This window comes from Lycium barbarum, chromosome 3, assembly GCF_019175385.1.
Source record: "Lycium barbarum isolate Lr01 chromosome 3, ASM1917538v2, whole genome shotgun sequence".
NCBI lineage: Eukaryota > Viridiplantae > Streptophyta > Magnoliopsida > Solanales > Solanaceae > Lycium > Lycium barbarum.
Genome location: NC_083339.1, coordinates 136,815,499 through 136,959,677, shown reverse-complemented (window position 1 = coordinate 136,959,677; position 144,179 = coordinate 136,815,499). Strand labels below are relative to the sequence as shown.

Below are 144,179 nucleotides of genomic sequence, written 5' to 3'. Positions count from 1 at the left end.
ATTGGATAGAACAAAATGCTGATAGGACGATTTGGAAGCTAGGAACCCTTCCACCTGGACTATTAGCTTTTTATGGAATGACGGAGCCACTTGATCGTAGGTGGCATGTGTTGGGATTAGGTTATGACGTGAATGTTGACAACCGCCTGATAGAGAGTGCAGCAGTGATTCACTTCAATGGAAATATGAAACCATGGCTTAAGTTGCGCATTAACAGGTATAGGCCTTTGTGGGAACGATATGTAAATCAGACTCACCCACACCTTCACGATTGCGCTACACATTGAAACACTATACTTTTCAAGTACGACTACATACTCGATCCTCATTCTTAAAGTTTTAGGAATGTATTTTACATCATTGTAGAGTTAGAAATAGACAATTTTGCCTTTGTAAGGATTCTTCCCTAGTCTTCTTATCAGTTTAGTAGTGTGAAAAGGAAAATGATATTACACACTAGAGCAAGCTTGCATTAAGATAAAGGGTTTAGGGGAATCGCTTTTGGTTGAGAGGTTTTCTCTGTCTCTACAAATGATAGAACAAATTTTTCTAGCAATTTTTGTAATAATTTTGTTCCTTTGATCACATCTAGGTAGATTTTATCTTCATATTTTTGTTGTTCTTCGTATTTTTGTTGTTCTGTACGCAGATCCAATTATTTTGGTCGCTGTAACATATAAATACTGCAACATATGTAAGTGATTTTAATTAATGATATGATGCATCAGGGCGACTAGACTACTATGTTTTTCTTGACCTTCATTTTTTTCTCGTTTTGTAACCAGTGTCAACTAATTTCGTATTTTTGTTACTTCATTACTTCAATTTTAGCATAGAAGCTAAAGCGTTCACTGGCAAGACTTTGCAGGAAATTTCATTGATGCTTCTGTAGTCCATATGTTTCAGCATTAGGTGATTATAGTTTCATACATTGAGGCGTTTGAACAATATGTCACAATCCCTGATTTGACATGTATGTCAATTCATGCCAATATGAGAGCACAAAGTGAAAGCTATGAAATTGAAATCGAAGCCTCGCTTTTCTAGTAGGAAATATTCAGATCTAGGTCCATTCATGTCAATGATTAGATATTAGATTGTATCCTTGTTTGTCTACTTAAGAAAATTAGCAGGAAATTGAAGGATAGTACCAGGTCTGACCATATCCATTCCATTAATGTTGAAATAAGAATATGATATACATTGATTAAATATATTAAAATAGACGATCAATCTGAATCTAATGTCTGAAAATAATTGATATACTATATAGATTAGTACTGTAGTTCACATGTTAAAGGGAGCAGAGACAAGCCACTCAGAGGGACAGATTGACAGTCTCAGTACCATCAACCGCGATAGAGAAGAGACAGAAAAGTTGAAAGAGATAACAATTAAAAAAAAATCCACCAAACACCAAATATCATGGTCAAAGTCCCTCATTTTCCACGAATATGCTACAATGGTTATAACCACTAACCATTCCATAGGTAAAGAAATATAATATATGTATATATGAGTGAGCCGTGTATAATTAGCGTCCACACTTTATTTTGTATACCGGGTCCTGGCCAAGATCAACAATTAATTGCTGTTGTATTCTTGTTCTCTAATAAGGCTTATAAATGTAGCAAGAGTTTCTACTCCCTTTGCTCCATTAACTCAATGACAAGCTTCATCTCTACCCAAAACTCCCCCTTACCCACAAATGGTGCCACTAAAGAAGAACAAAGCCACAAAAATCACCAAGAATTTCCTGATATAATACTCTCTGAGCTTCCAAAAGAAAGAGGCTGGCTGAGTGATCAGCATGTACACCAATGTAATGGCTTTTGGTATCCCACTGGAATTCTCCAAGGTCTTATAGCACTTCAGCAACACCGCTATAAACCAAAACCAAATGATGTCTTACTAGCCAGTTACCCAAAATCTGGCACCACATGGCTCAAGGCCCTTCTTTTTTCCATTACAAACAGAGCAAAATACAGTTTTAACACACATCCTTTGCTCTCTTCAAACCCACATGTGTTAGTACCTCAATTAGAGGCCTATGCATTTAAGCACCCAACAAATCCAACACCAAACTCTTCTCTAATGCATTCTCATCTTGCTTTCAATTCTTTACCAGAGTCCAACTGCAAAATAGTGTACGTTGCTCGCGACCCGAAAGATGTGTTAGCTTCTTGCTGGCATTTTGTGCAGAAATTAAGACCCAAAGACCTGCCACCAATTTCTCTACCAGAAGCATTTGACCAGTTTACTAAAGGGTGCTCCCCTTTTGGTCCATTTTGGGATCATGTAATGGGATATTATAAGGCCAGCTTAGAATTTCCAAAGAGGGTCTTTTTCTTGAAATATGAGGATTTGAAGAAAGATCCAATCTTTCATGCAAAGAGATTAGCAGAGTTCTTGGGGCAGCCTTTTTCCTTGGAGGAAGAAAGTGAAGGTATTGTTGAGAGAATAACAGAGCTTTGCAGCTTTGAGAAACTGAGCAATTTGGAGGTGAATAAAGGTGGTACACACACTGGCTTTTTTATTCCTACTATTGCAAACAACACATTTTTCAGGCAAGGCAAAGTGGGTGATTCCAAGAATCATCTTTCAAAGGAAATGATTGAGGTTCTTGATGAAATCACAAAACAAAAGTTAGGTTTTGATTTGATGACCACCTCCATCACTGTGCAGCAAAATGGAAAAAGGATTGAGTCAGACAAGAATCATAGCAACTAGCATGATTTTCTTCCTGAGGAAATTGTCCAATAAATTGAATTTTCCTTTACTCTCCTCTTTTCTTCAGTTGTTTTGGTTACCACGTGTAGTTCATGTCGAACCTTTGGTTCTTGATTACAATAAATGTGTGTTTTTGTCAATTTCTGATGCCTTGCAATCCTTTATTTCCTTTGATACAATCTGAGCGGCATCAAGGCCTTTTACAAGGAGCCAAGCGAGGGAACTTCAAACTATGCAAGCATTGTTCATGAGGAGGGACATACTTAATACATTCTAGAGCCTTCCCGGAGCTTCCAAGTATTCATGATAGCATGGGAGAATGGTTCGGAGAAGAGCGTTGAAGATGGCCATGCTTGCAATGTGGCTATTACTTGAATATTTGCAATTTCAAGTTTCAATTCCAAGTATTCAGGATAGCATGGGAGGACGGTTTGGAGAAGGGTAGAAGTGTAATAACTTAGTTGTTTTTTTTATATTTCTAGTATAAATAGGAGTTTATTTCATTTTGGAAGACTTAACTATTTTGAGTATTGATATTGATATTGTAAGACTCTTGAGAGTGAGAGCTTATTTGGCTATTGATTGTGAACATTGTGAGAGGATTGATTATTTGGGTAATCAAACCCTCTTGGTCATTCTAAGAGTTTGGTGGTCTTTAGTTCCTAAATTAGAGGTCTTAGTTATTTAAAAAACTTTGATTGCTAATTTGAGTCTTTAATTGTGTCAAATTAATTATCCTTTACTTTCTTGTCATTTTCTCTTCTTTTCATTTTGAATATTGCATCATCCTTCGCAGTGAATCATTTTGGCCTAAGCAGTTTAGCTCGTATAGTCTTAAGCAGAAAGTAGATTGTGGATTACGATTCGACTGAAATTAGTAGCTTGGTTCAAATTTTGTATTTATTTTAAAAAATTAATTGAATATGTATAAATTATTGATTTAGAACTCAATAACTTAAAGTTTAGAATTTAAAACCCATAAACTTCAAATCTCAGCTTGCATCTGTATAAATAATGTTTGAGGTTGAGGAATGTGATTTAGCTCAAAATTGTAAAAATATGTTTAGTTCTTTCCTGTGACCGGTTGTATTTTAACGAACATGTTTTAGAAACCTTGAACAGTAAATACAGTGGACGAGAATTGAATATACTATCACCGACGAGAACACAACTCAAGTTGAATGATTGTTCCTCGTGAATATTGCGCATGTTACTTTAAATGAAAACACTTAAAAAGTATTTTAAAGATAAAGGAATTTATAAAAACATTTTCTGACACACCATATGTAAAGTTAACTTCTTGTCCTGAAATGTGTGCCCACATAATGAGGGCGTTACCCTTGATGAAGTCTACGAATCATTTACAAAATCAAAGATTTAATAAAATTGCAAAGCACATATTTCCAATAAATTTTGCAAAAGACGACTTTGAGCTTTCTAATGTGAATTGATGTGTGAGTGGCTACATCTTGCACCACAGGAAATTTTGTAATAAATGTTAGTTTTAGTTCTTTCTGCTGTTACAGCCAGACCGATGGAGACCCCTCCCTCTCCACCAACTCCCACTTAAAAAAATAATTGACAATAATGAACATCGATAATTAGTCAATTGTAGGACTCGTGGGCACTATTCAGAGGCATCAACTGGTGCCTAGTCCGTCGATATTTCTGTTTTAATAATTCTCATCGTCCTTGTGGCCATTTTTGCCAACGGACTATTTTCACTGTGGATATCACAACACACAAAAAGTTCGCTGGATAGATTAATTGTTCTTTATTCAATTATTACTCCCTGGTCTTGGGCAACGTACTAAGTTTTCTTCGACAAGTGTGGACGAATACATTCAAATTGGCAAGCATTTAAAAGGAATTGTACATCTTCAATAATTTGAAAGAAATTTAAAACAGAATTTAATGTCCGCATTTGCTTACATTTATTCTACTTAGCTTAAAATACAAAATACAATGGTATTCAAATTGGTTGAGAAAAAGAACTGCGTAAACCAAAATTTGGGGAGAGATAGAGAGCTCTCTAGGTTCTCCTGATCAAATTGAGAGTTCGTTCCTGCTTTATAGCAATTATTGCTCCGGTTCCAAAGATATAGCTCTCGCTTTAGTTTATTTAAAAAAAAAAATTGGAGACCTTGCTAGGCAAAAACCGGTTAGAGTGGATGGCTTTTATATATATAGACTAATATGCATAAGTACATAACTGATGGCCCTATTATTAAAGCAATCGGGCACTACAGTTGCACGTGATTCTGAACTCACTTTATTCCTACTATTGCAAACAAGGCTTTTTTCAGGCAAGGCAAAGTGGGTGATTCCAAGAACCATCTTTCACGGGAAATGATTGAGGTTCTTGATGAAATCACAAAGCGAAAGTTAGGTTTTGATTTGATGACCACATCCAACACTGTGCAGCAAAATGGAAAAAGGATTGAGACAGACAAGAATCATAGCAACTAGCATGATTTTCTTCCTGAGGAAATTGTCCAATAAATTGAATTTTCCTTTACTCTCCTCTTTTCTTCAGTTGTTTTGGTTACCACGTGTAGTTCATGTCGCAGCTTTGGTTCTTGATTACAATAAATGCGTGTTTTTGTCGAATTTCTGATGCCTTGCAATCCTTTATTTCCTTCGTGGTGAATCATTTTGGTCTAAATAGTTTAGCTCGTATATAGTCTTATAAGCACAAAGTAGAGTGTGGACTACGGTTCGGCCAAATTTAATAGTTTGGTTCAAATCATGTATTTATTTTAAAAATTAATTGAATATGTATAAATTATTGATTTAGAATTTAATAATTTAAAGTTTAGAATTCAAAAATCATAAACTTTAAATCTCGGCTTGCCTCTGTATAAGGCCATCATCAACCCTTCACTTCAAATCTTTACTCCAAATTGGAGTAACTCCAAAATGGAGTAAACTAACTTCAACCATTACTCCATTTTTTACTCCAAAAAAGAATATTCCTTTTTATATTTTCTATATTATATATTTAAATTTTATTTTCTTATTTCCATTAAACAAATCCTATCTTTTTTTCTTTTTTACATATTCATCACATATAATTCATATTTCTTTCTTATATAACCATTTAAAATAAAATTATTTTATAGCATAAATTTTTAAATAATATAATTTGTAAGCAAATATTATAGATTATACATATTAACGGATAATTCAAATAAAAGTGAAATCATTGAGAAACAAGATAATTCAATACATATTACATCTTGGAAAATTTAGTTTAAATACTACTTAAATATTCAACTTCCACCTCTAGTATGCTCCCATAAATGATCTATTAATGCATTACGAAGTGCAAAATGAGCATCTTTGTCCTTAATTTTTTTGTGTCGATTATATGAAAATGGCCCACATTGAAAATAGTCGGATTGTTGAGGTGATGAAAGATTCAAATGAGACAAAAAAAAAAAAAAGCTTTGAGACTAAAAGAACTCGAAGAACAAAATAACTTTTTACTCATTGATGTGGATTCTGTTGTCGATCCGAATCGTCGTGAATTTTTGCGACAAGAACAAAAATGAATAATGGATAAAAGAAGTCAACAATTTCCACAGCCACAACCACAATAATCGTCTGCCCCATTCACTCAATTCTTTGATGATTTTGGTGTATCTGGAAACGATTTACCTCCCTACTAAATTATTATGTTATTTAATGTAGTTTTAATTTTTATTTATTTTTAATTTAATGTATTTTTAATTTTCACTTTTCAATTTTAGCAACATCTTATATTTTATATTTGCACCTTTCATTTTTGTGATGGTTATATATTTTTTTATAAAATTATAACTTATAATAAAATTAACTTTCAATTTTACATAAAAACAATATATGCATGAAAATTAATTTATCAAAATTATACGCCAAAATTAAGATGTAAAATTAATATTATAAAGATACTACACATAATTAGGTATCTATAATATGATAAATTAAAAGGGTTAAATAATAAAAAAAAATAGGGAATAGTGATGGAGTGGAGCAAAATTCCTCCAAAATGAAGGCAAATTTGCAGCTGGGTTGGAGCAAAATTTCTCCATTTTTGATTCCAAAATGAAGTTGGGAGGTAACAATGGAGGTGGGTTGGAGATGGCCTAAATAATGTTTGAGGTTGAGGAATGTGATTTAGCTCAAAATTGTAAAAATATGTTTTAGTACTTGCCTGTGATCGGTTGTATTTTAACGAGCATGTTTTAGAAACCTTGAACAGTAAATATAATGCGTTGACACCTAATTTTGGCTCGATGTGCTTAAAATTAACGTTTTGGGGAGCCCTGATTCGTTAAAGAGCGCGAAATACATTTTTTACACATTTTTACATTTTTCGACAATTTATTGATGATTATCCTTATTTTAGGAATTTTATCAATTTATTGTCATTTTTTTCAAGAATCATTATTTTGCACATGTACAGCGTAATACTACCATTTTGTGCAATTAATAATGGTCTCTTTATTTTATAGCAATACATTTTTATATCTTATACATTAATATTTATATTTTATACTTCCATTATTATTTATACATGTATTAATAAACTATATTTTAGTACAGTCCGTCGGTGTAGAGAAAACCGAAGCAATTAATTTTTAAACGTAGAGTAAAAATTCGATCAAGTCAAGGTCTCGTCACCTTTTTAAAAGTTGACATTTGAGGTGATGGGTTGGGTTCTTGATCCATTGATTAATTGGTTAAAAGGGTGAAATCCTCATTGGACAATAACTCAAAGATTAAAATGAGCATTGAGGGGATAAAAGGGTATGGCTTTATATTTTTTGGACAATAGAAGGGGTTAGTTTGTATTATAAAGGAATAGAAGGGGTTATTTTTTTTTTTCATGAACTCATTTTTTTACATAACACTTGCACATTTCAGATTTTTTTTCTTTAAACCCTAAACACTTTCTCTTCCCTTCACCCTCCCCCCACAAAACCGCCGCCAGCCCCTCCACGCCGGAGCTCGGAGCTCCGGAGAACGCCGACCACACAACCCTCTACTCCCTCCGCCACACCTCTCTCCACTGCCAGCTTCCTCCAAGCCAACCCCGACGAACTCCCAACGTCGGAGCTCCGGCAGAAACCCACCATAAAACCACCAGCCAAACGCCCGTACTCCTCTCTCTCTCCCCCTTTCTCCCTTCTGTTATCACGTCACAACCCTCACCACCGTCGGAGCTCCGATGAACACCACCGCCACGAACGAAACACCACCACCACTGGCAGTGACGCCGCCTCCTACCACTTCATCTTCCTTTCTCTCCATCAACACCACGAACCAAACAACCCCATCTCCGATAACTCCCGTTTGTTTCGTGTTTTGTACATTTTTCGTATACGTATAATTGTGTTTGTTTGTTGTGCTACTGTTGGGCTATTTATTTGCGTTTCCAGGCAATCCTTTTTGTCCCATTTCAGATCTGGCCGAAGTTGAATTTTTCGGTGACTGTTTGAGTTCTCCGGCCAGCGTTTAAATGATTAATGTTTGCTACTGTTTTTTTTGTTTTTGGACTGGTTTTGCACTTATTTTTTTTATTCTCCAGCGATGAGCTTTGTCTTCGCGGGCGAAACTCGCTTCTTTGGCTACTGTCTGCTTTTACTGTCGATATTTGACTATTTTACATTACCTTTTGCTCAATAATGTTGGTTTTGTGCCAGGAAAATACTCCCGCGGACAATGACACGTTTACCCTTTTTACCCTTTAAACTCATTGGGTGAATACTAAACCCAAATGGCCGATGAAGAAATTTTCGTCGATTTCCAAGGCCTCCCCTGCACAAAAGACGGGTTTTTATTTTAAGTTTACTTATCATTTTTTTAAATTTATTAGATAGTTATTTATTCACTTACTAACATTTTTACGGAGTGCTTATACAGGTACTCAAAAATTCATCTCGAAGGCAATACTCGGAAGGAACTCGAATCACTGTTTGTATTAATTTTTCGCACTCTTTATAACTGTACAAAACATAAACTCATAGAATTGTAGAATTTTTTTTTAAATGACGGCTAATATATTTATATGTTTGTCGCGTTATCCGTTTAATTAAAATTTTCCATTCGTTTTAGGCAAGACTTAGGTCGTCAATATTTTCATAAATAGATTAAATTGATTTGGTATAAATACTTTATTAATTAAATTCACACTTTTGGCGTTTAGGCAAAAATACTAGTTCATCCTTTATTTTATATTCTGTATACACTTTTAATGTAACGTACATTTTATATTGTTCCGTGTACATCAATACATATTTAGTTAAGTCAAATCCACATTTCGATGTTAGGTAAATACTAGGTCGCCCATTTACAAATCTTTTATTCTTTAAAGGCATTATATCTTTTCACTCATTTTTTATCCACAATTCTTTATACTTATTTTTACCAATACTTTTTACAATTTTTCTTTTTTGTTCCTTATTCTTTTAATAGGATATTCATTAAGTAAACACTCTTTTTAACTAAACGGTAGAAACAAGTCAAATAAACTTCACTTTTCTGAATAATTTCGTTATATAAAATCTTTACACCAATGAATATTCGTAAATTATTTTTACATTCTTTATGCACTAATATACCTAGTTATACAATTCTTTATACATTTTAGGTTTGACGTACACTCTTTTACACTTGAAATATGTTCTATATACATACATTCTTTTAATATACATAGACGCACATTACATAGACACACATTCTTTATATCCTTGATATATTTATTTTTACATAGTCTTACATTTTTTATATTCTTAATATAGTTACACATTCTTTACACTAACATATATATACACTCTTTGTACTAATAGATATACTTTATACTTACGAGGTACATTCTCTTTATACTCTTTTATATATTCTTTTTTACTATACATTCTTTATAAATACTTGACATTTGATGTAAATACATTTTTATACACTGTATATACTTAGTATATTGTCACCTAGTGTAGCTTTTCATAAAGTCATAACATTTTGAAAACAGCTATAATAATGATAAACAGATAGATAATCCCCCTCTAGTGTTCAGTTAAACTAAATCTAAGGACTGTCTTCGGGCAGGCTCTGAGGGATGCTTAATACCTTCCCCTCGGGGTAAATAAAACCCTCATCTAGAATCTCATAGGTTTCGTGGACTAAAATGGAATAGACACATAAATACATATAGGTTTCCTGATTTACCTTAAAAATTAGATAGTGACTCTAACTTTTTTAAACCAATTAAAAAAATTATGAAATTGCAAATTATATTAGACCCGTTTAAAATAGGGCGTGACACAATGAACGAATTGAATATACTATGACCGACGAGAACACGACTCAAGTTGAATGATTGCTCCTCGTGAATATTGTGGATTTTACTTTAAACGAAACACTTAAAAAGCATTTTAAAGATAAAGGAATTCATAAAAGCATTTTCTGTCACGCCATTTGTAAAGTTAACTTCTTGTCCCGAAATGTGTGCCCACATAATGAGGGTGTTACCCTTGAAAATGTCTACAAATCATTTACAAAATCAAAGATTTAATAAAATTGAAACTTACATAAACAACTACCTTTTAATAGCTTCTAACAATTTATAGCTTCTAACAATTTATAGCTATTTTTTCTATATTTACAAATCATAGCTAGTTTTTATTGAATTCGAGTGTATTTCACGTTTTTGAAATACACGGAAATACAAAACCTGGCGGAGTAAAAATAGGTTGTATTTATGGAACATAAATAGGCTCTATTTATGAAACAGATTCTCTTCTTTCATTTTAAATGGTAAGTCAAATTAAATCAACCATGTATCACGCATAATGGTTGAAGTTCCATAACAGCTCACGTCTCTCTCTCTCTCTCTCTCTCTCTCTAAATTACTCCATTCCAAAACTAGTTGTGTACTTCATTGTATTTATATACTGATAATCCTTTTGTTTTCACTGTATTTCAATGTATTTGGATACATTGTTCAGTTGTATATAGATCATTCAAACAACACATACAGTCAAATACATCTAATTTTCCCAAAAATACAATCGACCAAATATATTAAACTTATATTTACACTCAAAAAAGACGAAATACACTCAAATTCTGAGATACAAGGAGATAGAAGAAGGAGAAGAAACCATGGATTCCAGTCAAATCTTCGGTGAAATACAAAAAATACACTATATTTGATTATTCAAATACACAATTTCTACTTCGATATACAAAAATACAAGCGGATACAAAAAATACACTCTTAAGTAAAGACTGGGGAACACTTGTGAAACTAGTGTTGTTTAATGGTGGACGGGCGTTGGAATTTGAGGGCGTGTTGATGCAGTGCACTTTCTTCGCCTTCACTACTATCCTTACAGTAAAAATCCCATGGCCGGTGAACCGCCGCTGCCGTCGCGGAGAAGAAGTGGCAGTGTCGAAAAATTTGGGCAGCGGAGAAAGTTGCTGAAATGGAACTCAATAACCAAAAGGGACCGCCACCGCCACCGCCACCACCAAAGAATCCACCGCGGCGAATACCTCTTGAATCCTTAATCCGCTCAGTAATCTAATTGACCAACAGTATTATAAGATACAAAAAGATTAAAAAAAATAAAACCCTAGAAACTATATTGAAACAGAAATTTGTAAAAGTAGAATAGAGAAAGCGAAAGAGAGAGGACCTCGTGTTGGGGTGAGGAGAGGGAACGGAAAGAGAGAAAGAGAGGGGTGAGACGCGGTAAGGAGGGGAAGGAGAGGAGAGGAGAGAGAATTTTTTTAGGGTTTGCAGAATGAAAAATCTTAAATGTGTAGTGAGGGAGAATAGAGAGAGGTATATGTATTTTGAAAGTTACTGGACCAGTTATGGAATGTAATTTTGAAAAAATAAATCTACGAGAATTAAATAAAGAATAAAGTAGTTATTATTCAGAAATAAGTGTCACGCCCCAAAACCCACCCTAGACGTGACCGGCATCTGACGTCATGAACAACATCGGAAGAACCTAAACAACACAATAATAATACTTGAACCCGCCAGGTTCAACATTCGTCTCCAACAATTTATAAATTAAATGTAATGCATCATGAACACATGAATTAAATCAGCGGAAGTCTTTATAAGTATAGCCATCAACGTGGCAAACACCCATTAAGTCGTACGAGACTTTTGACAATCTACTCACAATTCTGACAATTATCTATGGAGCTTCTAAGAGACATAACAATCGTCAAACTTCGGGACGCAGCCCGAAAATCTAGAATAATAAACGAAACAGGAAGTGTCCCACGAACAAGGATGTGGGCTCACCAAATCAGCAGAAGCAACAAATTCTCTTAAGCGTCGAAAGTATCACGAACCTGCTCTTCTCTGTTATCTAACATACCATCAAAAACAACAATGGTATGCCTGAGTACTTTCGTACTCAGTGAGTGCCTCGGGGACAACAAGTATTATAAAAATAAAATATAATAATACATAAATAAATAAGTTTTGAACAGATAGCAAAAAAACAGTCATTCCACTTTGTGATTCTCAATATCATTTGTTAAACAGCTTACAAAGCCATTATTCAATATAAAAATAAGTATTCGGTATGTGTATCTCCATAAGAATTATCCAAAACTGATTATAAAGTCTTTTGTTAAGTTACAAATTTTAATTATGCCTTTCAAATTGATCATGATTGTCAACAACAGTTCCATGAGGGATTACGAATATTACACATGCCGACACAGGCCCAAGAATCAATCACATCGAGGGGATGACCATAGGGTTCCTTTGTCACAACGTACCACACTGGATTATAAAGTCTCGGTGACCACTCATCCTTCCGAATGGCTAGGCATAAACACACCGGAATATGAAATCTCCGATGACCACTCATCCTCCCGAATGGCTAGGCGTAAGCACACCGGATTATGAAATCCCCGGTGACCACTCATCCTCCCGAATGGCTAGGCATAAGCACACCGGAATATGAAATCCCTGTTGACCATTCATCCTCCCGAATGACTAGGCGTACATCAAGCATATCGATACTCCGGGTTAGGAAACCATGGAGGCTAATCGTCCTTTGGACTAGCACAGCTTGCCCATACAGGCCAAAACGCAAACAAAATACAAATCATGTCATATCACCAAATTATAAATCATGGCTTAGAGCCGAATCTCACTTCTCAAGTCATCATCTCAAATAGAGGCATTTCAAGTTACAACCGATTGAGAATCTTATTCAAATATCTTATTCAATTTCAAGTTTAAGAAACCCATTTAACAACAAAAAAAGTTGAAGGTCCAACCTTTAGAAGATTATGTTCAATCATCCAATAATGGGGAAAAGCGAGTTTCACAAAGTAGTATAGTTCGTGTAAGGTTCGATGCGGACTTGACCCTGCACAAGCATGACCTTGTCTAAAAGAAATCATCTTTGTAGTTAAATTATCATTACGGACCATTATGCCATATTGAAAGGATAAGTCATTCCAACCAATGTTTGAAAATGTATAACTTCTTTACGAAAGATTTCCATGTCTTAAATCATCAATGAGAATATCATTACCAACCCTTAACCATCATTATTAAACATATCTTATAGAGGAAAACATTCATAATATCACATACATTTATAGGGTTTGTTACAATCTAGGTTTAAGGTGAGTTTGTCCCCTCACACACATTAACCACCATTTAAACATGAATTAAAGTTCAAGGAACATGAAAAGATTGATTTTCCTTTAACTCATTAAAGGATCTTGAATAATATTTATACTTTCAAAATCAAGAACAACAAGTTATCAACAACATCAATAATAATATCAACAATTATTTTATATCAATATCCAACTAATTCTATCCATTTAATCATACCAAAACAGCCCACAAATCATTTGATATCCAAAAATTATAACCGAGCTTTCAATGTCATTTTCTCTATTCTAACCCGTCAAATCTATCAATGATAAGGATAAAAACATCATTAAAGTATTAGACATACCTTATAGGAACAACCACCACGAAAACAACCTCTGCCAAGTTCAATTTTTAGCTTAGAACGACGACAACAACTTGTTCTATACTTTATCCTTCACGAGCCTCGGGATTCGAGGCCTCGAACTTGATTGATTCACCACTTTCTCTCTCTAACTCCTCTCTCTCTCTCTCTCTCTCTCTCTCTCTCTCTCTCTCTCTCTCTCTCTCTCTCTAAAATTCTGAATGTTTGGTAGGGGAAATGTGGCTACTAGGGCTGAACATTTCCCTTAAATACCAAGGGAAATGGGTCTGACCCGGTTTTGAATTGGGTTGGGCCAACAGCTTAACCTTCCTGTCTTAAAACGCTCATATCTCCTCATCCCGATGTCACATGGAGGCCCACGACCTATGGTTGGAAAGGTATTTCAATTATCTACAACTTTAGTTCTTTGAGTTTTACCAAATTCCCAATAAATAATTGGATTATGGCCTCCCGAAGTCAGATTAGCTGAAAACGTACTGTTTTCACCAAAAACGGCTCCAAGGTACGCCCCGTAACACGTTACGGCCCGTAACTTGGAGCGTAACACCGGCCAAATTTCCAGTGAAGTTCTGGAAATTTTTGGGACGTTACGGCCCCAAGTTACGGCCCGTAACTCGTGTTACGGTCCGTAACGTGGGCGTAACGCAGACCGAATTTCCAGTGCGGACAAGTTTCAGTAAAACGGGCATAACTTTTTGTACAGATGTCCGTTTGACCCCATAATATACTGTTGGAAATCTATTTCAAAGCTCTACAACTTTTATTTCAGGGGTTTTTTCCAAATTCGCAACATATTTTCACGAAAATCGCCCAGAAGACAGACCTACCAAAACTTAGGCGAATTTAAGAGCCCTTAAGAACTTCGATTGTTGGTTTGACTTCAAAACGACCATTCTCCACCCGAATTCTTCAAGAATGGTTTCATATAGATAAAATATCATCTTAACACTAGATATTTACATAGTCACACCTAATTCAAATTTACGGGGTGTTACAATAAGTCTTAGAGGTAGCTATGGAAAATAAATTTTCCTTAATAAAATGGGAAAAGGATACTGTGTGCCCACTCGGCCAAACTAATCCCACATTTAACCACTGTTTGAGCTTAATCCCACCAGGAGTCCGGCCGGCCCAAATTAATGCCAAAAAATGATCGGTCTGTTATATCCCGTAATTTTATATGTCGAGTTATTCGCAAAAGAATCGACTCAAGTTAAAGACGGGATCATTTTCGGGCACGAAGTAGAAATCTTTAATTTTCGGTTTCTATTAGAACATGAATTGCTTATAAATTTACTTAGTGTATAAATATTAATGGAGATTAGGGATTAATTAACTATGATTAGATTATTAAGTGGGGATTAAAAATTAATTATTCACTAATTAGGCACTAGTGGTCGTGTGGGCCCCACCAAGACATGTGACCAAATTTGATTGGCTCAAGCCATGAGTGGGACATGTGTCCAACTAGTAGGCATGATATTTAAGTCAAATTGATGACTAAGGAACTCATTTATCATCTTTCAAACTTGAGAAACTTAGAGATAGAGAGAGGAGCTCTCAAACCTAAAGAGAGAGAAGGTCACGGCCGCACTGTTCACGCTGCCACTGTTCACTGCGGCTACTGTTCACGGGCGGCGCCACTGTTCACGGCCACTGTTCACGCCAGCCCATTTTTGCCCCCTTCTACACAATTAATTGGAGAGATTTGAAGATCAAGAGGAGGAAAAAGATGGAGATCATGGTAGCCATGGCAACTCACGGCCATGGCTTTCTTGAAGATATTTCATGGTGAAAAATTAGAGCTTGTCTCTAGGGTAAGATTTAATTCTTTTCTATATGTTTTGGAGGTAGTTTAGACTTGTATAGCTTGGTAGATGTGTGTTGAATACAAACGGGTTATGTATGTTGATGTTGAATTATAAATTGAGCCGTGTAAGGGGGGTGTTTTGAGTAAGAATGATGAATTGATTTTAGTAGCATTATGTAGGAATTAAATGGTTAAATTTAAAGTTGTGTTGTTTTATGGACATATTGCTATCCTTGCTAAATTGAAAGGATTGAGGGTATGATTATGTTCATATGATTATTGTTGTTGTTATCATGGGTTATGTGATGAGAATGAAGGAATTTAATGGTTAGAAACTTTATAGAGGTCGTGTGGGTGTGTGAAGAGGAGTGTGGCCGTGAGCCATAGTAATGAAAGAGAATGGTGAATTAAAATTTATTTAGCTTGTTAGAGGTGTCGTTGTGACATTGATGACGTAGATAAAGGGTTAACGAGTTGAGTTGGTGTTGAAATTGGTTGTATGTTGTTATGAGAAATTATGTGATTTTTATATAATTTTTATGCAATTATGAAAGTAAGATGTTAAATGTGAACTATGGTTGTTATTAATGAATTTGGAATAAAATAATGCGATTTGGTAGTTTCGTTGCAATTGTAGAAGTTTCGAATGGAATATGGAAATGGGCGGAATGGTTCGAATCCTTGGATATTGTTTAAAATGTTATTGAAATATGTTTGGGTAATCTTGAGTTAGTTAATGAATATGGAAAAATGTTGATATTAGTTGGATGGTGTGAAGTTAGAATGGAAGAGTTGCATTATGTGGAAAGGAAGGGAAAATTATGTTAGAATGCGTTTTGTTGAGATTTTGATGATTGTTGTTATTGTCGTGGTTGTTGTCGTTGATATTATGGCCGAGCTAAGTCTCGGGGATGTTGGATTTATAGGGGAAATGCTGCCGAAATTTCGGTAGACAAATATAAATTTAAGTTGAATTCTTAGAAGCTATAACTCACATTTGGTAAATGTGACCAAATTGTAGATTTTGGCGAACTTGAGACTTGATTTTGGAGACGTATAGGAGGCGGAAAAGGTATGTAAAACTATCCCTTTCCTTCTTTTGGCATGTCCTAGAGATACTAGGTTGAGATTTGAGCCTCGGGGGCAATTCTGTTCATAGAAATCCGAGTCTGATTTTAGGCACTATTCATTCAATGCAAATGAATTATAATTCTTATGTTTTGTTGGAAAACTATTCGAACATCCATAATTTGCACAAATGTGATAGAATCATTTTGAAACTTACATGGATGACTCCATAGAGTCTAATGTTCGTAATTTATGTCCGCCACCTCGACTTGACCCGAGGTGGGCCCACTAGCCCCGAGACTTCCTTCGTTTGTCTTACTTAATCTACTTACGTATGATATAAAGATGGAACCTTTGCCTATGAATTTAAGGCTCCGTTTGATTTGTTCCATAAGTTATTTGAAAGCTCCTAAATGTGAACGACACTAAATTTTCAGAAAATGGCTTATGAAGTATTTTTCGAAAGTTTTATAAATTTAAAGGCTCATATTTTTGTATACTAATTCTCACAGACTCGATACTTATTTTGAACCTTCTGACCTCAATATATATATATATATATATGTGTGTGTGTGTGTGTGTGTATTTATTTGTCGAGTCTTGGAATTAAATTGTGTATATGCATATGGTTTCCGCACTACTCTGCTCGTGCCCATTACTATGATATCGTTCGCCGGTTCCCGGGCCGATTTTGTGATCGTGCGCACTATGATATATTCGGCAGTATGATGTGTTACGGTTCCCGAGACCTCGCCATAGGGTCGGGTTCCGTTTATGGAGTTATGTTGTGATATGGCTTATGATATGTTGTGATGATGTGTTATGTTCGGGGTTGTACGGAGATTTCAAACCTTCTGGAGTTATGCTGTGTTGTGGCACCAGCGTCGGAGTGGTGACCACGTTCTTGAGCCTTATGCATGATTTTGATTTGCATTACTTATACATATGCTTTCGGCACAGACTTTGATATACTGGTCCAGTATTTACTTCCTGTACCCTTTTATGTCAGTTATGGTTTGGATTTCTGTACTTTATGCTTTACATAATCAGTACATCTTTCGTACTGACCCCCTTTCTTCGGGGGGCTGCGTTTCATGCCCGCAGGTACAGACGTTTGTTCTGGTGACCCGCCATTGTAGGATACATTCTGCTACTTTGGAGTGCTCCTTTGACTCAGATCCCATACTTTTGGTAAAGACCTTTCATTGTATATGTCTCTGTATATGTATGTATTGCTATCTGGGGTACGGCGGGGCCCTGTCCCGCCATATGTTTCTGTTCATCTGTTTAGAGGTCTGTAGACGTATTTGTGGGTGTGTGTGCCTACTTCTGTTCAGATGTGTTTGTATGATCCTATTCGCTATGGCAGCCTTGTCGGCGTGCACTTTGTATATGTTTTGGGCCGTTGCGCCATCTGCTAGCCTTGTCGGATTTTTATACATTTGATAGCCTTGTCGGCTTTTGAACATTTGATAGCCTTGTCGGCTTTTGATACATTTGATAGCCTTGCCGGCTTTTTGATATATATATATGTCCGCATATGGTTGCGTTGAAATGTGTTCGATACAGTTTGATATAGTTTGAGACGGCATATAGTATTGTGGTCGTATATGCTATCTGTATGTGATTCGATTTGGATAAGTGTGTTACGATTTGATATGTTTGTCTGTCTGGGTGTCCAAGTAGGGCACCAGTCGCGGCCCACGGGGCTGGGTCGTGACACGGTCGGCCCAAAATAATGCCAAGGCTGGCAGGCCCAACAGCCCAGGCGCTTAAAAAAAAAACTTTTTGTGCTGCTACAACATATATACATATGTTGGAATTATATATATACTTTATATACAAGAATGATACAGTTCATATACATATGCTGAAATTAATCATACATTTATTATACACATATTATACAATAATGATATGATTTTTTTTTTACATATACAATAGTGATACATATTATATACCACAATGATACGATTTCTATAATACATTTTTTATACGTATGATACACTTTCTATACAAGACTGATACAGTTTATATACACATGTTGGAATTATATATACACTTTCTATACAAGAATGAGACAGTTTATATACATATGATACATTTTATATACATATACAACAGGGATACATATTATATAGACATATGATACAGTTTCTATACATATGATATATTTTATGCACAAATGATACACATTAGATACAAAAATGATACATACCTTTGTGATTCATATTTTATACGGTTTCTATACATTACAGATAGGCACCAATACATATTTTATACACAAATGATATATATTATATACAAAAATGATATATACCATAGTGATTCATACAAAAAAAATCTAAAAATTGTCATTAACAAAAAAAAGAAATTATTACAAAAGGAAAAAACTTAGAAAGCCTTGAAACTAACCAAAAAGAAAATGAAAACCTAAGTATTAAAACAAAAATATTTATTTTATAGAGATACACAAGACGCTAAGGTCCTCCTTTCTCTAATTATGTGAATTATTGTAAAAGAATTGAAAATAAGGATATATATAACATTTTTTTTCCACACACTTGTTACAAAAGAGTGAGTCAATTATTAACAAGGAGATGAAATGAAAACAAAAATAATATATTCATGTAGGGTATTCTTGTTTCTAGAAGACAAGTTATTATATTAAGTGACTTGCACTGATTAAATAAAGTACATAAATAAGTATTGGCTAACGTAAGGAATTAGTTTATTGATTATAATTTGAACTTAAAAAATTTTTGGTCATTGGATGGAATTAGTTTGGCCGAGACGGCCAATTATGTCCTTTACCCTAATAAAATTGCAAAGCACATATGTCCAAAAAACTTTCAAAAGACGACTTTGAGCTTTCCAATGTGAATTGATGTGTGGGTGGCTACATCTTGCACCACCTGAAATTTTGTAGTAAAGATTAGTACTAGTTCTTTCTGCTGTTAGAGCTAGAACGATTGAGACCCCTCCCTCTCCACCAACTCCCACTTAAAAAAAGAATTGAAAATATTGAACATCGATAATTAGTCAAATTATAGGACTCGTGGGCACTATTCAGAGGCATCAACTGGTGCCTAGTCCGTCGATATTTCTGTCTTAATAATTCTCATTGTCCTCATGGCCAGTTTTGCCACCAACTATTTTCTCTGTGGATATCAAAATACACAGAGAGAGAGTTCGCTGGATAGATTAATTGTTCTTTATTCAATTAGATAGATTAATTGTTCTTTATTCAATTACTAGTGAAATTTCGCACGATTATGATTAAAAATTAAATTTATAATTAATTTTTTTCCCGCTTTTTGTGACATTAAGTTATTAAAAAATTAGTTTGATAAATTCTACTAACTCTTAAAAATTAAAGACTTCCCACATATTTAAATTGTACAGAAATATTTAGAAATTGAACAAATATTTATTATGATTAAAAGTTAAATTTGTAATTACTTTTATTTTTCCCGCTCTTCGTGACATTAAGTTTTTGAAAAATTAGTTTGATAAATTCTACAAACTCTTAAAAATTAAAGACTTTTCAAGTATTTAAATTGCACAGAAATATTTAGAACGGAAAAGGGCCTAAAATGCCCTTGAACTATGAGATTTGGTATCAAAATGCCCTCCGTTTACCTTTGAGCTCTAAAATATCCTTGTCGTCAACCTATTAGGCCTAAATTGCTCTTATTTTTAATGGAAAAGAACATGAGTGCCCACTAAAGACAAACTATTTACACTTACATACCCCCATTACTTTGGTGTCACCTAAATTAATTATGGGAAATGCCCCATTTGATTTTCCGGGCTGACATCAGCATGTGCGTGTCAGCTTTTTTGTCTTGTTGGGTTTTGTCCTTTTTTGTTTTAATTTGGAAATGCTTTTGTGCTTGCTTTCACCTTTTTTTTTGTCTTGTTCTTTTTCTTTTTGTCTCTTTACTTTTATGCTTTAAAAAATATCAAAATAAATATAATATGTAATTATTTTTTATTAATAAAACACAAAAAAAAAAAAATACAAAAGAAGTAATTAAGAAAAATACTAAAATTACTACCTTATTTATTAAAAACCTAAATTAATAAAGAAATATTTTTATAATTTTTCTATATTTTTGCAAATAAAATAAATTTATATCTAAAATATATTTTTATTTTTTCTTTCTATATCAATAAAAATATAACTGATATAGTACCTTATTTTTTATTTTTCTTTATCAATTATCAAAAAACAAACTTATTCTACCATAAAGTATACCAAATCAATAGCAGTTGAAGTATATTTTTGCAATATACTATGATACTTACATAGTATATATCATTTACTAACAGGGTATGATACCAACATGACATATAAATATACTGAGATGGTATCTTAGGAGATGCTTCAGTCTTTCTCTTAGTCCTTCATGATACCATCATAGTATATAAATATATTGAGATAGTATCATGGAAGATAATTCAGTCCTTCTCTTTGTCCTCCATGATACTGTCATGGTATATAAATATACTGAGATGGTATCATGGTAGATGCTTCAGTCCTTCTCTTAGTCCTCCATGATACCATTATGGTATATAAATAGACTGAGATGGTATCATAGAAGATGATTCAGTCCTTCTCTTTGTCCTCCATGATACCATCATGGTATATAAATATACTGAGATGGTAGTATGGATGATCATGTCCATTTATTCAAAAAGACACACTTTTCTCAACAAAAAAAACCTCGATGATACCATCGTCTTATATACATATACCGTGATGGTATCATGAAGGATTGCTTCAGTCCTTCAATGAGACACTCCTCAGGACCATGGTACCATCATGGTATATAAATATACTGAGATAGTATCATGAAGGACTGTTTCAGTCCTTCTCTTAGTCTTCCATAATACCATCGTAATATATAAATATATTGCGATGGTATCACATAGGAAGGGGTTTGACCGAGGGGTATGTCGGGCTATGATACCCACATGGTATATCATATATTGAGAAGGTATCATAGAGGACTAGCAATTCATTCCTTCAAGAAAAACACTAATCAGTCCTCTATGATACCAACATGATATATATCATATTCTCATAGGGTATCATAGAGGACTGACAGTTCATTCTTTCAAGAAAAATACTCAGTCCTCTATAACACCAACGTGGTATATATATCATAAATATCATAAATGACTTGTTCATTCTTTCAAAAGAAAACACTTCTCGGTTCTCTGTGATACTAATATGGTATATTTCATGTACTGACTGAGTATCATAAAGGATTGATTAATTCCTTCAAGAAAAGCACAACTCATTTTCTAAAAATAAAAAAATAAAAAATAAAAAGATACTTCTTGGTCTTCTATAATATCCACATGGTATATATTATATACCGATAAGGTTTAATAAAGGACTGGTTCATTTCTTCAAAATAAGCTCCTCGCTCATTTACGATACTAGCATAGTATATCATATACTGACAGGGTATCACAAATTACTTGTTCATTCATTCAAAAACAAAACATTCATTAGTCCTCTATGATACTCACATGGTATATTCGTATACTGACAAAGTATCATAGAGGCCTGGTTCATTCCTTCAAGAAAAACACAACTCATTTCTCCAAAATTAAAAAAAAAAAAAAACATTTCTGAGTCCTCTGATACCCACATGGTATATATATACTGACCGAGTATCACTGACCGCGTATCAACTGGTCATTCCTCTAAAAAAAAAAAAACCTCTTCAATCCTTTATGATACTCATATAGTGTATATCATATAGTGACAAAGTATCACAAACGACTCGTTCATTCCTTTAAAAGAAAACACTCCTAAGTACTCTATGATACTCACATGAAATATTTCATATGCTGACAGAGTATCATAGAGGACTGGTTCATTCCTGCGAAGAAAATATAATAGAGGACTGGTTCATTCCTGCGAGGAAAATATAATAGAGGACTGGTTCATTCCTGCGAGGAAAATATAACTCATTTCTTAAAAGTGAAAAAAAAAAATGTTTCTCAGTCCTCTATGATACTCACGTGGCATATATCATATATTAACAGGATATCACAGTGGACTAATTCATTCCTTCAAGAAACTCATTAATTCTCTATGATACTTACATGGTATTATACTATATTAGAAGCATGAGTTTGGAGGTGATTTCGTCGTCCACCTCCAACTCATGTAAAAAAGTGGACCCCACGTTAAAAAATCAAGCAATACCAAAATAAATAAATAACACTTACCTGGACGGGGTCAATGGGCGATCAATAAGACCTAGGTTGGTGACCTCTATTGCACTTTGGAGGGGTGCCCGCCTAAGGTCGGCCCATATGGTCGAGAAAAACAAAAAAAACAAATAAAATAAGCAATATAAAAAAAAAAAAAAAAACGTGGATCCCATATTAAAAAATCAAGCAATATCCATGTAATTTCCAAAGTATCCCCCATTAAGTAAATAATGGTGGATTCATTCAGTTGGATTTCTATACCACGCGCTGCATTTGCAACATTTTTGAATGACTGTCCAAAAAAAGTGGTCCCCATTAAGCTTTAATGTAGCAGTCTCTTACTTATCTCTCCCTCCAATCTCCATAGCTTTTTTTGTACAGGTAAGGATTAATTTTTCAAAAGTAGTTCTGAATATATTATTATTAAGCTTCATTTTTTAAAAGTGACTATTACAACTGATTACATTTTGTAGTTCCATGGGTGATATCTTACCTCACTAACTGTAATTCTATAATCAAATTAATTGAATATTGTTACAACTGATAAAATAAATTACTCGGATGTTTATTGCAGTACTGTTTAATATCCTAAAAAGAAACTAAGATGGGTATTACATTCTCAAAAGGCATTTTCCAATGTCTTAAGTTTCTAATTATATACATAGCATCATACTAGCCAAAATAATTTATTAGTATATACTTATGATAGGTTAAGTAAAAAAAAAAGATAGATTATACCGCATCTATGCCCATGTTATATGACACAATATACATAATCACCATATGTATAAAAAGTTTCACGTTTTAGCCTAGGGGAATGGTAGTTCAAATGACGTTTCCGTATTTTAGAAGCAGTTAAAAATTCAATAAGTTTTGAAATTCTGGTTCAAATTTTATTAAGGCGTAGTTTAAAAAGTGTCTATTAGCCTTTTTTTAAAATAAAGTCATATAAACTGAAACAAAGAAATAACATCATGACATAAATTATTGAGTCCGTGCTCCCAAAATTTCTATATTTACATACATGACTTTCAAGAAATATTATAGAATATATCAATTCTTTTTATAATTATATAAAAATAAAATTATAAATATATGCTGGGCCCATACTGGCACGGGCTCTGGTATCTAGTATATCATATATTGCCACGGTATCATAGATGAAAAGTTCACTCGTTAAAAAAAGAAAAATACAAAAAAAAAAAATCAGTATGTTAGTTTTATATCATTTTTAGAAAACATTAATTTTGACAAAAATTAAAAAAGGTCTGGTCATATTTAAATATAAGTTTTGTTTTCATTTGTAAAAGAATTACTTTCATAAACTATATTTTCTATTAATTAATATTTTAATAAATAAATTACTTAATTTAGTCTTTTCTTAATTCTTTCTTGTTGTAGTCTACTTATTTCGTTTTTCTATATTTTATAATCTAAAAATAATTAGCTAATATTTTTATTTTTATTTTTAAAACAAAAGAAGAAAGATTAAAGAGAAAATAATGAAAAAACAAAAAAAAAAAAGTAAAAGCTAAAGGACAAAGACAAAACTGTGGCTTCAATCCATACCTCATTAATTGTCCAATCTGCATAAAGACAAAGCTTATGATTATAATCAAAACTGTGCATGAAAATGCGGGAAATAATTTAGTGCCGAATAGGCATTCATGTAATTAGTTTTAAAAGGGGTAGACACGGATAATTACTTTGGTGTTTATGGGTATTTTGTGTAGCTTTCCCTATTTTTAAGGGCACGGGCATTTTTGACCCAATAAATAGTTCTCTGACAAGGCTTATAAATGTAGCAAGAGTTTCGACTCCCTTTGCTCCATTAACTCCAATGGCAAGCTTCATCTCTACCCAAAACTCCCCTCTACTCACAAATGGTGCCACCAAAGAAGAACAAAGCCACAAAAATCACCAAGAATCCCCTGATATAATACTCTCTGAGCTTCCAAAAGAAAGAGGTTGGCTGAGTGATCAGCATGTACGCCAATATAATGGCTTTTGGTATCCCACTGTAATTCTCCAAGGTCTTATAGCACTTCAGCAAAACCACTATAAACCAAAACCAAATGATGTCTTAATAGCCAGTTACCCAAAATCTGGCACCACATGGCTCAAGGCCCTTCTTTTTTCCATTACAAACAGAGCAAAATACAATTTTAACACACATCCTTTGCTCTCTTCAAACCCACATGTGTTAGTACCTCACTTAGAGGGCTATGCTTTTAAGCACCCAACAAATCCAACACCAAACTCTTCTCTAATGCAATCTCATCTTGCTTTCAATTCTTTACCAGAGTCCAACTGCAAAATAGTGTACGTTTTTCGCGACCCGAAAGATGTGTTAGCTTCTTTGTGGCATTTTGTCCAGAAATTAAGACCCAAAGACCTGCCACCCATTTCTCTACCAGAAGCATTTGACCAGTTTACTAAAGGGTGCTCCCCTTTTGGTCCATTTTGGGACCATGTAATGGGATATTATAAGGCCAGCTTAGAATTTCCAAAGAGGGTCTTTTTCTTGAAATATGAGGATTTGAAGAAAGATCCAATCTTTCATGCAAAGAGATTAGCAGAGTTCTTGGGGCAGCCTTTTTCCTTGAAGGAAGAAAGTGAAGGTATTGTTGAGAGAATAACAGAGCTTTGCAGCTTTGAGAAACTGAGCAATTTGGAGGTTAATAAAGATGGTACACGTGCTGGATTTTTTATTCCTACTATTGCAAACAACACACATTTCAGGCAAGGCAAAGTGGGTGATTCCGAGAACCATCTTTCACGGGAAATGATTGAGGTTCTTGATGAAATCACAAAGCAAAAGTTAGGTTTTGATTTGATGACCACATCCATCACTGTGCAGCAAAAGGTAAAAAGGATTGAGACAGACAAGAATCATAGCAACTAGCATGATTTTCTTCCTGAGGAAATTGTCCAATAAATTGATTTTTCTTTTACTCTCTCCTTTTCTTCAGTTGTTTTGGTTACCACATGTAGTTCATGTCGCAGCTTTGGTTCTTGATTACAATAAATGTGTACCAGCTCTCTCACAATTTACGTGACATTTTCATTTTTTGATATTCAAACTACATGAAATTTGACAACATTTTAAAATAGTATTTTTTTCATCAAATTGATATAGAAAAAGTTGCTAACTTACAGTGCTTTTCTAGTTTTCAAATATATAAATTTTAATCTTAAAATATTGAGTTAATCTAATTTAATTTAGCTTCAAAATTTGATAAATTTGACTCTCAAAAAAATAAAAAGTATCACATAAATTGGGACGAAGGGAGTATTTTTATCCATTTCTGATGCCTTGCAATCCTTCATCTCCATTGTAGTGAATCATTTTGGTCCAAGTAGTTTAGCTCGTATATAGTCTTGTAAGCACAAAAAAGTAAAGTGTCCACTGCGGCTTTGGCTGGACTTAGTAGTTTGGTTCAAACTCTGTATTTATTTTAAGAATTCAATGAATATGTATAGATCATTGATTTAGAACTCAATAACTTAGGAGTCGTTTGGTAGATTGTAAAAACACACTTTATTCATGTATTAATTTTTGCATAACCTATACCACGTTTGGTAGCTAGTAAAGAGATGCCTTATTCATGTATTAATTTTTGCATACTTATACCGCGTTTGGTAGGTAGTTAGGAAGTAAATGATTCATGTATAAAATTAGTACGACGTTTGGTTTGCAATTTAAAAACCCGCATAACTAATGCATTTATAAGTTGTAAGGGAACTTATGTATTATTTTATGCGAAGTAGAAGATGAAATAACCAATACATGAATAAAAAGTTAATATAATATTTTTATTTTAATTGTAAAAAAAAATTCTAATTTTAAAAAGTATATAATATTTCTTAACGTTTAATATAACAATCCAACATCCAAAGAAATAATTTATGCATAAGTAAATCCTGCATAACTAATACATGTATTATTAATACATGCATAACTGATACATGCATTACTAATACCTGCATAACTAATAAATGCATTACTAATACATGCATAATTTTAACCAGCTAGCAAACGACCCCTTAAAGTTTAGAAGCCAAACGGATAAGCTTCAAATCTTAGAGAGGCCTCTATGAATGATTGAGGTTGTGGAATGTGATTTAGCTCAAAATTATAAAAATACGTTTTACTACTTTCTTGTGACCGATTGTATTTTAACGAACATATTTTAGAAACCTTGAACACTAAATACAATGGACGAATTAACTATATTATCATCGTCGAGAAAACGACTCAAGTTGAATGATTGCTCCTTGTGCCTCGTGAATATTGTGGATCTTTCTTTTAACGATTACGAAACACTAAAAAAGTATTTTAAAGATAAAAGAACTCATAAAAACATTTTCTGTCACACCATATCCTGAAACGTGTGCATATAATAAGGGCGTACCCTTGAAAGAATTTACAAATCTTTTACAAAATCAAAGATTCAATAAAATTGTGAAGCACATATGTCCAATAAACTTTGCAAAAGACGACTATGAGCTTTCCAATATGAATTGATGAGTGTGGGCGTGTGGCTAAATCAGAGTCTGTTCTATTTGTTCTCTATCTTGTTAACAGGGTAACGCCCACATCCTGTTGCTGTTTGGTATTTTGTTATGGAACTTTAAAGGTGGCTAAATCTTGCACGACAGGAAATTTTGTAATAAATATTAGTACTATCTTTCTGCTGTTACAGCCAGAACGATTGAGACCCCTCCCTCTCCACCAACTCCCACTTAAAAAAAGAATTGAAAATAATGAACATGTTATAAACTGCTTGTGCATATTGTCCGTTTTGGCGCACCTCACGGCTTTAAAACGCGTATACAAGTAAAGGCTTCAGGCCCAACTTATAAGCACGCACACAATCCCGTGTGCGAGCGATGTGGGAACTTCAAGTTCACAACACACCCCCTCATCGCGAGCATCGTGCTGATAACGTGTTATAAACAGCTTGTAGATGTTGTCCGCTTTGGCGCACCTCACGGCTTTAAAACGCGTCTAGCAATGAAGGGAGGGCCACCAGACCCATAGCCTACTTGTAGACATTGTCCGCTTTGCTGTTTATAACACGTCATCAGCACGATGCTCGCGATGGGAGGGTGTGTTGTGAACTTGAAGTTCCCACATCGCTCGCACACGGGATTGTGTGTGTGCTTATAAGCAGGGTCTGAAGCCTTTACTTGTAGACGCGATTAAAACCCTGCTAGACGCGTTTTAAAGCCGTGAGGTGCGCCAAAGCGGACAATATCTACAAGCTGTTTATAACACTTTATCAGCACGATGCTCGCGATGGGAGGGTGTGTTGTGAACTTGAAGTTCCCACATCGCTCGCACACGGGATTGTGTGCGTGCTTATAAGCAGGGCCTGAAGCCTTTACTTGTAGACGCGATTAAAACCGTGAGGAGCCTGAAGTCTCCAAAGCGGACAATGTCTACAAGTAGGCTATGGGTCTGGTGGCCCTCCCTTCATTGCTAGACGCGTTTTAAAGCCGTGAGGTGCGCCAAAGCGGACAATATCTACAAGCTGTTTATAACAGAACATCGATTATTAGTCAATTATAGGACTCGTGGGCACCCAGTCCATCGATATTTCTGTTTTCACAATTCTCATCGTCCTTGTGGCCACTTTTGCCAACCAACTATTTTCACTGTGGATATCACAACACACAAAAGGTTCGCTGGATAGATTAATAGTTCTTTATTCAATTATTACTCCATGGTCTTGTGCAACGTGCTAAGTTTTCTTCGACAAGTGTGGACGAATGCATCCAAGCATTTAAAAAGAATTGTACATCTTCAATAATTTGAAAGAAATTTAAAACAGAATTTAACGTCAACATTTGCTTACATTTATTCTATTTAGCTTAAATACAAAATACAATGGAATTCAAATTGGTCGAGAAAAAGAATTGCGCAAGTCAAAATTTGGGGAGAGATAGAGAGATCTCTAGGTTCTCCTGATCAAATTGAGAGCTCGTTCCTGCTTTATAGCAGTTATTGCTCTGGTTCCAAAGGTAAAGCTCTCGCTTCAGTTTTTTATTTTTTTGGAGATTGTTCCAAGTTCATACTGGGATAGACAAGCGGAGGGAGAACTAGATGTATCTTGCTAGGCAAAAACAGGTTAAGAGTAGATACCTTTTATACATATAGACTAATATGCATAACTGATGGTATTATTAAAGCAATAGGGTACTACAGTTGCACACGAATCTGACCTCACTTTATCACGGGTCACATCTTTTGCAGGGGAAGTACTTCTCCCATCCCATAAAGTGAAGTGTAAACATCATGTCCCTGAAATATTAAGTACAACATAGCATTAATTTGTCCTATACAAATGAAGGAGACCCAATTTCCTCTTATTGAACAATAGATTCTGTCACATTTCCTTGGTGTGGCTAGAATACACAACAAAGACTAATCTATTCTAATGAAAAGTTACCAAATTGCTAATTCTCTGTGACCATATTCAGTTGCACAAGCTCTAAACATGCCAGTTGTATTAAATGGCATGGTAACTTCGCCAGTGGCAGATACAGCAATCAGGCCAGTGGTTCCTTTTGGGGCACATTCCTCTACAACGAAATCTGCTGCCTCCTTGAGAGAAAGCCCTTTATACTCCATTAGAGCAGCCACGTCTCTTGCTACAGTTGCACGGATAATAGCATCTCCTTGGCCTGTAGCAGAGACTGCACATAGTTTATTCGCATATGTACCTGCACCAATAACGGGAGTATCTCCTATCCTTCCAACCATCTTGTTTACTAGTCCTCCAGTAGAAGTAGCAGTAGCTAAATGTCCATAGCTATCAACGGCTACACATCCAACTGTTCCTAGCTCGCTATCCCCACTAGGAGCTGGTGGCTTGTTATCTTTTGGTATAGGCCGTGTATTATAATCTACCTGTAAATTGGTAGCAGCGATATTAGCCAATAACACGGAAGCAGAAAGCGCCTCAATGTTACAATGACAGAAGAATTGAGTCCTAAATCACAAGACTGAGTTTCCAAGAAGGGAACGAGAACTCTGTAAGATGCATAGCCACATAACTACATTTAAGCTATTGAGGCTGACACCATAATCAAACTCACTTGGAGGCCACAAGAAGAGGACCTAGATCATATTTTTGTTTATATTTGCTAAAAATGAACACTAAAGCTCTGTTGATATTTGCAAAGATATAATAATGAAGAGATAGGGTTGCGTACCTGGACTCTGTTTGCTTCTTTTGCTTGCTTTAATCTCTCAATATTTCTTGGAGTGATAAAATGGCTTGGGTCCATGGTTTCAACCCCCTTGACAACAGAATCATCACAGTCATCAAATAGAGTCAATGTCAAAAAGGCTCAAAAAGTTAAACGTAATACAACCATACAACCAGGGTTATTCTCAGGGAAAAAGTTATTAATAGGAATTGTTAACTAAACTAGTCACTCAAGCCTGAATCCTGATAATCACATAAATGTCAAGTCTTTGCTTCATCATAATATAATTTTTCAAATGGAGCTCTCAGTTAAAAGAAACCCCCCAAATGTTGGCGTATGCAACTATCAAAGATAGGCAAAGAGGTATGACTATCATTCATCAGCAGTAAGTACTTCAAGAACTTCTGCATGACTTTCTGCAGGCATGTCTTAATTTAAGTGTCAATCAAGCCAATTTCACAAACTCATAACCAACTATAAAGCAAAAAACTGCTAAAGAATCAACTATGCTACTGGACCCTGTCTCAGTTTCTCCTGGATGTCCATAAGAGAGAAGACCATTAGAAAGTATTTACAGACCTGCTCCCTTGCAAATGCTTCCGCTCCCTCAAATGCAAGATATATATGTGGAGTTTTTTCCATGACCAGCCTAGCCAAAGATATAGCATTGACAACAGTGGTTAGGCCAGAAACAGCTCCACAGTTTTTCGTATTCCCATCCATGATACATGCTTCCATTTCTACTGTACCACTGCTGGTTAAAACAGACCCTCTACCAGCATTGAAGTATTCGTTGTTTTCCAGTTCACGCACCTGCTTAATTCGATCCAGTTAAAAGCTATCATAACATCAGTAAAAGGTAGATTACTCAGACTTTTAAAGGTTCCCAGACGACCCAAGTTTTACAAGTTTATCTAAAGCGTCCCCAAGCGCATATATAAAATGACGCTTTTCCTTTGCACGAATTGAAGTAGTGAGAGTATGTTTTATAAGAAAAACTGAGCAGGGGGTAAGAGCACTTTTTAGAACATTAACAAAAATCAAATAGAGATTATGAAACCAAAGCCTTGTCAGTACTCAGAAAATTGGTAATTTTCTACTAGACTTTCTGAAATCATCGGAGGATCAAATAAGTCTTTGAATAATGTTGAAAGATGTTTACGTCAACGTGCAGTTGCATTTATAGTTGATATCATGTAGAACCATGATATCACTAGTCATCTTCATGTTGGAATCCATTAAGTTAATTCTTTAATAAGCCTGAGAGAAATAGCTATTCAACACCTAAGTATCAAACATAAAACAGAAAGAAAAAGAAAACAGAGATCACAGAAGGAGATGGAAAATGAATGAAATGGCATAGCTTTTCATCTAATTATCCATCTTACATGGGACTAAAATAAAAATAAAAATAAAAAACAGAAAAGAAGCTATAAGTAGTCATAATTGAGTAGGAGGATCCATCGCTAATGAGAAATTGAACAGTTGCATAATCCTTAGAGAGAGAGAGATGGGTGTTATGGTACCACGAGTTCAACAACATCTAAAGGGGATTTGTGGGCCTTGAGAGCATCGATGCCCATCTGTAAGCAATGACGAAGACAGGCTTCTCTGGGCTCACGGACATCCGCGGGCAGATCCATGGGTATGTCACCTGCTCCACCGTGCAACGCTATTGCCCAACCCATATTTACCCCTAACAACCTCCGTCTTTACGCTACCCAAGCTCTTCTCCCTTGTTTTAATTAGAGGGAGAATGGAAACTCCACACAAATGACTAACTGTTTAACGTTAGACTGAATTTGATAAAATCTTTTAAGTTTGCATATTTGAAAAGTAAATAAATATAACTAGTAACAATAGTTGATAATTTCGACTATTTAAATGAGTCTTGAAAAAATTACTTATTTGATTTTCGAAATTCAAATTCAAAAAATGCAGTATAAATTGAAACGGATGGATTAGTTTTTTGGCTCGCAGTATATACCGCTGATTGGCTCTAGCATGAATCAGTTGTTAATATCTCTTATTTCTTTCCGGCGAAAAGGGCCAATTTAAATTGATCATATCATTAGTTTAAGTAGCATACAGTTAAAGTCGAATATCACTGTAGCTAATAAAGCGACATGAAAGTACAATTAATTTCTCGCACTTAGATGAACTTACACTATCAAAAAATATATTTGTAAAACATTTTCTCTCATTTGATAATATTTTATCTGCCCTCGAGGTTTAAGAACTACTTGATGATTTTTCCTTAATTTTTTATTATGATTATTTTCCCGTCTTAAGCATGTTATTGTTATGATTGGCATTGCTATTTATATTATGTCCGAGTTTCAAGATAACGTAGTTTTTCATGAACTTGTCCGTCCCTTTTTCGATTAGCCTTGAAAGCCCTATGGGTACCAACTCATCTTAATAAAATTTTATCACATTTATAGTAAAATGGGAAAAGGACAAATTTTGCCCGTGAATTGCAGGGGATTGAGGACAAAATTATCTCATTTCAAACAGTTCGGCGGCCAAGTTGATCATTTTCCTATTTCACTTAATAAGGCTTTAAGCTCATCAGGTGTCCCGGCTTACATGTGGTGCAGATTGAAGCTGAAAGTCATATGAGTAGCAGAGAGATTAGTTGCTCCAACGCTTCTCTCTTTGGAATATTCTAAAACAGGTTTGAAATGTCGAACACACTGCATGCAATAGCGTTGAGGTCCACTTGCTTTTTAATTTTTCTAACAAGTATAACAAGAATATTCTATATTTACATCGAAAGAATAACTTCTAGCCTAGTACTCAGTACTTACGGATGACACAAACGAATCTTGAAAGCTACTTCCCAGAAGATCAGTTTTGCAAGGCGGTCTCGATAACATATCATCTGCTAGAGTTTAACAAATGTCAACGATTTAGTCGGGATGTACAAACGAGTGATGGATCTCTAATATCAACACTGCTGTAGAATGTAAGCACAGAACAGGGAGAGCAAGGGAGTGGGACCAAGCCAAACACCTAAGACAACTCCGATATACTCCTGAAGTAGGATTCTTCTTCCTCTATTACACCCTGCATGAGCAACAAAGCTCCGTATTAGCAGGTGTAAAGAATGCTCCAACGCTTCTTTAACTTAACAAACAAATTATTCTATTGTCAAACCTTGATTATCATTATGGCGGCATCCTTGTGCAAAACCTCATTGTACTCGTGACAAGAAATATTCTGCAATACTTAAAAGCATGACTTTTCGATCTTTTCGTAAGCAGGAAGAACGATAACATTAAATAATTGGCAATGAAGTACTCACTTGCACACAGTTAGGGCAGCCGGTATCGCCAGAGCAATGACATGATGTAAGAAGTTCTAAAGCAGCAGTTAGCAGCTCACTGAATATATGCTGCACCTGCGCAGATCAACAAAAGAGGTTGTGACAATATTATTTCCTAATTCATGTGGTAAAGAATTAGATAACTTTTCTCCATGGGTTAAGCTGAATCACAGACAAAGTGGCTTAGCATTTCCATAATGATAACAACCATTGGTTTTGCCTTTCAATACCACATCCACTATACAAGTAGCTATCCTACTATTTACTCTGGTGCAACTGTTGTGACATGATTGAAAAACTTAGCCCTGTGGTAAAATGCATCCCTGTATGTTGGAGAAAACCAGAGATGGGATGGTTTAAACTTAACACTGATGGTAGTTTTGTGGATATTCCTAACCGTGCCGGTATAGGTGGCATTCTAAGAAATGATTTGAAAAATGTAACTTCTTTGTAAGCTAGAATATCTTGATAGCTAGGGAGGATTCTGTTCATTTGGCTATCTCCTCCCTTTTAGATTGTTTTTACAATCTCTTTTGTAGACTAGAGGCAAGGTTCCATGTCCCCCTCTAGTCATTGTAAATTATCTTTACTTATATAATACATGGTAGGGGTCAAGCCAAACCCCCCACACCATAGGTTCATAACCTAATGGTGATGGCTTAATATAAAAAAAAAAAACTCTGTTCATTTGCTAACCATGTTCGACCACACCAGTAGAAAATTTCAGTTGTTCTTTTCTTCAGGTATTGTGATCATTTTAGCTTTATTCTAATTAAAGTCGCTGAAGAGACAACAGAGGAGATGAATTAAACATTCTTAAGGCAGTTCGGAAATTACTATGTTTTTGAAAGTTTCCAAATGATAAAATAAATGACCAGCCCTTTTTCTATTCTGGCCAAAGATGCCTTTGAGCAAATCAAGTATATGTAGGACAATTTTGGGTTCTTTATAAATATTTGTCGATATCCAAAATCCACCTCTTACACTTATAAACAAAAGCTATTTTCCAAACGTTTTACATTTGCTAGGCAGTAAAAGTTGTTTCCCAACTACAAGTTCCAACCACATTATCTTATACAAGTCATTCTGCAGCTTACGTCGTGCATGCTCTTCAAAGGAGTTCTAACTAACTTAATGATTAAATTCAATAAAATTTCCATCTTATTATTATAAATTTCCTTCCTTAATTCATCACTTCAGTAAATAACGTCCTAATGAACTTTTCAATCTATTTCGAAACCTAACCGATTAAATTTCAGGCCCTTTTTTGTAATTTTCCTGGTTTTCCTTGGAGTCTTGATAAAATGGCACAATCATACAATTAGCTGTTAAAATAACATAATATGATTAAAATCAAATCATGATAGCAAAGGAATCAACTGCAGACAGTTCACCTGTGCTGAGATGCCAGTCCCTCCAGGATGTGGGTCATAAAGCAGAATTCTTTCTGGAACATTGCGGGCATCATAAGGGTTTACACATTCTGAAGCTAAATCAGATGAATTGCAGACTATGTACCTTCAGCACAAGTTTCAAGAGGCAATGAGAGAACAATTCAAATGACTGTTGAGCCAGATCTATAAACTCGTGTGGTAGAAACTTACATAGGAACAACATTAAGAAGAGCATGACCAGCAGCATGTAAGCCTCCTCGGAATGAATAATTTAAGGTCTCTACGGCTGTCTTTATGGTATGAGGAACTTGAATCCAGACAGCCTGCATGTGCATTAAAGCTACAAATTACAAAAAAAGGAAAGAGTACTAAAACAGTGATGAACAAACATCACACATGGAGGAACTTCAGAAAACACATTTTGAACTGGTATTCACCTGGGTTTCATATGTGTAATTAGGAAGTGAAAGTTCAACAGTGTCAAAGACTTGGTTGCTCTTTTTCCATATTTTGCGGAAACCGAACCATGTGGTTGTCACTTTGCAACTTTGTGCTTGGGCAGTTGTTCTTGGAAGTCGCAGACTAGTAGTCCTTGCTGGATAAGCCTACATAGTGGTAAAATATGTATCATGTCAATCCAACGTTAACTGGAATGTAACAGCTGAATTTTATAAATGACATGGTATACAAAGAGTAATTTCACAAGTAGCATGCAATAAGCAATATGAGAATTTCCTTTTTCTTAAATAAGATGAATAAAGCATTTGTATTTCAAGACTAGCCAGTTAATCAAGGATCTCTCTATGATTGCAAATGCATTCTAGGAGTTCTTCAAATGAAAGCAGGAATATCTACCCATCAGCAGTAAACGTGATATGAAGAGGCCATGCTTCTTTAAATATCCACCATACTTTTCATGGCTTGATGTGCAGGGTTTTCCTTGACTAAAGGAAAAATTCAAAAACACCCATACAAAAAACAAAAATTCAACCAAACACGAGATTGAATAGTCCCAAATTCTATCCCGGGACTGTTATCCTATATTCCAGGGAACAAACGACATCTAAATAGATAGAGACCAAAAAACACCCATCATGAATTCTAGAGATTAACAGCTCTAAAAAAGCAAGCAATGTTTTTAGTTATTTACTCGAGCAAATATCTCTACACTGAGATTAAGAAAAAAAGGGCCACCGCTTAAAGAAGACTGACGCAATCCTTGAAAAACATGTAGGAAAATGGAAAGGAATACTTGAGACATACAAAGTTGGCACCAGTGACATGGACATCAGTATAGTCACGAGTTTTGGTATAATATTTCAAGTCCGCTCGTTGGCACCAAGCAATTCTGTTTGCCACATCAAGCTCCTTCACAAGATACGTCTTCCCTTGATTCATATAATTGGCCCCTTCATAAACCTGTAAATTATTTGGGCTTGAACTGATTAACTTGACAAGGTAACGTCTAAAGAAGCCAAAAGAAAACCTCAAAAATAAAGTGTTCTGCTGCACTACATGTATAACACACATGAATATAAGCATCAGAATGATGATCTCTCTCTCCCTCTCTTTTTCCTATTAGTGTTTTTGTTCTTCCGCCTTCTGCCAATAGGAATAATCACAAGAACTTGCCAAATATAGTTGCTACTATTTTACCTGAAAGAAAGCCTTGCTTTCTTCAATTTCTTCCAGGACTTCATTCTTTTGAATGTCAATCACTTTGTACCGCTCATTTTCTATGGCTCGAATACTAATGGAACTTGAAGGCATCTTCTGGTAACAGCATAAAATGGTTTAGAAAGCCAACCAAAGCCAACTCGCAAGCACAGTATCAGTGATTAACACTAAACTCAAAGGATCATACCTCCAACCCGATGTAACTCCATATTCTGGCTGCAGCACTACGTGATATATCTGTACTCAGAATTCCCTTATGTTTAAGTGCCATTATGATACTCTCTAAGCCAGGTCCAAAGTATTTCTCGTCATCAGACAAGCTCAGTGGATGTTCAAAAGCAGCAGCAGCCAGATGCTGTTCAAGAACCTGCCAGACACATGCTTTTCAAATGCTATGTGAATTCCCTACTAAACACACGGTTCAACCACTAAAATTGAAAATGAGGACAAGGTCAAGAAAACCCATTTAGAAATCAAATCAACCTGGCGGTTTCTTGCATCTATATGACAACATTCAATTGGACCCCTGAAAAGTTTCTGCGGGAATTTCATGAAATATTGATCCAAAGGGCCTTCAAAGGCAACATAAATAGCAAGTGATGCATTTCCCCGCCTGCCTGACCTTCCTGCTTGTTGCCACAGACTTGATGAAAAAATATTTGAACTACATCAGTAGGAGAATAAAAGTGTAAATCTTACGAGGGTCACATACAAACAGTTAATACCTAGCTATACTGCCTGGAAAACCCAGATGTAGGGTTGCATCAATATGTCCTACATCTATACCCAATTCAAGAGCATTTGTAGCAGCAATACCGCATATACTGCCATTAAAAAAGTCATGCTCAATTCTTCTTCGGTCCTGCTCCATGAAGAACTAAGGTCAAACTATCTTTTTGCCAATATGCAAATTACGCCATACTGTTATCTGTGTTAAAACAATAAGCACAAGTGCCAAATAGAAACTATGGAAGCAAGAATTAGCTATTATAATGAGTATTGAATTCCCATATACGGTAAAGAACATAAGGTGACAGAAGATTAGATTGAGCTAACAAGATTGATATTAGGGTAGTAACATGATTTAGCTTGGAATCAGCCTATCCAAGGCTCTGAATACCTAGTAGAGATAACTTTTTCTTTTTCCCCTTTTCTGATAGGTAACATACTTTAAACCTTTGCTTACAATAAAGTTATCCTAACAAATACAGTTTGTCTGCATAGGTTAGACAGTCTTGTGTTTTTCTTTTGATTGTATCCTGAGAAGATCAGCTCTTCATTGGTCTCTTATGTTTAACAAGAACTCACTCTTGTGAGGGTAGTAACATGACATAACCTGGAGTAGCTATGAACATTTTAGTAGTGATGCATCTTTTATTTTGATAGGTGAGACTACTTTAAACCAATGTTGCTCGGACTCTCGGAAGATGCAGCCGGGTGCGTGTCGGATCCTCCAAAAGTTGAGTGTATTTTTGGAGGATCCGACACAGGTGCGGAAACATTTTTGGAGAGACCGAGCAACTTAGCTCTAAACCCTCACTTACAACAAAGTATTCCTTACAAATAAAGTTTGTCTACATATGGAACTAGTGTAGTGCTTTCATTTGGTTGTATCCTGAGAACGTTATCTCTATTTGAAGTCTTTTGTCCAACAAGAAAAAAATAGTCTCTTTGAACTCATTCATTTTCGAAGAATCTAGGGCAGAATTTATTTGGCAAATTTGCACACTAGCTTGAAGTATACCATCACCGACAAATTATTTTATTTATGAAGAGCATCAGCCACAAGTATAAGGTAAGAATCATGCTATTTTGCAAGTGAATAAGTTACTGAACAAGTGGATATGGATACTTTAAAACGGTTCAAAATGAAACAAAGTTGAATTCGTTTTACAAGACAATATTGTAAGCAAGTTTAGAGCAACATGAAACTTGTTTAAGTAAGTTTCCTTCGGAAAGATCAACTAAAGAGGATGAATAAACTGTCCTTAACCAAGTTATAGATTCTGACCTCAGCAATATAACCAGCTCGGTAAGCGCATATAGTATCAACTAAATGAGGTGCTGTTTCGTGAAGAATCTCACGCCTTCGGACAACAAAATATTCCAGCATACTAAACTGTTAATAGAAGATAAAATGAGAACAAACAATTTACTTATGTAATGGAATTTCACTTACGTGTAACATAAGACAAGCTCACAAAGTTTGCGTGTTTTACAAAATGCAATACAACGAAGACCATGCTGCATCATTTCTGCAAAAAGGCAAGAAACCTCCAAAATGGGACTGCAACAGAGACAGAGAACTAATGTTGTTAGAAATTAGGACACTTCTCTAAGATCATGAAAAAAAAAAAAGAGAAAAAGAAGAAAGAAAATGTATGGGCCAATAAGGTAGAACATTCCTGTTAGGGCTATCTTCCAAGAATCTAACATATTCTCAAGCATCCAACTTATAGAGTGATGAAGTGGATCACATGCATAATAAGGAAAAAAGAGGGAGATACAAGGAACATGTGAAAAAGTCAAGGTGCAAGGTTATGGTGAGGTACGTGGCACTAACTAATAATCTAACACAAACCTCTTAGCTGCAGAGTGAAGTTTGTTAATGCTAATTTGGATACTTATATCTTACCCGTTTAGCAGTAGAAAAGCTCCTAAAAACTATTTCAAAATATGTCAGTAAATCAAATGTCATTACTAATTAAATGCAGTAGTCCTATCCATTTTAATCTAGTTTCATAGGTTTGAATGTTCATTTATTCCAAAGTAGTTATGGAATCAGATTCTTCATCACAATTTCTTTGATACGTAAAATCTCTACCAGAAACTATGGAAAGTATTCCTACTATTACCCTGTTTCAAATGCATCGTGACAATACACAATACGACCAGTGTCTACCAACAAGTTATCAAGGTCTCCTATATGTGTATATAACCAAAGAAATTTGCTGACATGGGGAATGGGGGATATAACCTGCCTCATGTTGGACAAATGCATATAGTGTATGCCTTGATTTTAGTTATCCTCGTTGTGGTGCGTTCATTACAAAGTGAGCTTCTGTATTTCAGAGGAGAACTGATGTCCTAAGCTCTACCCTAATTTCTTCAGAATTCTTACAAGATCATTGCTAAATGTTGTATCAGATGTATTCTCCTCACATAACCTACTTGACTCGTAATTTACTCGGCCAATATCTTCTCATTCAACCTTATTTAAAGATAACAGTGTTATCTTCCTTGTAAATAACTATTCATTCAATTCCATCAAGATAGGCATGGTGGTAGTATCATGTTATATGTTGTCTCCTAAGCCTACATTTTTTTTTTCAATTCCTCAACAAAATGGTCACGCTTTGAAGAATAGATCCTGGTATATATTCTTGTTTGTCGAGAAATGAAACAGCAGGGCATTTATAATATGCATTTAGAAAACAAAAGGTGAGATCTATATCAAATTCTCAATGGACACATAGCAGGAAATGATTTTCACCTTGATCTTCTAGCAATCAGATGCTTGTCAACAGAGTCATCCTCAACGCCGCTCTTAATTCTCTTTGAGATCTGCAAGATAAAAGTACCACAAGTGAAGGGAAACAGCTTCCAATTGAATACACGCAAGCTAAAGGACTTTATCAGAGAACCTACCATTTTCAGGCGCAAAGGAGGATTCCATAACACAAAAAGCTTTGAGCCAGATGGGCTGCCATCATTCTGAATCAACTCTATTGTTGGTAGATTTGAGAGCTCCTACATAACCCCAAGGTGACGAGATGAGATTTTTATAATCAACAAATACTAACTAGTCTGAAACAGTGTTGTCAAAGGCGCGCTTAAAGAGCGCTTTGCTTCGCTTTATGTGCGCTTCAGTGTTATCATCAAGGCTCTAAGACAACTTTTCCTTGCCCATGAGCCTTTCTTGAAGACGTGACACTAGATAATTGATATTTCACTTTATCGTAATGGTTATACAATTTCTTTGTCCATATATTTGTTATTCATGCTTATTATTATTAGTCTTGGACTAAACATATATATATTTGTATTTTTGCACCATTGCGCCTTTTTTCATTAAAGCCCAGGCTTTATTTGCGCTTAAAGCCCCAGGCTGACCTTAGAGCTTTTTTGCGCTTTTCGCTTTTGATAACACTGGTCTGAAATGATAGAGCATTATGAGTACCCTCTATTTGTAATCTATAACATGCAAGCATTTAAGGAGTTCATCCTAGACTTCACCTTTAGATGAATTCCACAGATAAAGGTGGAAGCCTCTGCTAATGCAGAAGATAAGAATGGTGTAAATTTTGAGAGTTCAGGGTTGCTATGTGAATGACAAAGAAACTAAAGAGGTGTGATCCTCAAAATTACCACGGAAAAAAGTAGTAGGCAACAGATATCATGTTATTATCACATTATTTTAAAAAAACAAGTAGGATAATATCAGGAAATATGAATGCAAAACACAACAAAGCTACCAAAAACACAGAAAGCAGGCAGAATAAGAGTCAACATCAACATATTATCTGTGTATAAGAAAATTTCTGATAAAAATTTTCTTTATAAGAAGAAAGAATTAAATCATGATAGCTAGTGGATTTCTCTATTCTCGAACTGATTAAATGAACTGTAATTCGAAGTATCCTACCCTGGGATGTGGTCAATCTCTTTGAGGCATGTCAAGCTGATGGGAAACGAATGGTTGGCAATTTCACCATGAACACTTCAGATTTTACAACAACAATAACGCCTCAGTCCCAAACAAGTTGGGTCAGCTACCTGAATCCTGACCATGTTTCTTCAAATCTGGTCAAGATATTTCCGTTTTAAGTATTTTCAAACTGAATAAAATTTCTGATAAAAATTCTCTTTATAAGAAGAAAGAATTAAATCATGATAGCTAGTGGATTTCTCTATTCTCGAACTGATTAAATGAACTGTAATTCGGAGTATCCTACCCTGGGATGTGGTCAATCTCTTTGAGGCATGTCAAGCTGATGGGAAACGAATGGTTGGCAATTTCACCATGAACACTTCAGATTTTACAACAACAATAACGCCTCAGTCCCAAACAAGTTGGGGCAGCTACCTGAATCCTGACCATGTTTCTTCAAATCTGGTCAAGATATTTCCGTTTTAAGTATTTTCAAACTGAATAAAAATTCTGATAAAAATTCTCTTTATAAGAAGAAAGAATTAAATCATGATATCTAGTGGATTTCTCTATTCTCGAACTGATTAAATGAACTGTAATTCGGAGTATCCTACCCTGGGATGTGGTCAATCTCTTTGAGGCATGTCAAGCTGATGGGAAACGAATGGTTGGCAATTTCACCATGAACACTTCAAATTTTACAACAACAATAACGCCTCAGTCCCAAACAAGTTGGGTCAGCTACCTGAATCCTGACCATGTTTCTTCAAATCTGGTCAAGATATTTCCGTTTTAAGTATTTTCAAACTGAATTTAGGTTGGTTTTCAAAGATTTTATTCTGATTCTCTGTCTGCTTTATCCAGTAGAGTAGATTTAGATTTTGTAGTTGAACGCAATATGCTGGTAGACTTGGTGGGTGAGCTTTGTTTGAAATTCTTAGCTTTGTCAACCCCTTCCCCCCGTCCTGGCATGTAGAAGATAGTTTATAAGTGAGTCTTAGCTATTTAGAAGAAGGGCTTCTTCTAGTTTTAACTCTCAACTCTTTTGGTATATCCCTTAAGGTGGCGAGAGTTTGTCCTTTCCTTGAGCATATTCTGGTGATGCCTCATCTCTCTTTCACTTGTCTTCTTCATTTCTCATGTCATACAGTAAATCATACAGATATAACTATAAGCACTACCTAAAAAGTTAAGGATTATATATAGTAAAACTAACTATCCATGTTATTGGATACCTTTGAGTGCTCCACGGGATTTCCAGAAGTCGCAGAAGAAAATATAAATGAAGGATTACTGCCATACACTGCATGAGAAATCAATTAAAAGCCAACTTCCCATAGGAGGCACAAACAAAACATAGAAAAGGATAAAAAGGTCTCGTGGTAGCAGTAGACAGCAAGGAAAAAAGTACCATGAGAACAAAGTCGGCGAAGTCTCCTCAAAATAAGAGCAGTATGACATCCAAATGCCCCCTTATATGAATGAGCTTCATCAACAATGACAAACCTGAGACATGTAAATTAAATTAAGGTGTCAACATTTTAATTTAAAAAAGTAAAAAAGATTACTTCCAGGGACACTCAACCGAAGTAAAAGAACGAACCAGGAAACGTTCAAGCACATTAGTAATGTGAAACAAAATTAGGACTAAATAATCAGGAAAATTTACCTAAGATTTGATAAAATTCGACTGAATTGTCTATGACATGGCAAGATTGAGACATGCAACATATCAGGATTTGTTATCAACTGTAAAAAAAAAGATGAAATTTCAGTACTTGCATAAGAAAAGGGAAAGGAGAGGTAGGAAATAGACCAACATAGGAAAGGACAAGAACAGAAATCTCCACCTATCTATACATCAAAACTTATTGTATACCAGTCTAGCATTGTCACGCAGCCACTTCCTATCCATCTGAGGAGTGTCCCCATCATATACACCAACGTTAAGGCCAGCCCTAAACTCATTTGTCATGTTTAATAATGACCTTAGTTGATCCTGTGCTAAAGCCTGCATTGACAACTCAAACAATGTAGAAACTGCCGCAAAGGTGCTACGAAGGAATCATTAGACTATAATGGAATTGAGGCAAATCTTAACAAAGGCAAAGCCTATTCAACAAACACAAGCAGAAAATATAAAGGCAAAAGACTTCTCTGACACTAGCATTCTCAAAGACTGAAAGTATAAAGCAAGCGACCTTCGTAGGAAAGAGGAATAGAGCACATGCTGACAAATTCTGGGATAGTATTTCCAGAACTGGCACATTGTAGCAAAGAGATTTCCCACTGGATGTCAAGGTAGCTACAACAACATTTTCCCCCGCAAGAGAAGCCTGAATAGACTCAGCCTGTAGATTTAAAATGCTTAGATAGTTTTGGATAAAAGTTTGTTAAAAGGGAAACCACATTAGATAGACCAGCATATTACCTGATGGCTATATAATCTCGTAATTCCAATATTTTTCAATGCCAATATTGTGCTTTCTGAAAGTGTACTTGGGATCTCAACATAGTTGGCATTGCGGGCACTGATATTTTCTATATGAACAACCTGCACGAGGAACAGAATTAATGGTGGACAACCGTGGCTTAGCTCTAACAGCAATAATTGGCCATATAGCAGTTAAATTGAAGTCATTCACAATTGAGCACATGTCTATTGATGTAAGTGAGGGTTCACCTTTCTCCGACAGCATAGCAATGAAATGCTTTCTTGGAGCAACTCACCCAAAAGAAAAGGAAATGGAAAATATGTAGTTGCCAAGAGGGGGAGAAGAATAATGTCAAAGTGTAAAAAGGCAACAAGGTAGAAACCTGTCCATCAGATCCAATCCCCTTTCTCAGATGTTCCACCATTTCCAAAGGTGTCAAAGGATTTGTATCCTGCATGTCAAAAGCTTATCAAAATTGCAGAACTATTTTTCTGGTCTTAAACTTAAATCATTTACGATTCTTTGTCATCTATCAGAAAAGGACCACAATAACCAAGGGAATCTTGCACTGATAAAAGGTCATTCAAGACCTGCTAAGTTCCCATCATTTCTGTGCCTATGTTAACAATGAATAGTTCCTTCATAAGCTTGAGTGACCTCTAAAAAAACAAATATCTAATGTTATTTGTAGTACTCAGGCAAGCACTTCTAATGAAAAAGAATTACAACATAAAAATCAAATGCAGAGAAAGTCGTGAACTGGAGACTCTCACAACTGCAAATGTACAATTAAGATACAAAAATTGTGGAAAGACATAGATGCAGCATGTTATAATGGATTAAGAGAGCATCAATTACAAAAGGCTTAGTGCAGGGTTGTACGACTTACACAACATTTTGCTTCAAAGGAATGAGAACTTGCTTGTTTAGTGTCAATGCCTGTTGCACCAATACCACCTTGCTTCACGAAGGTAATGAAATCTTCCAGGGAAATGTTAGAGAACTCAATTCCATTTTGACGCTGCATTACAACATTAGTAATTTCATAATTTAAATCTTACAATAACTATCAGAATGAGTCGGTCAATATCAATCAACTCCGCTTATGTGAAAGAACAGCTCGTTCAAAGCCCAGATAAAAAAGAAGGGCTAAAACAGTCAAACTATAAAGGACCTCATAACATTAAACAATCAAAATAAACACTTGATATAAAAGGCTCAACGACTTAATAGAAAATAAATAAAAATAAACACTTGGTTGAAATCATCCACTCTAACGATAAACACTTGCTTGAGCCCACACGCTCTAGCGTTGCTGAGGAGAATTACCTAACTTGTGCTTGTGGGTCAGACATGCTACCTGCTTGATTAAGATGCTAGACACCACCGAATTGTTTTTGCAAAAGGCACTAAGATTTGCAGCATTATAAAGAGATGCTTATGTTTGTGACAATAATTCATCTACCTTCCAGACGATAACATAAAGCTAAACCCAGAATACTGCCCACCATATTTTTTATCTTTCTTCTTTTTTAATCAGAGAACTTTGAAGGCTATACTGCCCACCATATAGTACGTAAGTAATCTCCAATAGGAAGAATCCCGAGATCATAAGTGTCAAACAATCTTAATTGCGAGATATTATAATTTTTCGAAAAAAAATCTTTCCTTTAAAGGCAGCTGCAACTTAATATATTAGTGAAGGGAATAAACACAACTGAAATGAAGTTAAACCAAAAATCAGCTGGAGTAGACATTTGCATACTTGTAAGAAAGAAAGGGATGAAAAAACATAGTCAGACGAGTTCTCTAGTCTGAACTACCAAATTAGATATACCAACACATCCACAAACAGGAATGTGTAGTTAAACTTACAAGATAAAAATTCAACAGAGCATAAAATATGCATGTCATACCAACACATAGGCGTGAATAAAAAAGTTTCATGACTACTACTCTGCATCTTAACTGCTTGAAATTTCCAGACATCTGGACATTGCATAACACCAAAGTCAACTTTAAAATTAAAAAAATTGAGGATGCCAAGACATGTTTTATTGGATTAATAAGTATATCATTCAAGGTGAGAAGTGACATACCTTTAACAACTTAACCAACTTCAAAAGACTTGTTCTGAATGCATACTCCCTTTTCTTCATTGAGCGGAGAACATTTGATATGGTTACACCTTTTTTAGCTACTCAGCAGAAAAGGAGAAAACAGATTTATTCAGTGCTCAAGCAGCCATTTTTCTCTATCAAAGAGTCAAATATGAACTAAGCATACTTGCACTCTGGTCTCCCTTTGTTGTTAAGTTTCTGAAAATGACAATACCATCCTTGAAATTTTTACCCACTGTATCATCATCAACAATGTGTACAACCTAAAAGAAAATAAGGCGTAAGTGATTGAAGAAGAAAGTGCATAGTCCTGATCAGTGGTCTATCCAGACCTTAAGGTTGAAATGCAATAGCGAGAAGGGGGAGGACAAAGCCATTTCAATCTGATGTATTAACATATTTAGCAAATTTATAAGGAAAAGAATATAACTTCAAAGGATTGTGGGAGCAACAACCACTTGACACCCCTCAAAATCCTTCTGGTTATGGTGATACATGAAAAGAACCGAATGGGATAAATGATTAGAAGTATAAGCGAAATTAAGAATGTAAAAGCTTGTTTCCTATAAATTCCAAGAACGGATACTGACATCATATCATACATTCACTGAAACCAAGTATGCAAGTACGGTAAGCAAGGAGGAAATAAAAAAATAAAAAAGAGTCACACAAAGTTATATACAAACTACTACCCCTTTTTTGAATAAGTGAGATATCATTTGGCACCACTCATGTTCTCCAGAAAGAGAAATCCCTACTCTGGAAAAGGTAAACAAAACTCTGTAGATCAGCAGACTATGCTGGTCCTCCTAAGTTCATAAGTTCAACTTGAGAAAATGTTCAGACTTTATTATTATTACAGGACTTCCTTTCCAGTTGTAAGCTCCCTGTGACAAACTTGTGATCATCCGGAGGCACTTCTGCAAGGCCCTCCAACAATTATCCATTGTCAAAAATGAATGAGTGAGGCCAAAAGTCAGGGTGTGACAGAAGTATGTGAAACTAATGGATAAAGAAGTCGAAATATATCAAAGTAAGTAGGGGATAAAACTGTTAAGCTATCCCGAGGTCCAACAAAGTACCTTAGGACAAAGTAGGGGAAGTTTCTCGATGTCTGTGACACCGACTTGAAATCCAAACAGACAGAGATGATCAAGTGCTCCCTTCAGACTGGAGTAGGTAACTTGTCCCTGCTGAAGTTGCAGGGAAGCTGAATATATGTTTAAAAAAGAAAATATTTTGCTTATACTCCTTAACCACATCGGACACCCGCACGAATCACTACCACTCGAACATGGATCAGATACATTGTCCTTTCTGTTGGCTTCCTTACACATGCAGTTGCCTGAATCCGGGTCGGTAAAACAATTTATAGACGCTAAAATCTGAATAAACATATTAGCTTTCTCGTCATCCATGTTGTTGGAAGATGATTTTAGTATGCTTAAAACTAGCTCATCTGCATGTCCTTCCATCTTGTCATTCTTGATGCTTCTCTTGCGCTTAACCTGTGAAGAAGAATTCAACGGAACACTGCCATTGAATCCATTTGAATCTCTAGAACGTGTTTCATCCAAACGAACTTCAGTCTGATTGTCGTTACTAGAGATGCTGCTCAAGTAAGACAAGTCTTGCATCATGTCAGACCATGCTGTCTCAGCTTGCTTCAAAGTTGAGCCACCAACTGGGATAGATGAGCTTGCCTGTGTCTCAGTTTTCTTGTTCTGTTGTCTGTCTTTCTTAGTATAGGGAACAAGTACCAGAAATTCCCCACTGCCAACTGAATGGTCACTTACCTTACTCTCTAAACCCAATTTGACACCCTGGTCAAAAAAAAAAAAATTATCACAAAGATGAATATACTTAATAATACTGCAAAATCCTAAAAAACACATTGAGCATGAGACCCTGATATCCCCACCCACAAAAAGTTCAAAAGAGAGAAGGTTCCAAGAACTATGTCTCTTGCGGGGTTGTGGGGGGGGGGGGGGGGGGGGGGGTTAGGCTGACTATCAAGCACACAAAAATACCAAATATGAAAATAAAACCTACTCCCTCTGTCCCATAATACTTGTCACATTTCCTTCTCGAGAATTAAACTACTTGATCTTTGACCGACATTTTAACAACTTACTTACTTAATACGAGAGAAATTGCAACTTATACTACTTTTCGTGTAGTGTTTGAATATCTAAATCCCAATTTTAAAATATGAAATTAATCTAATCAAATTTAGCTTTAAAAAAAAAAAAGTCAAATTGACTCTGGGAAAGCAAAAGTGACAACAATTTTGGGACGAAGGGAGTACATCATACTTGACATAAATCATCAAACGGCAACAAAAGATTTGAAACAAAAATATAAATTTTGTATTTCAATAATTCAGGATTGTACTAAATGGAAAAGATGAGAGGAGGAAGAGATTGCCTTGAGAAAGAGATGGAAATTAGGGGAAGTTGAAGCGGGAGGGAAAGACTGGTTGAGGAGTTGCTTGAGTTGTTGAATGGTTTTGTCCGGCAAAATGGAGACAACTATAGATTCACCAGTTAGGCTACGCACTTCCATACTTGTCTCTGATTCTTCCATTTGTTTCCACTCTGTTATGGGATTTGTAGGTTGTTCACGCTGATTATTGCCAAGGAATAACGTTGTGGTTCTTGAAATGGATTCTTGCAATTGGCTTTTGGCGTTGCGGGGAAGGAACAAAAACCTAATATTGGCGGGGAATTGCCGCTCACGTGCAAATCCCTGCCCATGCACGTGATTGCAGAAATACAGAGCGAGCGGTTCAAGCAAGAAAAGTGCCAAGGAATGTAAAATGTAAAATATAACTTCGAATTAGCCAAGCTTATTCCCCTCCCCCTCCCCCAAACTACTTATTTTTTTTAATAAGGACTTATATCTTTTTGTTTTTAAATAAGGTGTTTGGCTAAGCTTTTTAGGAAAAATAAGTGTTTCTGAGGAGTAGCAGAAGCAATTTTTGAGAAGCTAAAAAAAATAGTTTTTACCAAAAATACACTTAGAAGCACTTTTTAAAAGCTTGGCCAAACTCTAATTACTGCTCAAAAGTGCTTTTAAAATTAATTGGTCAAACACAAACTGTTTTTCGCCGAAAGTACTTTTTTTGAGAAGTACTTCTGGAAAAAACCACTTTTCGAAATAAGCTAATTTTAGAAACTTGGTCAAACAAGCTAAGAGTACAAAATATCTTGAAAAATATTTTCCGCTTTCAACGTTTTTATAAAAAATCAAACTTCTTTCAATTTTAGCATACATAGGATATTCTCTTCTTTATATTTCAATTGAATCTTATAAATATCCATTGTGTTATAGATTATTAGAACATTTTTTTTTCGTATCGGAGCTCTTTACTTTGTTTTTAAATTAGATGGCATTCAATACCTAACTGCAAACAATTACATTGTTTAGTCTCGTTACAAGAGAATTTAAATAAAGGATTAAAATGTTACACATAAAATCAAAATTGGATGGTTAAATAGAGAACTGCTACAATGGGTGTTATGCAACAAAAGCATGCTTACCACAGTGGAATGAATATCGGATCGATAAAGTTCAACACATCCACAAGATAGCAGAGATGCAAATACACTCAATGTCCAAATTAGGTTTCACCAACAAATATCGCAAAAATGCAAATGCACTAAGATGATGTATGATCATATAAGACTGGCAACACTATATGGAATGAATATTGGATCGATAAAGTTCAACACATTCACAAGACAAATATCGCAGAGATGCAAATACACTAAGAGGATATATGAATATCATACAAGATTAGAAATGATTAAAGTTGGGAGAGGATTCAAATACCAATCGCTGCAAGGATAAAGTGAGAAAGGGTTGCTTGAGATTATTTAGTAATGTCCAGTGTCGACCTCTGGATACCGCGGTTTGTAAGTGTATAACCATGGTGAGTGAAGGTGTTAAAAAATGACAGGGTGTACTTAAATCACAAGAAAAAAAGTTATCTTGAATGATCTGAAGTTTATGGGAATCCATGAAGACTTAGCAAAAAAAATATTTTTTAAATGTTAGCATTCTTGTTGTAGGTTTTGTGATTTTAAGAGTACTAGTTTAGTTTATCAAATATTTATAGTTTAGAAAATATACATACACTAATATTGTCTTTTTGTATTGGAATAATATTGGCATACGATGGATTCAAATAAAGTAATGCATGCAGCAAAGATTCATACAACTTATTTTAGATTGAGTCGTACTTATCATTGTATAAAAAGCAAGTTTTGTATTTGGACAAGGAAAAATCAAATAAAAAACAATCAGACATTTATAAATATGAATGATAATCATGTTTTGAGAAATAAAATAAAAATATAAAAAAATTAAATTGCTTGTATTAATAATTCATTAGTGACTATCAAAATTTAAAAACTTATCTACTAGTTTTAAAATAAAAGAGAGGGAATAACCTAAATACTGAACGCACATAATATTAAAATTCCAACTATTAAAAACAGATGTCTTTTTAAATAAATAAAACTTTTATATTCATACTTTAGAAGAATTCAAAATCAAAGTTCAGAATAAGAGGTTAAGCGCTAATGGAAAAAAGAATTTAAATAAACGCAAAAAAGTACATGGAGAAGAGGATTGATAATGTAATAGGCATAGTAGATATTAACCTAATTTGAGCCGAAGAAATTTATTCAAATATAACCGTTAATTCGTTTTGGTCTCAAATTTATGGAGTTGTTTTTTTCAAATAAACGTTAGGTCACAATTCTTTATGTTATGTCTACCATATTGCCAGTAACCACTCTAAGTATAAATGCTGTTGGAGTAGTTGGTCTAGTCTTGTATCTAGAATTCTAGATTGATACTTTATCTGTAAGATTTTTTGTTTTATACGCTTCTTAAGAAATATTAATTAAGGGGATATTTGACTAACTTTATCCTTATTTATGTCTAAGGTATAATTTCTCTCTACTAAAGTTTTATCCTATTTATGTGTCATCTTCATTAATAACAAAATTCTACAAAGGGTAAAATGAAGAAAACATAATTAATTGTGCGTTGAATTTCTAAAATGATAATTATTTTTAGTAACCATGACAAAGAATTTGAAACGGGAGAGTAATAAGAAGGAAAATGGCCAGTAGAAGCTATAGTTGGAGCAACAATTTGATTTCACCCATTCAATATTATAATAAATAGTGTGATACACTTTCATAAATCTTAAATCAGAATGAAAATTTAATGTTAGCAATTTTAAGCTATATACGTAAGAGTGTATTTAAAAATTACGGACCAACAGAAAATTTTACAAATTTAGTAATGGACATTTTCAAAAACAGTATCGTTTGAACATTTGAAAGAGCTCAAAACTCAAACCCTTCGAGAAGTATATACTTCACGAGAATATGGTGATCCAAAAAACGGCCACACGTGTAGCATTAAAAGCACTACATTTTCTTTTCTTTTCTATTTTCCCCTTGGGCTGACAAAGTAAGTTTAGTACTAAAACAGAAAAAAAAAAAAAAAAAAGTGTAGGAATAAAAGTGAGTTGCCATATATATCTCCACGTTTTACTCCCATTATAGCATGTTAAGGAATTATAACCGACTCATTAATCATTATGGGATGGGATAGTAGTATATACAACTGTAATTCTTTCCCCCTCTTCTTGCTTCCATGTCTTCCTCCTTTAATTCCTTTTTCAAATTCAAAAAAGTCCCATAATTCCCTCTCCTTAACATTCTCCCCTTAGCTCTCTTCAAGGAAAAAAAATCAAACTACCCCTTGTCTTGCTCTTTTGATACTTGCATCAGAATGAGCAGTCCATACACAGTAACCAGGCTTGTGAGATGGCGCATTAGAGATTGGGTATCTTGTTTCTATGCTTGCAGGTTCCCCTTAGGTAATCTTTTTCCTATGCTCTTCATTTTTTGGGTTGATTTCTCGGATAGTCACTCAACTAACAGTTATTATCTCAGAAAGTCAACCTTCTTCTTGATTTAAGTTTCCTTCGACAAAAAAAGTGACTTTATGAGATAATAATAACTATTAGTTGAGTAGCGATAGGAGAAATCAACTCCTCGTTTTTTACTATACTTTTTTCTTTTCACTTTAATGATCTAATACATTTGTAGAGGAAGAAAAAGATAAGTTTTGCTCAATGACGCCTGAAAAAACGAGTAGGAAAATGATTTTCGACCCAATGGGTGATAGCAGAAAGAACAGAAAGAAGAAGTTGAACAAGAAAATGGAACACAGAAAAAAAGAAACAGTGAAAGTTTCAGCAGAGAAGGCTGAAGAAGGAGAAAAGGACTCGAATTGGCCTCGGTTCTCAGAAGAGGATTATATAGTGTTTTGCTTCGAAGAAGATGGAGGAATACATATAGTGGAAGATAGAAAGTCGGAAGCATTTCACCAGAAAATTGATCATGCTAACTTAACTTCAAAGCCTGTGTGTAGAAAGGTAATGAATCTTCTCCAGTTCTCCTTTTTGCTTAATTTCCTGTGTGAAAAGGTTACTACTCTTAACTGTAACCAAAATAGTAGTAGTACGAAATAATTCTATTGAGACTAGTAATCTCAAAGCATGCTAGAATAAGTATTATTAATACGACACTTTTTTTAAAATGTTTTCTTTGTTGACTTGTTGAGAAGAACAGCTTAAGTATGTAGAGAATGTACCAGAGGTACTTCCTCAAAGTAAACACGACATGGTCAGTGTAGATGGAGAAAACAGCTATGAGTCAGCTGAAGAACAGATTCCTGTTTCAGAAGATAAGGTAAGTCCGATCTGAAGGCATATTTTGGAACATACATTAGGTGTCTAGTAGGTAACAGTTTCTGTTGAAGCGTTTAAATGAAAATTGAGGACAACTTTAAGGGGTTATTTATGAATTGGGTTCGCTATTTTCTTTCGGTCCACACTTCATTTTAAGATAATCAACAATGTTCTCACTTATTCTCAACTCGCGTTTAGAATTCAGAAATTGCTTCATGTTGTTGGCAGAGTGAGGGGAAAGGGAGCGACGATATGGAAGACGAATGGCCACCGGCTGTGATTAAAGAGATTAGTCACATAGGTGAGGTTAGTGAAAGCAAAACAACTCCATCTGCGGAATCAAGTGACTCTAATTACTCCAATGGTAGCACTGGTTCCTTTGCCTTCCCTGTGTAAGTAGTATCGCCATTTCTTCAAATTACGAAACTCTCCTATTTAACAATTAGTTGTAAGAAAATTTACATTGTGATGTAACTTAAATGGTATTAGCAGAATAAGTAACAATATTGCTAAAATTTGCAGGTTGGGCTGGGAATGGATGGGCAGTCCAGCTCAAATGCCAAAACCTGAAGAAGAAGAAGAAGAAGAAGGCCCACGTTTTGGGAAGCATAAGGCTTGGAGCAGCGTTCGTCATCACTGTTGCAAATTTTGATACATTCTCCTCCCACTTGTTTCCCCTTCCTACTGGATCCATCAAACTCTTTAAGAATATATAGATCGTTCTTTCATTGATCAACATTTTTTCCTTGTTAGTATGTTTTGCTAATTTACAAGCAACAAAACTGAGTAAGGAGAAATAGAACTGAATTACATACAAACACCAATATGTAAATGGGAAGGTCAAGTCAAAGAAACAAAAAAGTAACATCCAACAACACTATTCAGAATTCCAGCACATTACTCACTAATTACACCCAAAAGTAGCAACAGAGAGCTTCTGTATATCGGTAATCAATCGTGGGCATGTTGTTGTACAATTGCTTGAGAAATTTACTGTCAACATAAATTATTTAAACAACATCATCTGCAGAGTAATACAAACGATAGAAGTCCAACTAGAATCCATGTTTATGTTCTCAGAACAAGTGACTGCAGATATAATCTTGCTTTGGCAGCTGCGGAAAAAGATGCTTCATCTTGATTTTCTTTAGCAGCGGCAATTGCTGCAATATAAGCTTCTCTTGCCAACTCTACTTCCTGCATTCCTGTTTCATTTGGTTGACCCTGTACAAAACGAATCTGGGAATTAATATCCAACAAAAACTAGAAGCTGAAAAGATAACTTATCAACAGTGTTACTATGACATTCAAGAAAGCAGGTGTAGAAGGTAATCATTAGCTTACCGTTTCGATGTTCTTGTCACATAAGTAAGGGATAACATCATAATCTTCAGCTAAACCCCTGGAACCATTCTTTGTCAACTTTTGAACAAACAGCATGAAAAATGCTATTTCTCGCTGCACCACCTCTAGATCTTCCTGCAGCTTCTCCACTTTCTTTCTTGAAGTCGTCGCTTCCCATTCTAACTTCTCCACTGCTGCCTGCTTGTCGGCTAGCTTAACCTAAGGAGAGCAAAAAGGAAAACATTAAGTGGGGCTTAAACCCATCAAATTAAGGAGACCATAGACTACATCACTGGAAATCTTAGCACAATCTAGTAGGAATCGATCTAAAAGTGCAGTAATGTGAAAGTGAACTCCTAATTAATCTCTCTTTTCATAGTCTGTCTAACACAGGACCAAAGTTGAGCTAATTGTAATAAGACTAATTGAGTGACATTTAACTGAAACTACACAACGATTTTCTAGAATATCTTGCATCTTTCTCCTTTTCTATTCAGGACTGGGGTGGAGAGGATGTAAGATGACATTAATTATTTACCTTCGCATCAGAGAGTTTCGCTTGAGTCGAATCGAGTAAAGAGTCCTTTTCTGCATATTCCTTTTTCATTACATCTAGTTTAGCATAAATAGAAGCCATTTCATTCTTTGACACCTCTATTTCCTTCAAAAGTTCATCTTTCTCCAATAACTTTTTTTGCATATCCTCCACTTGCTCCCTCAAAGCCTTTAATTCTTCTCTATCTTTTTCTGACAAATATGACCTTGAGGAAAGCATTGAAATGTTCTCAGCAAATCCATCTTGGTCACCGCCAACATTTTTATTTTGGTCCCTATGCTTTTTCGTTGCATTTGATTGAGCTGCGTTCCTTCCTTTTGCTTCAGAAGTCTGCGTCAGTTGTTAATGTTAGCATCTGTAATGGACCAAAACAAACTAATGCTAGTTTGCATGCAATCAAGAGATAAGCCAACAAACTTGCTTTGCATAACAACCTTACAAAGAAGTATATGCAAGCGTTCAGAAGTTAATTTCGCATGCACAACAAATCCAACTGCAATGCTGATACGAGTATCATATTTGGTCAATTCTCAGCTGAAACAAAGTTGACTTCTAATTTATAGTAGCTAGTTGATGGAGATAGCTAGACCTACTAACCTTAGACAAGAAATGGAGCGAGAGGAGGGAAATGGGACATTAAAGGCATTGTTATAGAGTAAGATATTAAATACTTTTGATGCAAACTCTAATTTAGTTTGTTAACATGAAACCTCAAATTTGATTCGTGCTTGCCTGTCATGAATCTGAAGGGTTTCTGGCATTATTGTTCCATACAAATAGTAATTATCCACAAATCAATGTGAGTGAAATTCCAAGAAGGTTTATGTTCTTTATTTTCCAGGCTCTGGTAACATTCACATTGCCAACAGAGTTGGTAACTAGCATTTTGAAACTTGTTTTCCAGCCTCTAATTTATAGCCTAGTTGCAAATCCCAAAAATGGATGACCCCCCAACAATAGAAGCATTCGTTGTAGTAGTCAGGACAAGCTGAAAACCCGGCATAAATATAACAAGCAAGATTTAATATTCAAAAAGAATGCTAACATACTTGATCTGTAAAATAAGCACCCTATATAGTGTATAATAATTTAATTTCTTAGTCTTAGTATACATAATTTAATTTCTTAGTCTTATGAAGAAACTACTCACTAGAAGGAAGCAGCTTTTTACTTGCTACAGTTGCATGAATATATAATGTAAAACTGAGAAATGCGATTTTCAAAAGGATTGTAAGGAGTTGCATAAGCATCATCCCATTTGTGGTTACTTTATTGACTTTCTATGTTTTGCTGGATTGAGATGTCTACTGTCTCCAAACAGATTTCTCCGTCCAGATATGACAAAGAAGATTTCAGATGAACTCAAATCGTTTGTCGAAATACTAATCTTGACTTCTAAGAACTGTATCAGATATATGTTTCACTGACTAGATTGTTTGCAATGTCCTGTGAGGTACTCGGAAGAGATCCTTTGGCGCCTCTTCTATCTACATTACTTTCCCAAACCCACCAGAAAAAAGAAAACGTGTGAATTTATCTTATACCAGTGCAATTCCTCCATGTCTGCATTATCATTATTCGTCATAATTAGTCTGGGGTGGCAGGAATGTAGGGTGGTGAATGTAGTAGAAAAGCCCAAGTACTTGCAGTTTTCATGTGCCATTCTACTGCTATCTTGTTTAACCCAATTTATATTCTTGAAAGAGTCTTTCTAAAGACTTGACTGACTTTCTCAAGCCAATTCTCTGGTAAACTTATGTATGTTATTTGTTTTTCTCTGCCTTGAAGAAACATTGAACTCATATTGCTAAATTCAATAGAATCCAACAGAAGATGCTCTGAAGTTTGATTTCTGGAGCAGATCTGAACCTGCCGGAAGCACTGATTGCAAAGGCAACATTTCCAACATCTCTAGTACCCCATCTCTAGCTTTCTTTCTGTTTGAGAGACCTCCCAGTAGAAATGCTTAGTTCTCATCAAGTGGGAAGAACCAAGCACAGGATTAGCCTTCAGTAACTCAGGACAAAACCAAAATTGGGATGGGCTAAGGATCCAATAAAAGTTAGTATCTTGTTAAATGCAGAGACTTTGACTTTCAAAGAGTCTATCACCGTGAGAAAACAGCACAGTACCATAATACAAAAGGTGCCATGTGATCAAGAATAAATCTGGATCTCTATTGCTGTCAAGTTGGAAAATAATTTGGCGAAAGTACTTTTAACTATATTTAAATAGACATTCAATCACCAGTTCAAGGAGAATTAAGTGAAAACTGGGAGTGAGACTTAAACCAAACTGAAATTTGGGAACCAAACTGAAAGTTTGGTTTAGACTGCTTATTCGATTTAAAGCAAACTGCACCCTGCTTTAAACTTTGAAGCTACTGAAAAGATGTCAGTTAAGTAAAGACACATCACAAAATGTGTTCAGTACAGAATTTGAGGCAGTCGTTGGAAAAATGGATAAAGTAGTTAGTATTATTTCCTTTTCTGGTATGATGCTATTATCATACTACAACATTTGACTTAGAACCCCTATAAGCCATAATTTTTTTAGGTTAGCATCTCTTTGCAATTACAGTCCAAGGTCAGTCAAAATTCAGTCTGCCAGGACTTTACTCAGGAAGGTAAAGCATTAATTAACTTTCATCAACTCGAGCATCATAACGTTGTAGTAAATGGAGAAGGAAAATCTTCTCCAAGAAAGGAAGAGTTTTCAGGCAACTGGGGTTTATTAACCATTGCTTCTATTTACATACAAACATTAAAAATAGGAAATTTACACACGAAAGACTGTTCTTACCAAGCAAGTTAAACTTGATCTAGCCAATAATTAAGACAAATCACAGTAGAATTCAGACTGAAAATATCATACCTTCTTGTATAGAGACTCTCTTGAAGGCGTTTTGGTGTAGGTCATTGATCCCCTTCTAGTAAATGAAGACTTCGCCTTTCGATCCTGTCAAAAAAAAAAAAACACACATCAAAATTTACTTTGCTCGTTCGGTAATTTTTAAATAGAAATTCAACAAAAAAGGTTTAAGTGAGAAAATAATAATTACAATGAGGGATTGAACAAGAGGGACGATCTCAACGAGGTCATTGAAGAGCATTCGGTCAACTGTTCGGTCAACAGTTGAATTAGAGAGAGATGAATCAGTTCGCCGGAGAGTAGGTGACACGTCAGCTCCGGCACTGAAACCACCGGCATTGTTGTCCGACAACTGTTGTGGCTCATACATTGTTGAAGAGATTTGTCGATTTTTGAGACTATTGATTGAAATTTGAAATGCCTTTGATTATGCTAAGACTTTAAAAAGAAAGAAATATTCACTTCTTTTTCAAAAATAGTTCCATTTCAACCTGCTTTAAGGGACGTTACAACTAAAAAGAAAGGTTAATTCCGAAAGTACCCATGGATTTCTAACTAATTACGGCTTAATCTCTCTAACAGATGCCGGCCGGCCTAATTTTAAATGCTAATTTTGCCCTTAACAAATCATTTAAATGATTTTAAAAGGATAGAAAATTGATGGATCAGCATTTGCAAATAGGTAAATGCAAAACATGTTGTTATTAATACCACTAAAAGGGTACTTAATTAGGCTAAACTTTTCGAGGGTACTTAATTAAGCTAACTTTTTAATTTATTCTCGACGGCTTCTTAATGTAGGCTCTACTTGTACCTATCTTAGCTGCTATTTTTCAGCTTTAATAAATTTACTTGGAAGTCTAGAATTTAGGAGAATAAAGTTGCTAGATATAGGATGCAGTGTTGGTTAAAAAAATAAATGAAAGCGAGTTAAACTTCCGTGTGTAATAAAAGATGCATGTTCATAGGCCATAGCAACTCTAATTCACTATCTCAAAAAAATGAAAGGATATGGAGTATTAGTAGTGCAAAAATCTTTTATTATCAATGTGTATAGCATAAATCTAAGACCATCACTCACTTCTTACAAATTTATTTCATATCTTTTTTCATTTTGAGACATCTCAATATTTAATACAATTTCATTATTCGTATTATGTGACTTTAATCCTTCTTAGATAAAAAGGTGATTTTTCCTAAAAAAAAAAAATTGAACCCTCGAGCATTCAAATCTTCATTTTTCAGTTTTTCACCTAATTTACTAGCGTTGTACAGTTTATGTAGTTTATGTCAGCGACTTCTTGCTTTCTAGTCGGAGTTTATCGGGCATAAAGTGGTCCTTGAAGATTAAAGTGAGACTAAGCAAAATCTAACAAGCTATCAACAAGATAGAAGATAGGACATAAGGTGAAACTCTTGAGGAGATATATATATCTCAATCTCCTTTTTTTAGGCTAATGCTCAACCAAATATGTCCTGACCGTCGACTTTACAAACTTGAATAGTTTTAACGAGATGACTCTATATTAATATTATTTTACTTATTTCTCTTTCACAACCAATAATATATATCATATAAGTCAAATTAACTGACATCGATGATATGTTCAATCAAACACAGTATCACAGAAATTGTTAAATTTATTAAAAAAAGATACACGTATGAACAACCTTATATCATGGCATTTGATCACATATTATTTTCCGTTTGCTTATTTAGTACTACATAATTTACTTAATAAAATTTGATTTCTTGACATTACTATTTAGATTGAATTAATCTCGCCAATTAGTTGTCCCTTGAGACATGATAGTGTTGCTAATTGATGTGAACATGACCAAATATCTGGTCCCTAGTACGCCAAACCAAAGACCCCTACGACAATAATACGAGTACTATATTTGAGTCAAATATTAATTCTATGATAAAAAGGTTGCAGTTCTAACTAACAAAAACTGCTTTCGTCGGCTATTAATTTAAGCATTCCCCACGCAAAGAATTCTCCAAAGCTGAAAGTGAGGGATTTCCTACTAATACAAAATTAAGGAAAATTAAAAGTAACCTTTAATTTGATTATAGTAACAAAGTGCATCAATAGCACCAAATAAGGAAGGGACAAATACCGCTCATGGATTTGCCTTGAGAATTCCCTATAAATGCACCTTCTTTCTTCCTAATATGTGTATATTAAGAATTGGAATATCTTGTCTATGCAGACCAAGAAAATTAACAAGTGAGTTTTAGCTTTGCTTCTTGCACAGAATTACATTTTTTGTTCACTCTTCTTTGTGATATCTTCTCCACCAACTCATGACTTTCTCTATATGTTAATTATGGCTGTTTGCAGGTTAGAATCAGTTGTTGATTAAAAGAAGATACTTTACTTCATTATTCAAATGTTCATTTTCCTTGTTTAAATAAATTATCTTAGTAGTAGTTACACTTGTTCGATGAGGGGGGGACTCTAGTTTTTGTTTATTTCTGGCCATTTGAATAATTTGTTGTCATGAAAAAATATGTATTAGGAGATGTAGTTGTGAAAGTATAGTTTTTGTTGAACAATCATTTCCGGAAATGCCGACAAGCTTGTGTTAATTAAATATCTGCAAATGCTGCATGAATATTTTGATCATTGTGAGGTCTTCAATCCAATCGTCTGCCTTTACCTAACTGGCACAAAATAAGAAACAGTTGAGACCTTGTAATCTGAGGTCATCTACTCTTCCTCATTAGTTGGCTCTCCACTTTCACTGGTTTGGTTAGATGCTTGGCTTGTTTATTGTTATATCATTTTTTTCTTCTCTTTGCAATTCAATACTTCTCCATGCCTTTCTTTTGTAATCTTTAATCTTTGTTGCTTCCATTCTTGGCTTCTTGGCGGTAGGAAATGTTTGAATTTAGTGAATTTATTTATGTGCAAATTGGTGAAGCTCTATTTCTTGGACATAATATTTTTCCATGAAAATGTAAGTCACTTTCTGGTTATGCAGATATGGCATAAGCCCTCATGTATGTCACCTACGATCTATGTAATAACATGGAATTTGTTTGTTAACGCTGAGTAGTCACTGATTTTGAAATCTACCTTCTGGTCTTCACAAGTCCGTCTCACTAGTGTTCTCCTTTCGATCAACTCCTTGCTTCTTGTTAACTTTTGGTCTATATGATGGAGTCTAGGATGGGTGTAAGACTCTGATCTTCCTGTAAAAATATGCTGATGTTCTGTGACCCTGATTTTCCTTTCCCTTCCTAAGGCATAACTGGAAAGACGTTGCTTGTCATTATCATGTCCATCTCAGAAAAAGAATATGTCCTATGAAGCAATAAAGTTTGAACCTTTATGCCTAAAATTATCTTGAAATACCACAAAAGAGTTGGTGAGTTTCGCGTAATAATAGGTGCCATATGATGAGCTCTTTTCTGTAATTTTCCCTTAAAGTGTCCACCACTTATGGACCTCAGTCTTCCCTCAACTTTTATTGATTGTAAGGGCAGTATGTGCACAGTATGTTAAAGATCTAAAATCACATTCAATATAATTCAAGCTTTTTCTATGTATGATACTGTAGTTCTTTCATGTAAATGCTGTTATATATGCTAGAACATGACAGTTCTTTTATCCACTGCAGAGAAAGATGTAATGTAAAATCTGAATTATATGGAGTGCAAACCACCCGAATTAGTTGTTTTTCTTCGAGACAGCAATCATCAAGTTTTCAAGGACATTTGTATGGATGGGGAAGAATGTTCTGTGCAAAATTGTGAGTTGAACCACCGTAATATTTATTACATGCTCAAGTATGAACTGGACAATAGTGCAGAAGTAGAGTACAACGTTTCTGATTCCAAGCCTGAATCGTATGAGGGCATTGTTAAGCAGTTTGACGACGACTCTAAGAAGCTATTGATGGAATCTAAAGCTGCTACTGAGATTGCTGATGCCATTTCCTTTAGCCATGATTTTCCAAAACGGCCGAGTTTGGACAGAGAGCTGGTTGATCAAAAAGAGAATCAGGTATATTCTCTATGCTTAGCAGTTGTTGACTTGTTCTATTTCAGTTTTTTTCTTTTTGGGTTTGATAGTCTCTATAAATTCTTGAGGTCACTTCCTAACCAAACAAATGGAAAGAGGAAGCAGGAACTCAAAATGTGCAAAGCTAGGCCTTATAAAACGTGTAAAACTGAGAATTATTAGAAAGTGGGAATCATGCAATCTGCCAGATGTTTCTCAAAGTGGTACTAATAATGCTACTCTTTGTTGTTCTTAGTGTAGATTTTTATACTTCTTTCTTCTTCTTTCAGTTTATCCCTTTGCTTCCGAACTATTCAGATAAAATTCTACGAGTTACAGGCATCTTTACTGTGCATTGTAAATACCAAAAAATTCTTATTATAGCACAATTACCATTGACAAAATTTACTCACTCTTTAACCTCTTTTAGTTTGTTGGAACTCGAAAGGCCAACTAGTTCATCTAATTTAATTCTTAAGTTTCCTTCAAAGAACCCTTGAACGGATTATAAAACACTCATCTTTGCAGTTAAGTAAATAGCATGAATTATTTAATGTACCAACGAAACCTTTGAAAGTCTATTTTTATGATTTATGCGTTGGTAAAGAGTGTAAAGAAAGAAACGACGGATCAGACATATTTTCTTACCTCTTTTTATAGGATAAAGAGATGAAACCAGTCTCAATGGCCTCTGAGTTCGTCTCCAAGGAAGCATGTTGTGACAAAAATAGTGTAGCAGATTCAATTTCTAGAGAAGGATCAGTACCAAATACAAAGGCAGAAAACAGCACAAGCATTGAATATGGAACGCCAAGAAGTTTAGCATCACTGTTTGCGAGTCAGAACACTGAAAAGCTTCCAGATCATGAAGACTCGAATCTTGTAGCGGTCTCAGCAACGAAGCAATGTCATGATAACATCTCTGTTCGGTCGAGTAGCACCAACAGCACAAAATCTTTTGCATTTCCTGTGTAAGTTTCTGCTAAACTACTTCTCACAATTGATTCTCAATCTCATATGTTTACTGAGGTTAAGTTTTTATCAAACAGACTAACCACAGAGTGGGCCGGCAGCCCTGCCAAGATGGTGGAGGCTGATAAGAGAGATTTTAAAAGGCGAAATTATCACTGGAGAATGTGCTTTGATTTCTGCAAATAATAAATTTCAGAGTTGAGCTGTATAGCGGTTTCTGCAACTTGTTTTTGCCATCACTCTTCATGGTATATAGACCATAGATAACATTTTGAAATTTTGTTCTGGGCAATACATGCTTTCCCATCTTCCGGTCAAATCTTTTTTACACATCACACCTACCTAGCACACGTTTATCAATCGTCCTGAAAAACACATGACCTTGACGCCTTTCTTCCATCAAATTTGGCCATAGTACTTCTTTCGTTTTAGAACACTTAATCAAGTTATTATGCAGATAGACCTCCATGGTAGATAAATCACAATATTGAAGATCCAGAAAAGAATAAACGCAAAAGTTTGTTGGGAGTGTTCTCTTCCAAGTTACTTTGATAGGTGTTTTAGCTCATACATCAACGCTGCAACCATAGTTCCATTGCAGATATCTAATAACTTGGACATCATATTGCAATCACCACGTGTAAGGTAAATTAAATCACGGATTGAATATAACTCTTCTCAAATTCAAAAAATCCATCCCCAGGAACAAAATAGATGGACCATATCAGATCCAACTTCCTTAGGAAAAACAAAATCTGAAGTCTATAGGGAGGGCGAAAAAAGTAAAACTCCATCATGATTCATCACTCACTTCCATCACCTCAATGCAGTAACAAATTCCTGTCACAAAGGCAGCAGATGATTTTAAAAAAAAAACAGCAAATAAACATGCACGATAATCCAGTAGAAACAAAAACACGAGCATTGTGTAATTTACTTACATATTTTGTTGAAAGCCCACAATATCGCAGCTCTGAACGTACTGGTTAATTGGTTCTACTGTCAGATGATTCTCAACGAGATCATCAACAGACACCAAGTCATCCACAATGGTAAGCATGATTTGCAGTTTCTTTATACCATATCCAACTGGGACAAGTTTTGCTGCAATGAAATGCCACAGTCGGCAGCAGGAGGAGTTGAAACTGCCTCGGTGATAGGAGGAGAACCCTCTACCTAAACACCAGAGCCTTCTCCAGATACACCACTGCAAGCAGTGGCGGACGTAGATAGAGCCGAGGGGGTTCATCCGAACCCCCTTCGGCGAAAAATTACACTGTATATATAAGGTGAAAATTATTTTTTATGTATATATAGTAGACGTTGAACCCCCTTAGCTTCTTCATTTATGGCTTCTTTATATTTTTGAACCCCCTTGACATAAATCTTGGCTCCGCCACTGACTGCAAGACACGGTATTCACTACGACATGACCAGCTAATTACCAAATTTTCATGTATCACAAAATTGAAAAGAGAATATATTACTCCAGAGATTGCAAGAAACAAAATAATACGCAGAGCTGTGGAACTTACGAGATTCTCAAAAGCACATCAATGTGAGGTGAGTAATGGCTCAAAGTGAGGCTGATGGGCTGGTGTAGTGACCATATCCTTAGCTGGGTAATATGGAACCTCGCCCCATGGGCACATTAGGCAGTGGCTGGTACTGTGCCGGTGGTGTATAGTCTGGATCAAATGTCAACCTTGTCCCCTGGGCGGCAGCATTCATAGACTCCACCGAAATGTTGCTCATCTGCTCTGCCAATAACCGAACGCTGGATACTCGGACTCTCTTGATTCGGGCCCTCATTACTACACTTCTTGAGAGATGGCGTCCAGAGACACATACATTCATGCGTACGGGCGAGGACACCATCACATTGCACATGTATCTGGCTGCAATCTCTAAAGAAGTGCAAGATTGGACCAGTTTCTGGGTGAAATTTTTCTTCCACTCACAAAACTTCAAATTTTTCCAAGGAAAATGCATGTCCAAACACAACTTCAAGTTCCAAAAACTATCTTTCAACACAACTTCAAAAACTCTTTTTATCAATCAAGTTTCACAAAATCTATTGACCAAAAATGCTAAGTACGATTATATAAGACAAGAATGGTACTTTACAATTACGGGAGGTAAGAATTTTTTCTTCTTATTATTATTACCTGTAAGTTCACATCCCAAATCATCCATCATATGAAACAGAAACAATAATGTAAAATTTTGAGAAAGAGAGCGAGAGAACACTAACCAGGATCCGCCGATTAGGGAAACTGCTATGCTGTAGAGCCGAAGCTTAACCACGCAGGGCTTTCAAAATGTTTTTAAAGTGGCGTGAGGGGCTTGATGTTATGCAATTTGTGGGCGAGTTTACAACACAAATACCGACTTTTTAGGATAGGAGTTGCACTTATTAGCCGAATTTTACACAAACTAGTATAAGTACCCGCGCGATGCGCGGATCGTTTAAAAAAAAGAGGGGAGAGATAAGAGAAATAGATATATATGAACCATGTAATAACAAAATTAATTTCAAAAAGAGGGGAGAGATAAGAGAAATAGATATATATGAACCATGTAATAACAAAATTAATTTCTTCTCCATCTCTGACCCATTTCAACTCAATAAAACACAGACAGTAAATAAAGATAAACTTGACAAAAGTAATCAGTCATGAAAAATCTACAGATGCATTATCACTTTTGGTTTATCAAAATTTAAAGGAGTACTGTTTGTTTATGTGTCCCCTTTCAACTACATAGCTGTTATGTGAGAATGTGGTTTGGATCAATTCTCTCCTCATTTTTCCTTTCTTCTCCCATATATGAATAATAAACATTTAAGAAAAAAGTTATTTCTTCAGGAAACTTTAGTTTTTCAATTTCTCTGGTGGGACTCCTCTTCCTAACCTTCTTTTGGAACTCTTGTGACCAAAATTTTCACATAGGCAATCAATTGATGATTTCAAGATAAAGAATCAAGTGATATTGCCGTAACATGATCAAATTTTAAGGCAAAATTTTAAAGAACAAAAAACCTCATAAAAGAAAATAATGGATAATTGATAGTAATACTCATTGGAATCATTCAATAATTACACTTAAAGATAAAGTATTTCTTTTGAGGTCAAATTGTACCTTAATATTTTTTCATATGAATTTCCAGAATAATAAAATTATATATAAGAAATTTTGTGTGATTATATAACTTTAATAATAGAAAAATAAAGTTATCTTTAAATGACTTATCTTTTGAAAATAAAATACTCATGCGGATTGGCTGATCTATTGATTGTCAATTGAAAACTTCATTGGGTATATATCTTATAATATGAAGATACTTAAAATGAAAAGTTAAAAGTGCAAAAATAGAAGAAAAATATAGATATCAAACCTGTCCTCTTTTAGCTTTTAGTAATTAGCAATTATCCAATTTTGGTATCGGGTGCTATTACATAGAGGAACTTATTCCTCCAATAGACCAACATATAAAAGATTACAATATCAAATATACATAACATATACGTTGCTAAAAATAAACTAATACACTATACAATAAACTATAAATAGTGATCAAACGAATGCCGTTCTAGAATGTTGTACCTTATTAATATTTTGATATTTCTTCATTTATATCGTTGCAAAATAAATATGAACCTCGATTTGTATACAATTACAATATATATATATATATATATATATATATATATATATATTATTACACAACTAAAAGAGCTATCAAAATGATAACCAAAAAAAAAACTATATACATTAAAGTTTTTGCATCACAGAACAAATGAAGCTTATGAAAAATGAAATTTAGAGAAGCAAGACTGAAATAACTGGCCACAAGACTTTTATTTTTTAATGAAAAAAAATTAAATTAACACTTAATATCCACTAATCTTCTTCTTTTTTTTTTATATAGATAAGGTATAGTATGTATTTGAAACTGGTATTATTTTTGTTTAAAAAAAAAATCCTTTAAAAAGCTGAAGTTCGAAGCAATACATAGCCATGGACTAATGATTTGCTAATATTATTTATACAGTTAACTATGAATAGTGAACATGCGATTGTTGTACCTTGTTAATATTTTGATAATTCTCCATTTGTACTGTTTGTTGCACAAATCCCTTTGTCCAAATTTGAAAAACCCAAAACTCCAATTCTTCTAATTACCAATTATTTTGAGCATTCATCACTCTGCGTTTAGAAAATTCAACATAATTTTAGAATAAACCCACTTTAAATGAGACAAAAGAAGAAATGAACACAGAAAATAGTATAACCTTTGTAATGTCGTAAAAAATACAAATCCACTGAATTCTTCAAGATTTGGCTGAAACTTTTTGTCACGACCCAACACCGTAGGCCGTGACTAGTGCCCGATCTGGGCACCCAAACACATCTATCAAACGCTATCTCAAATTATAACAAACGCATTCAAGTATATAGCAGAAGCCGACAAGGCTTTATTTCAAATTTAGGTAATTTCCAGAAAAATTTCGGCAGAGTTTCCTTTGTTTACGGACTATCCAATATACCCTGCACGCAGAAAATACCAACAAAAGCCACACAGGGCTAACCAAGCAATATATAAACATATGCGGACCGGCCGCCTCGGCGTATAGGATCGCCCAAACAACATATGCGGACCGGCCGCCTCGGCGTATGGGATCGCCCAAACGTACAGAAAGACCCTAACCCACAAACATGTCCACAGACCTCTAAACAGACCGACAGAATCACATGACGGGACAGGGCCCTGCCGTACCCATGAACGAATATATACAAATGTACTAACAAATATATACCAAAAGTATAAGCTCCGGAATGAGAGGAGCACTCCAAATAGCAGAAGGGGTGTCCTAAACAGGTGGATCACCAAACTGTGCGTCTGTACCTGCGGGCATGAAACGCAGCCCCCCCGAAGAAAGGGGGTCAGTACGAAATATGTACTGAGTATGCAAAGCAGAAAATACAGAAAACAAATCTGAGGCATAACGAAGTAGAAGTACAGAACATAAGTATAAATCCAACATATCAAAATTTGTTTACTTTAAAAAAAAATATGTAAGTCATGCGTAGGGTACAGAAGAATATGGTCGCCCGCCCGTCGATGGCGCCATAACACAGCATAACACCAGAATGTTTCAAATCTTCGTATCCCCGTCACATATCACAACATAACGCCATACACAGCATAACACCAAATATATGTGGAACCCGACCCTCTTTTGCGAGTAGCTCGGTGAACCATAAACACAGCATAACTCCGGAGTATATCAAAGCGCGCACGATAACAGAACCGGCCCGGGACTCGGCGAAGGGAATAAAAAAATGCACGAATAGAGTCGTGAGTAGTCATATGCATAAAATCAATATCATAAATTCAAACATAAGCAAAACGATCATATTTGAAAATTGAATAATAGTCTTAACAAATTCTTTCAAAATCTCCCGAATTTCATAAAAGGAAGTCGCGGGACCCACGGATGGGAATTTACCCAAGTCGGGCCCGCTTATGGAAAACATACTCGTTATACGTAATGCAAACTTTTATAAAAATATATTGGAGCAATCCGAGCATTTATGTGAAAGATATGGCATTCGGATATTTCGAAGTTCCTTAAAGGGAAACCTTTTTGCGCAAAGTTCGAAAAGCGATTTTTCAAATACATAAAGGTTCATATTTCATCAGATCATACATAAGAGTGCCAAAGAACATATACGGATCATAACATGCTCGGATTTCGGATTTAGAATTTTCCTTAAGGCTCTAATTTAGCCTATGAAAACTAAGACATGCCAAAAAGAAAGGAGATTGCTTTACATACCTTGTACGCACTCCAAGCTAGCCAATCTAACGCTAATCCAAATCTACGACTCGGGCTCCCCAAGGTCTACAAATATGCCCATGAATATCCAATGTTAGCCATAGGCACTTAAGTAATTATTCATTCCAAACTAACTCTCAATTCTACAGAAAATTCGGCAGCATTTCCCCTGTAAATAGGTCATCCCGAGAATTTAACTCGCTCAAAAATCAACAACAACAACCACAATAACCAACCTAGTATCATTAATAATCAATCCGAAAGGCAAAACAACATTAGTAGCTCTCTTTTACACCATTCGACAAATTTCCAATTATTCAACTCAATGGCTTACTTTCAAACCACAATATCGTTCGTACATTCGATTATTAACCCAAACCCATACCAACAACATTCGAACATTCTAAACAATTCACATAATATTTCCAACAATCCACAATATTTGTTTTTTCCAAAACAGCCCACAGTTCCAACATCAACATATGAAACTTATTTACACATTCAAATCCAAAACAGTCCACGAATTGGACTGCTTTCCTTCATCACACATAGCATTTCCTTTACACATCAAACCCACATGTTTACAATGCAAACAATACACCACAATGTCCATAACAATCAACAACTAAAGCATCAATTAAATCAGTCCACTAATTTTCCTAAATCAGCCCCTACACGGCTTCAATACCAAATATACAAAATTCCAAAATTTTCATTCCTTTCAAACACACTACAACATTCAAACCATCCTTAATACATGTACAAGAAATTCAAACATTACTTCACATAAGCCCTTCACACGGCTAACTTTAAATTTCAACAACAACATTCAATACCAACATGCACCATTTTATACCTATTCACAATGCATCCAACTCATTCTAAATGTAAAAGAAATAACCAATTCTTACCTTGAATACTTGGCTTCAATTTGTGTCTTAAATTCCTATGTTTATTCTTGCTTCTCCACCTCCTTCTCCTTGTCGTCTCCTTAGAATTTTTATTAGCAACAAACTGATTTTTTTTTTTTTTAATCATCAACCTGGCCGTGCACAGCCATGGATGTGTTTACTAGTTCTTGGTAGCTGATTTTTTTTTTTTTTTTTTTAATAAATGACTTAAAAGATGTCATTTGCACTATGCCCTATTCCTTATATATTCTTTCCAAGGGTGTTACACGTACACCCTTCTTTTGTGACTCACATTGCACTATGTTTTGTTACTTTTCAGATTTTTGGTACTTTTTTTTTTTTATAAATTCGGGTGGGGCCCACATGGCCCTTTAGGCTTAATTAATGAAGTGATCAATTTTTTTTTAATCCCACTTAATAATCTAATCATGGTTAATTTACCCCTAATCTCCAATAATATTTTTATACCAATAAAATTTATAAGCAACTTGTGCATTGAAACAAAATCGGGAATTAAAAGTCTCTACCTCGCGCCTTAAAATAATCTTGTCTTAACTTGTCGCGTTTATTTTAAAACGTCTCAATGTATGAAAATATGGGTTATAACACTTTTGTAGATCCTCGGCCACTTATCATAAAATACTAAAGCAGGTCCATAACCATCCGCAACTTCAATTCATATCCATTAATTTGCAGAAACCGTCCCATGAAAACGTTTCGGAAAAAGTAATTACAGAAGAACAAAAAATATGCCTCGATTAAACTGGTGGCAACTTGGATGGTCCAAAAAATTAATTTTTTTCCTAACAAAATGATGAGTGTCAAACAACTAAAAAACAATTACAAAAGCATTTATCATTCTCTACTACTATTAGCTTCATACCTTAGTAAATATCAACAATTGTAGCCAAAGAGTAAAGCTCCTCCTTTGCATCATCATCATTGTTCCTCTTACGAGCAATATGAAGCCTCATCATTTGTTTCACCTTCTTGCACCTTATTTGGTAAATCAGTCCACATCTAATCAAAGTTAAAATGTTATCGATTTTAAAAAAAATATTCTACAAAATAAGAGCAACAAAGGATAAGACATACACGCGAGGTAATAGCCATATTAAGTTGTTAGGTGTGGAATTGGCCAAACAAGTCAATTCTTTTGTTCACATAGTCGTGATGTAAGCGCTTACCTCATAATAGTCGTGATGTAAGCGCTTACCTCATCATAGGAAATTCATTCCTATAAATAGGTAGCTTATGGTTCATTTGTAAGATATCATTAAGATCATTTGCTATACACATCCCAAGAGAGAGAAAATCTAAGAGAAATACTCTTAGTGAAAGGCCTAAGTAAGAGAAGGTCTTTGAGAGAATTTTCTGTGGTAAAATTCTTGAGTGTAATTGGGATTGAGGTTGTGAGGTTGAGTGTTGTAAACACTTGTAATATTTCTTCTTTAATAAGATCTGCAGCAGCAACGTGGACGTAGCTCTCACATTGAGGGTGAACCACTATAAATCTGTGTGTGCTATTTATTCTTCGCTTACATCACGGCGTAAGTAGGTTCTGTCTAAGGAGGTTGGTATTTAAATGGTTCAGCTGTGACCCTCCAATCTTTCCTGGGAACCTGCTTACAAAGGTCGGATTTGGGATTTAAATCCTAACAACTGGTATCAGAGCAACAGGTAGTGTTGTGATTTAGAAACGATGGGAGGCGAAGATGGTACGACGCACGACATCGGTAAATTCGATGGTACAGATTTTGCGTTCTGGAGAATGCAAATTGAAGATTATTTATATGGCAGAAAGCTTCATGAACCTCTGAGTCCGAAACCAGAGGAGATGAAGCAAGCAGATTGGGATCTCCTCGACAGACAAGTTCTGGGAGTCATTCGACTGACGCTGTCGAAGAACGTTGCTCACAACGTGGCAAAGGAGAAGACCACCGCAGATATGATGAAGGTATTGTCTGACATGTATGAGAAACCTTCGGCAAATAATAAGGTATTTCTCATGAAGAAACTATTTCATCTAAAGATGATGGAAAATGCTCATGTTGCTGCACACATAAATGAATTCAATACCATTGTAAATCAATTGTCATCGGTAAAAATTGATTTCGATGATGAAGTACAAGCTCTAATTTTGTTGGCATCCCTACCAAATAGTTGGGAGCCAATGAGAGCAGCGGTTAGCAATTCTATCGGCAGTGGCAAACTAAAGTTCAACGATGTTAGGGATCGTATCCTTGCTGAGGAAGTGCGCAGGACAGATTCTGGAGAGGCATCGACGAGTTCTGCTTTTAATGTTGAAAACAGAAGCAGAAATTATGACAGAAACTATAACCGAAATAGGGGCAGATCGAAGTCAAGGAATGGCAGGGGTCAATCCAGACCAGGACGAACACATGAGTGTTGGAACTGTGGAAAACCAGGTCACTTCAAGAAGAACTGCAGGGCGCCAAAGAAGGAGGACAACAAGGGGGCTGGAATCAACGCTGCTACGGAAGACATTGGCGATGCGTTGTTGCTATCGGTTGACAGCCCGATAGACTCTTGGGTGCTTGACTCAGGAGCGTCCTTTCATACCACCCCACATCATGATATAATGACAAACTACGTGGCTGGGAATCTCGGCAAAGTTTATTTAGCCGATGGAGAGCCGTTAGACGTTGTTGGCACGAGAGACATTAATTTGAAGATGTCAAATGGATCCTCGTGGAAGATTACAAAAGTTAGACATGTTCCAAAGCTGATGCGAAACCTGATTTCAGTAGGTCAGCTTGATGATGAGGGATATGATCTCAACTTTGGTAATGGGTCTTGGAAGGTGGCGAAAGGTGCTATGGTAGTTGGCCGAGGAAAGAAGATTGGCACTCTCTACATGACGGATAGCTGTCGTGATATTGTTGTTGTGATTGACAACACAAAGAAGACAGATTTGTGGCATTGTCGGCTTGGGCATATCAGCCAGAAGGGGATGAAGCTGTTGGTGACAAATGGCTTAATTCCGGAGCTGAAGACGGTGGACCTTCATATGTGTGAGAGCTGCATTCTCGAAAAACAAAAGCGAGTAAGCTTCTCAAGTGCAGGCAGAGAGTTGAAGGTCGAAAATCTGGAATTGGTGCACACAGACGTGTGGGGACCTACCACTGTACCCTCCCTTGGAGGATCACACTACTATGTGACCTTCATTGATGATTCAACCAGGAAGGTATGGGTTTATTTTATGAAAAATAAATCCGATGTGTTTAGTGTATTCAAAAGATGGAAAGCCATGGTCGAGAATGAAACAAACCTCAAGTTGAAGTGTTTGAGGTCCGACAACGGCGGAGAATACACTGATGGTGATTTCAAACGGTACTGTGCCGATAATGGGATCAAGATGATGAAGACTATTCCTGGAACGCCGCAACAGAATGGAGTAGCCGAAAGAATGAACCGAACGTTGAACGAGCGTGCTCGGAGTATGAGAATACACTCTGGACTGCCCAAGACATTCTGGGCAGATGCAGTCAATACCGCGGCCTTCTTAATTAACCGAGGACCGTCAGTTCCCTTGGATTTCAGAATTCCAGAAGAAGTCTGGAGTGGTAAGAAGGTAAATCTTTCATTTCTGAAAATGTTCGGTTGCTTATCATATGTTCATAATGATGATACGGCTAGAAGCAAGCTTGATCCAAAATCAAAAAAGTGTTACTTTATTGGCTATGGTGACATCGAGCTTGGGTACCGATTTTGGGATGAACAAAATCGAAAGATCATCCGAAGCAGGAATGTTGTCTTTAACGAAGAGGTACTGTACAAAGACAAGCTGCAAAAGAATTCAGAATGTCAGGACAAGGAATCGGAAATAGTCGATTTGAGGGACTTTCCGGCACCTGAGCCGCAGCCAGGTACAACCGAGGCAGAGGAACAAACAATCCGAGAAGGTGCTGATGAAAGTGCTGATTCTGAAACAAATGAACAGACGCCAATCACAGAGCTGCGTAGATCATCCAGGATCAGGAAGCCGCTTCACAGGTACTCTCCATCCCTCAACTACATTCTACTCACTGATAGAGGGGAGCCGGAATGTTATGAAGAAGCAATGCAAGTCGATGAATCAACTAAGTGGGAGCTGGCAATGAAGGATGAAATGGATTCACTATCGGCAAATCATACATGGGAATTATCCGAGTTGCCAAAGGATAAAAAGGCATTGCAAAACAAATGGGTTTATCGGATAAAGGAAGAACCCAATGGAAGCAAGCGTTATAAAGCAAGGCTGGTTGCAAAGGGATTTCAACAGAAAGAAAGCATTGACTATACGGAGATCTTCTCTCCCGTAGTCAAGATGGTGACTATCAGAACTGTTCTTGGGCTGGTAGCAAAGGAAAATCTACATCTGCAACAGATGGACGTGAAAACTGCATTTCTTCACGGTGATCTAGACGAGGAAATCTACATGCGACAGCCGGAGGGATTCAAAATCAAAGGAAAGGAGAATCTGGTGTGCAAACTTCAAAAGAGTCTGTACGGACTAAAACAGGCTCCAAGACAGTGGTATTTAAAGTTTGACAGCTTTATGAAGAAAGCTGATTTTTCAAGGTGCGAGGCAGATCACTGCTGTTACTTCAAAAAATTTGAAGACTCGTACATGATACTGCTACTCTATGTCGACGACATGCTAATCGTAGGAGCAAACCTACAGGAGATTGATCGGTTGAAAAAAGGGTTATCGGAAGAGTTTGCAATGAAGGATTTGGGAGCTGCAAAGCAAATCTTTGGGATGAGAATCGACCGAAGCAAGGAGGGCATCAAACTCTCACAAGAAGAATATGTGAGGAAAGTTATCAAAAGGTTTAACATGCATGATGCCAAGCCAGTCAACACTCCCTTGGCTGGACACTTTCGGTTGTCAAATGATCAGTCGTCGACAACCGAGGATGAGAAGAAGCAGATGGACAAGATACCTTATGCATCTGCAATCGGTAGTCTTATGTATGCAATGATATGTACAAGGCCAGACATTGCACATGCAGTGGGAGTTGTCAGCCGATTTATGAGCAATCCGGGAAAGCAACACTGGGAGGCTGTGAAGTGGATATTCAGATATCTGAAAGGCAGCTCGAGTTCAGCTCTGTATTTCCGAAAATCAAAAACAGGATTGCAAGGGTATGTTGATGCTGACAACGGTGGTGATATTGATAGCAGAAAGAGCACATCCGGGTATGTTTACACCTTCGGAGGTACTGCAATCTCTTGGGTTTCCAAGTTGCAAAAGATAGTAGCTCTCTCTAGTTGTGAGGCTGAGTACGTTGCTGTGACGGAGGCCACAAAGGAAATGATGTGGCTACAATCTTTTCTGCGGGAATTGGATCAGGACCACGAGGGAAGTGTGTTATATTGTGATAGCCAAAGCGCCATTCATTTGGCAAAGAACCCGGTTTACCATGCTCGAACGAAGCACATACAACTCCGGTACCATTTCATTAGATCAGCTTTGGAAGATGGAGCGCTGGTGCTTGAGAAGATCGCAGGGAGTCAGAATCCAGCAGACATGCTGACAAAGGCAGTGACGATAGACAAACTGAAGCTATGCTCAACTTCAGTTGGCCTGCACGAAGTATGAAAGTAGGAAAGAGCTGCTGCATCGATCAAAGTGTGAAGACAAATTAAAATTAGTCTTCAAGTGGGAGATTTGTTAGGTGTGGAATTGGCCAAACAAGTCAATTCTTTTGTTCACATAGTCGTGATGTAAGCGCTTACCTCATAATAGTCGTGATGTAAGCGCTTACCTCATCATAGGAAATTCATTCCTATAAATAGGTAGCTTATGGTTCATTTGTAAGATATCATTAAGATCATTTGCTATACACATCCCAAGAGAGAAAAAATCTAAGAGAAATACTCTTAGTGAAAGGCCTAAGTAAGAGAAGGTCTTTGAGAGAATTTTCTGTGGTAAAATTCTTGAGTGTAATTGGGATTGAGGTTGTGAGGTTGAGTGTTGTAAACACTTGTAATATTTCTTCTTTAATAAGATCTGCAGCAGCAACGTGGACGTAGCTCTCACATTGAGGGTGAACCACTATAAATCTGTGTGTGCTATTTATTCTTCGCTTACATCACGGCGTAAGTAGGTTCTGTCTAAGGAGGTTGGTATTTAAGTGGTCCAGCTGTGACCCTCCAATCTTTCCTGGGAACCTGCTTACAAAGGTCGGATTTGGGATTTAAATCCTAACATAAGTAACCTAGAGAGAAGACATCTGATTGTTGTAAAAAATCAGTTTTTGGACTAAAGTAGCACTTGTAACCATGTGTTGAGTTGTGGGAGTGATTGTATGTGATAATGCACGAGAGAAGTGGGGACACGGAAATGGAGAAGTTAGGCAGACGTGGTATGTTTTTAAATTTTCCTCTTTAATTATACAGTGGAGAAGTTGTAACCATCTCCATAAGTACTAAATTCAAATTTTAAACTTTTATCTTTTAATTAATTATATAATTCCAGTTGAAAAAAAAATCAACACAAGTTGAAATACTGATAAGAGATTGTATTAATTTAAAATTGTAGTTTTAACCTCTATCCTATAATATATTCTAAAATTATAGGTTTGAGCTGATTCTATTTAAAATTCAAGTATGAGTTAAAAATTCGAAATTGCTTTTTCTGGAGCAAATTTAGAACTTTTTATTAGGGTTCAACGTTTATCTTTTAACTTAAATTCAAATTCTGCATTTTTTTCAAATCAAATTTAGAATTTGTTAGGACTCAAATACGTTAGTTTAATTTAATTATTTTTTAGTTTAAATAGTTAATACAAAAACTCAGATAATTAAAAAAAAAAAAAAAAAGAGTCCTAATAACGTGCCTTGTATTATGGTTGCACGGTTGTAGGACTCAATAATTATTTTTTAACTTAAGTTCAAATACATAGTTTAAATGAAATTTATTTTTTTAAACTTAAATAGTTAATACAAAAAATCTGTTAACGTTCAACTGTTAAAAAATAAAAGAGTCCTAAACGTTTAAGAATACAATTTAGTATTCTTAAATTTTTCTATAAAAAGAATATACAAAAAACATGTTTTAGTTTTTTTAAAAGTCTTAACCGTGCATGTGTGTGTTTGTGAGTTAGTGGGGGAAATGGGTGAGTGGCGTGCACTTGGGGTTAGTTTTACTTTGTTTATTCTTCTTATCATTTTGTCTTTTTATTTTTGTGTTTGTTTTTCTTTTTTTTTTATAGATAAAATAAAAATAAATGTAAAGATAAAATTTGATTTCCTGATTCTTGTTCATAAAAAAATTGTGTTTATTTTTAAAGTTAAATTCAAATAATTTATGTTTTAATCTAAATTCCTTATTTTTAATTTAAATTAAATCCAATATATAGATATATATGTTTCCTTCATAAAAAAATGTGTTTAATTTTCATATCAAATTCAAATAATTTATGTTCTAATCTAAATTCTGTATTTGCTGATTTAAATTAAATCCAATATATACATGTATATGTTTCCTAGAAAATATTAATATTTAATTATTTTTTAAATTAAAGGCAATAACTAATAACTAATTATTACCTAATTAACCATTTTTTTGTCCTAAAACTATCACGTGGCGTTATCCTACGCTAACACTTGTCACAATCTTATGGCAAATTATCCTCTTTTTAATAATATATAGATAGCGACCTGACCACATCGTTTGGTTCGCCGAATAAGATTGGGAGATCTCACGATTTAAGTTTGAGATTTATTTTATACGTTGTTTGGTCATAGGTATAAATATATCCGGAAAAAAATTAAACCTTCAACAAAATTCAATTTTAGTCTCAAACTTAATTATGTATATCTCACTATATCTCATCAAGCTCGGGATACCTCTAAGGTGAGATAAATTAATCCAAAAATTATAATTCCGAAATAATTTAGTCCGCAAACCAAACTACCCGTTAAGTTATATTCAACTTTTCTAAAGTATTTAATTTGTAGCTAATGTTGATAAAATTTAGTTTTCCGTTGGGCTCAAGCAACTTCAAATATACTCTTAATGTGACATGATAAAATCAGTTTTAGATCAAACCTCCGCGGTTTTACTCTAAAGAACTCACATCGACCATTAAGAATATCCTTACACCCTATATGTAGCTTCCCGATCATTTTAACTAGGGATAATTTCAGAGACTTTCCTCTACGTTTACCTTTATAATACTCACCTCCCTTCTGGTTTGACATATTACACTTACCTCGCTTATTTTAAACTTTTTATAACCAAACTAATTTAAGTGATATATTTTCTCTAATATCCCAAAACTACCCTTATGTGGCACCTTTTATTAAATTTTATATTTTAGATATAAACATACTCTCAAAAATTTCCCAAACTCTGTAGAAGAATTCAATCAAGTGCTATTATGTTTTGCAATGGTTGATAACCTTATAATAAACACAACTTTTAAATTTAGATCATCTTGGCCCTGTTAACCAAGAATTGCGAAAAAAAATCCTGATAAATATCCTTTCTGATGGAGTTATCGTACCTTTTATTTATATTTACTCGTTAGTTTCTACAAATACTATTATATGTTTTTTTAAGTTCTACATCAGTCTAAAGTTTTATAATTTGTTTAGTGAATAAAAACGCTTGGTGCTTTTGCATCTAATATGATGTAACCAATAACCAAGGCTAGGCACAATAGCAATCAACTTTGGACAATTATTTACAGGATAATCTTCGTATTTATCTCTCTTCTCTAGAAGTTAAGATTTCAAATTAGTCAAATGTGTTATCATAAATGAGATACAACTTAAAATTTCATAAACTGAAATAGTCAATATGGTTGAAATAAATAGAATATCAAAAGAAGCACATCGCAAACGATAATACTTATAAAAACCTCAAGTGTCGCCAAAATATTTTTTCATTATTGTAACCGATATAAATGTCAGTAATTTTATTTTGAATTCAACTATGGGAAAGGTATCATACGTTCTAAATGTTTCTTCTTAGTTAAAAAATTGTTAGCTGCTTTCAAACAAATTATAAAGTATAAAGAGTTTTTAAGGAAACTTTCATTTTGATAATTAAGGTCACAAAAGGATAATTTTGGAAGGTTACACAAATGTAGTCATTAAAATTAGTTTGGTTACAAAATGTTTAAAACAAGGGAGGTAAGTGTAATATGTCAAACCAGAAGGGAGGTGAGTGTTATAGAGGTAAACGTGGAGGTAGGTCTATGAAATTATCCCTTTTAACTATTAATGTGTGCATTTATTCACACGCCCAGTAATCTTTTGAATTATGTCCCATATGGTCCATCGCTACAATTCACATATTGTTTCTTCAAACTAAGTTTCACGTGACTCATTATCACCGGTTTACAGATTTTCGAGATTCATTATTTGTGTCACCCATATGATATTTGTTTTGGGTCAAGCCTATACGATTTTTTCAAAAAACAACCTACATTATTGAGAACATCGCTGCACCTCATATGTAGATTTTCAATCATCTCAACTACTAATGTGGGGACATGAATAAAGTCCACGTTGATACGTAGTTGAAAAGATGTGAAAGATAGATATCAGATGTAAGAATACTCTTAGGGGTCATTTGGTTGGAAACAAGTTATCCCAAGATAACTTATCATGGGATTAGTTATTCCACCATCCCACAGAGATAAAACAACACTACAATCCCGAAATAACTAATCCCGGGATTAGTTATACCACCATTTTATCCCAACCAAACGTGAAATAAATTCATCTCAAATATAATCCCGAGATTATTTATCCCTATCCCTTGTACCAAACAAGCCCTTAGCGTATGAGATATTTTTGTGAAAATCATTTGAATATGATCCAAAGTAGATAATATCACATCGTGCTAAAAATGTATTTGGGTTGGATTAGTCATTATAATTTATAAATTACCTGTTAAGTAGGATTAAAGTTAGAGAGAAACGAAAAAACAAAAAGAAAAGACAACGTCAAAGTACCTTTTAAAAGGGTAATTTGCAAGATTTCCCTTATTCGGGGGTGGTCTTTAATTTTTGCCGCTCAAATTGCTAGTCTTTAATTTTTGCCTTTCGCCTAATAGGCTAATACCCTAAGGTTCCTCAAATTGCTAGTCTTTAAGTTTTGTCTTTCGCCTAATACCCCGAGGTTCTGGGTTCGAATCCCGGTTCAGTAAAAAAAAATCGCAAAACAGAGTTTCGTAGCAAAATTAGGCCTATCGAGCAAATGTTTGCCTTAAGACTAACTTTTGTCCAAAATTAGGTCTATTCAAGCAAAAGTTAGGCCTTAAGGCTTAATTTTGGGCAAAAGGTTTGCCTTGAGGCCTAATTTTTGCCCGAATAGGCTTAATTTTGGGCAAAAGTTAGGTCTTAAGGCAGAAATTTCACGAAAGCCTCGCCTTGCGAAATTCTTCTCTTTTTTTTTCTTCTTTTTTTACTGAGCAAGGATTCGAACCCTCAACCTCGAGATATTTTCGACCACTTTTATGCGAAGGACAAAAATTAAAGTAGAAGGGTATATTTGATCTCTTTCCCTTTAAAATTTGTATATTATATCGGATATGATGGAAAATAGTTCTATTCAATTAAAATGTAGTTATTGTTAATATTATATGAATTGATTATAAATTCAAATATATTAATGCTCTATGATTAACATGTTAGCTTTGTTTAATACTTCTAAAGTAATTATAGTCATGATATTACATATGCCAATGAGATAATGATCACTGATCAAAATTAGAGTTGGAGTCCGATTTTTTAAAATAAGTCCCCTTATGAACACAAAATCGAAAGTTTTTTTAAAAGATTTTCAGATTTGGTTTTTAAATTTAAATCCTAATCGTAATATCTTATCATTAATGATAAACACATCCTTTGGCTCCTTCCTATTATAATAGTTTACAATTCCAAAAAGTTAATACAAACGCTAGATCAAACATAATTACACGGAAACATTTGAACAATTTTAATAGGCAATACAACAACATGGAGAGTTGTTAATTAATTTAACTGCTTATATTTTGGACTTGATTTTAACTATAAACTTTATAAATTGAGTGTAGTATGTTCTTTATTTAATTGAAAGATAAAAAAAATATTTTTAGTATAAAAGAAATTAATATAGGAGTAATATTTTAGAAACACTTAAATATTAACATAGATTTTAAGTAATGGATATTAACATGGATTGGAATGGGTAAACAATCGCCTGGACAAAAGAAAAGGGGTATGCAATTGAAAATAATATTTGTGAAATACAGTGGTTATAAAAATTAGATATCAAACTTCCTTTTTTTTTCCAACTTAAAAAGCATGGAGAATAATTTTAACAGTCTTTAATTTATTTTTCACGTGTCGAAAGATATTAGCAATTGACTTATAAAGAATAAATAAATGATCTCTACAAGAATAAAATCTCAAAAATTGAAGCAATTAAATTTGATATGAGTATTAATTTATTAGCTAGGATTAGCTTTTCTTTTATATCGAGATGCGCGAGAACTAATTTACTAAAAAAAAAGGGGTAGACTATCTGAGTGAGAGATGAGAATATTTATAAAGAAATTATGATAGAAAAAAACTCTATCTATCAATAAGATCACATAATTGAGGTAGTAAACGATAAAGCTAAAAACAAAATACATAAAATTGACACATTCTTATATTGCGTTTTGGGTGAGGGCAGATAAGATGGATATTAAGAAAAAATTAAAATGACAATTAGTTTTTTTTTTACAGTCAATATAATCTTATGTGATTAAGCAAGTAAAATCACAATTATATAGGATTGGTTTTTTGATATCTTCATGATTACTAGTTATATAGATTAATCTATGAGTTATAATTCCAAAATAATTTAGTGCACCTATCAAACGACCGTTACAACTGAGGATTTGTGATTCCAAACGTAATATGCAGGATTGCGAGCCGTTTTTCCCCGGTCAAGACTGGGTCTAAGTCAACTCTTTCTCGTAGCTGCACCTCGTTACACGCTATCATTTCGTAGACTTGACTCCACTCTATCATTTCGTAGGAGTATATGTCACTGAATACAGTAAATAAACCATAATTAGAATAGCTGGATTCGATTCACTCATTGTCTACTCTTTGAATTAGGCATTCTCTAAGCTTGGAAGGGGACTTTAATGGATTTATGGGAGAAAGCGCGGAGCTTCGCGGAGGAAGCTGCAAAGCGATCACATGACTTCACTATAGAAGCCGCTAAGCGTACTCACATTGGCTCCTCCAAGTTATCCGACGTCGTTTCCGAAGCTTCCAAGCGTTCAATGGAGATTGCAGCCGAAGCTTCTAAGGAGATCGTTGCGGAAGCTTCCAAACGCGCCGACCAGATCAAGTTTCAAATTCCCACGGCCGCTACACTCACTAGCCTCGTGGACACGTCATCATCTTCCACTGAAACTGCTTCGCCGGCTGATCTGGACAAGTTTGGAGTAACTGATGACTTGAGAGAGTTCGTTAAGGGCATCACTATTAACACTTTCCAGAATTTTCCACTCCAAGGTACTACTTCCTCCTTCTAATTGTTCTCTGAAAAGAGACTACAGAAAAATGTACTATTACCACATTGTTATTGTTTAATTTGGATGTTTATTCATTTTCTTGTGCTTAATCTGCAAATTGGAAGAAATCAAATCCAAGTTATAATTCTGGACACATTGAGGACCCGTTTGGCCATGAGAATTATTCACTTTTTCCCACATTTATTTTTCACTTTTTTTTTTCTTCACTTTCAGTTTTGGACCATTCCATTTTTATTTTTATAAAAATGACCCCATTTGTATTAGCAACCAAACTGTTGCATGCTCTGCTACCCATTACCTAATACTCTAAAACTTCTTAGGAAAAAACTTGACAAAGAATTGATCAGTTTGAAAAAAATAATAAGAATTAGAGTTAACAAATGTGGTTTGGATAGAGGAAGAAAATAATAAGGATGACAAATTAGTCGAGTTGGGTGTTTTTGCTAGTTTTTAGAAATTGGGGGTATAAATCATATTTCATGTTTTTAGGAAAAGTACATTCAAACAACCAAATATTATTTGCAAAAACTATAACCAAACACAACTCCATCTTCAACGCCAACTTCAAAAGTTTCCAAATAAAGTGAAAATATATTTGGTTTCTATGGCCAAACGCCTTCCAAGTATTTTGTGAAGCTCGGGGAAACTTTCCATGAACTGCAATTTCTGAAACAATCAGAATAGAATGAAGATGTTACTGATTTTTCATTTTGATAGAGAAACTACTTGCTGGCTTTGGTTTTACATAGTCTTCTTGTGATAACAAACAAAAAGTTCAAACTACATTTTAGTGACATATACTTCTCTATCATCAATTCATTTGATATTACTACATTTGTGTCTTCTATTGGTTACCGGGTCTACCAAGCTTGTAAATTCAATGAATGAATATTACCTCTCAATGATCAGGAATTGGATCAATATATTGAATAACAATAGCTGAACTATCCAATCAATTGGTCATCGAGAATTGAATAGTATAGCATGGAAGTTATTTATCCATTCTGCTCCAAACTTGGATTCCTGACCCAATCCGAAAAAACTTTATTTATTTATCATTATCATTTTTTTTCCATTCTATGAACCGAGCATCTCGCGGAAACAGCCTCTCTACCTTCCCAAGGTGAAGGTAAGGTCTGCGTACATACTACCCTCCCAGACCCCACTTGTGGGATTACACTGGGTATGTTGTTTATATCATTTTTTTCCATCTATTCTTTTTTCCATTTCTAATCTATCTAGTTCTTTCTTGTACAATCATCTGATGAAGTCTCATCAAATAGCTCTTCCACTTCGTGGTTAAGATTGAGTTGACAAATGATTTCTCCAATAATTCCCTTTTAATTACTTATGATCAAATAAGCGAGCTAACATTTGAAGCAGTACAGGAGAACACCCTTAGTCTCTTTTTCTCCTTAGGTGTTAGTACCTTAAGCATTAGCATCAATTCCTGTTAGATTGTTTTATGATAAGGCATCGATTCCCACTAGATTGTTTCATGTATAGCCTACTCTTGCTTTGTGCTACTTCCTTCAGAATCACTTGTTAATAAGAGTTCTTAGACTTTTTACCTTTCAGATGGATCAGTCAAGAAATATGCCCAGTGAAACTCATCTATCTCACTGCTTGGTCTGTATTGATCCCATAAAAGGCTACAGCTCAAACATGGTTTCCACGAATTGAGCCTTCGCAAAGCCATATACTCTCAGGATATACCCATACCATATTACTGTATATAAATGTAATTGTGTTTCTTTTTACATGACGAACAAATGGAAACAAGAGATACATATAGGAGATAATAACAAGTTGGAATCAAGGCTTAGTTGTTCTTACACTTATATTAGGTCCAGCTTTCAAGAGCCTGAATAGAGCCAAATGGATATAGAGGATTCATATAGTTGACCCCCAACTAATTTGGAACCGAGGCTTAGTTGATTGATTGATTGATTGGTTTGTTTCTACAGGGCACCTTGCTGAAACTAATTATGCAAGATGCAAAGTCTATAAATAAGTAATTTCTCCTTTAGTCTACAAAAAGAGCCCTTATGGGTAGTTAGGCACCTCGTATTGAAATTAAGATGCCATAGTAGAAAGGATAAGGCTGCGTATAATAGACCCTTGTGGTCCGGCCCTTCCCCGGACCCCGCGCATAGCGGGAGCTTAGTGCACCGGGCTGCTCCTTTTTATAGTAGAAAGGATAAGTAATGCAAAAGTATATTTAAAAACTGCAATTTCCTTCAGAGTTCTAGTAGCGAATTGAACAGCAAACCTTCTATGAATAATCCAAATGGGAATCTTATTGAGACTCCTTGTTACAACCATCCCGTACATTTCTTTAGAGGACTTCATATTTAGTTATTGGAAACATGTTTGCTACCAGTGGTATTTCCCCTAGATTTCTTAAGTCACTTCCATGTTTATATCAAGTGTATCTTCTTTCAATTGCTTGAGTCACCTATCGTGAGAAGAGGCAGGCTTAAATCAAATTTCTCTTGGTATGCAGATGAGTCACAGATGTCTGATATTCCTACAGTCTCAAACGTTCGGCAGGATCTCACAGAATTTCAGGAAAAACACGCAAAACTTGTTCTTTCATCTGTCAAGGTATGACTTATCACTGTCATTGCCTGGTCAAACTTAGTATAGATATATTTCTAGTCATTGATATCAGTCAATCCCGTGCTGAATTGAGCCTAAATCTCAAGGCATCTTGACTGCCGCTTATCTTATGGTCTGTTGACTTTAAAACTCACCTAGTGCTGGTCATGTTTTTGTGATCCTTAGTGGCTAGTGCTCAAACAGATTTCTTACGTCAATGTAGATCATAATTGTGTTGAGGGCTACGCCCTTCTCCAAAAGAAAAAATCTGTCTGTTTTGAAAAATTGTGTTTAGGGCTGCTATGTTTCAGTGTACCTTCATGGTGGAAGAGTTTATATGGTGGTGTGAATAGTTTATAGCTCTCTTTCTGTTGTCTCCGTTACAACCTTTTTTATTCGAGGAATAGTTGACAGGGGTCAAGTTGTTGAGAATTATGGTGTCTCCGATAAATATAAATTTTGCAAAACCCCTACATGCTTTCTCGGTCGAGCTCGTCGCACGGGGCTTGCCTAGTGCGGTTTACCTCTCCTGTGTGGTTTGCGGTCTATTACACTGGAGGGGGTTTTACCCTGTGCACACCCGAAGGGTAGCGGCTGCGGGTTCTCTTGTCATCAGAAAAGATAAGATAAATTTGCAGTTAGTAGAACTGAGAGCATTTACATGTGCGTTCCCTTTTTTTATGTGTATCTATGCAGGAAATCTCAAAGTTGAGGTATGAGATATGCCCCCGCATAATGAGAGAGAGAAAGTTCTGGAAAATCTACTTCATTCTAGTTAACAGTCACGTGGCACCGTAAGTACCTTTCAGGAAATAATAATCTCTTCTTCCTTACACCAAGCTGAATGTGTGCTTATTCTGTATTGTTGGAATATATTGCAATAACATGCACGATATCTTAATATCTTATTTACCTTATTAAAAAAAACGATATCTTAATATCTTAGTTTCTGTGTTCGTCTGTAGTTTGGGTAAGGACTACTGTGTAATAAAGCTTTAATCATTTAGTCAGGATTATAAGATGAGGCTTTTGGCAATGTATTAAGAGAATATAGCCATTATTAGACCTTTAATCTTTGAAATGGAGATATGAACTGGGCTGGTCATTTCAAGATTACAGGTTTCTGGTCACTCATTCCTTTGGAACAGTCAATTATGTGTGCTGAGGTAATACAGCTTTCTTCTCAGTTTCACAAAATTGATCAGTATGTACATGTGCTGATCTTTCCCGTTACTTCAGTGATGAAATAGGTAGTTCGTAAGAAGATAGCAGTATTATAGCAGACAAGCTGTTCTCGGTGAAATTAAATTCTGTGATAATTTCAAACAAAAGCTTCCTAGTGGCAAATCTGAAGAAGCAATTTCAGTAAAAAACAAACTCCTTTACACCATTGAAAGTCCTATATATATTCCGCACACTATTGAGTCATTGATGATGAGTCTATTCGCTTTATGAACACTCATTACCTTGAGCTTAAGCTTCACATTTTAAAGTTATTGCTACGTAATGTGACCTTCCACATTCTCTGGTTAAATTTCAAAATTGGAAAAGAATTATCATCAATGTATTTGGAAGAAAAGGACCTTCCAACTGAGACAATTTTTCAACAATAACAAAGGTTAGTGCAAGTGCTATGAAAAGGAAATCCACTTTTCTTCCAAAATTAATCCAGTCGATGAAACCTTATCTCCTTCACTGCTGTGGTGGACTGCTTGTTCTAATCTATCATGAAGATCTTGTTGATGCTTTAAATTTTGAGGAACTATAGTATCTTAAAAATGGTCGACAGAAAACAAGGCACTTAAATAAGTTACTAATGGAGGGGTGTGGCAAATCCTCAGGGTTGTTGGGTACATAGTCTACTGGTTGTAAGCATTTGATTGACTGTTCCTAATTTAAGCCAACCCTGCATTCACGGGTACAAATACAAATAGTTGGAATGTGCATTTCTTGGATTTTGCTTGGGTAGTTAGCTTCATTATTTAATGAACTACCTTTGGTGTAGGTATGAAAAGAAATACATGGACGAAGTGAAAATAAAATCTGCTGAAAAGGAAAAAATCGAGGAGGCAAAGAATATTTCATCAGCCGGAACAACTTCTAAACGAGTGATTGGGGAAACAATCCAGACAAACAAGAAGGAAGCCTCATCAACAGCTGACCAGGATTTGGATGTTTTCCTTCTAGGAGAGGAAAGCGATGGAGGGCCAGGTACTCTATTTACCATCTCACATTTTTGCCAGGATTAATAGTATTCAACTTACTTGTGAAACTGAGGAAAACACTTTATCATCCTGCCTTCCTTTGATCTCTGCCCTTCCCCACGAAAGAAAGGAAAAAAGAAATGAATAAGAAACACAATTATTCTATACATGCCAGCTTCATTCCTTTGTAATACTATTTGCTGTTAAGATCGTTGACTTACTAAAAAATGTATTTACAATCTGAGTAGTCCATATTACTGTTAGTCGCAGTCCATTTGCCCAATCCTGTCAAGTATTGTCACCACAATCAGTTGCTAAAATACAATATTTGGTACAAAGCTAGAGGACAACTATATTATGTGCTGAAATCCAAATTATCATCTTTCCTAGATATCATCTAGCTTGTGGTCTTCACGTAGCATTTGAGGATAAATTGTACTGTATGGAAAGATGTATGTACACAGAGAGATATGTGAAACACAAATGAGAAACCTAATCCAAATATCATATATGGTAAAAAGACACGATCAAAATACAAGACATGGTTGCTTGTTTTCATCCACAATTGGTCTTGTGTATTTTCCCTTTCAGTCGTTTCGCTTTTCTTCTCCGAGCAGCATCACCTAATAGCTACAAAGTAGCCAACAGGTCTGCATATTACAAGTGATCACATGACACATCGTCTCTATTGTATTTCTCAGAAGCTAATTATTTCTGATAACCACCAATAAGAAGCCTCAGTATTTGGTCTTGAAAAATAATGAGACGGTCAAAGTTTAGTGGTCCTCGTTCGCCAAGCCAATGGTTCTTCAAGTTATAAGTTGTCTAAACTGGCTAATTCACCAGCTTTTTGTTTTTATGTTTTACTTTTTCTTTTCGTTTCAAAAGTACTTGTCTTTGTTTTTTCTTCAAAATAGGAAGTACAGGGTCGTTTCTAGATATTCCCTTTGTGGTGTTGTTATTGAATTCCTCTTGAGCCGAGGGTCTTCCGGAAACAGCCTCGCTATCTTCCGAGATAGGGGTATGGTCTGCGTACACTTTACCCTCCCCAGACCCCACATTATGGGATTTCACTGGGTATGTTGTTGTTGTTGGTGTTGGTGTTGTTATTGAATTTAATTTGTATTATCTTCAGATTCAAGTTGAATAATCCAGCTGCTGTGCACTGACTATCTATTTCGTTTTTCAGATGATGGGGAGAATGCTTTTGACGATGATTTTGACAAGATATAGATAGGTGAAGCATGATTTTTTTCTTCGCTATAAATCTGTATTTTACTATTTGGTTATCTGTATATCTCCACTCTCATGAAATGCTGAGACCGTAGCTAAGTCAGAAGTTCCATTCTCTTCATGCGTTTTTCTTTCCTTTTCAACTTTCTTTTCTATGCTGGAGTTGCAGAAGATAAGGTAGGTGGCTGAGGAGGACAGTCGGTATATAATGATGTTCATTTCCGAGGTGTAAATTAAACATTCATTTCTGGCCTTATTATTTAGCTGTTGTACTGTCTACTTTTCGTTCTACATCAGCTTCTCTACATATTAAACGTAGTTGTGAGTTCAGGCTGCATGTTGTGTTTCAAAAGGTTCACTATCTTTCCTTTCTCAATTTGCTGGTATGTACTCTGAATTGAGTTTTTTTTTTCCTTTCATCGGTTGCTTCCCCACGGAGTAGACGACAGTATTGTTGCCGTGAAAAGGGGCAGAGTATTAAAATTAGTATTGGGAGTAAAACGTAAGATGGCTTGAAGGATCATATTCACAACGCGAAATGCTTAGAAGCCTTATAGTTGAAAACATTCATTAGGCAAATTTAACCGTTAGGCAGTGCTCTTATCCCAGGTAACATAGCAAATTTTAAGGTATCGTCTAGGTGCCTCGGTGATACACGGTCGCTATTATGGATAATGTATTAGCTCTCAAGCCCTAATTTCTTTTTCACCTGAGAACTAATAAAGAGTTACTGCTTGCGAAAATGTATCTACCCTCCTTCACAGAATTTACGTTACACTTCATCCTAGCATGAACTTAGGAAGCGAGAGAGTTGTATATCAGAAATAGCACACTCTGTATTCTTTAAACAAATTCGTGTGCATTCACTGCACGTATAAGTTGCTTCAAGTTTACAGTAGGCTGTACTTCATTTTTTCTTTATTTGAAAGACAAGTCCTTCCAAGCAAAAAAAGGGATATATGAAAATAGAGAAAGATGAGTAAGAATTGGAAGAGTGATATTCAATGCTAAGATGACACCATATAAATCTAGCTCAGCGATGTCTAAAGTCAGAAGAGGAAACACTTCGACAAATGTGTGTTTTAGAGAAAAGACATTATTCTAAGTTCCGTAGAATGTTTGTGTATTAGTAGTATTGCCTTTTTTTTCTCAAAAAGACAACCAAAAAAAAAAAAAATTGCAAATACATGTAGTACGGGAAAAAAAACGTCCACATAATCACATGTATAACATATAGTATGCATCTTTGGGTGGCCTGTGGGGGTAACGAAGTTACTGCATTTAGTTTAAATCGACATCCAGTGGAGTGTGGACCACTGGTACTTGTTCGATATTGCCAAAATTACATCGGAAGTACTTCGGTTTGCTAAGCAGCTTTTGTTCCTTTAATTACAATCATTAATTAATTTACTTTCCGTACATACTGAGTATGATTGCCCCTTCTTAGGATTAGAAGATTAAACTCCGGATTAGACTTTTATACTTCATGCATGTGTTTAAACTTTGAATTTACGACACTTTTCCCAAAAGATGTTATGCGAAAGAAAAACATACAAACGTAACGTTCTTGTAGTTCTTTCACACACACAGACACGCATATACACATGGTGGTATTCAGGCTTAGCTTTCACTCACTTCATAAACTATTCCACGGGTAACTCTACATTCTACCAGCACATCACATATACCGAATAACTCTATCTATCAAAGCTTAAGTAGGTGGGAAGAAATCATCTACTTGTTTTTGAATACTTATGAGCAGTTTATATGTGTAAGAATGATTCTCAACGAAAAATTAAAGTACTTTATACGTCATTCTGCATAAAAAAAAAAATTAAGAAAATTAAAACAAACAAGATATTTTAAAGAAAATTTGCAATTTTTCCTGTACTCAATAATCACACATTACCGTTCAGATAGGGCGACGGACCTAGTTCTCTTCGAATTTTGGTTTTTATTTGAAATGCAGACGTGAGTTTAGTGGAGTCGAATGACATGTTAGTGTAGAATTTTGAAGCAAAGGGGATTTTGTCATTACATATGCAAGTTGCTTGGGACTAGTCAGCAAACATTTCGTCTCAACGATGAGACATATTGTTGTTTGTTTGGATTATTAGCAGAGATGTCGGATGAATTGTCACTATTTCTGGCATTACATGATGTGTTTCCTCCAAAGCAACTTTTCTTCCTTCCTTCTATTATGAGTAATTATTTGATATATTATTGATACTGCTTCTTCTTTCAGTAATATATAACAGGCCTTACAGCATATACTCGTTTAAAATCTATCATGAGATTCCAAACGTACATGTGTAATAATTAAATGATTAAACAGATTATACCGTCCTAATTTTGGCTTCAGCTAATTGTTGTTCGTGTTTGATGAATTTTGTACATAACCTATGTACTTTTATTTCTTTGGCTTAATGTGTATGCGCCTCTTGAATTTGCTCCTTTTTTTCATTTGGCACCTCAACTAAGTGTTGTTCTTATTTAACCTCTGAACTTGGCCTCAAGTGTGCCTATCAAACACAATCCGACTTACGTTTCATTTTTTTTAGCCTTGCACTTGAATGTCAATAGCATCCTACATGGAAAATTCAACAAATTAAAACACCTCACCCACTTTAATTATACACATAAGATATTGAGTTTTGATTTTGGTTTTTTAGTTTTTAGTTTTGGTTTCTTATTTTTCCATTTGTGATTTTCCAGTTTTAGTTTCTAGTGTTGATTTTCCAGTTTTTGTTTTCAGTTGTGGTTTCATATTTTTCAGTTTTAGTTTTCAGTTTTTATTCAGTTTTAGTTTCAATTTTGATTTCTTATTTTTCAGTTTTTTTATTTGATTGGTTTGAGTGGTGGTTCTTCACTTGTATAACACAGTAACACACTTCTTCTTATTTGATGTATATAATTAAAATGGATAGGTGTTTTAATTGGTTGAATTTTTCACGTAGGATGCGATTGACATTCACGCGCAAGGCTAAAAAAAATGAAACTCACCATATATGTTATGTAAGTCGGATTGTGTTTGAAAGACACACTTGAGGCCAAGTTCAGAGGTTCAATAGGAACAACACTTAATTGAGATGTAAAAATGAAAAAAATGGACAAGTTTAGGGGGGCGCATATGCATTAAGCCTATTTCTTTATTTTCCAATTAAGGATATGTATGGGTCAAAATACGGATTTGACAGTTGAACGTATCAAAAGATAACACATGGCAATTAGAGTCTAACTTGATCAAATTCAATTGTGATTATGAATGAGTACTTCGTCGGTTGCCCATGCAGCATTGGTTCCTTTCTCAATCATCAATTCCTTTCAGTGATCAATACAAGGAATAGTACTGTAGTAAAAAAAGAATATGATTGCAAAAAATTGAGATTGTAAATAAAATGAAACAAAAGTAAGATTTGGACCTAGCTAGTTTGTTCTGTAACATCTTTTACCATGTCAACCACTACTCTTTAAGTTATTTTGTCCAAAAAAGTATATATTACTTCTTACTTCTTATGATCCAATTATATGACAACCTTAGTTATTGCGAGTGATAAAGTAGGAAAGTCTTTGTTTGCAAAAAGAAAACCCCTGTTCCTCAAGGTATTGTTTGGACAACTTTTGGAAAAGAATTGAAATTTCTTTTCAAAGTAAAGAGTTAGAAGTGCAAAGAAAAAAGGTTCTAACAATTGTGAATATTTAATGATTGAAAGAATAATTAAGAGACAAGTACCTTATTGTCATCTCTTCATTCTAAAAATATCTCTCCCGTCGGGACATAAACATATCGACGTCGTTTCTCTTAAAATTTGGCCTCTATTTGAACCATAGGATTTTAGTAGTATGTTAGAATAGTATTTCGAAGCAAAAAACATCTGTCATTACATATGCTAGTTGCTTAAAAGATCCTATTATTCAAGATTTCTTCTCAACCATGTATGTAATATGTTTCATTTTGTTTTGGTATTATTAGCAGATTGAGTTGTCGAATTGTCTCTATTCTGGCTTTATATTATGTGTTTCCTCCCACGCCACTAATTAATATTTTCCTTCTTTATATTTTAATAATTTTAATTTTTTGATGATTGATATTTAATTCTTCGTTCCATAGTTCCAGGCTATACGGCATCTATAGACTATAATGATTAAATGATTAAACGGATATTTCTTGCTGATTTTGGCTCCATTTAGTAGTTGTTCATGTTTAGTGATCTGTACATTCTCTCCATAACCCACGCACTCCTTTTAATATTTCTTTATTCTTTTTTTTTCCCATAAGAAACTGCATGTTGCATTATTAAGTTGGACCAAGTACTTATTAGCTAGTATTAAAATCCACCGCAATAACAGTTTGGCTAAGGTAAGTACAATTATTCAAGTTGTCAGAAATGATAGTTGAAACAATAAAGAATGTATGTTATGCTAGGAATTGGTATAGAGGGTACATTCTTTTTTCCAGTGAGAAAGGGTTACTGATTGCAGTTAAGAGTTACTGACTCTTCACGTGGTGGAATTTACCTTCAATTTTCCTCCTTTCAGAATGGAATGAGTTCAGGGATGAAGCGGTAACTTCATGTCAATCACGAAAAAGGAAAGCAATAATTTAGAAAGACAATGGAGATTGCTTTAATTTCGTTACTCTACATATTTCTAGAGTGAACTTGAAGTATAAAAAATGTCTAGATACTGCATTCTTGATATTTACGTAGTGATCTCTCTGTCTTGACAACCATAAAATGACTTTCTATCTTCTTCTTCTTCTTCTTTTTTTGTGGTTCTGGCTGACCTAATGAGTTAAAAAGGGAACATACTAGACAAGTGTAGTTGAAAGCCCCACTACAACTTTTCTATTAATTTGGCTTTTAATTCTGCTTGGTTCACAGTTGAGAGGGTAAACAGATGGTAATAGTTTTATCTGTATTCGAAGTTAATTTACACCAAATCATTCTGCATGAATCACGATGTGAAGTATAGACAAATCATTGTCTAAATTAAATTGTACAGCAATGGATCTGTATAACAAGTATTATATTTATTGCTATAACGACAATAGATGATATATAGGGTAATACCCATATATAGTAAAACCTTCCAAAATATTGATATAAGACAGAAAATTGCGCACTATCGCTATGGACTTTATTAGTGGTCCTAATTCAGTTTAATGATGACAATTGGCATGACTATAGATGGGGATGTTAGTAATGAAATGATATGTGTGTCAACTCTCACATGGTGGCTATGCCAAAGGGGAAGATACAGTAGACTATTATACACTAGATAGTAACAAACTAACAATAGATTAGAATATATTTTACCACGTTTCATTCATGGAGTCCCAAATTGTCAATTTTTTCTTTGGTGAGTCTGCCACACATCTGCTTTAAACTCATTGATTTAAACTACTTATTCACTTTTACTATAAAGTTTATAAAATTACACAATTCCTTAATGTATACTCTCTCCGTCCTAATTTATGTGGCACCCTTTCCTTTTTTTCTTTTTTTTTTTATCTTAAGAAGAACATCACATTTCTATAATTAAAAAAACTTAACTTTAAAATTCCTCTTTTACATTAAATAAAAGATTTATATCTAGCCACACAAATATCTAAAATTTATTTTAAGTTTTTCATTTTTTCTTGAACTTTGTGTCAAGTCAAAAGGTGAGCTGAATAAAAAAAAAAAAATATTGCACTAGTTTAGCATATGTGAGACACATGACCAGAAGAAAATTCCTAAATAATTTATGACAAAATGCTTATAGATACTCTATAAGCATGATATATACTCTGAGTTTTACCAATATGATGATGATTAATTAATATACATGTTTACTCCAATTTATCACTTAGCTTTAATAAATTACAAGTATAATTTAATGCATTCACCATATTTGGATAGCTCATTTCCGTATTTATGTCATTTGCCTTTCCCCTTTTATGAAACTAAACGTAATGTAGTGGTAGTTCAAAGGCTTAATGCATATGCGGCCTCCTAAATTTGCCTCTTTTTTTTTTCATTTTGACACCTCAATTGAGTGTTATTTCTACTGAACCTCTGAACTCGTCCTCAAGTGTGTCTATCAAACACAATCCGACTTCCATAATATTCCATCTTCAATGTAGCAACATGCTAATATATATTCTAATTTAAATATGTCATCTTTTAGCTAAGATTAACAGTAATTGAGAGGGGGAAAAAAAAAGTAGCTCTTAATTAAGCTGGCAGTGGAAGAGCAGAACCAGCAAAAACCGATACATCCATGACCTAAAGAATAGTTTACCACATGTCTAAAATATTACTCGAACTTCATTTTCCTAATTTAATTTTTGCTTCTAATAAAAATCAGATTTAGGGGGTTTGATAGACACACTTTTTTTTTCCCCCCCCTCCCATTTTTGAAGGATTTATAGTGTTTCCACACTTCCCCTCCAGTGTGACTCGAACCCAGAACCTACCGGTCGTGGGTGGAGGTGCTTAACCACTGAGCCATCCCTCACTTGTCTGATAGACACACTTGAGGACAAGTTCAGGGGATCAATAGAAACAACACTTAGTTGAGGTGACAAAATGAAAAAAAAAAAAAAAAAAAAAAGACAAATTTAGAGGGTTGCATATGCATTAAGCCTAAGCCCGTCAACCAGTCCGGTTCAAACCGGTAACCGGACCGGCAAAATCGGAACCGGTTTCGGTTAACTGTATATTTTGTACCGGTCCGGTTCCAATTTTTTTGAAACCGAAACCGGTAAACCGGTGGAATTTAAATTTTTTATTTTTTATTTTTACTTTGTAGCCGTTGCGGCTTTGGGCCCAAATTGGACCGTGGGCAACGGATCCCAACTCTTCCCCCCCCACCCCCCAAAACCCCTCAAACTTTTTTTTTAACACTTTAACTCATCCCCCACCCCTATATAAACCCCTCTCCATTTCCATTTTAATCCACACCAATTCACTCTTCTCTTTCTCTCAAATCTCAATCTCTCAATTATAGTTACTTTGCAATAATTAGCCACTTTAAATTTCTCTCAAATAAATATTATAAAGTCTTATTATAGTTTCAATTATTAATTTTGAAATTATAATATTGTTGGTGGAGTTGGTGATTTTGCAACAATCCAAAGTAGCTTTGGTGGATTTGCAATTATAGCCGCCTTCACTTTGTTGGAAATTAGTCCGACAATTTGGTACCTTCGTTCCAACTCTATCTTTATTTTTCGCAATTTAATTTGTTGCAATTCATTTTATTGTGATTTATTTGAGTGTGATTTAAATTAATTCTATTTAATAATGGCGAAGAGATTTAGACGTGGTGCCGGTAGTAGTGGTATTGTTAGGCGTGGGCTTAATGAGGAAACATTTGTGGAAGAAACACCTAATTTAGGTATTGATATTGGTGGAAATAATCCACTTTTAGGTCATGAGGCAATGCAACAACATTATACCGATACTTTTAATGAAATTGATGATGATGATGAAACACAACCCCCCGAAAATCTCATAGGAGATACATGTCCTGCACAATCACATACACAAGACAAACCGCCTAGAACTCGTAAGTCAACCGCTAAAATTTGAAAATTTATGACTAAGGATATGGAAAGCCAAACAGCTAAATGTACCCTATGTGGACAAATATTTACTTTTAAGCAAGAAACTAGTAAGGATGGTGGAACGGGTACACTAAATGGTCATATGAGAAAGAAACATATGGATGTTTGGGGAGAGCAAACGGGTTCAAATGTGGGGGGTATTCAAATGACGATAGACCCACGAACCGGTAAAATTTTTAAGTATGACAAGAAAAAAGAGCGTGTAGAAATAACTAAAATGGTAGCTTATGATTGTTTACCATTTTCCTTTCCTTCGGGTTTGGGGTTTATTACTTACATTCAACGTTGTTATAATCCGTTATTTGAGGGTATTCCTAGAAGTACTTGTAGAGCGGATGTTATAGATTTGTATAAAAAATATAGATTTTATTTGTGCCATGTTTAATTCTTTAAATTGTAATGTTTCTCTTACCGCTGATTTGGGTCTTAGTCTTAACAAGTTAGATTTTTTTGCTATTACATGTCATTGGGTTGATGACAACTGGGTTATGCAAAAAAGAATTATAGCTTTTTTGCTAGTACTAGTGTGCATTCGTGATTGGATTAGATCAGAGCAGCGCAACCAGAACTTAGAAGCGGAGGAAGGCGAAGAGGAAGAGATTGAAGATTTGATAGCAAGTGGACCGGACCAAATGGAAGACTTTGAAGATATCTCCATGGCCGAATATGATATGGGGGAAATTAACCAAATGATTGAGAATTGATGATTTTATTATTCTACTATTTTTTTACAACTCTGTATTATTTGTAAGTTTAAAAAACTACAACTTGCAAATAAATGTTATTCAAGAATGAATAAAATGTATGGCTCATTGAGCTTTCTTCTATTTACTTGTGTTCATATTTTTACTTATATTAAGTTAGGAATATTATAGAAAAAAAAAAAAGGTTTTGGACATTTTGAACCGGACCGGTTCCGGTTTGGGGTTTCAAACCGGAACCGGTATCAGGTTCCGATTTTTAGACCGGAAATCGGCCGGTTTTATAACCGATTGCCTGTCCGGTTGCTGGTTCGGACCGGTTGCCGGGCTTAATTAAGCCTAGTTTAAATTAAAATTTACTTCCAGTCATCAAGTTTTCTTTTTCTATCTTTTGTGTATTTGTTGTGCTTGAGTAAAATAATGAGCCGCTAAAATTATGTATAAAGCTCATCTAAATGACCAAGTTTCATTCCCCGAAATGAATGAAGAAATACCACAACACACCTCCTGAAGAGGTAAAATAACAAAGGATATAGATATTATTTTGTGGTATGAAGTTCATTGTTGCACGTATCTGTCGTACGTCAAATCATCTTGGATAATTTTATTATATATCGTTCCAAGGCAAATGAAATAGATTCTGCAGAATATTTTTTTATTATAACCACATTGATAGCATGATTAGTTGCTATTGATTTCCCTGAAGGAGATAACAGATTCATGTATTTTTCTTGATCAAGGATGTAATATTTATGTGGTTACCACTAAGATACAAAATATTTAGATGTTAATAGCGAATCTCCCTGAAGGAGATGTTTGGAATACTGAAGTTTAGAGCATAATGTTTATTGTTAGTTATTTATGAATTTATTATCTTTAAAAGTAAATTTGTTTACTGTATTCTTACATGACATCAGAAAAATCATCAAATTCTCTTTCGTGACACTAGTAGTGTCTAAGCAATATTTGGTAGTGCAAAATTAGTGACCAAGGTCTCCAGAAGAGCTCAATTATTTGTGCACAAGAATCATGACCCAGCAGTGTCCAAACAATATATGATTATGGAAAAACATATTGAAAGCTCCTGAAGAGTTTATCTATTATTATGTCATTCTTCTTGTATCGCAATATTAAAAAAAAAAGTTGTTATGATCGAAATACAAGTTGTAGTAAATCCGAAGTTTACTGATAAAAATGATTGGAAGATTGAATATCTTCAAGTTACTACGGGTAAGAAATATATTTATGAAAGGTTGCCCGATTTGTACTACAAATATAAGCGTGATGAATCACATGAACAATAAACCAGAAGTTTATATTGATATAAAATTCATGTCATAGTAAACCAGAAGTTTACTAAAACAAATAGCACATGACACGGTAAACTTGAAGTTTACTAGTATAAATAATTTTATTAGTCGGCATGAGCGATTTGATCATCCCAATTCAAATATGATGTGCAGATTGAGTATTTGACATATATTGAAGAACTAGAAGATTCTTCAATAATTTATTGTTGTTGCTTGTTCTCATAATAAGTTGATTATACTGGCTAAAGTTGGGATTGAGTTCCCTAAATTCTGAAAAAATATAAAAGGTGAATATGGGCCCGTTCACCTGTTATGTGATGTCTTAAATAGATGCATCGATAAGACAGTCACATGTGCTTTTATTGTCAATCCGCAGTTTGACATATGCAAAGTTACTTACTCAAAATAATTGAGTTGAGAGCACAATTTTCAGATTATGTAATCAAGAGAATTCATCTTGTTAATGTTGGTTTATATCCAAGCTGGTTTGGCGTTAAATGCCTCTACTAAATAGCTAAACCATTACTTATGAGAACAAAGTTTTATGTGGTGATATGAAATATGATATATTGTATACAACATCACTTGTATGCTTCAGACCAATAAATTATGATAAATTCTCTCCTCACAATTGGTTCAGGGTTAGGAACCAAATGTTTCCATCTAACAGTTTTTTATGTGTGGTATATGATTAATGAATCTACCATGATGCACAAAGATGGATTCCCCCAAAGAAGATGGGATATATGTTAGTTTTTCTAACATAAGGAGGAGAGAATAAGCAGCTGAGGAATATGTTATGAATTATCATTAGTGTGATCCTCATTAAAAGGATAATTCAACTCAAATGCTAGAAGCATTTGCTGACCCAAAATTAATTTCTAATTTCAGCTGCAAAATGCTCCTATTAAATTCATGTCCCTGAAGGACATAATCTACAACATGCATGAAGCGTGGTACACTAATCGGTTCCAAACGCAATAATCATTGAAAAGAAAGAGGAGCAAATGGTCAATGATCATTATAAAGAGGCAATGTGCTCTTGAAGAGCCTACAACATAATACTTCATGAAACCTCATGAGAGGTTTAGGTACCTAAAAATAATGGAAGTGATGAGATCTCAATAAGTTATGTCACATTGGGAACCGATATAAATGATATACCGTCGACGATATTTTTGACACAAATATAGCGCAATATTGTAAAAGATTGTGAGGATCTAAATTCTACGTCTATTAAAGCATGCTAATGTAGAAATTATTATCAAGTGAAATGACGCATCTTGGTAAGCGTAAAGCTTATTGGACCTGCTGTCCGGACACCAGAAGATGTCATATATTTAGATAGAAATAGATGTTGTCACAACCTATATGAATCACTTGAAAATGAAATATACATGAAAATCCCTGAAGGATTTAAGATGCCTGAAGCATGTAGTTCAAAGTCTCGGGAAATGTATTCAATCAGATTACAAAGATCATTGTATGGTTTGAAGCAATCCGGGCACATGTGGTATAACCGCCTTAGTGAATATTTGTTAAAGGAAGGCTATATCGGAGTTTGTTGTACTTGCTGTATATGTTGACGACATAAACCTTATTGGAACTCTTGCAGAGCTCAAAAAGGCAATTGATTATTTAAAGAAGGAATTTGAGATGAAAGATCTTGGAAAGACAAAATTATGCCTTGGTTTGCAAATTGAACATTTGACAAATGACATTTTTGTCCATCAATCTGCCTATACAGAGAAAGTGTTGAAACGATTTTATATAGATGAAGCACATCCATTAAGTACTCCGATGGTTGTTCGATCACTTGATGCGAATAAAGATCAGTTCCGACCTCAAGAAAAGAATGAGGAAATTCTTGTTCCAGAAGTACCGTATCTTAGTGCAATTGGTGCACTAATGTATCTTGCCAATACCACAAGGCCTGACATAGCATTTTCAGTTAATGTGTTAGCGAGACATAGTTGTGCTCCTATAACGAGACACTGGAACGGAATTAAACACATACTGAGGTATCTAAAGGGGACGATCGATTTGGGCTTATTTTATTCTAGCAATTGCAGTCCCGATCTTGTTGGTTATGCCGATGCAGGGTATTTATCTGACCCACACAAAGCTAGATCTCAAACAGGCTATGTATTTATTTGTGGGGGCGCTGCTATATCTTGGCGATCTACAAAGCAGTCTATTGTGGCTACCTCATCAAATCATGCTGAGATAATAGCTATTCATGAAGCGAGCCGTGAAGTTGTGTGGCTGAGGTCAATGATACATCTCATTCGAGAAAAGTGTGGTTTGAAATGTGATAAAATACCCACAATCTTATATGAAGATAATGCAGCATGCATTGCCCAATTGAAAGGAGGTTTTATAAAAGGAGATAGAACGAAACATATTTCACCAAAGTTATTCTTCACACATGATCTCCAGAAGAATGGTGATATTGATGTGCAACAAATCCGTTCAAGTGACAATCCTGCAGATTTGTTCACCAAATCTTTACCAACTTCAACTCTTGAGAAGATGATATTCAAGATTGTAATGCGAAGACTCCGACATCTGAATTTTGGTCTTCGTCAGGGGGAGTGAAATACGTGCTGTACTCTTTTTCCCTTAACCAAGGTTTTGTCCTATTGGGTTTTTCTTGGTAAGGTTTTTAATGAGACAACTCTCAAAACGTATTACTAGATATGTGTACTCTTTTTCCTACATTAGGACTTTTTCCCACGGGGTTTTTTTTCCTAATAAGGTTTTAACGAGGCACATCATCTATTAAGACATGGACATCCAAGGGGGAGTGTTATGAAATATTAAATGTGGATGTCCACCACTCTAGAAATAAATTCCCACTTCCACTACACAAATATAATGCCTCTTCCATTATCTTGTACCATTTTAATGGTTCTTCCATTATCTCATATTTTGAATGACATGTTTATTGTTACCCTTTTGTATGCCTCTATGCACCACTATAAATAGAGGCATAGGGATTCATATTGAAGATACTTGAACAACACTTGAAATATATTGGGATGAATAAGAAATCTCTCATCTCTTGTCTCTCTTTATCTCTTTATTATTCTTGCTTCATCTTTTGATATATTGTACTAACTCTTTAGAATGATTTTATAACAAAAATGAAATTTACTAAAATTGGAGAAAAAATTAAAGATGTAATCCAGCCCATCTACTCATCTAAGGTTCATGGAACCGGGGTCCAAGCAGCTAAATGAGTTACTGCCAAGAATTGAAGAAGCCAACGAATCAAAATAAATATATTTGACAAAGACAGCTGTTATTTCTTTTTTTTCGCGTGATTGGTGCATCAATTGATCTTTCAACACATGCCATAGAATTGGTAAATTTATATCATTGGAGAATTTAAAATATATTTACTTCAGTTTCAGAATAAAGAATATTATTTCTAGGATACATTAGTAGTATCATTGGGGTTCAAAATTATGTCATTGGAGAATGTAAAATATATTCTATCAATCGTAATCTGAGAGGAATTAGAGTAGTTGATTAGGAACTATCATTTAATCGTGGACCTCTTAGGAGTAGAATATCTTTTGCGCTAATAATTTTTTGTTTTATCTCAACTAGTCACGACTTCACTCATTTTTTTTTAAAATTTTCAGTTTGACATTCCATAATATTTAAAATTGTAATAACAAGAAGACTGAACTAAAAAATCATACATTCGCTGGCAATACAATCAAAAGTTGCCACCTCCTGTTTGAGATTAATATTTACATTTGTATAAATTGCTCTTATTATTAAACTTTTAAGCGTCACGATTTTGATTGGTGGTTTATACTATTTCGGTCGTTTTATAATTGGGAGATCAATAGAAAGAATAAAGATCATAGCCAAATTTTCCGTTGAATTACATTTTGAATATTGAAAGACGTATTTAATATTTTTTATCCAAAGTCAAAAAAAAAATTAACTTGTTAATCCCTCTGTCCCTGTAAAATAATTATTTTATTTTATTTTAGTTTTAATAAGATGACTTAATCCCAAGGTTGACTTAGTTTGTTGAGCATGTGATCTCCCAAATTAGGGGTCTCAAGTTCAAAATTCTATGCATGTTTTCTCAGCCGAACTTGTCGCACGTGACTTATATATTATGGTTTACCTCCCTTGTGCTATTATACTATAGGGAGGTTTACCTTCTGCGCATCCGAAAAAAATAATAATTGCACGTTTCTTTGTTAACAAGAAAAATAATAATTTACAACCATATAAATATATATAACTTATTTTAGATACTTTTAAAACTTTTTTTTTTTTAAAAAATAACATTGACCGATCAAACACGATCGCATGAGAAAATACTATACTAGTAAAATTTTACTTCAAAGTGAAATATAAAAAGTGAGGCGTGGTGTGACATCTAATTGGTAAAAATGATGAGTGTGTGTGACATGTACAGGAGTGGTCCATAGAATCTGTCACGACCCACATTCACAATAATACTTTGCCCCACAAAGAGAAACAACCCAAATATGAATCGGGTTGTGGGCCACACCACTAGCAGTAGGTTCAGCCCAAAGAGGCCTTAATTGTTTCATTTAACCCGTGACCCCCCAATCGACCGTTCTGACACATCCTCTCTCACCTACTTAAAGTTAACTTGCCGTTATAACGGTGGTACCGACACTCTAACGGTACGGCCGCATCAAAGAAAGATCCAGTTGTCATTTCTTGCCCCTTTTCAATTTATCGCTTAGCGTACTTCTCGCCTATCAGCCGCTCTAAATATTCTTCCGAAAATGGAGTTTCACCATCTATAGAATCTGCATATCTGTTGAATAATTTTGAGGCGATTTTGTCTTTGCTTTAAAAGGTTTAACTACAGCTTTCTTATGTCTGGAGTATTTTCCACCATTTTAAGAAATCACCAATATATCTTATCATAAATGGATTCATAATTTTAAATTTAATGGATTCGATTTTTAAATTTTTGACATTGAATATTATATTTTAAAACCATGAATTCTAATATGATACATGTTGGATTTTACTATGTGTTTACATTTTTTATCGAATATATTGGACTTGGATACTAACATCCACCTCTGGACGACTGCACCCCATGGGTTTGAAAAAACATGTAAAGATGGTTCAATCCTATGAGCTTAGGCCTCTTTAATTGAATTTTCAAATGTATTTTGGGAGCATTAGGCTAAACTTTATGTAAAATTTGTTCTTGTAACAGGTAGGTAAAAAGAGGCTGAAAATTTTGTTGTGCTTTTTATCAGTTTGTGTTTTGTTGTTTGATGCTCTATTATAACATAGATAAAAGAAAATTTTAAACAGAGTATTTGAGAAATATTCCGAGGATAAGTTAAGTTCTATGCTATTTATTACTTGAGTCTCAACGCTCAGATCTTATCTTCTTGGTCTCTTAAATGATTAATAGTACATTACATAAGTTTTCCCCTGGCTCCTAGCTGCTTCCATAGGATGGAGTTAAATTGGTCAGTGCTGCAATTTAATTCTCCTGTTCAGACGCCCATGATTTCCTATTTTCTTTATTTTGACCAAAAATATCTAGATGTTGTTTTTAATCAATTACTAACAGCCGCATTTAAGAAGTGTACTATTCTAATTAATTGTTAAAGAAGGAAAAGTAAACAATTAGTGACATCAGTTACACAATTTAGAGCCCATTTGGATTGGCTTATAAGTTATTAAAAATAACTTATAAGCTGTTTTCAGCTATTTTTGAGTGTTTGGCTGGCTAGCTTATAAGCCATTTTGTGCTAAAATAAGCCTAAAAAAATAATTGAGCTTGTTTGTTTAGCTTATCTAAAACAGCTTATAAGCTAGTTTTTTTAAGTCCATCCAAATAGGCTCTTAAACTAATCATTATTGTACCGCAATCAGAATATTTATTTCCTTTTTCATTTGCTTTCTCCTGTTCATTTGATATTGTAAATTGTAAATTGACTTTGTATTATTTATTTGTAGATAGTGCATTTGTCAAAATACATATCAGATACGTGGATAATTCAAAAAGATATCGCGTGCAAGATCGAGTGTAGTCAGAACCGGCTTAGCAAGGCCAACGTCAGATAGAGCCCAAGACAATTAATGACCAGACATCACTCTCCGGCTTAAGCTTAAGCCAAGTACGGTTTGAACTTGTTAGGCCGGTAACAAAGGGTTTCGATCCAGGGGTCGAATGGCCAAAAAGTCATCACTGCCCCGTTATGATAAGCCTCACGAGTGAACTGATCCCCAATCCACTTCGACAGTTACGTATGCACTTGTGTAACATACTCAATGTGCATCCCTCTCCCTCATTTGTATCCCATCTGATTTTCATCAGATCAACTGGATAAGCTCTCAATCTGTAACAAGAAAGCAAACCCTTACTTTCCCGGTGACAAAAAACTCAATAAGATTTTTTTCCTACTTTTACTTTATTGCTTTACAGTTTGTTTTTGTTTATTTGTCTTATTACCGTTATTAGCATCAAAAAGTTAATATTTGATATAATCTGCGTGTCATTGACCTCTAAATCAAATTAATTAAATTATCAATTTAGAGTTAAGCAGATGGAAATAGAAAGTAGGGATCAATTCACTCTGGTGTTGGCACTTCCATGACATAGTAATATAGTAAATAAAGAGGGACAAAAAGTAAAACTAAAACAGCAACTAAAAAAGTAAATCGTGATAAGAATGTCAAAAGAATGTGGATAAAAAAGGTAACATAAGGTGGTGAAAAGCCAAAAATAAAGGTTTTTCTTACTCCAACCACAGAAGTATCGCGAGATATTGTCGGTGTCTCTATATGCCCTTATAATACAGCGATACAGAGGTTGTTGTACAGTCATCTCATGGCGCCACGTGTAAATTTAATGTGGCTCGATCTTTGACACGTCTGACTGGATTTATAGTAGTCGGGCCCTAACCGATAGCAATACAGCTGGCTCTCATTTATTGGTTAGTATTTTCCAAATTTGCCTTGGTTTATAATTCATCATCACTGTTCAATGTGTGGAGGAATCTGGTGTGCCCCGCTTCATACTCCAAAGTTTGCTCCCCTTTTATCTTTCCTCTCATTGTTCTGTTTTTGTTTTTTTTATTGCTTATTTAGTTGTTGAATGGATGTTCTGTTTTTTTACACCTGTCCCCACTTTGAAAAAAGATTGACAGCCAATTAACAGTCAAATGCCCAACTTTAGCTCACGAATCACGATCAAGTTTCAATTTCCTAAATTATTTTCTAATAAACACGTTTGATTCATGTGAAGAGAAAAAAAGAAAGACACGTAGCAGAAAATGAAAATTACAATATATATTTTAAGTAATAGAAAAATGTATATTAAGGACAAGCACACCCAAGTAAGATAAAATAAAGACGAACTGCTTATTTAATGTCAAGTTTACCAATAGTTATCGAAGGTTATAAACATTTGATAAAAGTGAACAAAGTCACTACTCTTATAGATGTGGAGGGAAGCAAATAAAGATGTAATATTTTTGGCGAACGATAGCCACAAACATAAAAAAGATTTGTAACTCGATTACAAATAGATTTTATATGATTAGTTTTTTTTTTTTTATGGAAGTCCTTTCTTAATTCCATTCATCAAAATTTATGGGCTTATGGCTTATTTTCACTAAGTACGAATTGACCTAAACATATTATTACAATATATTAATCACATTACAGTAACATACTTTATAAGGTTATACCATTTGTTCATTTGTATGATAGGAATTGATAATGACATAATCAAACAAAGATTACCTTGAACTAATTTAAAACCAAAAAAGGAAAAAACAATTCAAAGAGACAACTTAGTTTAAAAAATAACCAAAAGAGAAAAAAAATATTTAGATAACAACTTGAGACTACAAATACTTGCAGTTGGCTGGACCAAATTTGAAAAAAGAAAAACGAAAGAGGAAAAAAATAAAATAAAAATAACAGGAAGGGAAGTGTGGAAGTTGCCGCATTTGATAACCACACCCACAATAAGCAGTCCCCCTAAACCCACCACGCGGTGCGTGTTCTTATCTCTCTCTCTCTCTTCTTTTTTCTATTTGTCCTCTCTCATTTTCTCTCTCCTCTTCACAATTCACAATTCTCTTTTTTTTTTCTCTCATCGTCGCTTCACCAGCGGCGGCACCAGATTCCGGCGACACGTCACCCGTCTCGCCGGAAAAATCCACCACAAAATCTCGGCCCACATTTCTCATTTATTTATTTCTTTCTTTTTTATTGATCTCTCGCATCCCTAAGAAAAAAGCTGTTTTAATCAATCAGTTAGGGTTTGCTTCCGTTATTACTGAAAAAGTCGATTTTGTCCTTAATGTGCTAGAGATTTAGGGTTTATGGTGCTGCTTTTGGAATGAACAGTGTCTTGAAGATCTAACAAGACAAGTTTTGTTCACCTTTCTGAAGGATCAGATTTGAGCAGTTTGATCTACTCATTTGTTGCCTTCAAATTATGAGTGTAGGATTTATTAATTTCCTTTAATTTCTGACTGGTTTTGGATACTACATTATCAACAAGGCGTGAGTAAATTCATTACTGCACTGAGGGAAAAACTACAAACAAGAAAGGTAAGATATTTCGTTGTATGGGTGGGATATGTGCAGAATAGAGGGACAAAAGAGTAAATTGGGCGTAATGGGGTTCAAAACAGGGGGTTTAGGTGATAGTCGTGTGGAGAAACTGAAAACTTCTATGATGTCGAGGTCTAGAATGAAGTTATGGATGATAAGGGCAACGACTTCGATTTTATTGTGGACTTGTGTGGTTCAATTGATGACTTTAGGAGAGACTTGGGGTCCTAGAGTTTTGAAAGGCTGGCCTTCTTGTTTCTCACAGGAGTCTGCTGCTTCATTTGTTGTGCCTGAGGTCCCTACCAGAGTTCTTCCACCTAAAAGTGAGTATTCTTTTTAACTTACAGGTGTGGCTTTGTTTACTTAAATTGTGTGTCGTAGTTGGTCAGCTTTCGGAAACAGCCTCTCTACCTCGCAAAGGTAGGGGTAAGGTATGCGTACATCCTACTCTCTCCGGACCCCACTTGTGCGATTACACTGGGTATGTTGTTGTTGTAGTTGGTCAGGTTTGGTGGGAAGCAAAGAGATCGTTGTACATATTCTGAAATAGCCGTTGGGTATTACATCATCTCAAGTAATGGCTTGTGTAATGGATGTTTTGCTGATCGCCTTTTTTGGTGGCCTGATGCTAACTATAATTGAGATACTTGTGAAATATGTGGTTGAATTATTTGAATATATTGCTTGGGAATCTTAGTTGAAATCACCAAAAGGTTCATGGCCTTATTCAGGTTATTTAGCTTCTTGTGCAACGATAATTGAACAAAGTTGAGAATTTGCTTCCTCGGATATTTGTTTCCTCCCTTGTTGTGTTACGAATTTCTATTTCAGAACGTATCTTTTCATAAATTCCCGAGTCCTGACAGTTGGCATAATTATTTCAAATCCAGGGGTTTACAAGAATAATGGTTACCTTATGGTTTCATGCAATGGAGGGCTGAATCAAATGAGGTCTGCGGTGAGTTGCTTACTTAAGATAAATATCAGTTTAGTGTCGCGTAATGAAGTATTTCAATTAGGGTGACCATTTTGAGCTTTATAGCTGATAAGTCTCTCCTCTCCGTCCTCGGTTTTATCATTGCAGATATGTGATATGGTTGCCATTGCAAGATATTTAAATGTGACTCTCATAGTTCCTGAGCTGGATAAAACCTCGTTTTGGGCTGATCCAAGGTGTGTCTCCTTGAGTATCTTGATTTTTGTCTTCTAATTACGGATTGCTTCCTTAAAATATAAGGGTGATGATGTGGTATGCTTAACAATACTTTTTGACTTGCAGTGAATTTCAAGATATTTTTGATGTTGATCATTTCATAAAATCCTTGAGAGATGAAGTCCGAATATTGAGAGAGCTACCCCCAAGACTGAAGAGGAGAGTAGAGCTAGGAATGATTTACACCATGCCGCCTGTCAGTTGGTCTGATATTTCTTACTACCATAACCAGGTTTGTAGGTTTAGGCCACACTTCTTTGATGACGTGGGTTGGTAACTCAACATTCTTCTGTGAGTACTGATGGTCACATTTGCTGATTACAGATTCTTCCCTTAATCCGGAAGTACAAAGTTGTTCACTTAAACAGAACCGATGCTCGGCTTGCCAATAATGGTCAACCCATGGAAATTCAAAAACTGCGTTGTCGAGTAAATTTTGGCGCCTTGAAATTCACCCCTCAGATAGAAGAGTTGGGCAGAAAGGTCATTCGACTTCTCAGGCAAAAGGGTCCCTTCATGGTGCTCCACCTGAGATACGAAATGGATATGTTAGCCTTTTCTGGCTGTAGTCAGGGATGTAACAAGGATGAGGTTGACGAGTTGACAAGAATGAGGTAAATTTATATCCTTGTATCAAGTGGAGGCAGTCTTTAGTGGTCTTTCAGTGCTGGGCTGATATAATCCTTTTGCAGATATGCTTATCCATGGTGGAAAGAAAAAATCATAAATTCAGATTTGAAAAGGAGAGATGGTCTCTGTCCCTTGACACCTGAAGAAACTGCCCTGACTTTAAGGGCGTTGGACATTGATTCCAGCATACAAGTTTACATTGCTGCTGGAGAAATATATGGTGGACGAAGGCGAATGGCTAGTCTTTCAGCAGCTTATCCTAATCTGGTAATTAGAAAGTGCAAGCTAGTTTTTTAGCTGCTTATGTTGCCTCAATTTGTGGACTCACAGTTTGCACTATTTTATGTTGGGCAGGTGAGGAAGGAGACACTACTAGAACCTTCCGACCTTATGTTCTTTCAGAATCACTCTTCTCAAATGGCTGCATTGGACTATCTTGTTTCATTGGAGAGTAATATCTTTGTTCCTACATATGATGGAAACATGGCCAAAGTTGTTGAAGGACATCGCAGGTATATCCATCTGATGAAACTTTTTATTTTGTGTTGGGTTACCATGTACCTGGTTTGCTTTCGATTGGAAGTCATTACCAATTAGTAATGCCCATTACATAGGAGGTTTTCTTGTTGGTTTGCTGGTTTCAGTATGACTTTAACTACATATGGTGTTTTCTTATTGGTTTGCTGATTTTCAGCACTAGGTTAACTTCAGATTTCTTTATGTTGTGTTAAAAATCTCGAACATCTTATGTATGTAGATATCTTGGGTACAAGAAAACTATCTTGTTGGACAGAAAGCTTCTAGTGGATTTGATAGACCAACATACAGCTGGATCATTGACATGGGATGAGTTTTCTAATGCTGTTAAGGAAGCTCATGCTGAACGTATGGGCAACCCTACAAAGAGGTTGGTTATTCCTGACCGACCCAAAGAAGAGGATTATTTCTACTCAAACCCTTGGGAGTGTCTAGAACCATCTAATGAGGATGAAACACTAAGTAGCAGCATTTAAATCATGTTGGCGGTGGTAACACTTGTTCAGAAGAAAAAGAAAAAAACACTGCCATGCAGTTTCTGTGAATGATTTAGAGAAGATAGTTCTCAACACCGTGAGACAGTGAGAAAGCAGGATTTTGCTTCGAGGAGACTCTTGAAGTTCTGTGGGAGGTGAACTTCGATGGGCTGAGAAGACTTGAGAGCATGCTGGAGAGTACATTAAAACGTTTTTACATAAATTAATAATCGATTTCCTGTATAGAAGCTTCCCCTGCCATTGCAGGGTTACATCAACTCCACGGCAGTGTACACATAAGGGTGAAATATAGAATTTGTTTTACTGCAACTACGGACCCAGCAATTTTTAGGTTCCATCCCATACCTCAGTTGTTGAGGCTTCATTCTATTATGCCTCAACACCCCCTTTTACAATCTTTCTTCTTTTGTTTGTATTTCCACTATCTTTTGCCATTAGTCTTCTTTGCCAACTGCTGTTCTGCAATTACATTGTGTCGTCATCACGATTGTTACTTACGCTGTTTATAGAGAATACAAAATTCATTTGCTTCAGCAAAGGCATGACCTTAAGAATGATATTTGGCAAGAGGTACAGAGAAAATGGTTTTGAGTTGTAATATGCGGTTGGTAAGATGAGACTGTAACGAGGGAAGCGAGGCCAATTTTGTAGTCAACGTTGGGTATATGTCATATAAAATTTAGGCTTACATCTATTCATTCTTGGAAAATAATATTTATATGATGAAAAGTATATGAAAGTGATTTGCTTTCTGCACATTCCCCTGATGACTACTTCATAATATTCCAAACTATTTGTTTAATTAATAAAGCTATGTACCATCTGCCAACGAACTCACTTTAGGATCCTCCACCACCTTAGAGGTGTACTATTTATGCAATGTTTATCTAATACAGCTTAGTGAACCGTAACGGCAAATTAATGCTGAAATATGTTTAAATTCAATTAACAATTGCTTTTAGACCATCCAACTGTTTAGACATATAAGCTATAAACAAATATATATGCAAAAAATAAAGGGGCAAGGTTAGCTGTAAAGGTGCTTACGGGTCTTTCTTTTCTTTTTTTTTGCTTTTGAAGTATTAACGTCAAATAGACTTTTATAAACACAACTCATAGCGTGAAAATATTGCATACATTGATTTCGGTGGCGACTATAAGCAGACAGGGAGATTAAGTTTATGATATACGGTAGTGGGAGAGCAGGCGTGCATTATTATTATGATCAATAATTCACGTGTAGGTCGGCTAATACCTGAATTTTATGGAAAATAAATTTTGTAACATTATATTTCATGTTTACTTACATTATAGTAAGTGGAGACGACTAAAATAGGTAAAAGGCCAACGATAAAGCCACTATCAGCACTTAAATTAATCTCCAATAAGATAATCGTGGTACTCATTCTTCCAATCACTAGTGCTTTAGTGCGTCCATTCTAGTTCTAGTTGGAATTATCAATTATTCAGCTAGCTTTCAATTATCAGCCACTCTATTGCCTTACATTATTCACTGGCAGTGGCCTTATTCAACCAAGTTTAAAATGATCATAGAACAACCCAATTTACTCGCCTCTCAATCCTCCCTTCTTTTCAAACAACCCACTTTAATTTCCACTGATGAAACCAAGAAAATAAAATATTGACATAACCCACTTTAATTTCCACTGATGAAACCAAGAAAATAAAATATTGACATAACAATAAAAGAAAGAAAACTGATAAAGAAAAAAAACAAAACATAAATGGATTCATTGCTTTGACTTTTCTGGACTTGGGATGTGGTAAATGAGTCAATCCCAAGAAACTGTAGTATGTACATGCTGTAGTTAATTATATTATTAGTATTTGGTATATACATTATTCTATCTAATTTGAATGATCCAATAAAGGTCAATTCTCGAGGGAAGAATTAGAGGTGTCAGTATATTCATTTTCAGATTCAAGTGCATTTCTCTCTTTATGGCTCTATATATGCAACTGTCACTCCAAATTCCTACTTCGCCATTGTACATTTAATGGCACTATAATAGTAAAGAGTAATTCTTTTACTACATGCAGAATTCTAACGACCGTTGCTTTGGTTTTACACATCACAGCTGGCTAAATGGTGTACATTATGTAAGTCAGCATTCAACAGCCTTTGCTGCTCTCGTGGAATATATATGAGTAACATGTGCGGAGCTAGAGTTCTAGTTATGAGTTCGGCAAAATCAGTAGCTTTGCCTAAAACTCTGTATTTTTGTCAAGGAATCTTAAATTAATTTTTAGAAAAATGATACTCCCCCGGTCTCGATTATGCGGCATTATTTGACTCGGATTGCAGTTTAAAAAAAAGGGAAGATTTTTTAAACTCGTGGCCTAAAAACAAGCCTGAAACAATTATGTGACTATAAATCATTTCATAATTAAGGGGTAAACAATAATTTTAAAGTTAAAGTTATTTGAGATATAGAAATATGGCATTCTTTTGGGACAAATTAAAAAGAAAGTATACCACATATATATATGGTATAGAGAGTAATATATAATCTGATTAGTGTCATTTCTTGAGTTTTAAGGAATTGTAGTCACCAACTCCCTACACTTTTCGTATATCTAATATTAAGGCAGCATGATTTATGGATAGTGATGTTTGGTGAGGGTAGCCGGTAGAGCTTCGCTTAACTTTGCAAAACAGATAGACTGCGTCCCTATTAGTATAGCTTAAACAATAGGAGTATTAATTTTTAATTAATATAATTTACGAAATTAATAGAATATCTACAGTAGTGGTTGGTAGATGATTATGGGAACAAACCTTGACGAAAATAAGGTAGAATTGGCGGCGATTCCTCGTCCGATTGTTGTTTGTAATATTACGTTTGAGTAATTATCATGAATGAATATATCCATGCATGCATTAAGTAGGGAGACAGTGTACCAAAAAAATGAAGTAGGGAGACTAGTTAGTGTGTCTACACTTCTTTTCAATAATTCTTAATTTCTATTAATGTTATTGTTATTAGTTGTAGACTGTATCAAAGTAAACTTTGACGCTCATTAAATCCCCAAAGAAGAAGTGTTTACCAAGCTTGTCAATAAAGGCAAATAAGTAATGAGAAATCATCAAGGATGGCTTCTTTATTGGCGGAACAAATGGACCATGCCAAGCACCTTTTAAAGCCCAGAAGGTGAGAATTTTGTTTAATTGTCCAAGTAGGATATAACCAAATGGTAACAAGGCTTATAATTGTGTACAAACTTCTCTTGATTGACGGGCTTTCGAGAATATCCAAATGGACTGGATCATGTGAATACATGTCGAAATATCGGTAAAAATATGGTCCACTAGCCACTTTTTGATTATATTTTTAAGAATTAAGTAGTTATTATTATTGAAGTTCAATTTTTACATGTAAAACCCCAAAATAGTATCTTGAAATTTTCCACTTGTGCAAGTTGAAACTCCACGATAATGACTATTTTTCAACTATAATTGCTGAAGTATTATTTATGATTTTTTCCTGGAATAATAAGTAATGTGTTATAAATATCCAACTAGTGGATATCCATTAATTTGGAAATATCCCAAAATATCCCAAATATCCCAAATATCCCAAAATATCTCAAAATATCTCCTTTGTATGTTGCTCCTACAAATAGGATGCACAGATGCAATGTTGAATGAGCAGAAGTAATATAATCTGATATCTCTCTACATATTCTCTCTACATATTTCTTCTGTGTATCTACTTCATAGTTTTATTTTATAACACGTTATCAGCACGAGACTCTGTTATCTCGAGCAAATACTTCAAAACCTCGAAGGTATTGATTTCTTCGTTTTCCTTTACTAATAGCAAATCTTACTAAATGTGAATTTGTAGCCTTAGATATATCCGGTAATAGCTATATGTCTTGGATTCTTGATGCCGAGATTCACCTTAATGCGATGGGTCTGGAAGACACCATCAAAGATAAAAATGAGGCATCAAACCAAAACCGTGCTAAGGCAATGATATTCCTCCGCTGTCATCTTGATGAGAATTTGAAAATGGAATATCTCACGGTTAAAGATCCTCTTACGCTGTGGAATGATCTGAAAGATAGATATGATCACCTGAAGATGGTCATACTTCCACAAACACGTTTTGATTGGCTCCATTTAAGGTTCCAAGACTTTAAATCTGTTAAGGCATATAATTCTGCAATGTTTAAAATTATTTCTCAATTGAAATTATGTGGTGAAAATATTACTGATAATGATATGCTAGAGAAAACATTCTCCACTTTTCCTGCCTCGAGTATGCTCCTGCAACAGCAATACCGAGAGATGAAGTTCAAGAAATATGCTGATCTAATCTCACATCTTCTAGTGGCTGAACAACATAATGAATTACTGATGAAAAATCATGAAAGCCGACCCACTGGTACTGCCCCATTCCCTGAAGTGAATGAGGCAAATTTTCGCCATTCTAGGCGTGGAAGAGGTCGTGGCCCCAGTCGTGGTCATGGTCGTGGTCGAGGAAGGAATTTTAATCATGATTCTCGTTTTGCACCATATAATACCCTTCACCACCAGCAGTGTAAAAGGAAGGATGAAAAGCATGAAGTTGTGCAAAAGAAAAATTCAGAAAATAATTGCTTCCGATGTGGAGGAAAAGGGCACTGGTCTCGTACCTGTCGTACGTCAAAGCACCTTGTTGAGCTATATCAAGCCTCCCTCAAAAAGGCAGAAAAGGATGCCAAAGCAAATTTTATTTCTGAAGATAATGTTGAGCCCATGCATCTAGATGTGGCAGATTTCTTTGAACTCCCTGAAGGGAAAATAGATCATCTAATCAGTGATGGATCTGTATTAACTTAGATATTTCATACATGTCATTTGTATTAGCTAATGTGGTTATGTTTCCATAGTAATATATGAAATAAAGTGTGTGTAATACGTCTAATCATAATATCTACTTCGATGTTTACTTTGCCTATTCTTTCGTTTTGAAGAATATATGGAAAATCCTCAAATATTATTTGGATCAATGACCAATCATGAAGATATTTGTGTGATTGATAGTGGAACAACGCATGCTATATTCAAAGATGATAAATACTTTTCTCACTTGCGTAGAAAAAGGGGAAATATTAATACAATTTCTGGCAATTCGAAATTAATTGAAGGCTCCGGAAGAGCTACTATATTTCTACCTAAGGGGACGAAACTTGTTATAGAAGATGCATTATTCTCTTCTAGATCCCCAAGAAACTTGTTGAGTTTCAAAGATATCCGCCGTAATGGGTATCACGTCGAGACATTAAATGAAACAAATGATGAATATCTTATCATTACAAAGAATGTCTCCGGCCAGAAATATATTTTGGAGAAATTACCAACTTTGTCTTCTGGCCTGTACTATGCAGAAATTAGTACGGTGGAAGCACACTCAATCGTAAACCAGAAGTTTAACGATTCAGGAACTTTTGTGCTTTGGCATGACCGAATGGGTCATCCTGGATCAATAATGATGAGACGAATTATTGAAAATTCAAAAGGGCATCCACTTAAGAACCTGAAGATTCTTGAAAGTAGTGAGTTTTCATGTGTCGCTTGTCATCAGGGCAAATTGATAACCAGGCCATCACCAATGAAAGTTGACATTGAATCCCCAAGCTGTCACACCCCATTTTAACCGGGATTAAAGTAGAAGTATGACGTATTGGAGATTCCTGTTTTTTGTTTATTTTAAGGAGTCGCCACCTAATTATTTATGGTGAATTAGGACACCTAAAGTTTATTAAAGTTATGCTTAAAGTTAACTCTGTTTAAGATCTGCGAAACTTAAGATTCTAGGTAAGGGTTCAATTAGTCTAAAGGGAAGGTACTAGGCATCCTTTAAGACCCATTAACAATGGTTAACCGACCGGACTAAAATTTAATTAGGCTAGGTGTAAATATAGTATTATAGAAAAAGAAAGTAGGTTTGTAAGTATGGCTAAAGTTATAGATAAATATGTAAGAATGCTATTTAAAATAGAACTTGTAAGAATAATAATAATTTGTAAAAAAAAGTACTTTTAATGCTATTTTGAAATACGACCTATAAATGTTGTTGAAATTTTAAACGATAGTATAATAATAATATTTAAAAATATACTTGTAGAAAATATAGTGATTTAATAAGAGTTTAATTATAAATAAACCAAAAGAAATGGGATGAGTGATGTTTCATATGTATTCCGAATATGAATTACGCTAACTAACAAATTAAAATGTATTTGTAGAGTTATTGCAAGATTTATATTGATGTTTCAGCAAATGTGTATTTCAAGTGTTTGAAATGAACTAAAGTTAAAGAGTTATCCGTTAAATTAGTTTGCCTTTTATTTAGGATGAGCTAATGTTATGTAAAATTCGTGACGTTTTAAACTTCTAAGATAATAAGTATAAATTATTATTCCGTTAGCCAAAAGATGTAGTCATGCTTTTTTGAAAATCAATTACTCAAATAAGTGTTATAGATACTATAAATAGTTTTTAAAAATAGAAGTGAATATAATTTATGGAGTTAACTACCCATTACTAAACTAAAACTTTTAATGTTACTAAAGCTTATCTTAATTAACAAGCATAAATGTTAGTTATACAAAAGCAAATAAAAATACACAAAAAATAAGGAAGAGAGTAAAAGAGTAAATGGGTTTGGCCCATTTATTAAGGCCCAGCTGAACTGTTAATGCTTATTGGGCTTAGGCCCAATCATTTCCTCTATATTGCTGCTGTGGTACTGTTGCTGTTGGCATTGATTGGGCTTTGGCCCAAATTTTATTTCCTTGCTGCGGACAGAGAGACTGGAACAGAGGGAAAGATTTTGTTGGGCTTTAGCCCAACGCCGAATGGGAGGTGACGAGTCCCCGCGGACTCGTATGCGATGTTTATGCATAAAATAAAAGACAAGGATTAGTATATAATCAACGGGTGAGATTAAACACGTAAAATATAAACGCGAAACAGATTGGTAGATTGCGTATATCTTGTACATTTCCCGTATATACGTGAGTATCCACATAAGGCAAGGCTAAGGATGATAGGCGGCTTTGTAGCAGTGCAAGTTAGGCATATGTCGGATATATTGGACAACAACTCATACTCATGCTAAATACTAATCAGTATACTAGAATATCTATGCATGCACAGTTTTGTCTAAGTTCAAAACACACTCAGATGGACAGACAAGCAAGTCATACTTTAAACAATACGTGGGATATATCAATATGAATCCCTCAACTTATCAACTTAAACCTCACTGAATCTTACAAGTCCAACCAAGTACTTCCCTTTGAACCTCAAACAATATCCAAAGGGGATAACACATATTGGTAATACATAGGCTGATACGGTTTTGAATCAATCAAAGATAAACACTTGAGCATATCCCATTCTATCCAGAGTGGGCATGAAATAAAAGGATCACAATGCATACAACTAACCATTATCTTCTCAATCTATTAAACTTAAATGGAAACAAACACATTCCATGACCGAGAACCTTTGATAGTTTCATTGTGGGAGATATGGCATACAACATATTTCAAGATTTAACTCACACTCACAATAACAAGAGAAAAAAAAAAGTGTTTAGTCACCCAAGTTAAGGAGAAGGGGGTTTAACTTAAACCTCATATTTAGACAAAACTTAAGGCTGTTATCATGCTAGCACACATCATAAACACGGTATTGAGACATTAGGCTCAGATCTGGTTCAAGTTAAAAGATCAAGATGAACAAGTTCACAACGACCCATACATTAATCAAGCTACATCAGGTCAAACCAGACCAAGACGAACAATTTATATAGCTTTGACAGCCCTTGAACAAATACAACCAAAGCAACATACACAAACCTAACTACAGTTAACTTACACACGTGAAAGAATCACTGATGCCTTAATAATGAACTGAGTCCAAGTTGAAGCCTAGAGAGGATACCTACAGCCCTTAATGACTTAAGACTGCATTATTAAGCTATGGTCAAAACAGAAAATGAGACAACTCTAAATATGCTAGAATCACCATAGCCAGACAGTTTCTATTATGGGTTAAACCAGAACCAAACAACATCATATGATCATGGTTAGGCTAGGCAGTAATTAAGCTGGGTTAAAGGCATACTAATCAGTCAATCATGACAAAGACCATGACAGCATAATGACTTAATCACACTTGGGATCTAATGCTAAACCAAATATCATTATACTAATACGTTAATCAACAGAAGGTAACAGAGACTACAAGAGACTAGACGAGCTATTATCATCTAGCATTAATCGAATTTGAACTTAAACCACACAGCGATGACAAGGTAAACTGGCCTAAGTCTCAAGCTCATCATTCAACATTAATCTTATCAGTTTAAACAAACAGCCATGATCTTGCAGACCAAATAAAATCAACAACCAATGTCGATATGTCATATGATCATTCTATCATATCCACCCGAACAGATTACATTCATGACAGGGTATCTTATTTTGAAAAAATAGAGTAAAAGAGAGACAGTGCTGGTCTGTTCTAATCGTATATGTAATATACCTAAGATATACACAAATGGTGTGTATACCAGATGTATATCAAATGTATGTTTCTTCTTATCTTGATACCCCACTGTATATCCTACGTATATGCGGTTTTAAATACGTTCTAAATCCTGGAAATTCATATCTTAAACAACAATAGACACCTTTCAGATTCGATTAATGATTAATGTCTTATCCTAACAAACCCCAAACGTCAAACGAATAACGCGACGACAACGAAACTACATAATCACTAACATATAGCAGCATAAACTAAAAATCTTGAACAAGCAGAAATTAAAGATCACGAGTGACAATTATATCGAAGTTTACCTGTTTGTGGTGCAGTGAAGTGAGGCGTCGAAGTCGTCGAATCTACACGCTCGTTATGAATAGACTCGAACAGGAGCGAACCTCAAAATCGATTAAAGAAACTAAAGTTTTCAACCAAACAGATAGAGTAATCGTTGGCTGCTTTCTTGGAATCTCCTATATTTGATGATTAAACTTGGGTTTTGTAGGGAATTTTTGGTTCTAGAACCTTCGTTTTTCTATCTGTCCCCCCTTTAACAGAACAATTCACCCCGAATTTATAGGGCTTCGTTTGGTTTAAGAAAAGAGAGGAGCGTGGGAGAGATGATCGGCGTGGGGAAACAAAGGCGACAGACGCATGGGGGACAACTGTGAGTGGAGGTGCAGGGATGGCAAGAGAGGAAAGGGGGTGTGTCAGACGCGGGCAAAAGGAGTATGGGAGAGAGGAGAGTGGAGAGAACGTGGGTGGTCAGAAAGGAAACGTGGAGGAGTGGATGAAGTCAGAGCAGGTGGGGGAAAAGAGGAGAAGAGGAGAGGAGAAGAGGAGTGCGACGGAAGTGGGGGGGTGGCGATGAGAGGAAGGCGAGGGAGGCGAAGCGACAGTGGAAGGGAAAGGTGGAAGTGCGGCGGCGATGGGAGAAAGAAGGAGTTAGGGTGAGAGAGAGAGAGAGAGGACGAAGGAGGCGGGTGAGAAGGAGAAAGATGAGAAGAGGGATTAGGGTAAAGGAGAAAAGGATGGGCTGGACCGGGTCGGGTAATGGGGATTGGGCTGAAAATGTGGGTTGTTTATTTGGGTAGGAAAATAATATTGTATTGGTATTTTGGGCCATGAATTTGGCTATAAATTGTTGTTCCTTCCTCCGCTATTTAATTATTTTTTGGGCTTCTAATTTAATAACTGGTATGTAATATATATTATGTAAAGACAATAAATAATTAATTTGTAAAAAATAAATATTTTGCAAAGTGTTGTCTTGTAATTAATTTAACGAATCCAAATCCAAAAAAATGAAATGATGACGAATCATCTAAAATTTGTAGTAAAGTAATACTTGTAATGTTAAAAATAAAAGTAGTGATATTAATAGTAGTAGCAATAAAATATTGTAAAAAAATAAAGTGTTTAGCTCGTCAATGAATTTAGACGCCCGAGTGAATAAAAAAATGAAATAAAGGAGGTACAAAATTGGGTGTCAACAGATGCCCCTCTTCGACGGGAGATGATGTAAGAATCTTCGGGCGAAGAAGTTGACGTAGTAGCCAATTTTGTTTGGACTGACGAATATGAGTTTGTAAGAAAGTACGGTTTAGGAAAATTGATGGAAAATATGATGAGGTCCGAAGGAATTATGGAAAATTATGGCTGAATCTCAGTTTCGAGTTGCCTACGTATCTAGGGCTGCGGCTGCGCGAGAATCAGGCCATGTGTAGTTCGAAAGTTTTTTGCGGATTCATAATCTTGAGAGGATTGTGGACAGGTGACGAGAAGGGAACATATGTTTATAGCCTCCTAATTATAAATGTGGTGCACAACACACCCATAAGTAGGACTCTACTAGACACGATGCGTATTCTTCAAAGATGCTTCAGTGTTGAGTTATGGAGACACTGGGGGTGTAGAAAGGAATATGAGATTGTAGAAAGAGTTGATTGAAATACAGTTTTGGTGGGGAATATGAAAGAGAAATTGACCTATGTATCACGTGTTTGTGGACATAGGCGGAATTGAGTTCGAGAGTAGATTCGTGACCTTTGCTTGTGAGTTTGGTAATCCTCTTCAGCAAATTTGCCCCAGTTCACTGCGTAAGATAAAGTTCCACGTTGTGTTGCGTCTCTGCAGGTTGTACTTTCTGCCAAAACTGAAATTCATGTCAAAATTAGTAATAAAGTTGAAATTATAAAGAGTGTAAAATGATAGTAAATATGAGTGTGAGAGTGAAGATGAAGTCGTGTGGCCAATGTTGTCTCTGGTTGTCTTCAGGGACTTGAATGAATGCGTGATGCGTATGCTGAGGATGCGATAATATCTCTAGTTGCAGTTGAAGATGATAGTGATAAGGCCTCCGGCTGTCTTCCGGGACTCGATGATAAATGATATCTGCGAAATTTAAGGTGAATTCGTTAAAGTAGGTAAAGTAGATGATGAAATAAAGAAATGAATTAAGGAGTGAAGTAAGTGTATAGCCGTTTGGCTTATGCGAGTGAGGCCGTATAGCCATGCGATGTCTCCGGTTGTCTTCGGGGACTTGGTGATGCGTCTCCGGTTGTCTTCGGGGACTTGATGCTATGTCTCCGGTTGTCTTCGGGGACTTGATGCTGTGTCTCCGGTTGTCTTCGGGGACTTGATGCTGTGTCTCCGGTTGTCTTCGGGGACTTGATGATGTGTCTCCGGTTGTCTTCGGGGACTTGATGCTGTGTCTCCGGTTGTCTTCGGGGACTTGATGATGTGTCTCCGGTTGTCTTTGGGGACTTGATGATATTCCTGTAAAGTTCAAGGTAAAATCGTTAGAGTTGATGACGTGTAGCCGTCTGGCTTATGCATATGAGGCAGTATAGCCAAGTGATGCCCGGTTGTCTTCGGGACTTGATGATCCGTCTCCGGTTGTCTTCAGAGATTTGATGATGCGTCTCCGGTTGTCTTCGGGGACTTGATGATACTTCTCCGGTTGTCTTCAGAGATTTGATGATGTGTCTCCGGTTGTCTTCGGGGACTTGACAATAATTCCTGCAAAGTTCAGAGTAAAATGGTTAAAGCTGGTGAAGTATATGATAAAGTAATTGGTAAAGTATGGAGCAAAGCGGTAGAATATCCGTTTGGCTTATGATGTTGATGGTATCGTGACAGGCTGAACTAATGACGTGCGATCCTGATTTAATTCGCCTCCAACTTCGTCAACCTACAAAACAGGTATATAAAGTCATAAAGTTATTGTGATAAAATAAAAATTAAAGATAGGGTTAGAAATAAAGCCGTTTGGCTTTTTAGGCGAGGCCATATTGAGCCAGATGATGCTTTTCTGCCATGATTGATAGACTTGACTGTTGATCTCGCGGTCTTAAGTTCCTGCACTCAAAGAAAAATTCTTAGTTTGGGAGGGGGAAGTTGATTCGTGTTGACTCGAAGCTTGACGTGGTTGGCACTCCATTCGTCTTGTTTGTTTGGATCTTGTGATCTCTGTTTAAGCCTCGGTAGATGAACAGTAGTGAAAATGATTGAAAGAAAATATTTCATTTGAAAGGTAGGTATATAAGAATATGTATAAGGAAATGTAACTATATGTAGATAAGTTGTGAAATATGTATATGTAAATGTATGTATGTAAGGAAAGATATATATGTAAATTTATGTATGTAAGTTGTAAAATATTCTGCCAACTTCGGATTGTGACACTTCTAAAGTAATTGGTTCATAATACTTCCTGTCTGGTAGCCTTAATCTTGTCGATGCACGACTGCTCTTTTGTCTATATTTTTTTTTCAAAAAAATATGCCCCAGTTTTGGTTCTGAGGGGTGTACTAAATTTATGTTGCGGTGTGACCGAACCTTATATAGGTTGCCTACGTATCCGCCGAGGAATCAGGTCAGAACGTAGTTCGTAAGGTACATAAGGAATGGTTTGAAATTTAATAAAGGGACCGAACCCGATGTGGATTGTCTATGTATCCCGCCAAGGGATCAGGTCAGCGTAGTTCTGTTATATCTATGGTAAAGGGTTTGTTGGATTTTATCTAGGTGTGACGGTTCTGTATATTGATAGTGTACGAATCCCGCCGAGGGAATCAGGCCCTGTGTGGTTTTCCCTGTATAAGGATTTTTGGATTTTCTGTTATAGCGCAACCGAACCCTATGTGGGTTGCCTACGTATCCCACCATGGGAATCAGGTCGGAACGTAGTTCGTACGCATAAGGTATTTTGGATTTTTTGTTCTAAATGCAACCAAACCCTATGTGGGCTGCCTAAGTATCCCCCATGGGAATCAGGTCAGCGCAGTTCGTATGTATGCAAAATCTTTTGATTTTTGTTCTAAATGCAACCGAACCCTATGTGGGCTGCCTACGTATCCCCCATGGGAATCAGGTCAGCGCAATTCGTATGTATGCAAAATCTTTTGATTTTTGTTCTAAATGCAACCGAACCCTATGTGGGCTGCCTACGTATCCCCCATGGGAATCAGGTCAGCGCAGTTCGTATGCATGCAAATGGGAAAAATTCTAACCTAATATGACCGAGTCCCTATATGGGCTGCCTACGTATCCACTGAGGAATCAGGTCAAGCGTAGTTCGCACGCATAAGATATTTTGGACTTCTGTTCTAAATGCAACCGAACCCTATGTGGGCTGCCTACGTATCCTACCATGGGAATCAGGTCGGAACGTAGTTCGTAACGTGGTTGTTAAAGGAAAGGTTGCAAACTAGATTGTCTTACTTAATGTCGTCCTTTGATTTCTTCTTGGATTGCTAGCTTTCAGGCTTATGTCATCACCTATCGGCTATTTCAATTTTTTTCGAGTGGAATCTTGTCTTGTCCCCTAGTTTCTTTGTTACTCTCTTGGGATGTATGTTTGTCTGTTCGTACATTTCATGTCACAATCGTAGAGTTGACAGTTTTGATAAATAAAGTAGAAAACAGATGATTAAGAAAAATCAGAAATGCATTCATAGTTTTGCAATTCAAGCTTCCACAAGGTGAAGCAAAACAAACAAAATTTTGAGTACGGTTCAAGCATCAATAAAAGAAAACAAGTTCACTACATGTTCATGCTACCAAGGCTCCCGACGGATCGAGGACGGAGTACAAGTCCAATTCTTCAGAGTCTTTCCTGGTTCGGCGCCCCATATTGTCAGTGCCTTGGTGTTGCGAGTAGTTGTATTGGATTGTTCCCACGAGAGCGACAAAGTTGTTGATCCGACTCTTTCCGCACTGGACTTCTCTAAATCTTGGAATTTCCGTGAGCAGGCAAAGGATTGTTGACCACATTGGGCTTAGCTTCAGCGAGCTGAATTACTCCTTCCTTAATCAGGGCTTCGATTTTGTTTTTAAGCCCATAGCAATCTTCAGTGGCGTGCCCAACAACTCCAGAGTGGTATGCGCAGCTTTTGGAACCATCAAACCATTTTGGGATAGGCTCGGGAATTTTTCCTTCAATCGGTTGTATTATGCCTGCTGCTTTCATTCTTTCGAACAATTGAGCCAAGGGTTCAGCGATCTGAGTGTAATTACGGGTGTTTTTGGTGTCAGGGTTTGGACGGGCTCTAGGTATAGTATGTGGTCGATTTTGGTAAGTTGGAGCTTGGTTGGGTTGATACGGGCGTGGGTTTTGATGCGGAGGCGCTCGGGGTTGGTAGTAGTTTGCTTGGGTGTTGTAAACGGGGTAAGGAGGTAGTGGAGCTTGGTAGGGTTCAGGGTAGTGGTAAGGGTAGAAAGTTTGTTGTGGGTGGTTAAAGTATGGAATGGCTTGGCTCGGCTCATGTCCTTGAGCGTTCATGACTGCAGCGACATCTTCCTTCTTCTTTTTAATCCCGTTGATAGAACCAGATTGTATAGCTTTGTTCATTGCTTGTAAAGCAATAAGATCCTGAATTTTCCCCGATTTGATTCCTTCTTCCAAGGCTTCTCCCATTCGAACAACTTCTGTGAATTTTTGTCCCATCATACCTATCATTTTCTCGTAAAATATGCCAGCCTGGCATTCAATGAAGGTAGCAGTCATTTCCCTATCATTCATCGGAGGTTGAACCCTGGCTGCTTCTGACCTCCAACGTAACGCATATTCGCGGAACGTCTCAGTTGACTTCCTGGTTAACTTAGTCATGTAAACTCTGTCTGGTGTGATATCGGTGTTAAAACTGAACCTGTCCATAAAGTCTTGCGCCATGTCACTCCAACCACGCCATTTACGGACATCCTGTTGTGTATACCAAGTAAGTGCTTCGCCAGATAAGCTTCTTATGAAGAGCTTCATCCTTATGCTCTGGTCTCTGCCCACTCCAACCAGTTTGTCACAATAAGCCCTTAAGTGTGTATGAGGGTCGCCTGTTCCATTGAATGTATCAAATTTTGGCGGTTTGTAGCCTACGGGTAAATCGACGTCAGGTTGGACACAGAGATCCTCATATTCTACACTCTTAGTTCCTCTAGCAACTTGAAGGTTCCTCATTGCTTCTTTGAGACTGTGGATCTCTTTTAGCAGTATGTTATCTGCCCCTGCCTTTGCATCCCTTTCCATTTCTTCGTATTGATCTACCTCGGGTTGGAACCTGACCGTTACTGGGTTGGTAAAGGTTTGTGTTTCTGTGGAATATACCGGAGGAACATATTGTGCATTTGGGGTGGCAAAGTGTGCCCCGTGCATATGCTGGGTTGGATAAGTCTGGACGATGGGGGTGTTTTGGACAAGAGGTGGTGTGTTATAATTGGTGTTTATAGGTGGTTGATTTGGTGGGTTTAGAGGAGTGGTCGTGGGTAGTGGATTAGTGTTGGCGGGTAAAGGAACATAGGGAGTATGAACTAGCGATTGACTTGGTGGGTTGACGGGTGGTGGATTATGAGTAGCATAGGTAGTGTAGGAGGGTGGTTGATTTTGTGGTGGAGTATAGCTAGTGTAAGTGGTTGGTTGACTTTGTGGGGGAGTATAGACGGATGTTGGATTTGGTGGATTTGCGGGGGTGATCGGAGGTAAGTTGTTATTGGTAGGTGCATTGTTTTGGGGAGGGAGATGCTCAGGAACTGGGGATTCGAGTGATGGGAAGCGAGGTGGTTCTGATGCAGTATTGCTAGGTTCAGAAGGTGAATTTTGAAGCGTGATGGATAAATTGGTCAAGTCCCTAACCCGATTTAGTTCTCCACGTAGATTCTCAATTTCTTGAGTCAGGCGGGCGATATGTTCATCCCGTTGAATAGCAGTTCCGTGTTCGGAAGTCTCGGGCGGATCGCTAGAGATCATTATGTTTTCTACACCAGTTGGAATAGATGCGGCCGGATTAGACATAGTAATTTCATTTCCTTGAATAATCCAACTACGTTCAGGTAACGATGACGTCTTTGACCTTGTGATGTAAGGATGGTCGGCCATCGAGTGTCAACACGAATCAACTCTCTTTTGGGAATAAGATAAAAGAAACATAAAGTATAAACGATGTTAGTCTCATGAACATATCTAGGTAAAGTCATTATCACGTAAAGTCAAGTAAGTCATGTAGCAAATAATTCATCAAATAGAGTCAAACAAGTTGTCAAACAGGAGTAAACGAAAATAATAAAGCGTCCTAATATGCATTTGACCTCTTTGTGCCAGAGGTGGGCCTAACGTTGTTTGAAGGGTAAGGTGTCCCATAATATGTCATCCTGTTGCTTTGATTAAATAAACAGATTCTATTTCTCAAGAAATAAAGTACAAAGTAATGTAACATTTATTACATGTCGAATGAATACAACATAAAGTGTTTCCTAATCTAAATAAAGTAAATAAAATTTCTATGCCTAACTTCCAGCTCCATTTGTGATGCTCTTGATCTTCGTCATTTGTTGTACTCCGATGCAAATGCATATCTGTCATAGAAACGTTAGTCGTTCTCTCATTCCTAAAGTTTAATTAATTAGAGCAAATAGTCAATATTTAGGCACAGTTATCCTTCAAACATGCATATAAAGTATGATTGGTGTCACTCGGGGTCGTGAACCCACTCGGACGTTTGGGTAAAGTCATCTAATGGATTTAATACACCAAGGGTATTAAACCTCCTAGGTCAAAAATGTATGTTCTTTGTAAAGGGTGTTGGTTTAGCTCTATCTTAGGCTGACTAAGAGTTGGCTTCCTATGACACAAGGTTCCCCCAAGCGGACAACTTGGGAGTGGAAAGTCCGTGGCCGTCGACTGCACCGCTGATCGACTAAATCCACAAGATCGATCCAACTAAAAGGTAATTTAATAGTGAACGGGCGCGAACCGCGAAGCCGTTTTAAGTGTGTGAATATGTGTGAATTTTCCAGAAGTGGAGGAAATATGAACGGGATGACAGTTTATCAAAGCAGTAACATTTAAACAGTTTATATCAAACAAACAATTAATAGCAGATAAACAGTTATAACACGTGAAAATAGTTTAACCAAATAAAGTTAGCACACAAATCCTAATTAAATATAAATCCGTTATGGTTAGAACCTAAGTGTCCCCAGTGGAGTCGCCAAGCTGTCACACCACATTTTAACCGGGATTAAAGTAGAAGTATGACGTATTGGAGATTCCTATTTTTTGTTTATTTTAAGGAGTCGCCACCTAATTATTTATGGTGAATTAGGACACCTAAAGTTTATTAAAGTTATGCTTAAAGTTAACTCTGTTTAAGATCTGCGAAACTTAAGATTCTAGGTAAGGGTTCAATTAGTCTAAAGGGAAGGTACTAGGCATCCTTTAAGACCCATTAACAATGGTTAACCGACCGGACTAAAATTTAATTAGGCTAGGTGTAAATATAGTATTATAGAAAAAGAAAGTAGGTTTGTAAGTATGGCTAAAGTTATAGATAAATATGTAAGAATGCTATTTAAAATAGAACTTGTAAGAATAATAATAATTTGTAAAAAAAAAGTACTTTTAATGCTATTTTGAAATACGACCTATAAATGTTGTTGAAATTTTAAACGATAGTATAATAATAATATTTAAAAATATACTTGTAGAAAATATAGTGATTTAATAAGAGTTTAATTATAAATAAACCAAAAGAAATGGGATGAGTGATGTTTCATATGTATTCCGAATATGAATTACGCTAACTAACAAATTAAAATGTATTTGTAGAGTTATTGCAAGATTTATATTGATGTTTCAGCAAATGTGTATTTCAAGTGTTTGAAATGAACTAAAGTTAAAGAGTTATCCGTTAAATTAGTTTGCCTTTTATTTAGGATGAGCTAATGTTATGTAAAATTCGTGACGTTTTAAACTTCTAAGATAATAAGTATAAATTATTATTCCGTTAGCCAAAAGATGTAGTCATGCTTTTTTGAAAATCAATTACTCAAATAAGTGTTATAGATACTATAAATAGTTTTTAAAAATAGAAGTGAATATAATTTATGGAGTTAACTACCCATTACTAAACTAAAACTTTTAATGTTACTAAAGCTTATCTTAATTAACAAGCATAAATGTTAGTTATACAAAAGCAAATAAAAATACACAAAAAATAAGGAAGAGAGTAAAAGAGTAAATGGGTTTGGCCCATTTATTAAGGCCCAGCTGAACTGTTAATGCTTATTGGGCTTAGGCCCAATCATTTCCTCTATATTGCTGCTGTGGTACTGTTGCTGTTGGCATTGATTGGGCTTTGGCCCAAATTTTATTTCCTTGCTGCGGACAGAGAGACTGGAACAGAGGGAAAGATTTTGTTGGGCTTTAGCCCAACGCCGAATGGGAGGTGACGAGTCCCCGCGGACTCGTATGCGATGTTTATGCATAAAATAAAAGACAAGGATTAGTATATAATCAACGGGTGAGATTAAACACGTAAAATATAAACGCGAAACAGATTGGTAGATTGCGTATATCTTGTACATTTCCCGTATATACGTGAGTATCCACATAAGGCAAGGCTAAGGATGATAGGCGGCTTTGTAGCAGTGCAAGTTAGGCATATGTCGGATATATTGGACAACAACTCATACTCATGCTAAATACTAATCAGTATACTAGAATATCTATGCATGCACAGTTTTGTCTAAGTTCAAAACACACTCAGATGGACAGACAAGCAAGTCATACTTTAAACAATACGTGGGATATATCAATATGAATCCCTCAACTTATCAACTTAAACCTCACTGAATCTTACAAGTCCAACCAAGTACTTCCCTTTGAACCTCAAACAATATCCAAAGGGGATAACACATATTGGTAATACATAGGCTGATACGGTTTTGAATCAATCAAAGATAAACACTTGAGCATATCCCATTCTATCCAGAGTGGGCATGAAATAAAAGGATCACAATGCATACAACTAACCATTATCTTCTCAATCTATTAAACTTAAATGGAAACAAACACATTCCATGACCGAGAACCTTTGATAGTTTCATTGTGGGAGATATGGCATACAACATATTTCAAGATTTAACTCACACTCACAATAACAAGAGAAAAAAAAAAGTGTTTAGTCACCCAAGTTAAGGAGAAGGGGGTTTAACTTAAACCTCATATTTAGACAAAACTTAAGGCTGTTATCATGCTAGCACACATCATAAACACGGTATTGAGACATTAGGCTCAGATCTGGTTCAAGTTAAAAGATCAAGATGAACAAGTTCACAACGACCCATACATTAATCAAGCTACATCAGGTCAAACCAGACCAAGACGAACAATTTATATAGCTTTGACAGCCCTTGAACAAATACAACCAAAGCAACATACACAAACCTAACTACAGTTAACTTACACACGTGAAAGAATCACTGATGCCTTAATAATGAACTGAGTCCAAGTTGAAGCCTAGAGAGGATACCTACAGCCCTTAATGACTTAAGACTGCATTATTAAGCTATGGTCAAAACAGAAAATGAGACAACTCTAAATATGCTAGAATCACCATAGCCAGACAGTTTCTATTATGGGTTAAACCAGAACCAAACAACATCATATGATCATGGTTAGGCTAGGCAGTAATTAAGCTGGGTTAAAGGCATACTAATCAGTCAATCATGACAAAGACCATGACAGCATAATGACTTAATCACACTTGGGATCTAATGCTAAACCAAATATCATTATACTAATACGTTAATCAACAGAAGGTAACAGAGACTACAAGAGACTAGACGAGCTATTATCATCTAGCATTAATCGAATTTGAACTTAAACCACACAGCGATGACAAGGTAAACTGGCCTAAGTCTCAAGCTCATCATTCAACATTAATCTTATCAGTTTAAACAAACAGCCATGATCTTGCAGACCAAATAAAATCAACAACCAATGTCGATATGTCATATGATCATTCTATCATATCCACCCGAACAGATTACATTCATGACAGGGTATCTTATTTTGAAAAAATAGAGTAAAAGAGAGACAGTGCTGGTCTGTTCTAATCGTATATGTAATATACCTAAGATATACACAAATGGTGTGTATACCAGATGTATATCAAATGTATGTTTCTTCTTATCTTGATACCCCACTGTATATCCTACGTATATGCGGTTTTAAATACGTCCTAAATCCTGGAAATTCATATCTTAAACAACAATAGACACCTTTCAGATTCGATTAATGATTAATGTCTTATCCTAACAAACCCCAAACGTCAAACGAATAACGCGACGACAACGAAACTACATAATCACTAACATATAGCAGCATAAACTAAAAATCTTGAACAAGCAGAAATTAAAGATCACGAGTGACAATTATATCGAAGTTTACCTGTTTGTGGTGCAGTGAAGTGAGGCGTCGAAGTCGTCGAATCTACACTCTCGTTATGAATAGACTCGAACAGGAGTGAACCTCAAAATCGATTAAAGAAACTAAAGTTTTCAACCAAACAGATAGAGTAATCGTTGGCTGCTTTCTTGGAATCTCCTATATTTGATGATTAAACTTGGGTTTTGTAGGGAATTTTTGGTTCTAGATCCTTCGTTTTTCTATCTGTCCCCCCTTTAACAGAACAATTCACCCCGAATTTATAGGGCTTCGTTTGGTTTAAGAAAAGAGAGGAGCGTGGGAGAGATGATCGGCGTGGGGAAACAAAGGCGACAGACGCATGGGGGACAACTGTGAGTGGAGGTGCAGGGATGGCAAGAGAGGAAAGGGGGTGTGTCAGACGCGTGCAAAAGGAGTATGGGAGAGAGGAGAGTGGAGAGAACGTGGGTGGTCAGAAAGGAAACGTGGAGGAGTGGATGAAGTCAGAGCAGGTGGGGGAAAAGAGGAGAAGAGGAGAGGAGAAGAGGAGTGCGACGGAAGTGGGGGGGTGGCGATGAGAGGAAGGTGAGGGAGGCGAAGCGACAGTGGAAGGGAAAGGTGGAAGTGCGGCGGCGATGGGAGAAAGAAGGAGTTAGGGTGAGAGAGAGAGAGAGAGAGGACGAAGGAGGCGGGTGAGAAGGAGAAAGAGGAGAAGAGGGATTAGGGTAAAGGAGAAAAGGATGGGCTGGACCGGGTCGGGTAATGGGGATTGGGCTGAAAATGTGGGTTGTTTATTTGGGTAGAAAAATAATATTGTATTGGTATTTTGGGCCATGAATTTGGCTATAAATTGTTGTTCCTTCCTCCGCTATTTAATTATTTTTTGGGCTTCTAATTTAATAACTGGTATGTAATATATATTATGTAAAGACAATAAATAATTAATTTGTAAAAAATAAATATTTTGCAAAGTGTTGTCTTGTAATTAATTTAACGAATCCAAATCCAAAAAAATGAAATGATGACGAATCATCTAAAATTTGTAGTAAAGTAATACTTGTAATGTTAAAAATAAAAGTAGCGATATTAATAGTAGTAGCAATAAATTACTTATGAAAACACGGTTGCCTACAACCGTCTTATGAAAACACGGTTGCCTACAACCGTCTGGGGTCATGCTATTTTACATGCAGCATCTCTTGTTCGTCTTAGACCGACTCATTATAATAAATACTCCCCGTCACAATTAGTATTTGGTCATGAACCAAATATTGCTCATCTCCGAATCTTTGGCTGTGCTGTATATGTGCCTGTAGCACCACCACAACGCACTAAGATGGGCCCCCAAAGAAGGTTAGGAATATATGTTGGGTTTGAATCACCCTCCATTATTCGCTATCTTGAGCCATTGACGGGAGATTTATTCACTGCCCGATTTGCAGATTGTCGATTTGATGAAACAAATTTTCCACAATTAGGGGGAGAGAGAAACGAAATCAAAAGAGAAATTGCGTGGAGAGTTCCATCACTATCTCATTTTGATCCATGTACCCCTATATGTGAGCAGGAGATCCAGAAGATCATCCACTTACAGAAAATAGCAAATCAAATGCCAGATGGATTTACTGATTTGAAAAGAATAACTAAGTCGCATATCCCTACAGAGAATGTGCCTATTCGAATTGATGTTCCAAAGGGACAATCTACTAGTGTCATAGCCTCTGAATCTTATCCACGCCTGAAGCGTGGTAGGCCATTGGGCTCCAAGGATAAAAATCCAAGAAAAAAAAATACAAACAATGATCAGAATGACACTATGAAAGGATCTCATGAAGAGATTCAAGATCTGATTAATTCTGATATTCCTGAAGAAATCAGCAAACCCGAGACTTCAGTGAGTGAAGAACTATATCGTTCGAAAATTGTGGTGAATAGTGTTTTTGCATATAATGTTGCACTAAATATTATAAAGGGCAGTGAGGATCAGGAACCTCAATCTGTCGGAGAATGTCGACGAAGATATGATTGGCCAAAATGGCAAGAAGCAATTCAATCAGAATTGAATTCACTTGCTAAACGTGAGGTTTTTGGACCTGTAGTCTAAACGCCTGATGGTGTAAAACCAGTTGGTCACAAATGGGTCTTTGTACGGAAAAGAAATGAGAGAAATGAAATTGTGCGATACAAAGCACGCCTTGTTGCACAAGGATTCTCTCAAAGACCCGGCGTCGACTATGAAGAAACATATTCACCAGTTATGGATGCTATAACATTTCGATACCTCATGGGTTTAGCTGTATATGAAACCCTTGAAATATATCTTATGGATGTGGTTACAGCTTATCTTTATGGTTCACTTGATAATGAAATTTATATGAAAATTCCTGAAGGATATAAAATGCCTGAAGCATTTGGTTTAAAGTCTCGGGAAATGTATTCAATCAGATTACAAAGATCATTATATGGTTTAAAACAATCAGGGCGTATGTGGTATAATCGCCTAAGTGAGTACTTGATAAATGAAGGATATATAAATGATGCCATTTGTCCATGTGTTTTTATTAAGAAAACAAAATCAGGATTCATTATACTTGCTGTTTATGTTGATGACATAAACCTCATTGGAACTCCAGAAGAGCTCCAAAAGGCGATTGAATATTTGAAGAAAGAATTTGAGATGAAAGATCTCGGAAAGACAAAACTCTGTCTTGGTCTGCAAATTGAACATTTCGCAAAAGGGATCTTTATCCATCAATCTGCCTATACTGAGAAAGTTTTAAATCGGTTTTACATGGACAATTCGCATCCTTTAAGTAATCCTATGGTTGTTCGCTCACTTGAAGTGAGCAAAGATCCGTTCCGACCTCAGGAAGAAAACGAAGAGCTACTTGGTCCTGAAGTACCATATCTTAGTGCAATAGGTGCACTTATGTATCTTGCTAATGCTACAAGACCTGACATAGCATTTTCTGTTAATTTGCTAGCAAGATATAGCTCTTCTCCTACACGGAGGCATTGGAACGGGATTAAGCATATATTGCGATATCTGAAGAGAACTAGCGATATGGGTCTGTTTTATACTAACAAAGGTAGTACAGATTTTGTTGGTTATGCAGATGCAGGTTATTTATCTGATCCACATAAAGCTCGATCTCAAACGGGCTATCTGTTTACATGCGGAGGTACTGCTATATCATGGCGATCGACCAAGCAGTCCATTGTTGCTACTTCTTCAAATCATGCTGAGATAATCGTTATTCATGAAGCAAGTAGAGAATGTGTGTGGTTGAGATCAGTGATACATTTCATCAGAGAAAGATGTGGCTTGAAGTGTGATACAAAAATACCCACAGTATTATATGAAGATAATGCTGCATGCATAGCTCAATTAAGAGGAGGTTTCATAAAAGGAGATAGAACAAAGCACATTTCACCAAAGTTATTTTTCACACATGATCTCCAGAAGAATGGTGATATTGATGTGCAACAAATCCGTTCAAGTGACAATCCTGCAGATTTGTTCACTAAATCTTTGCCAACTTCAACTCTTGAGAAGATGATATTCAAGATTGGAATGCGAAGACTCCGACATCTGAATCTTGGTCTTCGTCAGGGGGAGTGAAATACGCGTTGTACTCTTTTTCCCTTAACCAAGTTTTGTCCCATTGGGTTTTCTTGGTAAGGTTTTTAATGAGGCAGCTCTCAAAGCGTATTTCTAGATATGTGCACTCTTTTTCCTTCATTAGGACTTTTTCGCACAGGGTTTTTTTTTAATAAGGTTTTAACGAGGTACATCATCTATTAATGGACATCTAAGGGAGAGTGTTATAAATATCCAACTAGTGGATATCCATTAATTTGGAAATATCCCAAAATATCCCAAATATCCCAAATATCCCAAATATCCCCAAATATCCCAAAATATCTCCTTTGTATGTTGCTCCTATAAATAGGATGCACAAATGCAATGTTGAATGAGCAGAAGTAATATAATCTGATATCTCTCTACATATTCTCTCTACATATTTCTTCTGTGTATCTACTTCATAGTTTTATTTTATAACATAATGATGGTTATAAGCCGATTAGAAATTTTTTAGTGGGCCATATTGCTTTTCTCCTTTTTCTTCTCTTAAGAAGCCGTCTATAGAATTTTTTTCCTTTTTTTTTCAAAAAAAAGAAAGAATGTAATTAATTTTTTGAAAAATATTTAAAAATGCCTTTTTCAAATTTGAATGAAAAATCTTTTTCCATTCACAAAGAATCAATTCTTTTAAACTAAATGCCTATCCAAATATCCCTTTAATTATTAAATATTTTTTTTCAATTTAACTTCAAATATTACTGCTTTTTTTCCCGCGAATATCACAGGTTTTATATCGAAACGCCTACTAAATTGTTTTGCTCTAGTCAATAAAGGCTGCAAATTCAAACCTTTGTCTCGCGCATTGCAAAACTATTCCTTGAGTAAACCTGCCTGCTGGCAAGAATTCGAACGGGCAATTCTGCGAATTGCCCTTCTTTTGGGGTGGTATTTAAATTTTGCCCCTCATATTTTTGATCTTTAAATTTTGTCCTTCGACTAAAATTTATAGATTCCGGGTTCGAACCTCCGCTCAATAAAAAATTTTAAAAAAATTTACAAAGTAGAGTTTAAATTTCGCTATGCCCCCTCCGGCAGACTTTTAGTTATGTTTAACTAAAAAAGTCTGCCGGAGGGGGCAGACTTTGCCTTAAAGCATATATCTGTATTTTTTTTTTTTAGTTTTCAAGGTAAACTTTTAGTAATGCCTTAACTAAAAGTGTGCCCCATAAAACATAACTAAAAGTATGCCCCATAAGGCGTAAGTTTTGCTATGCCCCCCCCCCCCCCCCCCCTCCGGCAGACTTTTAGTTATGTTTAACTAAAAGTCTGCCGGAGGGGGCAGACTTTGCCTTGAGGCATATATATATATTTTACTTTTAAAGGTAAACTTTTAGTTATGCCTTAACTAAAAAGTGTGCCCCAAAGACATAACTAAAAGTATGCCCATAAGGCGAAACTTTTCCTTAAGGCATAACTTAAACTTTGCCTTATAAGGCAAAGTCTATGCCTTAAGAAAAGTTCTTGCCTTATGGGGCATAATTTTGTTATGTGTTAACTAAAATTCTGCCCCATAAGACATAACTAAACTATGTCTTAGAAAAAATTCTGCCTTATGGGGCAGACTTTTAGTTATGCCGGATCGCATAACTTTAGCTTTTCCTTAAAGATTGTATGCTGGATCCGGCATACACTCTCCCAGTCCTGCCTTGCTAAATTATTTTTTTATTTTATGCCTGAGCGGGGGTTCGAACCCAGAACTTCATGTATTCACCCATCTTTCCAAGCAAAGGGCAAAACTTAAAGACCACAAATATGAGGAGCAAAATTTAAAGATCACAAATTTGTGGGGCAAAATTTAAAGACCACCCCAAAAGAAGGGCAATCTGCGCAAAAAAATGAATTGGAACCTTGTCGAATGTCATGGCACAACAGAGATCTGAAATAAAAGCCCAAAATATAGCAGAGCTCTTGAGATAAAAGCCCAATATCAGTTCGACTAGCCAGCTCAATGAGGCATGAGCGATCAAGAATTTGCATTGATTGTCCCGTGGCTGCTATCTTGTTCATGTTTTATTTTATGATAGATCGAACACTCCCCTCTACTCCAGTTTACATAGATTTTTATTTAAAGGGTTGAGAGGGATTCTTTGGGATCTAAATTTCATTTTATCAAACATGACAAACAAAAAGTAGGAAATGTTGGTTCTTTCTTAGTAAATATTTCCCACACCGGGTGTTACAAGGGAGCAAACTGGAAAATTGATTGAGGATCAGAGAGGAGAGGCTAGAGCTGTATGCTATGAGAGTATGACCACGAGAGATGATCGCGTCTATACCTTGTAGTGTGGTGCTTAAGCTTAACCACCCCATTTATTCCATGATCTATGGGTCCACTAGTCAAGTATTACCTCAGTTCCTATTAGTTCAACCTACTCATTGATTGTTCATCTAATATTAGATGTATAACGTTCTCATATTCATCCATTAGAATGTCCTCCTTCAAGAGCTTCGCTAGGATACCAACCTAAACCTATACAATTGCTTAAGAAATATATGCTGAGATGGATGTATGGGGATTCAAATCAGGCTTCGTAAGCTTGTTTAGCAGGATCATCAAAATTGTTAAGGAGCAAGATATTGTAACGTAGAAGGGAATTTAATCCCATAAAGATGATAACTGTATGACCCATAAAATTCAATGAATGAAACAATGTCAAGCCAAATTCCTTCTCAGGAATCTACCAAGTTTTCTTTTTCTTTTGGAAATTCATCATGTCTTTAAATAAATAGCCTAGAACAATGTCCTTTAGCCTTCCCGTGCAAATGAATGGAAGCCTAAACTTGAAAAAGGCAGCTTCTCATCATCAGCACGGAAAGCCTTAATAATGATACAGTAGTTCACTATAAGTAATAAATATCACACTCTAATCAGGTAAATCTGTGCAGCCCAAATTTCAAAGAGGAAAATGAAGGGCAGAAAATAGTAGTAGTACATTACATATACAGTGGCTTGTGATCTTTCATATCGGAGATTTCTGTACCAGGTGTGGAAGTCAATATTGCTTGAGAAGAGGAAGGGTAAGGGGAAAAGAAAAACAATTAAATTTAACCAATTGAAAAAAAAGAACACCTAGTGTTTTAAATTAGCATTAGCTTGTTTTCCGCCTTTTGAAGGCACGATCAGACTCCTCCCTTGTGCTTGTAACTATGGATTTTGGAATCGGTTGATTACTCGTGGAAACATCGTCACCCTGTCGGAATTTTGTGAAAGTTAATTACTTGAGGCTTCAACTCATGTGTTAGTTTTGAGAATAATAACATCTACAACTGTATGAAGTTTCTGGAATTAAGAACCGCTCATGTACCTTAATCGTTGACGCTGAAGAATTTACTCTCCCGTTTGCTCTCTTCCCAAGATCAATTTGCACAGAGATATTGGCTTGGGACAAATCTACTCCAGAAGTTTGCAGTGCTTGTGTCAAGGTGTTCAACAACCTGGCAAGTACCAGTATAGAATGAAATCAAGCCATATTTAAGCAGAAGAAAGCATACAGAATAATCTACTTCGCAGATGGAGATTTGATCAGAGTGCAAAAGCAGGTATAGCATAGGAATGCAACTAACAATTAAATTCTCTACAATATATTATCTCAACGGACAACGACAAAAGATTGATGCAGAACTTCATTCACTTTGTAAGCCTCGGGCATATACTATGCAATTTACTCACCAACAGGTTCATGAATGACTAATTTGTTGCAATTGCATGTAGTTCCAGATATTTAGGACACATTTGGTTGAGTTTATATACTAATATTTACGGAAGCATGTGTGGAAGTAGTACATGAATGTTGCTTTTAAAAAGATAAATTTCCAAAATCTTCCGAGGGTCTTTCGGAAACAGCCTCCCTACCTTCTGAGGTAGGGGTAAGGTCTGCGAACACTTTACCCTCCCCAGACCCCACATTGTGGGATTTCACTGGGTATGTTGTTGTTGTTTCAAGCAATAATAGAATTCTCACCCTTGAGAATAGGCACTAGAGATGCTGATGGTACCACTTTCTACAGACAGCTCCTGCCTTTTTGGATTAGCATTTGGAATAGCATAATCAGTCATATGTGATCTGCTAAGCGAAAATTGAGAATGAGACTTTGACTCCAACTTATCAGTATCAGCTGTCAGCTTTGGTGAATATAGCGCTGCTGTGGTACTTGTCCCACAAAATGAAAATGTGTTTGGGTGCATAGAAAGTGTTGTCGGCTTATTTGTTAAACCAGGTTGCTGACCGTTTTCGTTTAAACTTGTGATGCTTATGTTTGGTTCCAGTTTTTTCACATTGATAGGATTAGTAGAAGAAATCCCCATGATGGTCTCATCAAACTTCCCCGCATACGTCAGTGCAGCACCAGATGCATTAATAGTGCTTTGAGGATGATTGCTGACACCTTGAATCGTCCTATGGCACTTGCTCTGTTACAGAATGAAGGTCAGTTAAAAACTTGTGTTAATGAATGTACTAAGAATATAAGTATCTATATTTAGGCTAATATACAGATTAAAAAGGAAATATGTTTTCGCCTTTTAAGTTTGAACGTTGCAGTATAAACAGCATCTAAATCAAAACCTACTGTTTCAATCTACTACAATTCGGAGCAAAAACCGTTCATATCCTGATATACTAGGAAGAGATGGTCATGGAAATACACAAGCATGTCAAGACTTCAATTCGCTTCACCAACTTGGCCTCTTAATTTTACATGTGGTATTGACCAACTCCTTCCCCATATACTACATTCTTAACATAAAATTCTAAGGCATCAGTTCTAAATACCATACGATGAGCCATTTATTGATAAACTTTGAGAACATAGCTAATGACCTAAAGGAGGCAAACATTGAGAAAAGCCAAAGATGGATTTACCAATGACAACTTCAAAGGCTCATTGTCCCAGCCTTGGTATGAATCCTCATACTTGTGCACTGTCTCTTGTAGGAAATGAATATATTCAATAACCTGCAAATGATATTTTAATTTTTAATATAAATATCTCTATTTATAAAGAGAAGACTTAACAAAATATGCAATTAAAGTACCTCCAGTAAGAATGAGGCTTTATCTCTTTTCTGATCACTGTTAGGTATGATTCCTCTCAACATCTGAAATCTGAAAACAAAAGCTAAATGTTCAGCCAGATATCACTTTATTTTGACCAAAACTCAATCAAAGTTGTAGCAAATAGACAAAAGTCTGAAGAGATGGAAACATAAGAACCCAAATAGGGATGTGTAACGGAACAGAACACTCAAGCAAGCTCCTTTCTAATAGAGAAGGCTGCTTGCTATATTTCAAAGAGGAGAGAATTATACTAAATTGAGAAATACACACGTCCGACTAACATCTACCATCCTGCCCTAGAGATAATGTTATAAGATAAGGATTCTATATCAAAAAGATTTCTATGTTTAAGCTAACAATTATGCCATAGACATGCCTGTCATTGATCTTGCTTCTTCTCCGTTGCTCTGTTGCCGAATGCTTTGAACGCGGGGTGTTTGGCTTTTGATCATTGCCATTTCCATCAACTTTTACAGATAAATTACCTGAAAAAGGTAGCTATCTGTATGTTACAAAACGACAACTGCGTGTGGACAATGAGTGGGAATCATCAGACTTACACAAGACAAACCTCTGGGGTGCGACTGTGGTTCTCTTTTAATCACAAAATCTTCATCATCATCATCGTCGTCATCTTGTGCCTTCTTAGCTGCTGTTATCATATTTAAGAAACTCTGGCTCTTAAGAGGCGATGATTGTCTGCAAGGTGATCATATAGTTAGAAACTGTAAATAAAAGTACCGATATCAAGGGATAAAAGGGGACATTCATATGATTGGGAGCAAAAGAGTCACTGACTGAGCAGATGAGAGCGAACTTAAGGCCGTAGTGTTGTGCTTATGATTTGAAGATGATTGTGACTGCCATTCCAATGATGTCGTAGGTTGAACTCCTCCAGTGTTCAAACCTGCTTCTGCCAAGCAAATATCAAGTTTTAATAGGAGCTGAAAGAAGTTAACTATCCATAGATAACTTTAGAGCAGCAAACACTGTAGAGCGCAAATATCACATAATGACATCTTTCTATATTTAGTGAATGATAATTTAACTTTACAATATCCATTTTACCCTTAATGAGATGATCAAGTTTCACAAAAATTTAATTCTTTTACTCTATGCCAGTCAAACACCATCACGTAAATTGGGTCGGAGGGAGTAGAAAAGAGAATAAATTTCTTACCTCTTAGGATGTGTCTATCACCCCCAGAATTCTCCTTCCCTGTCTTTCCCTTCTTGACTGCAGATTCATCCCACAGCGTGAAACCACTCCCTGTGTGAGAACTGCAGTTTGAATTTTCATCATTCCTGTCGGTACTACTTGCCTGTGCTGCAGCAAACAAGCTTGCTTCTGGCTTTGGTACCCTTTGGTGCAAATAAGAAATGCTATAGGTGCCTATGCCACCAGGAAGAATATGCTCCACTGAAGGAGTAACAGCTACTGGTGGTGGAGGCTTCTCTACAGCCGCTACCTCAACTTTAGGCTCTTCCTTCCGTATTGTGTTCTCTGCTTGCTCCAGCGGTTGCAAGAAGTCATGAGTTTTTATGTATCCACCTGCTTTAGTATGCACAAAAGCCATAAAAAAAGGATTAATTCAATACAAGGCAGGCAATTGAGAACAATCACAATAATGCAAATGAAAGATAGCATGAAAAGGTAAAATAATCTGGTAATATAACATGCTTCATTCTTTCATCAGAACATCACATAGTACTTTATGGAAGATGTCAAAAACAATAAAATTACAAAAAAGCTGGGCTACGATCCAATATTTCATACGTAAATATTTTTTGCAACATTATACTGTGTTTGTCCGACTTAGCATAAAGACCCAACTTACGCGGTCTAAAAGCATGAAAAAAAAATAAAAAATCTAACCACTAATAAATTTGATTTTTCTTTTAGTACAATCAGATTGACATGTTGGTAAAGAAGGGAACCGGGTTTACTGTTCTGATTTTTTAAAACTAGGGGTGGGGGTGATTACTCCAAAATGCTACTTCCAAATATTATTTCGTTAGTAAAAATTAATCAGATGAGCTCCTAGATGAAGAGGGGCTTATGTTCTTTAAATATTATATAGTTTTAACATAGTTCATTAACTAATTCAACTTTGAAAATCCATTAACTTTTGATACAAATGTATAAATTCAAAATCTCTTGATAATTATTCCAAAGAAACGTGCTAAAGTAAGGATCAGATACCAATATCTGGGTCCCTAACCGTACAAAGAGAATAGTTCATGCCAAAAAATGGTACACGTCCAAATTACTCGATGTGCGTGCGGAGGCATTTAGTCTAAGGCCCAACCTTTTCCGGATCAAGTAATGTCAGCCTATTCTCCAAGTGATGGCCCACAGGAAGAAGACGAGGCAGATCCACATACAAATTCAGCAATCAACGTTGAGGGTCACGGGTGCATTAATTGCGACACTCGTGGGTATGACTGTTTTTTTACCTCTTCTATCCCAACCACAGTTTATATCACAACACATTTTTCTACTGTTTCCAGATCCCCATGATTTAAAAAAAAAAAAAAAAAAAAAACTAAAATCCCAGCAAATAATCTTATTTTATATAGTATCTGTGTCCCAACTTATATAACATTCTTTACTTTTTATTCAGTCTAAAAAAAAATGATATATATTTAAATTTAATACTAACAATTTAAATTTAAACTTCTCATTTTACTCTTAATGAGATGATTTATATTTACATAAGTATCACTCACTTATTTTAGATCATAAATTTTAATAGTTCTCCTTTCATTCTTAAACTCCGTGTTCAGTCAAACATCTTCACGTAAATTAAATTGAGACGGAGTGAGTAATAAAGAGAGAAGAGAGAAGCCAACCCCAGATTTTTGTCTTTCCATAACCTTCTTGGAGTCCCCCACCCAAAAAAATGAAGATAATTAAGAGGATCCCTAGATCAAAATTTTAAAATATGACAAGAAAAAAAGGGGCTGGAGATCTTTGCATTGGTATTGAAAAATATATTCAGATACCCAGATCTCCTAAGTAACGAGCTATAACCAACTAAATCACAATGAATTAAAAATAACAAATTGTTTACACTAACATGTAAAATAAATTAAATCTAATCTAATAACTCTCAATTTAAGTATAGCAGATATATTTCATTTAAGAATTACTCCATTAAAAACGAAAGAAAGAATAAATGGTTGCATCTTTCCAAACAATGATAACAGCACATGCGCACACCAAACACAACTTCCTCAAATTTATATTATTGGAAATAAATCCTCATATGTAAAACAGAAAGACAAATATCAGCTAAAATTTGAAAATCTCCTAATAATTCAAATCGAAGTAATTGAATATCCTATTCCGGTCTACATAACATGACCGAAACAAAAAAGGAATTTTTATCCAAAAAAAAAAAATCCTGCATGCACGAAATTTTACCTTGTGGAGGTGTTGGATCTTGTTGAACAGGTGAATACAGTGAAAGAAAGTCATGCGTCGTCTTCCTCCCTGCAACAATTACGTACGTACATCAAAATCTAAAATTCAGACCAAAACTAAATTTTCTATTTATTTTATAATAGAGAATATTATCCCATTCAAAAAAGTGAACCTAAAGTAGTGTTACCTTCTGTTCCAAAAGGTCTGGGCTGAGGCAGCTCCATCCACACTTTAATTATGTGTTCGCCAGATCAAGTAAATACACACAATTCAACCCAATTTCGCTAATTAAGTCGTTGCGTATCTCCAAAATTCTCTACTCAATTCTCTTTATAGTGCAGATCCGCCTCCAAAAAGTTGGAGGCGCATTAAGAGCAAGCAAATTTTCTGTAAAACTAACTTCAAAACTTGCTGATTATTTCCCGAGAAAATTCACTTCACTTCTCTTCTCTTCCTTGAAAATTCGGCTGCAAAAAGAAATTCCAGTAAGAAATTAAACAGGAGGTCAACTAAACTTCTTATTAATCATAATTCAACAGAATTATGCAGAATTCAACTGAAAATATACGTAAGAAAGCTGAGAATTAACGAATAGGAGAGATCCAGAAGGAAAGTAGAAAGAAGATGCGTACTTTAGATGAGAATTGGCGATGAATAATGCATAATTCAGATGTGATTCCTCCGAAAGAAATGAAAACAAGTTTCCAATTCCCTAAGCGTAATAAGGAAGTGATCCAAACACTGACTTTTGAGATATATTGCTGGTAGGCCCTCGTCGTCTTGTCTAACCAAAATTCAATTCAATATGACCCCATAGGAAAAAATACATTTATTGCTCGTCTTGATTGCTTATTTATACATCAATAACAAGAAAATGAAAAAAAGAAAATGGGTCTCTTAGATCAGAGAAAACTCTCTCTTTCTCTGTCTACTTTTCTCTGTGAGGGGCTTTAGTGAGATGAGTTTTAAAGGCAGCATTCTTCATGTTCGTCTTTTTCGTTTGTCTGAACGTGCTAACTCCGTTAAGTTAAAACGCCGTTTATGTAACGGCGTTTGGCTCATTTTGGTTTAAGGTTATTTAAGCAAAGGTTCAAGTGACCGTTTACACGACTGTGTGTGTCGGATCATCGTGTCATGGAATTTAGTTCACTGTTAGTGGTATAAAATTTGATAAATCTAGTAGATTGAATTTTTTTTATACTTTTGGCGATCCCGAGTAATAATATTAATTTATTAGAGGCTAAATCTTTTAGTATAATACAAATTAAAATTAGGGAAACTACTCCATGTTCCTGTTAAACTAATAGTGATGCATTAATCTGTCTCATTTTCGAAAAGAAACGGCTCCTCCACATGACATCTTAAAGATAATTTATTAACTTCAAATGTGAGGCAGAGCGAATATCACATTCCACTTCATAACAGATCCAAAATATAGTTACATAATTTTTGTTTATTATGTCTCAGTCAGGTAAATCTCTGACAAAGTTTCGGTAACATTTATTTTGTTTATCTTGGCCAATAACATTTGTTTTATATTATGAACCAAGAACAAAGGCATGCAACTTGGACAAAGGCTACTCAGCACCTCTTTTTTCTTCCTTAATTCTGTTCGATGTCCTTTTTGAAGTGTCGATTAATTTAACGTCTCATCGAGTGCAACTAGAATTTTTCTAACCCAAAATCTCAAAATCGATCTCTAATTAAGAGTAGAATAATTATATCCATCGCGCCATAACTCTCAGTGATACCACGTGTCCTTTATAGCTAGAGATATGTTAACAAAATGTTAAATGGAGAGCCAAATATAGCTCCATGCTACTTAATGTTGCACTAACTAAATAGAATTGGAAGGTAAGAACAACATGAGTGACTCTAGCTAACCAACTATAACAACAAAAAGGTTTCCGGGGAAAACTTAAACTTGACGTTTTTCCCTCCTTTTATACATGTTTGACATACTTTCGAAAAGTTAATATTACGAAATATACACAAGACAGATCTTGAGATCGATCACTTCGATATTTTCTCATAAGTTAACTATATATCATTTTATCTTGGCTTATCTTAAAATTAAGTTCACTGTTCTGAGAGAAAATACTTAAACATAGATTTTGATCCCACTTTCATAATTAGATTAATCTTTCGTTAAAGAGTACGATTTTATATACCTATTTTACATTTGAAGTTAATATATTCCTCTTATTTTGATCACCATCTACTATACTCTAGCTAGCTAAAAGGTTTTCTATCACATAGTTAAAAACAAAAATTACAAAATTTCTATCAAAGGATCAACAACTAAAAGATCCAGCTCCAGCATAACTAATGATGCAAATAAATGTAAATAAACTCTTTTACTTATCAAAATGTAAATAAATAATGAATTCTTAATTAATGAGTATTTTCTTGTAGACAGCCAGTTACCTATTCACTTACAGTTTCTTTTTCTTATTAACTAATGTGCCGCGATGAGGGACAGGTTAAACACCTGATCTGATGCAGGTAAATTTTACCGGCTAAGTAGATCGAGAATCATATGGCGGCACTTTTATTAGAAAATTGTTCTGTTTTTACGCTATTTAGCTTTTGTTTTGATTTGATTCTAAAAGAATCGTTTTTATGTATGTTTACCCCGAATTTAGATAATCAATTAAATTTATGAGTGAGGTATAGGATATGTGGTTGAACTTTAATCTATTTTGATTGAGAGAAAATGGAGTAGGATTAGCTATGAATAATCCAATAGTAATCGATGATTTATACTAAACGTGTGTGCCAATATATTGAGTATCGTTTGATTGAACAAATCTAAAGAGGAACACAATAAATCCGGACCAAAATAAGATATTAAGAGGGAGAGATTTATATATTTTTGCTATTACAAATGTTCTAGAACTCAAGAAGTCAACCCCTAAAACTAGGGTAATGACCCCTATTTATAGTTTTTGCCTCATGGGCCTCATACAACATAAAACCCTTTGAATAAAGAAAAACCCTAAAAAGATAAGGTTGGTCGTACGGTCTGACACCCGTACGATTGACAGTACAATGTGGCAGAACGGTCTTGACGCGTGGCAATTACGTAACGTATTACCCGGGCCAACGGCCACGATCAACCAGGCCATGGAAAAACCGGA

General features: G+C 35.5%; 11 protein-coding genes and 1 long non-coding RNA gene across 17 annotated transcripts in view; 7 read left to right on the top strand and 5 right to left on the bottom strand.

Moving 5' to 3' along the window:
• LOC132632831 (hexosyltransferase GAUT11-like) overlaps positions 1–741 on the top strand; it is a 4,378-nt gene extending 3,637 nt beyond the window's left edge. The window contains exon 2 of the mRNA XM_060348931.1: positions 1–741. This exon is cut by the window's left edge and continues 1,171 nt beyond it. Within this exon, the coding sequence (XP_060204914.1) occupies positions 1–287 (287 nt within the window). The 3' untranslated portion in view covers positions 288–741.
• A 674-nt stretch (positions 742–1,415) lies between these two features.
• Positions 1,416–3,397, top strand: LOC132632832 (flavonol 3-sulfotransferase-like). The gene has a single exon (XM_060348932.1). It carries the CDS (start codon positions 1,516–1,518, stop codon positions 2,728–2,730), a length of 1,215 nt encoding a protein of 404 aa, XP_060204915.1. The 5' UTR covers positions 1,416–1,515; the 3' UTR covers positions 2,731–3,397.
• A 21,203-nt stretch (positions 3,398–24,600) lies between these two features.
• Positions 24,601–25,929, top strand: LOC132632830 (flavonol 3-sulfotransferase-like). Its single transcript, XM_060348929.1, has one exon. The coding sequence runs from the start codon at positions 24,695–24,697 to the stop codon at positions 25,757–25,759; it is 1,065 nt and encodes a 354-aa protein (XP_060204912.1). The 5' UTR covers positions 24,601–24,694; the 3' UTR covers positions 25,760–25,929.
• Positions 25,930–29,019: 3,090 nt separating this feature from the next.
• LOC132632829 (isoaspartyl peptidase/L-asparaginase) lies at positions 29,020–32,043 on the bottom strand. Its single transcript, XM_060348928.1, has 4 exons — positions 31,599–32,043; positions 30,652–30,885; positions 30,076–30,162; positions 29,020–29,770 (listed from the first exon to the last, which is right to left on the bottom strand). The coding sequence occupies exons 1-4, from the start codon at positions 31,758–31,760 to the stop codon at positions 29,306–29,308; spliced, it is 948 nt and encodes a 315-aa protein (XP_060204911.1). The 5' UTR covers positions 31,761–32,043; the 3' UTR covers positions 29,020–29,305.
• Positions 32,044–32,773: 730 nt separating this feature from the next.
• On the bottom strand, positions 32,774–48,444 carry LOC132632828 (uncharacterized). The gene is made up of 27 exons (XM_060348927.1): positions 48,105–48,444; positions 46,760–47,500; positions 45,844–45,940; positions 45,657–45,754; positions 44,447–44,578; positions 43,940–44,008; positions 43,554–43,676; positions 43,324–43,473; positions 43,002–43,133; positions 42,792–42,871; positions 42,534–42,628; positions 42,358–42,425; positions 40,120–40,221; positions 39,965–40,035; positions 38,651–38,758; positions 38,483–38,558; positions 37,197–37,333; positions 36,955–37,114; positions 36,659–36,838; positions 36,451–36,567; positions 36,058–36,213; positions 35,232–35,399; positions 35,005–35,117; positions 34,795–34,918; positions 33,380–33,475; positions 33,232–33,294; positions 32,774–33,141 (listed from the first exon to the last, which is right to left on the bottom strand). Exons 1-27 carry the CDS (start codon positions 48,261–48,263, stop codon positions 33,088–33,090), a joined length of 3,669 nt encoding a protein of 1,222 aa, XP_060204910.1. The 5' UTR covers positions 48,264–48,444; the 3' UTR covers positions 32,774–33,087.
• Positions 48,445–51,213: 2,769 nt separating this feature from the next.
• On the top strand, positions 51,214–53,173 carry LOC132632826 (protein BREAKING OF ASYMMETRY IN THE STOMATAL LINEAGE). The gene is made up of 5 exons (XM_060348926.1): positions 51,214–51,579; positions 51,812–52,140; positions 52,337–52,456; positions 52,684–52,847; positions 52,978–53,173. The coding sequence occupies exons 1-5, from the start codon at positions 51,492–51,494 to the stop codon at positions 53,105–53,107; spliced, it is 831 nt and encodes a 276-aa protein (XP_060204909.1). The 5' UTR covers positions 51,214–51,491; the 3' UTR covers positions 53,108–53,173.
• Positions 53,174–53,300: 127 nt separating this feature from the next.
• LOC132632825 (protein MICROTUBULE BINDING PROTEIN 2C-like) lies at positions 53,301–57,686 on the bottom strand. Its single transcript, XM_060348925.1, has 5 exons — positions 57,417–57,686; positions 57,230–57,313; positions 54,338–54,685; positions 53,800–54,018; positions 53,301–53,679 (listed from the first exon to the last, which is right to left on the bottom strand). The coding sequence occupies exons 1-5, from the start codon at positions 57,594–57,596 to the stop codon at positions 53,524–53,526; spliced, it is 987 nt and encodes a 328-aa protein (XP_060204908.1). The 5' UTR covers positions 57,597–57,686; the 3' UTR covers positions 53,301–53,523.
• A 1,655-nt stretch (positions 57,687–59,341) lies between these two features.
• LOC132632823 (uncharacterized) lies at positions 59,342–62,427 on the top strand. 2 transcript variants are annotated; one of them, XM_060348923.1, is made up of 4 exons: positions 59,342–59,460; positions 60,857–61,242; positions 61,900–62,210; positions 62,289–62,427. In XM_060348923.1, the coding sequence occupies exons 2-4, from the start codon at positions 60,886–60,888 to the stop codon at positions 62,395–62,397; spliced, it is 777 nt and encodes a 258-aa protein (XP_060204906.1). In that variant the 5' UTR covers positions 59,342–59,460; positions 60,857–60,885; the 3' UTR covers positions 62,398–62,427. The 2 variants fall into 2 exon arrangements, with proteins under 2 accessions (XP_060204906.1, XP_060204907.1); XM_060348924.1 differs by having other exon boundaries at positions 59,448–59,574.
• On the bottom strand, positions 61,092–65,111 carry LOC132632824 (uncharacterized). 4 transcript variants are annotated; one of them, XR_009579479.1, is made up of 4 exons: positions 63,747–65,098; positions 63,153–63,614; positions 61,888–63,051; positions 61,092–61,218 (listed from the first exon to the last, which is right to left on the bottom strand). It is a non-coding gene; the product is annotated as an uncharacterized LOC132632824 (long non-coding RNA). The 4 variants fall into 4 exon arrangements; XR_009579480.1 differs by having other exon boundaries at positions 63,153–64,379; positions 64,466–64,793; XR_009579477.1 differs by having other exon boundaries at positions 63,153–63,418; positions 63,747–64,788.
• Positions 65,112–80,976: 15,865 nt separating this feature from the next.
• Positions 80,977–87,832, top strand: LOC132632822 (uncharacterized). The gene is made up of 5 exons (XM_060348922.1): positions 80,977–81,483; positions 84,010–84,110; positions 84,801–84,898; positions 86,110–86,315; positions 87,498–87,832. The coding sequence occupies exons 1-5, from the start codon at positions 81,108–81,110 to the stop codon at positions 87,539–87,541; spliced, it is 825 nt and encodes a 274-aa protein (XP_060204905.1). The 5' UTR covers positions 80,977–81,107; the 3' UTR covers positions 87,542–87,832.
• A 17,283-nt stretch (positions 87,833–105,115) lies between these two features.
• Positions 105,116–108,951, top strand: LOC132632821 (rhamnogalacturonan I rhamnosyltransferase 1-like). Its single transcript, XM_060348920.1, has 8 exons — positions 105,116–106,088; positions 106,656–106,723; positions 106,850–106,938; positions 107,045–107,210; positions 107,303–107,592; positions 107,671–107,875; positions 107,963–108,120; positions 108,366–108,951. Exons 1-8 carry the CDS (start codon positions 105,791–105,793, stop codon positions 108,619–108,621), a joined length of 1,530 nt encoding a protein of 509 aa, XP_060204903.1. The 5' UTR covers positions 105,116–105,790; the 3' UTR covers positions 108,622–108,951.
• A 26,211-nt stretch (positions 108,952–135,162) lies between these two features.
• Positions 135,163–141,998, bottom strand: LOC132632820 (transcription factor BIM1). Of its 2 annotated transcripts, none has more exons than XM_060348918.1 (12): positions 141,672–141,998; positions 141,227–141,506; positions 141,040–141,108; positions 138,793–139,167; positions 138,411–138,525; positions 138,184–138,311; positions 137,989–138,097; positions 137,591–137,660; positions 137,418–137,510; positions 136,518–136,966; positions 135,861–135,990; positions 135,163–135,746 (listed from the first exon to the last, which is right to left on the bottom strand). In XM_060348918.1, exons 2-12 carry the CDS (start codon positions 141,261–141,263, stop codon positions 135,645–135,647), a joined length of 1,677 nt encoding a protein of 558 aa, XP_060204901.1. In that variant the 5' UTR covers positions 141,264–141,506; positions 141,672–141,998; the 3' UTR covers positions 135,163–135,644. The 2 variants fall into 2 exon arrangements, with proteins under 2 accessions (XP_060204901.1, XP_060204902.1); XM_060348919.1 differs by having other exon boundaries at positions 138,793–139,164.
• Between the last annotated feature and the right edge of the window lie 2,181 nt (positions 141,999–144,179).

Excerpts from the sequence above, each read along its gene's own strand:
- LOC132632821 (XM_060348920.1), top strand. The coding sequence starts at position 105,791 with ATGTGCAGAATAGAGGGACAAAAGAGTAAATTGGGCGTAATGGGGTTC. Across the intron at positions 106,724-106,849 it reads TGAATCAAATGAGGTCTGCG|ATATGTGATATGGTTGCCAT; the intron begins GTGAGTTGCTTA and ends TTATCATTGCAG. Across the intron at positions 108,121-108,365 it reads GTTGTTGAAGGACATCGCAG|ATATCTTGGGTACAAGAAAA; the intron begins GTATATCCATCT and ends TTATGTATGTAG.
- LOC132632823 (XM_060348923.1), top strand. The coding sequence starts at position 60,886 with ATGGAGTGCAAACCACCCGAATTAGTTGTTTTTCTTCGAGACAGCAAT. Across the intron at positions 61,243-61,899 it reads TTGATCAAAAAGAGAATCAG|GATAAAGAGATGAAACCAGT; the intron begins GTATATTCTCTA and ends CTCTTTTTATAG. Across the intron at positions 62,211-62,288 it reads AAATCTTTTGCATTTCCTGT|ACTAACCACAGAGTGGGCCG; the intron begins GTAAGTTTCTGC and ends TTTATCAAACAG.
- LOC132632820 (XM_060348918.1), bottom strand. The coding sequence starts at position 141,263 with ATGGAGCTGCCTCAGCCCAGACCTTTTGGAACAGAAG. Across the intron at positions 139,168-141,039 it reads AGATCCAACACCTCCACAAG|CAGGTGGATACATAAAAACT; the intron begins GTAAAATTTCGT and ends TGCATACTAAAG. Across the intron at positions 138,526-138,792 it reads TGATAGACACATCCTAAGAG|AAGCAGGTTTGAACACTGGA; the intron begins GTAAGAAATTTA and ends TTTGCTTGGCAG.
- LOC132632825 (XM_060348925.1), bottom strand. The coding sequence starts at position 57,596 with ATGTATGAGCCACAACAGTTGTCGGACAACAATGCCGGTGGTTTCAGT. Across the intron at positions 57,314-57,416 it reads CTCTTGTTCAATCCCTCATT|GATCGAAAGGCGAAGTCTTC; the intron begins GTAATTATTATT and ends TTTTTTTGACAG. Across the intron at positions 54,686-57,229 it reads GAGAGTCTCTATACAAGAAG|ACTTCTGAAGCAAAAGGAAG; the intron begins GTATGATATTTT and ends CAACTGACGCAG.
- LOC132632830 (XM_060348929.1), top strand. The coding sequence starts at position 24,695 with ATGGCAAGCTTCATCTCTACCCAAAACTCCCCTCTACTCACAAATGGT.
- LOC132632822 (XM_060348922.1), top strand. The coding sequence starts at position 81,108 with ATGGATTTATGGGAGAAAGCGCGGAGCTTCGCGGAGGAAGCTGCAAAG. Across the intron at positions 84,899-86,109 it reads GTTAACAGTCACGTGGCACC|GTATGAAAAGAAATACATGG; the intron begins GTAAGTACCTTT and ends CCTTTGGTGTAG. Across the intron at positions 86,316-87,497 it reads GGAAAGCGATGGAGGGCCAG|ATGATGGGGAGAATGCTTTT; the intron begins GTACTCTATTTA and ends TTCGTTTTTCAG.
- LOC132632832 (XM_060348932.1), top strand. The coding sequence starts at position 1,516 with ATGAGTGAGCCGTGTATAATTAGCGTCCACACTTTATTTTGTATACCG.
- LOC132632828 (XM_060348927.1), bottom strand. The coding sequence starts at position 48,263 with ATGGAAGAATCAGAGACAAGTATGGAAGTGCGTAGCCTAACTGGTGAA. Across the intron at positions 44,579-45,656 it reads AGTTGGTTAAGTTGTTAAAG|CGTCAAAATGGAATTGAGTT; the intron begins GTATGTCACTTC and ends GTTGTAATGCAG. Across the intron at positions 44,009-44,446 it reads CCTTTGAAGCAAAATGTTGT|GATACAAATCCTTTGACACC; the intron begins GTAAGTCGTACA and ends TTTGACATGCAG.
- LOC132632826 (XM_060348926.1), top strand. The coding sequence starts at position 51,492 with ATGAGCAGTCCATACACAGTAACCAGGCTTGTGAGATGGCGCATTAGA. Across the intron at positions 51,580-51,811 it reads TGCTTGCAGGTTCCCCTTAG|AGGAAGAAAAAGATAAGTTT; the intron begins GTAATCTTTTTC and ends ATACATTTGTAG. Across the intron at positions 52,457-52,683 it reads TTCCTGTTTCAGAAGATAAG|AGTGAGGGGAAAGGGAGCGA; the intron begins GTAAGTCCGATC and ends TGTTGTTGGCAG.
- LOC132632829 (XM_060348928.1), bottom strand. The coding sequence starts at position 31,760 with ATGGGTTGGGCAATAGCGTTGCACGGTGGAGCAGGTGACATACCCATG. Across the intron at positions 30,886-31,598 it reads TAGATGTTGTTGAACTCGTG|GTGCGTGAACTGGAAAACAA; the intron begins GTACCATAACAC and ends CGAATTAAGCAG. Across the intron at positions 29,771-30,075 it reads AAGAAGCAAACAGAGTCCAG|GTAGATTATAATACACGGCC; the intron begins GTACGCAACCCT and ends ACCAATTTACAG.